This window comes from Mugil cephalus, chromosome 9, assembly GCF_022458985.1.
Source record: "Mugil cephalus isolate CIBA_MC_2020 chromosome 9, CIBA_Mcephalus_1.1, whole genome shotgun sequence".
In the NCBI taxonomy this organism is placed as follows: Eukaryota; Metazoa; Chordata; class Actinopteri; order Mugiliformes; family Mugilidae; genus Mugil; species Mugil cephalus.
The window spans coordinates 4,940,072-5,073,718 of NC_061778.1; the positions used below are offsets into that span (position 1 = coordinate 4,940,072).

At 41.3% G+C, this 133,647-nt stretch overlaps 1 protein-coding gene across 3 annotated transcripts; it reads left to right on the forward strand.

The window, feature by feature from the left end:
- The first annotated feature begins 2,567 nt into the window (after positions 1–2,567).
- On the forward strand, positions 2,568–119,209 carry cntn5 (contactin 5). Of its 3 annotated transcripts, none has more exons than XM_047595213.1 (24): positions 2,568–2,989; positions 38,740–38,858; positions 52,295–52,504; positions 60,856–60,979; positions 61,110–61,285; positions 70,537–70,632; positions 73,870–74,073; positions 78,763–78,865; positions 86,186–86,367; positions 89,329–89,465; positions 89,578–89,707; positions 92,229–92,373; positions 98,979–99,106; positions 99,503–99,690; positions 101,097–101,217; positions 103,806–103,964; positions 106,524–106,673; positions 107,342–107,412; positions 114,219–114,453; positions 115,826–115,935; positions 116,038–116,224; positions 116,379–116,491; positions 117,612–117,780; positions 118,238–119,209. In XM_047595213.1, the coding sequence occupies exons 2-24, from the start codon at positions 38,804–38,806 to the stop codon at positions 118,339–118,341; spliced, it is 3,297 nt and encodes a 1,098-aa protein (XP_047451169.1). In that variant the 5' UTR covers positions 2,568–2,989; positions 38,740–38,803; the 3' UTR covers positions 118,342–119,209. The 3 variants fall into 3 exon arrangements, with proteins under 3 accessions (XP_047451169.1, XP_047451170.1, XP_047451172.1); XM_047595214.1 differs by having other exon boundaries at positions 99,503–99,678; XM_047595216.1 differs by having other exon boundaries at positions 99,503–99,678; positions 101,100–101,217.
- Positions 119,210–133,647: the final 14,438 nt, after the last annotated feature.

Consider the following 133,647-nt stretch of genomic DNA (forward strand, 5'->3'; position numbering starts at 1 on the left):
GGAGAAAAATGTTAAAGAAACAATTACGCTGGAGTGAAGGTGAACATTTTTATCTTGTCTGCTGGCATGAAAACTCCTTATCGCTTAAGGAGTTATTAATTAACTTCTTTGTACATGTTTCACTTATCAGAATCTGGTGCTTCACCTTTGTTTTCCTTGTTCTCCAGTTCCTTTTATCTAATTGGAGCTGGCGCACAATCGCAGAGAGAAGTGTCTCAAAGCAAGATGTGTTAAAAGAAAAAGAACAAATCATCTCAAGCTTCAAACAAAAGCCCTTTCTAGTTAAAAGACTGTTCCAATCTTATTCGGAAGCTCAGTGAGGTGGTAAAGTGGCCTATATTGATTAAGGAAGTCTGCATGGCTCAACCGCCAATTCTGATCATCAGTGAACGCTTGTCCTGTCAAAAAGACCTCGGACAAGGCTTTAAACCCTCACCTGTCACCGTCACTCTGTTAAAGACAGGCTGTGGTAAACAGTGAAGACTTTACTAAAAATCACAACATGGTAAAAAAAAAAAAAAAAGTCCATTTCCTAAATGCTAAACAACATTAGAGTAAGCATCAAGCTTAATTTATAGTTGTGCGTTGCAGAAAAATAAGTATGCAACAGTTATGATTGGAGCACAATGCTAGCATCTTAGTGTCGTAGCTACAGAATAATGTCAAAAAGAAGAAATAAATGGTGTAAAGTTTAGTAGCATCTAGTGGTTCAAGTGTGTAACTACACACTGTGCCGATTAAGAAAGTTTTATTTAACAATAATTTATTTGCTGAGCGTGATACAAGTTCTTATGTCACGCATATCCAATATCCACTCCCACAAATGTTGATTTTAGCCTAGTTAGCGTGAATTCTGGAAAACACGTCAAGAAATGTTACAAAAAGTCGAGGACCAACCTGCTAGTTTGGTGAATGTATGAAATATGTACGAAATTAACATCATTATTATTCAGTAAACAAGGCTGAAAACAAAAACTTAAACACAAATATAAACAAAAATGTAAATATAAAAAAGAAGAAAAAGTCGTACATGTTCAGTGACATCTAGTGGTCCAAGACTGTAACTACACCTGTATCCATTTAGACTTTTTTTCTTCAATTTTTTAATTTCAATTTTTACATAAAGAATTTAAATGTATTGCCATTTACTTTTTCATATACATTTCTATAAATGTAATATATAAACATATTATTTGTACACATGTGCTGTATGTACCAGGGGGGTGTCAAACTCATTTTAGTTCAGGGGCCACATAAAACCCAGTTTCATCTCAAGGGGGCTGGACCAGTAACGCAATACTATATGAACCTATAAATAACGACAACTACGTACTCAGTATGTTATGAAAGTGTTCACATTCAAGGAACGTCCACAACGTTTACTGGAAAAATTGCAGTTAATGTCATCAGTGTAACTTTTGCACGTTTTGCAATTTCATGCCCTGAGCCAGATTTTAGAATAGAAAAATAACATTAATCCTTAAAGACATCTCCACTGCTACAAATGCTAATGGTATTAGCCTTGTTAGCGTAGATGTGCTAAGTCAGGGAGATGAGCTGATTAAATACTGCCATATACAAGCAAAAAAAAAAAAAAAACAAACAAAAAAAAACGAACAAAGGGCTACTATACGTTTTTGTTCTGCAGCAAAACCCTAGATAACATGCTAATGTAGTGTATTGTCTCTACGATGCAAATCATATATCTGGTGGCCATATATAGTCATACTTTCAGTTACTACCTTCAAAATAGAGGAGGTTGGCATGACATCTTTTTATGTTCATAACATCAAACTTTCTTAAATGGGTGTGAATTCATTCTTAAGTTAAAGGAATTAGCATCACTGTTAGCTAAACACTGTTGAAGACAAAGTTAGCCTTAGCCTTACAACTTTATTCCATGACTAATTAATTCATAATTCGAAAAATAAGGGACCGTTTAAAGAAAAAAGACAAAATACTACGAATATAAATAAATATTCATGTCTCCCTCTATTTTTGTATTATGTGTTAAGCCGACTACCAGGGAGGTAAATGAATGTTCATGTCTCCCTCTATTTTAGCATACAACTGAGCTTTGATGTCCTGTTTAGAAAAAAAATTGAAACCCCAAAGCGACAGGAAGAAAAAAAGTTTGTGTGGAAAAATATGAACTGAACTTTATTCAACCTCGGGGCCTTTTGGTTTGTTTTGGTTATTTGTTGTATTTTTGTTTTGTTTCTACTAGTTTGGGGACTGCATATAATCCTGATTTCTTCATTCTTGTACCTTTTCTGCATTTTATTTTTGTCAATATAACATAAATAAGTCATTCATTGTTTTTGTTGACATTATTATCAGCTTCCCTGTCTCTACACATTCTAGAGGAAACAAATATTCATACACCGGTTTTTAATGACGCCAAGCTTTACCATTTCCCACTGTCACACAGGGACCAGCCTGCAAACAGACAATCAGATAATGACCCCAGGCTGCTGTAGACGGAGGCAAACACTGATGCAATGCCACTCCTTATAACTAACTAAGGGCCACCTTTTTTTTTTTTTTTTTTTTTTTTTTAAGAGAGAGAGAGAGATGGGATGCTGCGCTGCAGAGAGAGAGCCTCAGCCGGCTGCAGCGGTGGAGGCTGACACACTGAGCAGCGACCAGACCAAACCTCCTCCTCCGTCCACCACGACGCACGGCGCCGGCGGAGAGCTCCCTGGAAGTGGACGAGGAAAGAAGCGAAGCGGGGAGGGAAAAAGAGCTCAACGCAGCGGCAGAAATCTGCTTGTTTTATTTTGTTTTTGCTTTTGTTTTTTTTTTGTTTTTTCACCTGAGGATGTGCTGTTTCCTGAGCGGAGACGGAGAGCGGGACTTCACTGGATATTGTTAACGCCGCTGCCGTCTCGCTTGTTTTGGGTCCACGCGGGGAGGAGAGACGCTACGGCGGCCGGCACCGGCACCAGCTCCAGCACGCGCGACACGGAACACCACTTCTTGTATTTCTGTAAGCGTTGAACTTTATTTCCGTTTTTTTTTTTTATCTCGGTCTGGCTGTGATGTGAACGCAGGTTGTTGAGAGAGTTGTGCTGACAAGGGGTGGTGGTGGTGGTGGTGTTGGTGATGTGGGGGGGTACTGCTGCCGATATCCCTGAACGCAACACCTAACAGGAGCTGAGGAGTTTGAGTCGCTGTCTCTCGTCATTGTAGTTTAATAACTTTCTCCCTTTTTTAAGAGTGAAGCATCGCAAATAAAACACGCCGGAGTGCTTCGTTAACACCTCAAAGCGTCGCAATGTGCTCCCTTGCCTTGAAGTTTTTCCAAATTAAAGGTGTCTCCACTGAACCCTGATCAGCCTGGAGAAGACATGGGCTTTGAAATGTGCTTAACACATATCCAGGTCTGAGGTCTGGCTGCTTTTGATAGCAACTCAAAGGGAATAGATTTTTGAATGAGAAGAAGAGGAGCTCACCTGTAAAGGGCAGATCTTTTTTTTTTTTTTTAAATTGTTGTTTGTTTTGTGTGTTTTTGTGAGTGCATCTCTTGGCTTGCAGAGCAGGAGGCTTCTTTCTAACACACCTCTTACCACACAAGTAGACCCACATGATTTGTCTAATCAGAGATATGCAAATTTCCCAAACTCTAATTTTGTGGCTTTGCTGCGGTTGAATGTTTAGTGTAATGTGTGACGGTTGCTGCTGACAGTTGGGTTGTGGCTTGGGGAGGGAGTGTGGAGGGGGGGTTCAAAGGCTCCTGTTTGATCTCATTGACTCGACTTTGTAAGGGCTGCGTTTGGAGGGATGCAAAGAGAGAAAAGGATATGATTCATTCCCGTTTTTTTTCTCTTATCTTGAAGTTTGTGTGACTTTCCTTTCAGTGACGGCAATTAGCGAAGAGGCGGCAGGCAGAATTAAGACGAAAAATACACCCTTTTAAAGGTCTGTGTGCTGTCAGCGAATCCACATCCTCGCCACTTTGGGTTTTCTTGATTCTTGACGTTGGAAAGAAAACAGTTTTATGCTATTTTAAGGAAGGTTTCTAATTTAAAGCCACTAATTGTGTCGCTACGATATTAAAATAGGGACCCGTGGACCAGTTTTCTACGGTCACCATGGAAGTTTGATGTAAATGATGTTCAAATCTAGTCTCGCACCTCGACAGCGGTGGGGCGTTCAAATGCAACATGTTGCTCAGAAGCTGACACTACATGGGTAGAAGTTTAACAGTAAATAGTGGTAATGGATTTTCAAAGTAAATACAAAAAGGAAATATGTTTCTGAATCATTTTGAGATTTTTGAACGCTGGTTTACGTAGAGGTTGTGTGTAAGAGCGCGGGGACGTGCTCAGAGAAAAGTAGCCTATTCAGTCTTTTTTTTTACTGCAGGCATTGTTTGAAGGTTTGGGCACATCCATCTCACTCTAAAGTAACCTACAGTTCACTGTGCTGTGGTCGTTCTGGACGATTTCTTCAGACCCGTTGTGAAGTCAGGAAATTCTAGCCGATTCAGCAAAATCTGTTGGCGTTCATTTTATTAGCTGGTAAATAATGTAATAAATTAAATTCATGGAGTGCACGTTAACCCGCTTCAAATTATATGAATTGTACTCGATGCAAAGTGGTAGAATCATGTAACCTCCATCATAGCCCTAATGCTGCCATGGTTTCCTGTTAGGTCCATTAGACCTAATGACAGAAGTATAACTCGAAGGCATGCTTATGATTTCAAATGGCCTATAATCCGCCATATACCGACGTACCATGTGCATATATAATTCATGAGACCTAATGTGCTTAAACAACTGTCACATCAGCCCATTTCACCGTTTAGTTTAATTTCCTGAACCCCTCTGAAAAAGTCTCACCTCACCATGAGATGTATAGCTGTCACCAGATGCCGTTATCAGAAGGAGATTCACCTCTATATCAGGGGAAAAGGCGGCGGGAATGTGCAGCTGTGTCTGTTTCGCTTGGCGCGAATTAGAGGTTACCCCCCGTCTCCATCTGATGTAAATCAGTTATTTGCTTGCGGTGCATGCTTTAAAATATTTCCAAATCCACGTGGGAGCAGGTGCGAGACGGAATGCAAATTTGTAGGACGGCTAACCTTGATTGAAATTAAATATGTGCCGAAGTTACAGCCGATCGTTCCCCGCTCGAACGCAACGATTATTGACGCGGCCTGACGGACGCGCGTTTAGGGTGCGGCTAATTGAAAATGACAACTCTGGCGAATGTTAGCCTTTGGGACTCTTGGAGGAAAAAAAAACGGGTATCAGAAGTGACAAGAGGGAGGCTAGGGATAGAAACTGTCTCACCAAGACAATGGCACCCAAGGGAGTCCTGTTTTCACCACCAGATCTGCGGCTGATAAATTGAGGGTGGTGCGTGTTGGTGCGCAATATGTCCCAGAAGAGCATTGGCTGGTTTATACAAAGACTGTAAAGTGGGATTGCAGTTCATCACTGTCGTGTGGAGTCATTCCCATGAATTTAAAGAAATGATGGGAAATTGTTGCGCATCCTGTAATATGTAAATAACATGTTTTTTCCGCTGTCCAGGGGGATGCAAGGGTGTAATTTTGTCCTCAAAACACAACAGTGACTAAAAAAGCTGTCCCCCCGGAAATCTTCCCTGGAAAGATTTGAGATGACGTGCATTTGTTGGATTTAGGAAATCTCTTTTAAGAAGTGTTGGAAATCCTGACAGTGGCAGACACTTCTTTACTTGGCTGCCTTCCTAACGGCCACTTTGTTTGTAAGGGAGGCCCGCTGGTCTAGCGGAGCCTGGAAGACAAACATCCCTCGTGACCCATCTGACAACTTAATTTATATAATTGCTTGGAAGCATCTGCGTAAGAAAGACCGAGTTTCGGCAGCCTCCTCCACTTGTCACTGTTATGAATGACTTGGATTTGATGTCCAATGAGTCAAACAGTCGCTCCCAAGTCGCCCCGACGTTGTCACGCCAAGGCACTTGTGAACGAAATAAGCCCCGTTAATTTGATTGCACCCTTCTCACGGAAAACAGCCGCGTACGTTATCTCCGTCTTGCATTTTTGCTCAGATCAGACCCTTGCGAAGCAGCCGGCGGGTTGTACAGCGAGTCCTCGCACCGTGACGAGCGTGCGCATCTGTTAAGCAATAATGAAATTAACACAAGTGACATGACGGCGTCAGCGCGGCGCTCGTCTCTCGTGATTTTTTTTGCGGCTTTTAGCAGGTGTTCTGAATGGCTGAAATGACTTGTTTTTGGTTAGCTAATGTCCCACAGCCTCGGGTTGGTTAATTATGCAGCCCCCTTTATCTGTTTGTCTTTGCGCTGTCCTCATTGTGTTAACTGAGCAAGTCATCCGCTGAGGCCCGCAGGCGTTGTCTGCTTAAATGGGTGGTTAAAAAATTGTTAAATGTTATTTATTGCGTGCGTGTAACCAGGCAGTATTGCGTTCGGCAGGGTTGAATATGAGATTAAAAAATATGCGGCTCTAAAGTCTCCTCCTATTAGCTGGTACCATAGTTACCAGCTAGTTTTCCGGGGGTCCAAGGAAGTGTTGGACTAGTTGTCAGGCCAACATATAATAATAGAATCTCTCCAGTGGCAGCCTTCCTCAAACCCATTACTCATGTGTTGAAGTAGGTGGTAGTAGGTTTGATTTGTCTTTGGAAGTGGTTTGTCAGCGGAGTGAACATCAAGTATTTGTGGAGATGGTTTGGAGAGAGTGGTAGTGGTGGTGGTAGGAAATAGCCCGAGGACGGAGAGTTTTTTTTTTTTTTTTTTTTTTTCTCCAGTAGGCAGCTCCTGATTTTATGTGACAGTAAAGGGCCTTATCTACCAGGGTACACGATGAAGCACAACACTCTTTGATTTTTTATCTCCCCAAACGTCTAACAATCTCATGCTCTGGACAGATTAGTGAGATGAAGGTGTAAAAATGGACTATGCCGGTTCAGGGGGGGGCGGGGAGTCAAAAACAGGGTCTAAGGCTATATCTGCATCATGCTGATAGTACAAATTGAAAGATTAGCTGAAATTAGGGACATACTTTTGACCTCCAGATTCAAGAAAGTCAAACGAAAAGAAAACAGATTTGTCTTACTGCGCGGTTTGATTCGCTTTGTAAACAAGTCAGTGTGTGGCGGACGGCGAATGGGGTGAAAAATGATGGCGCGCAAAGTTTGTGCATAATCCGTAGTTGAAATAGAGGCGCGAGTGTTTTCTTGTCCCCCAGTCGGCCACTATTAATTGCCTCCAAACATCTGTGGCTGCATTCTGCCTTCTATTTCATTTCTGCTTCTCATTAGAACGAACAGGGCATTGGTCCTCTGAAGAGCTAGTTAGGACCATTGTGCACCTTGTTTAAAACTGATTGCAAGTTAGAGATCTTAAGTAAGGACACACATAGATTTGTAAGGTTGGGGCTCCGAAGGCGTATAGGGAGCAAGCAACAACCTTGACAGATGAATGTTTATGTAACATTTATAGTAGGTAATTATGTAAAATCCGCTTTTTACAACTTGATCTTTAACCCTAGCGGAAATATCTTGTCTTCTTTGCTAGCTCATTATTCTCAAATTTCCGCTCATCTTTTTATAACGGTATGTACAAGTAGTGAGAGGTTTTCAGATGATTACTCGGAAGTTAAGTTGTGCCTTGTGGCTTTGTTGTCTCCATTTTGACTTCCGTGCTGTTTGTTAGATCACTTTTTAAGGCATGTTGATGTATTTTCTAACAGAATATAGGATGAAACGATACCGGTTATAAAGATGAACATGCTTGCTGTTGCCAAGCCTCTTAACCCGATGACCAGTCCTCCTCATTGTTGCCATCTGAATTTCTTGCCAGAGGTTTAGGGAGGTTTTGGGCAAACCTTAGTTACTTTCCATGGAACAGAGGAGTCAGTAGTCGAGTGTAAAGTCTAGGAACTCTGTTCTGTGGCAGCAACACACTCTGTTGACCATGAGCGGTTTCTCCATTAAGGCAGTCATGTGACGCACCGCCGAAGGGAGAAGGAAACAGTTTTTTTTTTTTTTTCTTCCCACCATATCCAACTATAATCTTTGGAAAGCTGTCAATAACTGTCGCTGTCATGCCTCTGACTATGGTCCGTGGAGAACTGCTGGCACGCTGCTTTAGCATTTTGCAAATCGCTGAGGTTATTTTATTTCAAAGTGCAGTCTGAATGACTTCTGAAAGTGCTCACCCCAACATGTAGAAAGCATGTTTTTTTTTTCCCCTAGCTCTGCATCTAGTTAGCTAGCGTTGAAGAACTTCCTGTGAAATGCAATGGGTCAGGAACATCTGAAAGCACTGGTCCTGCTTCCCATCTGATTTCAACGAGCAATCAGATGCCTGAATTAGCCGCACATGTGAACTAACTTTAATTTTACGAAGGTTTTCTCAATTGGTTGCTCCACTTTTTAGCGGATGTGTGCTCAAACGGGCGGATCTAAGTTTTTTCCCTTCTTGGTGTCATGCGGGGAAATAACCACTCCCTCCGGTAGTAGATACTGCCTTTGACCCGCCCCCCTGGATAGATGAGCCCGCCCTCTAAATTTACCAAGCGGGTGCCATTTTTTCTCCTTGCAAACCCATGGCAAAGGTACGAGCAAGGCAAAGGTTGGCTGCATCAACAAACCGTAACTTAACAGTTAGCAGAAGCTAGCGTTAGCTAGATGGTAGTAACTGTAACAACACATATAAACAAACTAAGTAACATATTCAGACACAGTATTTTTTACTAACCATTCAGAAACGTCCTGAACTTATTCAGGAAACTCTTGTTCTGGGTCAGAATCTGTTTCAAACTGGTGAGGTTAAACGATAGCATCTCTAAAAGCCATAGTCATAAATCCACCATAAACATTAGCGCATGGTGACACCTGCAGAAGCCACATCCTCTTCCCGAGGGGGACGTGGAGTAGGCGTGGACAGACACAGCTCATTAGCATTTAAAGGTACAGGCACAGAACGGGCCTTTTTCTCAGTAATGCTCACTAGAGTGACTTTTTGACTGGCTGAAATTCAGGACCAAGGCTGAATTTGGGATAATACACTTTGAAAAGCACTTTGAAAAATGATGTTGGACCTTTTGACACTTTTATGAAATTGTTGAAAAAATGTATAATATGGGACCTTTAACTTGTGTGTGTGTATGGTGTTTTTATCGGATGACGGCACAGGTATAAAACCAGAATTTAAAATGGTGCAGAGCAGCCGCTTGTGTGACGGCTGGTAAACAATGTAGTATTAACAGGCTGCATTTCAGTCACTATTTCACACTCCTCCAGGAAAAAAAAAAAACAAAATAGTGAAATAAGCACAGGTTTATTGGGAATTTGGTTATAATAAGATGAAACATATGCGATCACAGAAATTGGGAGAGAAACAAACAGATTTAGAGGGCTGACACTAGGCAGAATGGTGTCACAAATATGCAAAGTGGCGCATAACAGTTCTTCCTCAAACACAGAACAAAGCCTTGTCTTTGAATTTTGTTTTGATCACGGGCTGTTTTAATAAAAGCGCTTGCAGCACCCGGACTTTTAACAGAATTCTTATCGCACTTCCTAGAAAAACTGGAATAAATACCTCCTATCACTATTCATGCTAAAAATACAAAGGCTAGAAATTTTGTTGTTTTGTAGCAGTAACGTGACTGGAAGTGTGGAATACTCCTGGCTGTTGTTTTGTTTGGAAACGCTATGAAGGCCACTGAAAAAAATGATACTGCCTATGCCAATTAGAAGTGACCGTTAAGACCTTTAGGCGTCCTTTAGGACATTTACCTTTAGTGTGAACTAACTCAAGGTGAATCTGCACAGCTGCATCTCTTCCGACCCAGTGTGTATGTTTGAAAAGGAATCACCAATGAATCTGGCCATTCAAAGAAGAGAAACAGTGTTTTAGGGTCACCTTTCCTCAGCACTAAGCCATGCATCCTGCAGGCTCATGATGGGTTGCTGCGTTCCACTCTCATGCCTCCTTTCTCCCGAGAGATGAAATGTGTACGGAGGAATCTGTCAGAATACGACTTAGAGAGCCGCTCTGCTTTGCTCCGCTTGTGCAGTAGCTCCCCGTTCACTCTCTCGTGACAAACACTGGATTTATTCCACCCAAGTGAAGTGCATGTGTAAATTCGTCAGCATCGTTTTGTTACCCCCTCTTATAATGGCGCTCGTACGAGTGATTGGTCGACGGTTTTTATGTTTTCTATAAGTGACTTCCTGATGAAAATCTTGATCTGATACATTCATTTGACACAAAGTGAACCAGGGAACCAGGGAAATGTCCTCCAGATATTTGGATGATGTGAAGCTTCATTAGGCACGGGGATATGACGGAAGCACTGATGCAGTTTAGAGGAAATACAGGACAGGAATCTATTCTTTGACGCTTCCATTCTAAGCCACTATTGTGCGTTGAATGCTGATGTTTGGGTTTGCACAACTGCCTCGATATCAGATGTCTCGCTTGCTGCTCGGTGGCGTTATGACTGCAGCAACGGTCCTGGGAAACAAAGCGGGAGGAATAACGTCAATGCTTTTCAGATTTTAATTCTTTTTTGTCCGTCGTCCTGACGGTAGCCACGGCACAATTTCAATATGTGCGGTAATTTATTCACATGGCTGACATTTTAATTTAAGTCAAAGTTCAGCCTTCCTTGTAATGTCTCTTTGAATTATTAGCCCTTAATGAAACCATAAGATAAGCAACCTCTGAGCGATGGGCATGAGGCCGCCGGATTGTCTCAGTTTCCAGACGTCCACTCAATCAATACATGTGTATTATGCAGTATTACTTAATGCAGTGGAGATTCATGGTAGACGTGACAACATCACATGTAACAGCGAAGGACGGCGGAACAACATTTTTTTTTTAATGCAGATACGTAAATTGAAATGTTTCAAGTGACAATGTTCTCATCTGGGCCTTTAGAAGAGCATCTTCCAATTGGTCCGATTTTTGTTAATTAATCAGCCACGTAAAACATCTGCTGCACAGGAGACGCACTCGCACAGCTACAGCGTCTAGGTAATTTAATTAGTTGTGCTTCAGAGGGAGAGCATTTATTGAATGGTCTCATATGGTTTAAAGGACCTTGTTCTTTTTATTTATTTATTTATTTATTTCCTTTCTCACTCTGTTTATTGGAAGTTGTGCTTAATTAGTTATCAGCCATTTTCCATATGATTGTTATTATATGAAAATCAGATAAGCTGTGGCAATCAGGAGTCAAGGCCCTCGGTTCGTTCATGTATTTATTCCAGCCAGATGACGTTCTAGTGATATGATTATTCTTATTGTGAGTGCCTACAGATAATTATTACAGATGATTATAATTAGAACATATGATGTTATTGCCTACTTCAACATTTGACCTGCATAAAGAATGAGGGTTTACAGTGTATGTCTTGCCTTAACAACGGCACTTTAAACGTAGCTGCACAGGAAATAGTGTTTAACTCTCATTGTCAATGGCACAGCAGTTTCAGGGAGCAAGTGTGCACAGTTAATAATGATCAATTACTCAATGTTGCCCTTATAAAGGATCAGAACAGTAAAAAGTTTCATTTTAAATCACTTCAGTTTTTGCACTTTCAGAATCAGAATCGGCTTTATTAGTCAAGTATGCGTGCACACACAAAGAATGTGACTCCGGTCACTTCCCTCAGTGGTACTAGACAAGCACTTAAATAAGCATAAAAATACAAATGCAAGAAAATAGAAAAACTGTACAATATAAATTAGACTTTCAGAATGCCAAGTACATTTGGTTTAAGGTTTAAATACGTTGGGGTTTGGTTTGGGCCAAATGCAACCACAGTCTTTTACCAGTTTGTCCTGGACTCTTCTGCATAAGCAGAGGATGCAACAATGAAAGAGACGTGTTCATGTTGATGTACACACAAAGTACGCTGAATTGTCTTATTTCCTCAGTAAAGACCGATGTCTTTATTTATGTTTTATTCGATGTGATTTTCCTTCCGCCGCCGCGTGGATCCTTCCAGGATTTGTGCTGTTTGTGAGTTGAATTTGAGCCGAGTGTTGGACTGTTCATAAATTACTTTAATGCTCTGGAGTCCAGAGCCGTTTTTATATTTCATCTTAAAAATGGTTTACATTGCCGTGTTTGGTTTCATTCTTTTCAGCACAACCTCGCCTGTGTCTTTTTTACAATTATTTCATCATTTTGACAAACTGTATTAACACACTGGACCTAAAACCAGACTAAAACCATAAAATCTGTGTAGGAAAAAATTTGGAAAAAACATGTTTAACGAACCATTTTTTTCAACTTAGAATGCAAAGAGTAAATTTCAAAAGTTTATGTACAAATTTAGCAAACAACAAAGCTATCTGTAACTCTTTCCATTAAAATGCAGGAAACGCCTCACGCATTTTTTCAACCATTTACAACCATTTACAAGTCCCAAATCTCTTTGCCTGCAGTCACTCCCACAACTTTTCCCATTCCCTAGCAACCATTGACACATTATTTCCTGATTGGCTGATGGGATGCATTTTTCCACCAATAGGAAAGGGGCTGCTATTTATTTCTAGTAAGTCTAGTTTTACTTGGCCTATAAACACAATTTAAAAAATGGTGCATAGTTTGAAGTGAGCACTTTCTATAGAAGTTAAAACGGAGATCCAGTGATGCTGCTGCTACGTCGTCTTAAATTGGTCATGATGCTGATTTGGACGCACCGCCGCCTCCCCTTGACTCCAGAGGGTTAAAATCCAACTTAAATTAGACTCGAATTAAAAAATAAACATAAAACATGAGTAAAAAGACTCTAAAGTCGGGCTGCAGATAGATACATAAATAATAACTTGTGTTCTTGCAGTGAGTGACAGAGACTATATTTTCTTACGTCCCGACACACACGGCAAACAGCGCTGAAACAGCAGCACAGATCCATTAGTGACAGCAGCTGTTGTAATATTCTACTGGGCCCCAAATGGTGAAAATGAGATTTGATATCGAGTGCTGGCTTGAGATGCATTTTCATGTGTGGGCACTCGCACTTAAAGCTGGATACTTGTGATGTGATCACTCGGGATGCATGTTAATACCAGGTCTGAACAGAGGGCCACGGTGAAGGGCGGCCGGCTTATATGACCTGCGTGATACTTTTTACCACTCTTTTACTCTTATCAGCAAAAGAGTTAAAAAAAAAAGCCCAGAGAGACATTTCACAGGCGCGTCAAACATCTGCAGTCATTTAGTTTTCCTGAAAACCGCTGCTACACGGCCTGTATTGTTTTGTTTTATTTTATTTTTTAAATCTCCAGCAGCCTTGGCACAGGTGCCTCCCCCTATTTAAAAGGAACAACGCCGCTGGTCTTTACAAACAGAAATATATACGTCCTCATTTGCATACAAAGCAGGGACGTGAGGTCCAATTACAAGTGGACACTCGAGATGCGCGTGGAGATGTCAGGTGTGGACAGACGCACCGACGGCCGTCCACTTGGGATCAGACCGCACGCGACGCATGCTAATGATGCGAGCATTTGCCTCGGAGACATTTGTAGATGTGGTGATTTATGCATTCAGCAGGTGTGTACACAGGTAGTTCGAGAGACACTGAAAACAAAGGAACAGGGTAATTACTGCTGAGCTGTCTCAGGCACGTTACAGGGCAAAATACAGGGTGTCAGGCTCTCAGGTCCATGTTTTCCTCGTGCTTTATCTTCACAGATGCTGATGTTCCTCTGAGTAATAGAGGCGTAAACATTTTTAAACACAATGGAGTGGGGACAGTGTGAGTTAGTGGTGAGAAACTCTTTAACACGTCACAGATGCCTGCACCACTGCGTAGAAAGGTAAAATAAACAGAAAGAGCACACGCATCACAGTGGACGCAGTGTTTGTGTTGTTCCTACAGCTCTTGACAGGGCGATGAGTCCTCCCCTGAAAAAACAGCTGATCTTGCCACACCGGCCCTAATTAAAAATGTATTGAAAACAAAGCAACGAAATGAGCGCGCACGCTTTTACTGCTGAGTCAGGACCTTCACTATTTGAAGCTTTTGGCAAATAAGTTGTCAAAGCCAGGAGGCTAATCTACATCTGATATCTCCTGATGCCGCGTGTTTACTTTCGCAGCGTATACCGTGCATCTTCTGGAAGTTTTTTTGGAATTTTATCTTATCTCCTTTCCAGGTTGCAGAGACGTTAACGAGGCTGCTACTCAAAAGTGTTTATTCCAGATTTCAGCCAGAACCTCTGAGCTGTTTGAGTAACTGTTAGAAGCTGAGCAGTAAACAAAGTTCAGTGAAAAGTTTGAATATACGCTACCGGTCAAAAAAACAAAACAAGTTTTTAGCAGTTTTTGTTGCAGAAGTTCCCAGAAATGTGTGGCACTCTTCACTTCTGTCCAGTTCATCACAAACTCAGCTCCGTGGGGTTAAAGTCTAGAGACTGGGCCACGGTCCACTCCATGTTTTCAAGCATCTTGTTTTTATCCTGAGGTAGCTCTGGTAGAGCTTGGGTTAAAGTTTTGGGTCATTATTTTGCTGTAGGACGAAGCCCTGACCAGCTATACCAGAGGATACTATGTGCTGTTCTAAAACTTATGAACCGTAGAGTACATTTTGTTTATTATTTACACATTAAAAAAAATATATAGAGAATTCAGTTCTGGATTTAGGTTTAAGAAAACACTTGAAACCCAACTCTAATTTGTAGTTGGTGCTATTTGGAAATGCATGAATTAATTTAGTCTTAAAGTACATGTTTTCCTATTTTTCTGCTTCTTAAGAGTCAACAAGAGTTGAGTCCTAATTTGTGAGTTGTGGCGATTACAAGACGTTGACGCTAAATGATCATGTACCACGTAACCTCGGCTTTGAGACGACGTGATTGAGTCAGAGGCCGATGGAAACGTCTGCTACAGTTAACTGTTGACCTGAAGCAAAAAGCAGATGTTTCCCACATGTTCATGGTCACGTTGACAGCGCGCTCGGAGCATCAGGTGAAACCAGACGGAGCGACACCGGCTCCGTCCGTACGACGGCGACGTTTATTTACGTTCTGCTTGTTTCACTCAGAAATTACTGAAGCGGGAAACACAGAAGACGGTCGCAAAGCGACGGGCGACGAGCAAGTCGCTTTAAGATTTAAAAATGCATGTTTAATGTTAAATATTTACCCTCTTTTTTTCTTTTTTTGTTGCCCTCTATTTTTATCTGCACACCATTTTTTTTCTTCCATGTGCAACAACCATGACCACAAAAATCCTTCTGATCCTGTTTTCAAAGTAGCCAAAAAGACTTCCAAGAAAAGTTAAATTATTTAAGCCATGTTGATGATGTTGCTTTCTCATTAAGCCTAATATTTTGCTCCAATTTATTTTAAATTATTATTTTGAAGCAAAAACTTGGTGCACCATCATCTCATCTCATCATGCACTTTAACTGTTATCTATAATTTATCGCTACTGTTAACTGATAATAAGAATAAACACTGAAGCTGACGATGACCTGCAAGTAGCATCAGTGTGTTTTCCGTAGAACAGAGGAAGACATTTCATCACCTAGGGAGCCGTACTGTGGAGATTACATTCAAATAAACTGAGAATTAACTACGTCTATAAATTATTTCCACACATGTGCCATCGGGACCCTACAGAGTTGAGCTGGGAATAAGCTCGGGACAAAGTAACCCACAGCAACATTTCATTGGCTGTTGTGCTCCACTTTCCAGCTGTGACTGACCATTTATTAAAAGTACTTATCGCTACTGCAGCACATTACTATGAAAGCTGTTTTTTTTTTAAAAAAAAAGCACCTTTACCACCAGCTTCCATTCTATGGGCCGCACTATGGTTACCATAGCAACGTGTGCCCCTTGATTCGAGCAGGGGAAATCAGGTCACGTTATTACTGTGTTTGATGCGACCGTTACTCCACTCCACGGATCTAATAGTTGATTTCCTCTTTCCAGACAGTGACTCTGCGTGTGCGTCGCGGGTTTCTCACCTTAATTGTCCGCATCCAGACAACAAACGTGAATCAGAATATGAATTTTAAGCAGGATTAAATGCCTTTCTGCAGCGATCGTCCCATTAAGAGCTTCCCGTGTTTTCTGTTTGTCTCCTAACGTGTCGTCGGGGGAAACAATTTGCTTTGTCTTTTTCGTTCTGCAAATCGGTCCACGAAGAGCTACTTTATTCAATAAAACATCGATGAGTTCCTCGGCTCAGTTGTTTGGATTAAGATTGATTCGTGTTAAGTAGTAGAGGAGTTAACGGCGCTGACCGGGGCTGCGGAGATGCTGCAGCGAGCCTTCGGAGAGACCCCTCTTGTGCCACATTGCGTTCTCATTAAATCTCAATTTTCTGCCGAGCTCATTTAAAGCATAATTGTGTGACACTTGGAAACTGCCACAGACCGATTGCAGTGCGGAAGATTCAGGTGTTTGTGTGTGCGTGCAGAGGCAGCACAAAAAATAAAATAAGAAAGATGCTTGAAACATCATGGATGGAAATCTGTATGATACTTAACATACTGAACGCTTTATTCGTATCTGTGTCAGATGCAGATTCTTATGACAAAAGAACAGCAGTTACAGCTGGATATACCTGGATGATGTGTTGTTTAGTGTTTTTAAGTCACTGCCTGTAGCAGAGCAGCGTTTTGTCACAGTTTTCACGTTAGGATTGATTAATTCATACATATTCTCTGAGGAATGAAAAACCTGAAAATAACCAGAGATACGCTTTTAGAGATTTTATGCCCTGCGGCAGATTTACGTGTCACACTTTACGTGTCTGTGTTTCAAGAAAGAATTTTAATTACAACAATTAAGCAAATGCTAAATGTCACTTCTATCAAGCTGCAAATCATGTTTTATTGGAAGATTTAAACCCCAACACACCTTTTGTGCCCCTGATAAACATCTTTCACCCAATAACGCCCATTTATGTTTGTGATGACAAACATCTTACCCACTGACATGCCTTTAATGAGGGAATACATAAATGTTTGAAATTAAATCTGACTTGCCGTTCAGGCCGTTCACCCTCCTTGAGCTTTCCACTGTGTGAGCACTGCAGACAAGTGCTCTTCTCCTTGATTGTAACGGTTGTAAACGGCTGAACTTGCTCATTTCAATATTCAAGGTTAAAATGAGTCCCTGGTGTGTGTTTTTTTTTATTTTTTATTTTTTATGAGAAGGGTCAATTGCCCCATTATCCTATTGTCACCCACGTGCATGTTTTAAATAGAAATTCACGGTTGAGACATTTGAGAGAGTTGGTGAGCTTCAAGTGCGTTAGTTTGCAGTTGAAGATTTTCCTCAATACGTAGACTCACCGTAGACTGTACATCGGAAACGGCTCCTCAAAAATGAAGCTAAAGTAAGTAGAGCTCCCCCTGGTGGCTGGCTGCATTATAGCTCATAAGCTCCACCCCCTCCATGTTAGTAGATGGGACTTGGGCCGAACTAAAACACTAAAATAAACGTCAGATAATTATTTTTCAAGGATGGTTTCTGTCATTTCAGGTAGTTAATATAATGTTGATGCATGTTCAGATCAGACGGCCATTCATCAAGTGGCCACTTGAGCCTGGCTCCAAAAGAGAGCGAATCCCCATAGACCCCCCATGTTAAAAAGCCCAACCTTACAGTAATATTAAATGTTTATAGCCTGTTGAGACCAAAAAAACGATTTTGGTCTCAGTAGTTTATTTCACTATTCAACTGTACAGTGAATGATTTTTTTTTTCTAACTTTATTAAGGTTTAATATTCTGCATAATTAAGGGCGTTACTGTTTTAAGCTATGAGTTGGGTGGGCGGTTCTTAACAGCCAGGCTGCTTTAGCTCCACCCCAACATAACCTCCATGTCCATATTTGGAGTATCGATTGCAGGCTCCACCCATTTCGGGCTTCATTTTTGAATGAATCCAATGGGCGACGTCACGATGACACTGACTGTATATACAGTAATTTTTTTGGATGAGTTTAATTTTAATTAGTTATTAAATGCTATAGAAACAGAATGTGACATAATGGCGACTACCAGTTGCCATGCCAACCGCTCCATAAAGCGGTCACGTAGAACAGTTTTTTTTTTTTTAAATTGAGTATAGTGTATAATCCTATATTTCCCTGTATCTGGTGGAGGTAAAGCAGAGCATAGTAATATTTAATGGAAAAGCGACTTAGTCTGGTGGAAGTGTAGGCGGGTCATCGATATCGCGGCTCTGCATGGCTCCACTCTCGCACCGTACTTGCCAAACTTGCGAAATGGGAAAAATGGCTCCAGATTAGCCAATGCAATGCAAGTGGGGACACGGTGTCCATATTTAAACAGTGTACGGTACCCGCCCTGTCTGACACGTGGCACCTGATGCTCACATCTGCAAATAGCATAGCCTTGTTATTCATGCAGTGTTGTGAAAGAGCCTGACTCTCATCGTGAAGCAGGTGCAGGGAGTTTTACGGCTGTAGTTTCTATTAACGACACCCTACAACATAACAGCAGCAGGCTTTATTCACCGGTTTCTGCAGACAAACACTTTATTGGTTGTGTCTAGATGTGGATAAAATAAGTAACTACACCGTGTAATAGAGTAATGGGATGTATCCTAGTATAATACGAGGAATAGTCTTTAACTGCTGTAGACTTTCTTGGGGAACTCCAGTGAAAAGCAGCTGGCAGGTGTCTATACCTGTCAGGTGTCTGAATTTGATGTGATGTGGATTTAAGAGTCCTGTGGGAATGCTTTTTACACTTTAGACTGAAATGATCTTACGAAGCCGTGTGAGCAAGATCGACACTTGGCGCCGGCACTCGGCAGCTGTGGGTGTTTGGCAGATTTTTATTTCTCTTACGTAATGTCCCATAATAATATGCATCCATTCATTTACATCTTAATTAAGTAAACGATCAGATTTCCCGTTTATTTGCTTCATAGTAACAAGCGTGGCATAGCGCCAATAAGAAAGAAATAATAATAATAAAAAAAAAAAACTTGAACCTGTTTCAGATTTGTTGTTCTTCTGCCTGAAGCTAAAATCACAGGTTTATTTATTTATTTCCAGAATATACTACTATTGGGGTTAAAACACAAAGATAAACAGAAGACAAGCCCTTGGTGCGTATCTTCCCGAAACTAGTAAATATGACACCTTCGGAGATCCCTTGGGAAATATGCACAGCTCGGAGGAGCGGGAGACAATGCTCACAAATTACAAACAACAGAAAAGCGAGGGGTGCTTTCTCCCACGGGAACATGTTTTACTCAGCTAAGTGGGTTAGTATGCATACATTGTATACACTTATAGAGAATGTAAAGTAAATGTATAACTAATTAAACGGGACAAGTATTTTCCATGTTTTTAATGTAGCTGTGAAATACTCACCCTTATAAAAAAAAAAAAAAAAAAGAGAGAGATCTTTTAGAAGCAACGCGCTTATTACGATCAAATGGTCGACTTTCAAATTAAATTTGGACACGCAAAGTGAAGGGAATCCCAAGATGCTCGTTAGATCCAATGAGCCAGACGAAGGTTGGCTCCCCGCTCCAGCTCAGGTGTTGCTGGAGGTTAACACACGTCATTCACAGCGCTGAAGGTATCCTGGCGCCCTTGCCGCTCGACAGTCTGCTTTTGCTGCGTCACAGATGGCAACGGAGCGCAATAATGCGCTCTAAAGAAATGAGACCACTCCAGACGGACTAGCGCTAATCACGTCAAATTGTATCATCGCACGCTGCACCGTTTAACCCACCTCTTTGTTGGTGGCATAGAAGTTCACGTGGAAATAGAAAAAGAATGATTGCTCTATAAATGAGTGATAAGATAGTGAAAGGACAGGGAATACATTTCTGGGGTTTAGAGCTTTGTCCTTGCGCATCCATCAACATCTGACCTGCTCCTTCCAGAAAATCATTGTGATAACATAATGGTCTTTTCTCTGCGCTAACTGGGCACCTAATGTCACCTTAAAGAGTTTTTAAGCACTGTTTTGTTTAATTAATCAGACAATTCTCGTGTTCTTAATTTGTTTAATGTCATGCATCAAGTGAGCGGAATTGTCTCCCGGAGTGAGTTGCCGCACTTCAGCGGAGAGAACAGGTAGCGATAGGTTGAGCAGTGTCAGCGGCGAGAGTGATTCTGTTCAAACAACGTCTGGAGTCTGGAAGCGATAACGCTAACTGCGTTTACCGGGGAGAGACTATCTGCCGTAACACTGCCAGGCACAGGAACACTGTGTATGTGCGGACCGGTTATCAGCGTCTTCTCCATTAACTTTACGGGAGACAAGAATAACACGTGTAACCATGGTTACCGTTACACGGCAATGGCGAAAGCTGGCGTCTCAGAAAGACACTAAGAATTTATTTAAAAAAAAATAATGAGGGTGCAATGTTTTTTGTTTTGTCGGCTAAAACAAAACTAACCTAATCAACATAAAGTTGCAAAATTAACATTGGTAATATGATGGTTTACCAAATTGCCCGTTCACTTAAATCTGTAGGGAACGTCGGTTCTATGTGTGATCACGATAGGAACAAAGCCATTTAAATGCTATAATAATTTGTGCATATTACATGATAATAAAAATTGAAAAAAAAAAAAAACACTCGATATGAGAAATTAAATGTTAAATTTCGAGCATAGACCATTTATGTTGGCACCTCATTAACACCCAAAATGACTCCAAAAGTCTTCTCAGCTCTTTGCCAATTGTTTGTGCAAGCAAAGCAACCATCTGTATTTCATTATTCTCGAGTTATCACAATTTATCTGACGTGTAATCCCGTGGCTTGGGAATTACTGAGGCAGAAATGTTTGCTTTGATTGCACAAATATGCACAAACAGAGTGTAGATTAATGAGTCATCACTTGGCAGTTAAAGTCATCTTAATCTTTTCCACCAACATATTAGTAAATGTTGGGGAAAGGGGGGAAAACACTGGATCTGATCTGGTAATAAATTCAGATGTGTTTCCTCTCAGAAGTTTTACTCGCGCTTGTTTAAGTTGCCAGCTGAACCGAAATTGACTGTGGTTTCTCAAATCCCTGAGAAAGTTTTTAAAAACTTTTTAGATCAGCAGGAGAATTTACAAACGTCTCTAGTGTTAAAAGTCTGATCTGACATCCAAGAAAAGCAACTTTCACCGAAACTTCTGTACATTGGCCAATAACATATATCTGATTCCAGTTAATACTCACTCAGTTTCACAGCTAATGCATGCACACGATGATAACGGGAAGAAAATGCACAATATTGCGTGGCACAACCAAACGGGGGAGCTTCAGTCAATCCCGAAGAAACTCCTGATCTTAGTTTGCTTTAGGGCCGGGCGCATCGATCTAAACATCGATAGGGGACATAAGGCGAGTATCAGTATGGGATTGATACTTTTGTTCCAGTTTGTATTCTATATGTCCAGTAAATTACTCCTCACAGACTTCACATTTGAGTGAAGCTTCTCCATCCCCACCTGCAGCAAAAAGATGGGATGTGGAGAGAGAGTTTGAAATGCGTCGGTACTCGGAAGAGAAGGCAAAAGCGTGGGATGCAGACCACCTTCTGAGCAATTTAAATATATATATATATAATTATTTTGCACTTAAATGTACCCAGAATATAGTATTTAAAAAGTCTATGGTGTTGATTTCTGCGGTGTCTTTGAATACTGGTGCTGTGGTGCTTAATTGATTCAACCTATAGTTCTACAACGTCTCTCACGATAATTACGTTACTGACAAGGTAGACATGTGTGTCACCTTGACCGCTTTTTTGCTGAGCTTCATATGATCCGTTGTTGTGCTGATGGACATGTTTTTATTTTTATCTTTTTTCTTTAGTCAGGATGATGCCAAGATGCAGTCAAATCTTATGAATATTATAAGCTATAGTGTGTTTAGAGGTTATTTTTAAGTCGCACAATCTTTCTAAGGACTTGTAAGTTTGAACTGAATCCCAGAAGAGAGCACGTAAACACAAAGAAGCAGCAAAACCTTTTAAGGAATGAATATGTGCATACCCCTACAAGTACCTCTAGGCCAGTGGTTGGGGCCAAGTGCAGTTTTTGTGGTTTCAATTTATGCACGTTTTACTTATTTAGGATATTTTACATTTTTCATATTCTAATTCCACTGTCTTCATATTCTTAAGAATGAAAAGTTCATCGCTCATTGGAAGGGTGGACTTGCATTAGAATGCATGAAATGATCTTTAAATGGAAAGTAGTGTAATTTATCAAAATCATTTTTGGGGCGCTGCGTTGTCCGACAAATTTGACAAGCTTGCGTACTGCAACTACCGCCCGCTGCTGTTACCAGATCTCGTCTCAGCTTGGCTTTTACTGCGGGTGCAAGTTCTTGCCTGAATTGCTCACAGGGCAGTTTGAGAGTGTGAATATTTTAGGAAGTAAAATTTGTCACTACTGCCCTAAATACTCATTAACATGCACATGAATATAGTGTGATTGCAGTGCATAAAGAAGAAAAAAAAAAGAAATGGATTTATGTGCCATGGTGACACTGCTGGATTTTTATGCAACGTTTCAAGCTTTAAAGTCTTCATGACAGTACATGATTCCCTGGTGGCTATTCTGAATGTCAGTACGCAGTAAATCCAGCATTAAAATGACTTTGCATTGTAGTAAATTTAAGAAAATGGCATATAATATAACATCAACACGAGTTGTTTGACAGTAATGGAACAGTGAATGGAAAGAAACAGATCTGGTGCAACATTAACAATATAGTTTAAGAACCTTAAGTGTTTTTTGGCCAGGTACATATAATTTATTGGTCTCTGAAGAGGTGGCTGAAAGGACTTTGTGGATGCTGGTATAATGACATGGCATGTGAAGCTGAAGGTTAAGTGTTTGCACAAACTTAAGATGGTGTTTGGTGTTTTTTACTAGCATACACTGATAACAAAAAAGAAAAAAAAACGGTGCTCAAGAAACTAAAAATAAGGCAAAAGTGACTCACTTCTGTGAGTAAAGTCAAATTGTAAAAGTTAGTTAACATCATCTGTAATTGCATTTACTTACAGAATTAATGTTACTACAAAAAGTTGCCTTACTTTTTTAAAGTGGATGGATCACCGTATGTCTATCAGTGCATGGCCGACTTACAGCTAGAACCCCTTGCTAACGATGTTAGCTAACGGCTAACGTACGTAGACGAACGTTACGCGGAGGAAAAAACACATTTCTGCTTACTTTAAATTACAGTAATTTGCAAACGTTAGCTTGAAATTAGCCAACATTAGTTTCACATAAAAAAGTCTTTTGAAGCCACTCGCTATTGAATCCAAATTACATCAAGAGTCTCCAGTTATTTTACTGTTTCATTTCTGCAACGATATAAAACCTGAAAGACTGCAGTAATTAACTAATTATATCACTGACATTAACTTAATTCTTCCCTTAAACTCCAGTTCCAATTTCTTCTTTTGTGGAGCTGGTTGTTTGGTGGGATTACCCAGAATTCATTACATTGGGCCGCCGTTGGAGCAGAGTAAATACAACCAGCAAATTGTGTGTTGTGGGGTTCTAAATAAGATTTGTTGAGCCATTTACATATAGCTTGTTAATGAAAAAAATCTAAATGACCAATTCCTTTGTTGCTTTATATCTACACAGGGACCAGGTTTTCTCCTAAAAAGCTCAAACCAAACAGCATTCTCCTCCATGTTAGGTAAAGGTGGGCTGATTGATGCGCCTGAATCATACACGGTGGTCCTTTAAGTTTAACTTTACATAGTCGCGATCAATATTATCAAAAACTTACAAGAAAACCTCCACTCATAATTTATTTGTGAAAGGAATTGTCCGCCTTTTTCCATAGATACACTAAATAACTCTGTGCCCTTTCCGTGATGCCCAGCTGCTCCAGAGAAGACAAACAATTTGGTGCCTTACTCCACCCTCAGACAACAAATTACTGTCCTTTCACCGGGCTCAGTGCGCCGTCCCTGCATTGATTCTTGAAATGGTGATGGATTTTAACGTTGCGAGACAGTGCAGTTCGTGATGGCACAGGGTGATGGAATATCCCTCACATTTACAGCTCTGACAATCTGCATCAATAATCATCAGACGGTCAAATACTGAGAATGTGTTGCATTTTATTTTATTTTTTTAATGGGAGAGTGATATGGAAGTAGGGAATGTATGCTTACAATCCCTCTTAACCTACTTTTCCATTTCATCTCAGCTTGGCCTGAATTTCTTCACATTTCTTCATGCATGTATGTGCGACACCTTTGCTTGGTCGACTTTGAAGTGTCAGTTTCTTCTCATTTTCAGCCTTCTCCACGGACACATAAGCATTGCAGGCACATACTTAATGCTCGCTTTTTCATGGCGACAGCCAGGCAGCACATGTAATTTTACCACTGTGAAAGGGGGTAGCTCCATTCAGGTGTGTTCTATCTCGTGGCGTGGACAATAATTACCTGTGCTGCTCTTCCCTTTGGTAATTGTCTTTTGATTGAGGTCATCAGGACAATTAAAACCATTGAGGGGTGAAAAGTGGCAGCAGGAGACTTTAGACAGCGAGGCTAGGTGGTAGAGAGGATGAACCAAACACGTAGAGGAGATAATTGTGTGTCGGAGGACCCAGCGAAGTCGGAATAAGACACTGCGCAGAATGGCATTGGCTTCACCGCAGTTAATTACATGCCTTTTTCAGAGATCTGTTCAAGGTATCGGTAAGTTGTCATCAGCAATCGAGGCAGTGTAATTCTGCTTTGAAGAGTTATGTCTGACGTGTAGTGGATTCACTTTAGATCAAAAGTAGTGTTTCTTTTCTATGAATACAAACAAGTGTTTGTCTGAGACTAAATTAACCTTGAATTCATAATTTCTACCCAAAAAATGTCAAATAAAACTGAATACGTGAGTTCACTTGTTTGCTGTGGGCACTTTAGTCTGATCGCTGCAAATTTGTGACACACTGGTTTATCAAGACACGTCACTCGGCAAAGTCTAGCCAAAATCGGGTCAGTAGTTTCTGGGACGTCTGAGGAGACAGAGATGGATAAACTCTTCCAATAATGAACAGGAAACTGTTTCTGAACATTCACGCGTCGCTTGCGCCACAACCATCAGCTGAATTTCAGGCCACAGTTAGACAATATGCACTCATCCCCGGGAATTCCTCCTGCACCGTGTGACAATCGCATTTAGTGTTTTTATTTTCACTCGTAAGTCTCTGTGAATGTCATCAGAGAAGCGTGTTCTCTCGCGAACATACCACAAGCGGTAAAAGGGTGCATGAGTAACATTTTCCGGTGCTGGAGCTTTGTTAACTTAACGTGGCAGATGGTTTGTTACACGGAACCATCTGAGAACATGTCCTTGGAAGCGGTTTGCAAAAGCGGCAGGTGTTTTCATAAAAAATACGTGGCAGTTGATTGGACAAACCATCTGTCCTTCACCGACTATTACGGGATAACGTCAACCAATCAGACCAACGAACCGTGTCACGTCGTACGGGAGTGTAGAAGAGGAAACACGATGAGACTGCAGCTCGAGGAGCTAAGCCTCGTCACTGATAGACTAACATTAGTGTTCTCTTTAAATGGTTATCTAGTGATGTTAACTGCGCTGAAGGCACCACCTCACATGATCTCAGGGGAAAATGGACTTTATTTAAACCAGAGTAGGTGGCTGTGATGCACCTGCAAGCTGCTGTGCAAACCTCCCAGCAAACTAAAAGAGAACGAAGGGGTAGAAAATGAATGCAGTGTAACTTGAGAAACGATAAAAGAACAAAACAGAAGGGAACTTGAGGTGATTTTTTATTTTTTTTTTTAACTGTCACCTTTAGGATCCGTCAACTGTTGTGTGGAAGCTAATGTCGGCCTCGAGGGCTAAAGTGTTTGCTGTGGCTTAACAACACCGCGAGCAGTTCCCTGCCCTTGTTGACCCGTTTCTCTCATTAACCGTCGTGTGTCAAAAATCCTAACTATTAAACATATCTCATGTGTTTTGCCCTGATGGTTCTTTGATCTGTTCAGGAAGTTTAAGAGAATATCTGGAAATCCTCCCATTCCCAGATCATCTGGGCTGAACCTCGGTACCGAGAGATTTCCCGACTCGATTGCCCTGCACGTAGCCAGAAGCACTGAACCTGGGGAGGATATACTGTATATTGGCCCAATATATATACTGTATGGTCCAGCTTAAGTTTCACTTTTCCTTTTGTAAATCTTCTACAAGGGAAAATATATAAGTTGCTTCCAAGTTATTGCATTTAGCTAAACTGAGCTATGGTTCATTTGTAGCTCAGTGATCAAAGTACAGGAGTTAATGGTTTAGCGCACACACTTCACTATGAACTGAGCCGAGAATCTTTTCAAATTTAAACTTGAATCTGAATATAACTGTGACACCAGCTGACTCATGTGATTGCCACTGAGTCCTAGCTAGATTTCCTTAAGCACCAATTAACAAGGTGTCAATTAACAGTGTTTAGCCTATTTACCTTGAAGTCAGACTAGTTAGAGGTGGCAATATCATTCTTCTCTCTGAATGCAGAACTGATATGAAAGCCTTGACATGCAAAGCCGCCGTCTCTTGGAAACGCTGCTATTGTTCCATACGTTGCTTGAATGCCTGTGGTCCTCATCAAAAGTAACGCGCTGATTAGGAACATTCATGCTGCTTTTGTTGGACTTGAAGAGTGCGGTCATATCTCTCTGCATCAGTGTCAGACTGAATAGGAACCGAGACTGAATGGGGTGTAAATGATTGCTGAAAAGCTGTTATTAGATATCACTTACGAAGAATGCTCGCAGAAATACAGAGTTGCTGCTAAAAAAAAAACATCCTTGGAAGGAAAGTCCTCTCTAAACAGAACTTCTGTTATGGTTTTAGAATATTCTGAGCAGTAAATTGTGTGTCTAGAAACGCCTTGTGTCCCTGAGCCGGAAAGCTGAGCATCAAGACAGGAATCATAATGTCGTCAGGTGACCTTTTTGGAGCTGATCCAGTGAATTAATGAATGGCGCTGTGGGCTCATGGGATTTAAATATTGCACTGAAATGAGTTTTATTTGAATGTAGGGATGTGATTCAGGAAGCGGCCTCATGTCTCTGTAAAATCTCCACGGCTGCTGTTGTGGTGTCTCAGGAGTTTTGCCATTATTCACTGAGAAGTACATCCAGGATTTGTCCTTAGATGGCATCGCATATAACAGTCAGCGCTACGCCATTTAGATCGGGTGCCCCAGTTGTTCCCAGTGGAGGGCCAAAATCGAATCCGCAGCGAGGGTCGTGGGCCAGAATGTTAACTTCGCAGGACATTAAGTTAAACACATGCATGTAGCATGCATGTGCAAAATAAACACTATCAATAAACCAATAAATAATATTCATTATGCATGTGGCATATTTATATTTATCTTACCATTATCAGTTTTGTACAAAAAACAAGGATTGACCCAAGTTGGGTTAAATCCTGTCATCCTATGACACACATATCAAACTGAAGGCCAATTGCATTATGTCTATCAGAATTGGACCCCATGTCTTTTGCGTGTGCACCATTGGTACTACAAATCCCAGACTGCATTTTAGTAGCTGATCTGGAATCAGGCAGGTACATCAATCAACTCATCAGTCTCATGGTTGCCTCACTGTTAATCCTAAACAGTAGAGCAGCCAAAGACGTAACAACGCTGTACCAGTTAGCAGACAACAGGCTAATCAGTTAGCCTCCTGTTCCACGGTAGCACACAACGGCAAACAGAAAACTAAACTAAAATATCAATTACAACACCACTGCAGCTAAACACCAGTCTGTTAACACATATATACTAACATACATACATACTTAAAGAGTCCATCTGCCTAATAACAGCAGTATGTTTAACATGGCCTCAGCATGCTAACTTAGCCCCATGTTAGCCCCGCTAGTCCTGGTTTCATTATTCTGTCATTCGGGCTGAAGGTGTGTCTTTCTGTGTTTGTTTGTGTGTATGTCGGTGCGGACCTCCGTCCAGACTAAAACAGGTAGCCGCCCCCCCACCGCCTGCAAGGCTCCATCTGCATCCTCTTACTAGCTGCTGATTTTCTTCACCTCACAGGGTTTAAGCTGGAAGTAGCTCAACGACGCCACCCTACCATCAATGTATCACAATGGTATTCTTTGGTCAGCAATGGAAGTGCACCAATAAATAGCACTTAATGAGAGCAATCGCAGATTCCAAGCGCTGATGGTGGAAATAAAAAATTATACAGTGGGCAAAGTGCAGGCCACATGTAAGTGGGGTGCCCCAAATTGGGCAGCCAGGATTTAGACAATTACACTAGTGGGATTCCTCTCTATACACATGCTTAAATCCGTTCTGTCAATTTGTGTTCTTCAAAATCGACTACAGCAAAAAAAGCCCTAAACCCAATATCAAAAGTGAGGAAATCCATTAAACACAGAGACCCAGATGCTTGAAAGACACATAAGTCTGCAATAATATGACCAGTTACCCAAAACCTCCAGAAGGAGAAAGAAGAAGAAGTTGCAGAAGTTTCTTAGCTGGTGTCTTTATTGAGAGAAAGGAGAAAGGACCTCAACGGAGACTTGGATGCTAATGGCTAGCATGGCTTTCCTGTTAATTTCTTTGGATATAGTCTTTTAAAACAAGATGACATGGATTTCCGTTAGTGTTACGTTCCTCTAAGTGGGTGTTAGCAGCCTTTAGCGGTGATTAGCATGTCAAGGTTCTATGTTCTAACCCGCTGGGCTTTCCTGTGTGGAGTTTCTGTGATCTACCTGCCTGTGCCGTGTTTCCTCTCACACGTTAGATACACTAATGATCCGAAATTTGCCGTAGGTGTGATGTAAGTGAGACTGAGGCTGTACTTCCAATTACGTTCAGTGCAAGTCATTAAATACACTGTAGTCCTAATTACAATGACTAAATAAAACATTCAGTAAACGTTCTAGTTTCAAATGGTTCTTAATTCATCGGTAACATGTTTAAATATGTCCTAATTATGTTTGTGAATTTATTACAGAAAGTTAATCAAAGGACTGATTGACTACACAAAAGATACTGAAGATATTAAATGAAAAAACAAAATTGACATAATAGATCTATGTATGAAAACTAAATAAATGCATCCTGAAATATTGACACTCTATCTGCCTTAGTTTTATTCATAATAGAAAATATGTTTCATTGTCTTTCCTTATACATAGCCCAGAAATCCCTGTAGTTTTAATTATAAAAACTCGCTGGTTATCTACAGAGCAGATCCACTAAAATCAAAGTGCACATCTCATTCTGCTGATTGCTGCCTCAGATAAAATATAGATCTTGCTGCCGTGTTCTGTTTTTGTGTAGGTGTGGTGTTGATTCATTGCGTTCTTGTTTTGACATTTATTAATAAATTCAGAGAGTCAGATCAGAAGAAACAGGAACAACTGTGCTTCAGTATTACACCTACTGGTAGTTATTTGCATTTTCACAATTTGAAACTTCATCTCTGTGCATCCAACGTTATTGACATTATTAATAAAATGAATTTAATAGGCAGTCTCATTAAGATTGGATCTCTATTTAGAGACCACTGAGAATAAGTAAATGACAAACACAATTTATACAACATGGAGCACAAGAATACAAAACTTTTTACTTGAGTTATAAAATAAGAACACATTTTTAAAAACTTCTAATACCGATTAACCAGTCGTAGACTAAAAATATACCATATTCACCACGTGTTGCTGGGGAAAGAAAACGCTTTATAAAGAGGATGACGCTACAAGCAATAAAAATGACAATAAAATAACTGTCTGAATGTGAGTTCTCCACCCTGCCCCAGTTTTTATTCTGCACAGTCAGTCTCAGTGCTTTTGACAAGCCTGTAATAATTCTATTACAGATTTCTTGGGTCAGTTTCACATCACAGACACTTCCATCATAGCTTCCTTTTGGACGAAATCTATGTTCGAGAGCCAAACAAGCTTGATAGGATACAAATCCAGTGGCTCTGATGGACACACTCGCTCTAGATTTGAGTCTGTTGTTGTCTTGTGTTACAAATGACACCACTTTGAAATACGGTTTGAGCGTCCAAGGAGTCTGAATTGAGATGCAAAATGAAAATTGCTGTTTGGACTTTGTAAAAAATCAGTTTGCATATCCTTTGAATGGATTTAGACCGCCAGTCTGAACGTAGCTTTGAGGAACAATGGTAAAACTCGGAGCAGCTTGTGCGAATGTGCAGCAGAAAGAAGCTGTAAACAACATGAAAATTGACGTTGTTTGCAGATTTGTTGCAATGGTTGCACTCGCCACCTGCTTCACCTTTGACAGCTGTATGGATGCTGTCTGCCTCACCCGGAGGCTACACTGAGATAAGCGACAAGTGAAGAAGAAGCGGGAACTTGTCCAACTGAGGGGGTGGACAAACGATAAAATTTCACATTGCGCTCTATCTACTGGTGTTGAATTCTATTTTTAAACCTTTTTTTAATCCCGCTGAGATGTTTTTCCGCACTTTTCCAGCTTCTTTGTAAGCTAAGTTTTACTGCTGGTCAGTGTGTCTTGCTCCGCTGGCACAGATTGAAACGAAGTGCCTTGCTCAAGGGCACACTTAGCTGTGTTAGGCGTATTTGCTGCAGGAACGGATAACTCAAGGGACGTTTCTCATCTTACTTCATGTTTTCTTCCAGTCAAGGGACAGAAAATGCGAAAGTCCCATCAAAAGCTAAATTCTTAAACATTATCCCCTCCTGCACGTGGTCTCTTGTGGCTGTAACATTACTTTGGAGAGAGCTAATCTGGAAAAAAAACATGTCCCATTAACAAAAGGCTTGCCTTGGTCAGAGGAGTGAAACGTGGTGAGGGTAATCCCAGTATTATCATGTTTTAACGTCACCCCTTGCACTCGGATTAAAACCTCCAGTGTGTGTGCGTGTTTGTGTAGCAAGACTTATTTTAAGGAGCTTAGTAGCTTGTTTAGGCTGAAATGCAAACATGGCTCGAAGCAGTGTTTTCTCCCTCAAAACATTACCGCCGTTTTCCTTTGTTACGCCAGACATTTTTGCACATGGAGAATAAAAAGATTATCCCTTTAAATATTGTGCTTGTTATTTAATGTAGGCCATTTTCAAAATAATAAAAACAATTTCGAAAAAGGTATTTACCTGCAGCAGGTAAGTTTCAGTTGTGTAATACCATCTAGCATCCCTGTCATCACAAATCAGTGAGCCAAGTGCAGCAATGATGACTGGCACAGAACAGTGAAGTGTCTTTCACTCACTGCCTTCAATATGTTTTTAGTATTGTTAGTAGTGTGAAAAAATATTGATAAGGCAACATATCGCAATACTTTTTGTTCCCAATCAATATTGATTTTGAATGCATCATTTAAATTAATATTGTTTTTTGACTCAATTTGTCCAATGAATTATCACTGTCATCTCATGTACATGTTTTAAGTAGTTAATATAATGCAGATGCATGTTCAAGTGACATTTTTTTGGGATGAGTTTTGTTTCGGTTCATTATTTGATGCTATAGACTCTTTCTTGGTTCGAAAACAGTGTTTTTTGAGGGGCGGGGCTTAACTGGAGGCAAAAAATTGTACACCATAGATTGTAAACAGAGTTTAGCATATTTTAATGGACTGTTTTGGCTGGAATGGAAAACGCATATTTTAAAGAATATACTAATACACTCACTCTCTGTGAGAGAGACCGTGAGTGTTATTTTAAAACGCTGACTCTGACTGATGGCACGACATTCACCGACCCCTACACTCTCACTCACTGGATGGACGATTTGACCAAAGGACACAGGGGGGGTGAAGTCTGGTCTGTCTTTATCAAGTGAAGCCTCTCCAACAAAGATATTACAAGAAGTAAGTGGATCCACTGTGAAGGGTAACGTAGTAAATGCAACTTCTGCTTGGACACCCCTGAAACACACTAATGTTGCGTTAGCTAGCAGTTAGCATTAGCATTAACATGTAACAAGAATCCACCAAACAATGATTAACTTAACTAATTTCAGTGACAATTTATTCTAAGCCATGACGTTATCCATCCTGAAACTGATGATGTATTAGATATTAATCTTATCTGATAAGAGGTGTACACGTTGTTGATGAGTGTATCACTCCAGTCCTTTCTTTTAATCGCCAAAGGCAAACCAAAGTATAGTTGCTGGTATGTATTAGTGTCTTTGCTCCAGAAAATACAGCAAGACGACATTTTCACGGTTGACAGTGACAAGGTTCGCCTCAATCTTCCCCCTGTTTTGCCTCCAGCTAACGTTGTGACGTCACAGTGACCTAGGCCATGAAGGGGTCTATAGAAGCAGGATGTGACATAATGGTGACTACCAGTACCAGACTGCCGAATGCTCCGTAAAGTGGTCCCGTGGAACCGTGAGAAAACAAGTACAGTGTGTGAGGTACAGCAGAGCATAGTAATATTTAAATGAAAACGTGAGTGAATCCGGCGGATGTGTGTTTGACTTCAAAGTCCAAAGCCGTCGCCAATATTCCTGGGAAAATAGTTTGGCTGGTATGGTACAGACAGTTATGTCCATATATGTAAGGACATATGTTTTGTTATTTTAGCTGTTTTCATAAAGCATATTGAGTTGAAACTGCAGACTCGCTTAAATTTGTGGATGTTCACATCCAAATTAGAGGAAAGGCATAGGAATTAGAGCCAGTTTTGTACACCGTCCCTTTATTTCCAGGGGACAAATGAATGTAATTAGAGATCAAATGAGCCTTTGCAGGTAATGACCGTCTGAACCCATGGGCATCACCAAAGAATAGGTTTCCTCCTTGGCAATGCTTTGCTGGGAGTGTACTACAGCTGTCGAAAGCTAAAATAACTCAAACTCTGTCCAAACATTTACAAACTCTACGGATACAGATTCTACTAGAACTGCTGTGATTGTTATTATTACCACTACTGCAATCACCGATACTCCCTGCCATTATTTTAAATTTGTGCAGATTACAAATTGAATGTCAGCACGTAGGAGCAGGAAGAAGAATTGAAAGCTAACACCTTGTTATCCTCTAAGCTTAGTTACTTAATGTATCTCATATAAATGTGATAAGATCCGAAAATAAATAAGACAAATTACACAATATGCCTTTTATAGAAGTAGAATAAATGCATTTGTCTATTTGAATTGTACTTCATTCACTGTAATGTTCAGATATTTTCCATGTGTGTACGTGTCAGCAACACATGTTGTGCTCTGTTATTAGGAAGCCACTGATTAAATCTCAGGTCTCATCCTTTGATGGAGTCACAGTACCTTCCTGGGTACATGCGATGCTAATTGGCGCTGGTGAAAGGTTGGAACGAGAGCGTGAAAACTGTAATTATAATCAGAATCGGTGTAGCACGTTTGTGATTATAGCCTCCTCTTGAATTCATGACGCAATGTTTGTGGCGGTACAAACACAAGGCAGCTTAGCGGCAGAACAATCTGTGAATTTCCACGGTAGTCCACAAAATGTCAGTGCTGACAAACATGCTACAACCCTATGAAAATAGTCATGCTACAATGTAGGTGAACAGATTCATTCATTCACATTTTAAAAGACTGAAGTTACTAAATCCCAGTCCTGTAATGTCAAGAAATTTCACAATATCCTGACGATATGACAATATGGCTCCCGCGGGAATGTTCTCATGGGGTATTTGTGGTTCGCGTCTTGTGGAAACACCACAATAACACCACATCACATTTAAAATGGTCAGTGGACTTTGCTGCCTCGTTAATAATCATAAGGTTGAGGTGTGATTGCCTGGACGGAAGTGCCACAGCTCATATGAGGTGAAGTTCCAGGGTACTCTGAAGCCGTGAAAGTTAATTTGTAGACCGCTCTGCAAAATCCAAAAGAGGAGATTCAGTGAAATTCAAACTGTATGATGTCCTTGCTAAGGTCTTTTCAGTACTTAAGGCTTGCATAACAATTCCTTCTTTCCTGCATTAGTGAACCAAATCAATACGTGACTGCATATTATCAAGGATCTTGCTCGTGACCTCCTGCATGTATATAGGTTGGACGGCACACACAACTTCCCCAGGCCTCAGATGGTCTAGAGTTGCTTCAGTGGGAACAGGATATGCCAGGCTAATTGTATTATTAGGCTTTACTGGTTATGGATAGAAAAGTTAGCAGTCACATGGCTCTAGCTGGTCGTTGGGCTCCACTTGCATGCAGAAGTATCGGGTAAAACACACCTCATAATTAAATCCCAACGGTGCCTTACCAGACTCAAATTCTGATAATAATTGCGTCCGCCTGCACCAGGCTACCATGTGTAAAGAGAATATTTTTGTTTCTTGTAAATTAAAACCTCCATTTTCTTACATGGTTGACTGGGAAGCGAAAGCCAAGTCCACAAATGACACATCTGGCAGAGTTGCAAGAGACACTGAGAAGTCAAGTGGGGTGAACTTTAGTTAGTTTGTGTCCAGACGCAATTTATTTGATATACACCAGGGATCCATGTTCTCATGACTTGGTATATACGAGAGAGATTTACTGCAACAAAAGAAATGTGTTTTCAGGACAATGCGTGTTGTCTCTTCACTTTACTTTCTACTTTTTTCCTTTAAATAAGACTGATCCTGATCTTACAAGTGTCTGTTGATGCCTTTGAACCTTAAGCAGAGGATCTGCTAAAAACATTTGAACTTCTTATCAGACAGACAAATGCTCTCCGCTGGAATTTAGGAGACTTGTCCTCATGTGCTCGTATTACAATGCAGAGTTCAAGGAGTTTGCTTATGCCAGTGGTGGAAGACAACAAACAACTTTGCAGCCAACACTAAATAAGCAAGACAAACTGTCCAGAGGCAACCTGCAGGCAGGACGAACGAGAGAGGCCCTGGCCCAGTGCATCGCTCTTCATGATCGGCCGTTGTCAGTTGTTGATGTTACAGGATTTTGTGACCTTCTCAGCCAAAGTATTAAAAGATTCACAGCCATCAACACATCACAGAAGCTGTCCGACCAAAGGCGCGCGCGTTCGTGAAAAAGCGGCCCGGTGTCTCTCATCAGCTTAACTGTTCAGTGGACTGATGTGAATTTTACTCCCCGGTGACGCTCACTACAAGCAAAGCAGTCTCAAGGCTGGCGTACCAGTCAAGCTATAGCAGGTGCATGCTTCAAAGTCATTGCACTTTTATGGTAATTGGGATTTATTTGGGAGTAATGCTGCATTACCATTGAGCACTCGTATCAGCGCTCCGTATCTGCCAACCCAAATGGTAGGTCCTTGGAGTTCATTTTAAACATATTGTGGTTTGAGGGCATCCTTAGTGCTTAGAACAGTATTGCTATTACATGCCAAACTGACAAATCTAAATGCAAAAAAATGCTGCAGGCGTACTTTAAGCTAATAAAGCAGAATCGTTGCAAGTAGATTTGTTCATGTTCCTCTGACTCCAGTAACCTCCTGGAGGCTGATGGGAAAGTTATTCAACCCAACGAGTTTTGAACTTACTCTGAAGTTTATTTTGACAACAAGCTGACCCGTGCAGTCAGGTGAAGTGTCAAGTGACAAGGAGCGATTTCCTGAGGTGATTGTGTGTTTTTTTTTAATGTATGCAGCGCATGCAGTTTCTGACGCCGCTATCGTCTGCTCCGTCTGATGGCGGCGGAGGTCACAGCGAGGTGAAGGAGGGTGAGCACCTTTCCAAAAAAGAACACGTTCCGCTCGCCTTTCATCAGGCAGCCGTCTGGACCGCAGATATTTCAATTCTTTCATGCTTTATATTAGTCGGCGGAGGGAAAACTCTGAACAATAACGCAGGATGTAGTGTCGCTTCTCATTTTTAGTTTATCCAACTGAAAGGAAAAGGCTTGGATTTACATCCTGCAAAAGTAGCTGATGTGATGAGGAATAAATATGTTTTTTTCTATCTCTAAATAAAAAATAGCCTAATTGCAGAGTCGCTAATTGTTTAAACCACTACTCCCGGTGCATTGTTCACCGGAGGGAGGGGAGCAAATGAGGTGAGGCAAAGACAAGGAGGCATAAATGATGAATGTGAGACGACTCCTGCTGGATGTGGACATGCTTCCCTCAACTCTCAGGGCTGTCTGCGCCACTGCATTAATAATCTAAATGACACCGACAAGTTAAATGAAGATGAGAGACACTGTCAGCGAGATAACAGAGAAGGAGAAACAAAGTGAGGATTCAAACGAATGCGCAGATAAATGGAGAAATTCTTTTTTTTTTTTTTTTTTTTGGGGGGGGGGAGGGGGTGGAGACGAATGGCACCGAAGCAGACTAATAAGGTCAACGCAACTCATTCTCTTTATAACACGGCAATGGATCCCATTTGCTGTGCTTGTAAATGGAGGTGCACCCATAAGGAGAGGTGCAGTGTAATCAATATCCCCTGAATATCAGTGTTTGTTATTGTGGTCATGCTCCGGTGCTGCACTTATGATGGCGACATTCAAGATTGCGGGCATGAGGTATGATGAAAGCCCCGGCTTTAGGAGTCGTGCGCATTTAGTTCCGAATGAATTTAAGTTAATATGTCAGGCAAAGTCCATTAAGTCAGTACGAGATAGCACAAGCAACTCTGAGTATTATCAGCGCGTGTAGAGGTGAGTGGGACCTGGTGGAGATAAGTAAAACTTTTCAACAGCCTGTCTGGGAGGAGAAAGACATTTTGAAATTCAGTGTGGACAATTTATTATTAGGGCTGCTGATAATCTTTTTTTTTTTTTTTAAATCCATTAGTAGTGAATGAATTATTCTCCGAGTAGTCCAATAATCCTTACCACTGAACAACAACCATACATTCTATTCTATTATGAAATCTGCGAGTGAAGAAATCATTTCAAGCTTCTGCCCAGTGATACTATTCAATGCAAAATGTTAAGACGTATGCAGTATAATTAGAAAAAGCCCATTAATTAGCAAAGATGGTGTTGAGTGTGACTTAACTTCAGTGACTTGTGCTGATTGTAATTAGAAGTGCAGCTGTATAATTTATCTTCAAAAGGTTTCTCGACCCACTTAGAGCGCACCGCTAATGGAAGTCTTTGTCACTTATTTTTATAAGTTTACATGCACCGTGAGTCACTTTCTAGTGAGCTGCTCTTGAGTACTTGTGGGAAAAACAACAGATGAGACGCGAAGCACTCATCAGCGGCGTGAACATAAACCTTGGGAGGAAGGACTCCAACGACGCATCAGCGTAGTCGACTCTGTTGATTTGTGTTGGAAACGTTTGCACGTGGTTGCAGCCTTAAATGCAAACACACCGTTTAGGTTTAACATAATATCATCCTCTGTCACACACTGTGGCAGAAAGATCATTTTCATTCGCTTCCTGACCCTTCACCTCCACACAGGTTCAAGCACAGTGGGTATTAGCGATGTGTGGATCGATACTGAAATATCGATACCACTGATACCAGGTCTTTATGTTCTAAGATCGATTCTTAAATAAAAATATCGATACTTCAGTCATTGGAGGTAATGTAAGAACACAGTGGAACATAGCTAAACTTTTATAGACTTATATTAATTTTATAGTAGTTCTTAATAGTTAAACAATGATTTATTTTAATGGTCTTATTTTACTTATTCCATTTTCACATTTTATGATTATGTCCTCTGTTTGGTTTTTCTGTTGTTGTATTAGCTCGACTGTATAGTAAATGAGGCCACATATCACTAAACTTTTATATGAGATACTTATAGTTTAAAATAAATGTCTAATAAAATGTCTCTGATGTCTTCTCTTTGAAGTTATGATTTGAAATACACTACTTTTTTTCTTAGGTTTACCACACACAGTATCCTTATTGGGTCGGTATCGCCGACACCAAAAGGAAATTAGTGATATTGAACATCTCTGATGGATATTACATGAAGTGATAGGCCAGACTTGGAGCTGATGAAAGGAACACACAGTTAACCCATGAAGTCCTTTTAGATTTAGACTTAGACTTTAATGATGCACAAGGAAAACTGCTTGGTTGCAGTAGCTTAGTTGCACATAAAAGACACACTTGTAAGAAAGTAAAATGAAAGATAAAATAAAGTCTGAGTAACATCTAGTAAAATAAAATAGAGAATAGTGCAAGCAGAAAAAAATGGACAGGACTCGCATATCAACAAATGTAGTAGAAATGGAGAAGACAAAATCTGCATTATCATAGGAATGATACTGAGGTGCAATAGTGTCCATTAACATGGAGTTAACGGTTACAGGAAGGTGAGCTGTTGTACAGATGGATAGAATATGTTATGAAAGCAGCTCTGTAGTGTTCACAGGGGGAGTGGGGCTGAATGGGTTTGTTGGAGAATGTCCTTACCCTGCAAGTCCAAGGATGGTGTTGCTTTTCACAAACTCTTCACACTGTCTGTTGGGAGCCTCGGCGTATTCACGCTGTATATCTGGAGCATCAGCGTCCGCTCAGTAGACCTGTGAGCAATGCGGGTTGCGATCTTGACGTATGTTAGATTTTGCACCAAAAAAATAAAAATAAAAACGTGGAGCACTTAAATATGAAGACAAAGAGCAAGTAGAGTGTAACTGGATGTATTATTTTTCATAGAACTGTGGGAATCATGTCACGTGTACCTCCTCCGTGAGCCTGATCACGCGGTGTGATCATCTCCGTGATGCTCTAAAAGTGAAAGCGGATTTGATTTTGCGTTTCAGATTGACGGCTGTAATGCGCTGCTCTTATTTGATGAACAGCGCCGCATCCCCTCGCCAACCCATGTTTGTTCTCTCTGTTTGTAGGCGCAGCTTTAATGAAGAAGCGGACCTGCTAACATTCTTGCAGAAGGGACCCTCTTCAACAAGTATGGGGTCACCATGGAAACCATTTCTCCTCCTGTCTGTCATCAGTGGCCTTTCAGGTGAGAAATTCAAAGGGTAACGTCGAGAGATAATAGCTGCACAGAACCTTCTTAAGCACTGATGTTACGCGTAAAAAGAAAAACAATACAGTGTGCTCTGAAATTTGCTGTAATGATGTGACAGATGTCATAAAAAAAAATGCTGCTGAGAGAATCGTGGTTTGTTGATTTGAGAGGAGGACACTTTTCACACCTGGACGAGAGGTATTCACATCTTTAAAACCATGAATCATCGTCGAGGTGCCACGGTTCTTTCTGTCTCAGATAAGTCTCAGATAACTGTCGCACACCTTTTTATTGTTAATCTATGGTATCGACCAACTATGAGACACAGTGTTATGGCGCTTTCATTTTCATAGCATAATATAAAGAGTGGGTTGATTGCAAATATTATTTGATAAAGATATCTCTACTTAACTGATAAGGCTAAAACAAAACTCAATTAGACCTCGATGTTCATAAAAAAATCCATTTAAAGCATCTTTCTAGCTTTAGCGGTTCAGACCATTATAAACCAAACCCCCCCACACCTACATCTGTTGAGTTTTAGCATCGTGCCCTTTAATGGCGCGATGAGCAGTGTGTGCACAACTTTAAGTTCCTGATAAAGTGTCTTCCATTGTCAGTCTGGCCCAAGTGTTTGCCTAATGGATTGCGCCCTTTTAACGGTTCTTTCAGCCCACAAGAGGAGGGTTCGTGCTCTCCGCGGCTCTCTCCGAGCTCCGTTTATGGGAGTCAGAGCGAACGGCGCTGACCTCACTTGTCTGCTTCTTAAACCATACTATTAAATGGAAACAACCGTTTTCGTCAGCCGCGTTCGAGGGCCGTTACATTCTGGATAAATTGTGCGCGTTATGTCGAAGAGAAAGAGCGCATCTTTCTTTGTGAGTTAGCTTTAATAGTTTATGATAAACTGCCGAAAGGCCGTTGTAACCCCAGTATTTTGTTTTTTATATCTATAGAGAAAATGCTTAAACTTGCAATTAATAGCTGCAGACTGCATACGCTGAGCAACCTGCAAAAAAAGATGAAAAGCGTATTTTGCAGAGTAGAGATGATTATCTCTCTCGGATAACATCTCCATTAAATATTACCTCTTTATTTGTTTATTTGCATATTCCTTTTTAACAAGATCTTTCTACCTCTCCCAGAATTACTGGTGTTAAGTTTGTAACCTTGAGTGTGCTGGCCTCCTATAAGACAGTCATTGTTGTCCATGGATCTGTTCCCTCAGGCCACGTTGTGTGTGAATATGTGTATTCATTAATTAACAGAATGTCATATCTGAAGAACTGTTGTGTGTGTATACACGTGTGTTAATATGATTAATACATTCGGTATACATATTCAAATACTTGATATCTAATTTGTTGCACACTTCAGAGGCTTGTACCATTGGCTTGTAATAAATGGATTTACAATGCACCGAGGACTGTAACCTGCGTCTGCAGGGTGACAAATCTTGCTTCTGCAGAGAGAGAGAGGTGGAGTTAGTCTCTTGTGCGAAAAGCATCCGCTGGAAAGCCGTTTCAGCAAGCCAGCATTATAGGGCTCAGTGGTTATCACAAAAACATTGCTCTTGGTAACACTGATAAACAGAGTAATGAGTCATTTACAATAAATGTTCTATTTTGGTCAGCCTTCGCCTCCTTGGCAGCAGGGTTAGGGAGCTGACACATGCAGGTCTTAACAAAAAAGGAAAGAAAGAAAACCTGGTGTTGGAAAAATGAGCAAAGGGAGGCAGAGGATGTCCGACATACAATCACGAGGAACAGTGGCACGGTATTGGGAACAGATCGGAGTTCTGTATTCAGGAGTCCTGTGCAGACAAAGATGAAGAAAACATCCATTTTCAGAAAATGGTTATGCTACTGTTCCATCAAGTATACACGATGCCAAAAGGTTACCATCCCTCCGAGTACACACACACACACACAAAAATCTGCTAGCATTAGCAGTAGCAGGCTAACAAGTCTGGTGTTAATGTTAGTTTAAAGGCCAGCAACACACAGTCAGGCACCTGTTTTTATTTGCAAAGGCACTTGGAGGGTTGTTTTCTTCTTAGCATCTAAACTCATGAACATTTTAAATTGCTGTCTGAAAAGTGTTATGAGTTCTTCCCCTGGCATTTTGTAAAAAAAAATAAAAAAAATCTATGGGGATGTGGGGGACTTTGTGAGAGAAAAGAAACTCTCTTTCAATTACGTGCGCAGCAATGTGCAAGCTTTTTTTTTTTTTTTATCCCCCATTGGAAATTGTATACTCCACTACAACTTTCAGATGCAATGTAAGGGACATTTCAGTCACTTTGAAACTCCCAGAGGACGACATGTCACAACAACATCTCGCAGAGAACTACAGTACAGTGCTCTCTGGCTATAAAGCAGCAAGCTATACAATTCAAAGATAGCGTCACCTATAATCCACCTTTTCTAATAAAACAACCGTAACCTTGCTAACACTCCACAGAACTCCATCTCATCTTTGTCTTACTGTTCTGTGCTTTCCGATCTTGCTTTAGGCGCTCCCCGGGTCAACATTCAACCTCATATTTGTACCAATTTAGCGGGGCCTGCTGCTTCAGAGATACAGCAGATGACAAGGCAGCGTGGTGGATATTGGTAGCAAATTGCAGCGCTGACCCTTCAACTCGCGGGGCCCCGTGTGGTTTATGAAGCAGATCTAAGACACGATGGAGTAAAATTACAGCCAGTACCTCGAGAGAATACGACGACACCTTTATTATCTGGTTGTCACGTATTGTCCTCCCATCCAGTGAGAAAGAATTGTTTTCCTTTTTAGATTGCAATTTTACATTAAAAAAAAAACAGAGGATTACACCACATTATGTGCAAAAATATTCTTTCACTGGTTGACAGTCGGATTGGAGAAATGACTCAATCCGAGACACAAAGAACATTTTGAGCTGCAGAATAACTGCATTGACTACTGAAAGCTTTCAGACCAACACAAGCACTTAAGAAATCTCAGAGAAATGTCTCATCTGTCGTGGGTGTCTTGCTGCTTTATGTGAGATAATAGGAAAGACCATGGGGCTGCTGCAGGAGGTGCTGCTGTTGTCATCATGGACAAAGAAGAAATGCAAGAAATGGATGGAGAACAAACAGCGTCTGGGCGAGAATGTATTGGTCCGTGTTGTTACCAGTATTTCGTAAGGTATTATTGACTATTGTATATAGACCCCTTCACGGTTCGTAAACAGGGGCGGGGCTTAACTGGATGCCCAACATCTCAAACACTGTAGCTTGTAAACGACAGTTAGCATATGTCACTGGTCTGTTTGGGCAAGAATGGACGAGGAAAACGTATATTTTAGAGAATATACTAATACATTCACTCCCTGAAACCGTGGGTTTAATTTTAAAGCTGTGATTGATTCATGGACCCCTAAACTCTCTCTCACTGGATGAGCGATTTAACCAAAAGAGGACACAGAGGGGAACCCAACAAAGATATTACAAGAAGTAAGTGGAACCTCTGTGGAGGGTAACCTAGTAATAATAATAGTAATTTGCGTTAGCTTAAACGTTAGCATTAGCATTAACGTTTAGCAAGAATCCCCTAAATAACGATTAAGTAATTTGTCAAATTTAAATTCAGTAGTGATGGGTGATTTTTTCGATTGTGGCACCAAAAAAAAATACAGCAAGAAGATATTTTCATGGTTGAAAGTGACAGTAAAAGTGTTTTGGCTTTACATGGTGACATCACAGTGGCGTAGGCCGTGAAAGGGTCTATAGACGGTATTCACGTGACATCGCACCAAGCGGAAGTCTCCATGGTTACGGCCACTGAGTGGCAAAACGTGACATTTGAACATGGAGATTGGTTGGAATCGTAGTCTTTAATCGTGTCTGTATTGTAAAATAATTAAAAAATGGGAAAGAGCGGTTGTGCGATTGACTGAAACAGGTATACAGGTATATTTTTTACAGATATCTGACAAAACAAAAGAGAAATAAATAAAAAAGAAACACATTTAGTTTCAGGTAATATCAATTTATGCTGTATTTTTTTGATGAAACCTTAAGTTACTTCTTAAGTTACGTTCTTGGAGGACTCTGAGATAAGTTTGTAGATGTTGTTTTAGCGTAGTAACAGCTGACAGAAACTATTTCAGTTCCAACAGTAAATAACAATAAAACAATAAACGGAATATTTGTGATCACTTCTCATCATCCTTTAACGGACTGACGTTACTTCTCAGCGTTAGCATCTTTTATTTAGCTACATTTATCATAACTGATGCTAATCCCCTTTTCCAGATCCATACTAGTTCGTATGGATCATTGTTGAGTCCTTAATTTGATCTGATGATCCACATTTTCTCTGATCTCACTGTATTTACTGATGGATTTCACTGTGTTTTTGCGTGGCCCAAGCTCTTAGTAACACCAATGTGTACCCTCTATAGCATTAAGATGATGTAAATACTCCAACTAAACAGAAAATGCAGGTTGCAAGTCGTTAATTAATATGCTTTACTAACTTATCTGACAACCTATAAACTCAGTAAAACACACAATCACATTCTGCTCACAAACTGGATGCACTCTTTAGAGATATTTGTATCTGTATTCATATCTAAATTCAGAAAAAAAGAACACAAACATGTGACGTGGTTGGAAAGTTTGGTTAAATTAACTGATATTCACATTAGAAAACAATCCACTGGGAAGCTTTCTGCATGTGAAGACTTGAACTAGTTAAACACGATTCTACACGGAGACATGTGTAGTTAAATTGTTACAGCTGAGTCAATCCTGTCCATTGATTTCTGATCTCAGGATTTGGTGTCTTGGTGTCTTGGGCACATATAGTTGACATAATTTGCCCTGCCTGCTCATTATAGGTGCCTCAACCAACTGCTACTACATTGTGTTGTGTTGTCTCACTGCTTTCTGAAATAATTGCCTCTTAGAGACATAGCCACCATCTTTCACATAGGTCGTATTTCTGCATCTTTACACTCTGTTTCCTTGTGGAAAAACAAATCATATATGCTGTTTTCTTTAAAACCAACACTGTGATTTCAGACAGAATATCTCTGTCTATTTCTGCACGTCCTATTTACATATCCACAGACAAAAACATGCATTGACAGTGACACAGTGTTTCCTTACATGCTGTATCCCATCCCATCTTGCCCATTTATCCAGTTCTGCTCTGCATTCCATTCCTCTATAATGTTTTGTGTTTTTGTTGAATGAGCAGTTTGAGACATACATCACAGCGTAGACAAATGAAATTCTATGGGCATCGGCGGGAAAACCCTGAGAAGAAGACACACGCGCCATACATCAGCGTTGACCTCAGGCGTATTGTTGCCTGCGATGACAGGTCTTTACTTTTGCTTGCTTCCTTTTCTTCTTCAGCCTTCAGAGCAATTTTTGATCCCACCCTTGCGTGTTTGTTTTTAATGGACTCTCAGTGGACTTTATCAGATCTCCATAAGGAACTCGGATTTCCTGCCATCATCGATCCCCACATTAACGGCTGAGGAAAACAAATTAGAGATGTCCCCATCAAGTTCTTTTTGCCCGCAATACGATCTCGATCATTGAATATTGGGTATTTTTTCTGCATGTTTTATAAATAAACACAATTACTTCTCCTCATCGATGAATCATAATAAAGGAGGTTAAAATGTAGACAGGAAACCTCTTCATTTTCATTATTGTAATGTCTTAAAAATGTATAATATTCTTGATCTAGACAGCTATCAAATCATTTCAGAGTTGTAAATGCTCTTGCCCCCCACCACTGAACGAATTCACATTGGAAAAAAAAAAAAAAAAACACTGAAGGACGAAGGATGAGACCTCTAACTAGAGGTGACTGTAACGTACCGAGGCGTAGAACTAAATTCTCCCAAATGGTCTTTATCTTTAAGAGGAACACATTCCTGCAACAAGTTACCACCACAGATCAGAAACTGCAACAACCACATGCTTTTTGAAATATAAACCAGGCATGTACTCACACAGCCTGAATAATTCACTGCAAAAACAGCATTATTAGAAAGAAGGAAAATATTAATATTAAATAAGCACAACGTTCTTGTCTCTGAACAAAATATAAGACGTGTTTCTTTGATACAAGGACTTTTTGCTTTCTTGAAATTCCTTTTTTCTTCAGTGTTTTCTTAATCTGATGTTTACTCTTGGGGTTCTTGGTCCGTTAATATTTTTCTATATGTAGTTGTGGGTCAAATGTTTTGCCATTCTTTTCTTGTTTGATTTGTCTGTCTGTGTCTGTAGTTGTCTGTTGTTTGATTGTGTTTTAAAGTCCTTTGTGTCTGTGTTGTGTAACTACCTTGGGACTACGGCAGAATTTTAGCATTTAGCAAATCTAGCATTAGTGCCAAGTCCAAAGCATTTACACTGATGACTAACGCATCAGTGTTGATCAATGTGCATTGTCCCAATTAAATAAGCTACTGCCTACTACTACTAGTAATAATAATAATAATGAGAATTTTCTTTCTTTCTTTCTTTCTTTCTTTCTTTCTTTCTTTCTTTCTTTCTTTCTTTCTTTCTTTCTTTCTTTCTTTCTTTCTTTCTTTCTTTCTTTCTTTCTTTCTTTCTTTCTTTCTTTCTTTCTTTCTTTCTTTCTCATATCTCACACACGCATGGTGCTTGAAAATCAATCCATTATTAATCTTAATGCTTGACAGATGAATTCCTGTATACCATTCTATTTCTTTAAGATTTTCATTATTTTCGAATAGTAAGGCATCCTTTGTTGTGTGGAATAAGTAACAATAAACTAACAGTATATTGACTCCTTTCACGATACAAATAGAAAACACTAATGTGTGGATAACCAGCTAAGAAATAGAAATCTATTCAGGCTTAACTTGCATATTGACACGATTACAACAAGTATTAAATCCCAGTTCTGCTTACATTAACATTATAAAACTCAACAGCAGTCTCTCTCCTTAGTTGGTACAACCAGACATGTTTAATCACATCCTTTAACGTTTGACTGCAGGCTCAGTCCGTCCATTGAGACATCTCTAAGACAAATGGCTGAAATGAGTGTTTCACGTTTTATTTTTTGTTTTTTTTTCTGGCAGAAGTTCTTACACAATAGTTACACGTTAGTTGACAGAACGGCTGACGGCTGCGATGTTAAATGTTAAGTGCCCTGATTCTGCCTTCGAGAGTCGCTGCTTATTTTTACCCAGCAATTACTTGACTAATGTTGGACCAAATAGTGGTTTTCCACTAGAACAGAACAGCTCTGAGGACTGACTATGCTTTTAGCACTCACTACTATCAGAAATATGTCACATTTTAGTGAGAGTGGCCGCACTTCAAACTGGTTTTCAATATTATCAGCAGCAGGAGCCACGAGCAGCCGTTCCCAGGGGTGGGATGCTGTCTTTGTCTGTTATAATACTTTTGACACAACGGTTTTTGTAATGGATTATTGACCTACTGTTCCCTTTGAATATCCTGAAAATACTCGCTTTGAAGACAGTGGCTCCTCTGTTCTACTTTATTTTCCTCTATACCTGTCTGTGCTGTCCACTTCTTTTCATTTCCATAGATATTTAAATCACACAGAAGCAGAAATGCCAGCGCAATTAGATTTCTCTCATGTTTAAAAGTGGGTTGGCCGGGCCTGATGTCTGGGGCCATTTTCTTTCCCCGTACCCAACCAGTCCGCAGCTGATTGAAATACAACGTTGCTCGGAGTGTTAACTGTGGAATGGTAATTCGGGGCTGGTCCTCAGTTAACTCTGAGGTATCTCAATATTAAAAGTGGGTTGCCCGGAATATAGATGTGAAGTGCTGTATAAGAGATGCATGAAGTCATTTTCACCAAGGGCAAAAGAGTCACACGCCAGAAATAGGGTTGTGTGTGTGCGTCGGGGGAAACGAATGAGTATTTGCATGCGCTACACACAGCCGGACCTTGCTATGAATATATTGATGTAAATAAACTGCTGCTGAAAAAAAAATATGTATGGAGCCGCAGCGAAAAGGAATGTGTTAACCGCATTTCCCCATGAAGCCGAATGGCGTAGTTAACGCTAGCAGTAGTCATTAGTCACAATCCTGCAGTGACTTTGTGTGGTTAAACTGTACTCAATGCAAGAAATGTGAAATCTATTTTTGGTGCCACCATCGGGGAGCGGCCTTCCTCCAACTGGCAGGAGAACCTGAGTTGCGATAGCCTCTACGCACAACAACAACAACAAAAAAATAAAATAATAATAAAAGAAGGAGAAGAAGAAGAAAAGAGTCATTGTTTATAATATCTGTGAGCATGAGAAGTCTTGGCAGTCAGGCTGCTTTGGTGAGCGCAGTGATCAACACTCTAATCAGTACCCGGGGATTTTAGATTTGGCATTTCAGAGCACACAAGTACATACAATAAGCCTGTGTGCTGACGCCAGAGTTAGTGGGAATTTTATTTTTTTTCCGCTATCTTTGCCGGAAGACAGTTAGAAAAGTTGCTTCGTAGTTTATACAGAGAAAAGATAAATTATCTTTGATTCGGGGGTTGTTTTATTGTAAGATTACAGTGTGTCCCGTCTCCAATAAGGATTTAGTCCTAAAACAGATCATACCCGAATAGAGACTCCCACAGTTCCCATTAGGAGAGGAGACGCCATACATCATATCGCGCCACTGCGGTATCATCGTTACTGGCAAGGTTGAAGCAGCTCGCACAATCCCCACAGTGCAGCCGGGATCAGGAGGAAAAGACTGGGTTTTAGTGAGTAGTCCCGTCTGATAGGAGGCGAGGTGAGGTTGCATATGATGTATGGATTGTTCTATCTGTAATGATATTCCGCTGAATAAATGGTCTCAAGCATAATCAGCTTCAGTCAATATAATCTCCCTGTGAAGGTCTTCATTAATCTTAAAGGCTATGGCTAATCATGTCCGTCTACTTGAGTCCCCATGAGCGTCTCACCTACTTACTGTATGATATCCTAATTAATTTTTCACACCGCGGTCCAGAGGCCGCAGACGAAATCTCGCAGAGACACGTTCCCCCGTGCGGTGTCAACCCAATGACCCAATACGTGAAGTTTCCAGTGTTTCCTCGGTCTTTGTTTCCCCAGGTGAGACGTGTCATCCTTCTTTAGTCTCACCTTCACCTCTGTTTGTGTGTTAAGTGTCTCGCCTCGGAGGCATAGACGTGTCCTCAGTCGTTCCTCCTGCGTGATCACTTACTGTAGACGTCTTTAGCGTAGGCATGGAAAGGTACCACAGTCTGATAGTCACACATATGACAATAGGAACAAAGTGAAGCTAACCTTTGGCTCTTTGTTCTTTGTCGGAGTTTAAAATGGCTCTTGTCTCCCATTGTTGATGTTATCGTGAGGCCGGTGTTAAGACCTGAAACGATCACCGATGACGCCTCTCCGGAGCTCCCTGAAATACGGCAGGTGCAGCCCTTTCAGCAACAATGAGTGTTTCTGATTCTGCACCTCCTGAAAGATAGGGATCAGGGAGATGTGCAAGGGTCATTGCCTTTATCAGATGGAGTTGACAGCTGACGAGAGTGCGAGTGCCTATCAGCGTCGGTAGTCAGACAAACAAAAGAGACTTTTTGCGGTGCGCTGCATCTGTCAGAATTCAGCCCCCGGTCCTCCTAACCTCGTTTTAATCTATAGGCGTCTAAGCAAACAGTTATAAAACAAGAGATCGAGTTGGGATGACAAATGGGAATACTAAACGCTTCAACTCCGCGCGGTTATTAAAAAATATTGATGAATTAAATTAAAAAGCGACCCATTCATTTCATTTATATTTTCTGCTAAGTTATGAGTTCACAACTGAATGAGAAATGTCAGAAAAATCTATCCAAATATCCCCGAATGACCGGTTTCTTTGGTCGGAGTCAACCTCGCTGTCAGGAGTCGTTACTGCCTCGCCGGTTTATTACTGTGGGGACGTGTAGCTACATCGAGTATAATCCAATACAACAACACTTTCCACCTCTAAAGACATTAAGAGTAATAAACTATGACATCATGTCTGAGCAGGTTGGGACGGTGAAAAACTCAGAGCCGTGTTTTTATTAAAGAATGTCATAATGTGGCTCCAGGACGTTGATGTTCTCTGCAACTGATTATGTCACATTTATGACAAACACGCCTTCGCTGTTCTTTATGGCTTCGAATCAATCAGCGTTAAGAGGAGGAGGAGGTATTTTAGGCCCAAGTTCTTGTTGCGTTATTCTTTTTGTCCGGATGACTTCCTCTGTGGTAATATCAGATATCCTAATAATTCAATTTGCGTGATTCAGTCGCAAAATAATACACTCGGTGCCGTGTAATCACATTTACAATAACATATTCATTAGTGCTAATCACAAACGAAGACCTCTGAGATTATCGTTTGTCACCGCAACAGAAACCGACCGGCTCTGACGCGTGCGACGCGCTCGCATGTAGATCTCCAGCTCAGTGGGAGAAATGAGCCATTTGTCCTGACAGCGTTTTGAACCTTGACTCAGTGAAGTCCGTGCAGCTGTCATCTTTTAACAGGATCAACCTATTTGGTAACGGGCGGCTTCCTCGTCATCACTCACAGCTTTTCTCAACCGAGCTGCAACAGTCACGGCCCAGCTGTCAGTCACCGAGATGACTGAGTTTCCCACACACACGCATGCGTGCATGCAACAAATGTCCGTCTGAGGATGACGGCTCGGTTACGGCTGGAGAGTTTGTGGGGAGCTCCGCATGAATTAAAAATAAAGAAATAAAGAAATGAGCATTAATAAGTGTTAGTGTGTCCCACTGAGCGTCCGTGTGTGAGCCTCATTACAAATGTGCACTGCAGCCCAGGAATTATTCCCTGGCTTTCTGTTGGGTTTTCTTTGCCCTGGGTCAGGCTTACAGGCTCATGTTGCCAGGCAGCATAGCGGCCACCTTACACCTCAGTAGCTCTACAACCTATGCACCACCAGGCCTGCACACTAATGAGATGTCAGAAAGCGAACCGTCGCGCAAAGCCATCGCTCAGCACTGTTTAAATCGACCCGTTATCTATTATTATTTAATGTAATTAGCATTGCTTGTTAAATATGCATGAAACCTCGTGAACCGTGCTGAAATGACCACATTTTAGCATCAAAGTGACACTCAATCACAGCGTAGGGGCTGAAGGAATAATGGCGGCGTGTAAATTCGGTTTTCAGATGTTGCGGACATCAGCAGTGGGACTGTGGTTTACCTCCCAGCTGAGCTGATTCTCGGCGGGATAAATGACTTAAGTGACTACCAGCCTTCTGCTAATTGCTTTGCTTTTCAATTTTCAGACTCACAATCCCTTTAATTTAAAATGGAGTCCTATATCCTGCTTCTCTCCGGAATATGTAATGCAGAAATTGCCCACTCTCCATTTGTAGATAGCAGCGTTTTTGCAGCTGACAAGTCCCCAAGGACATCTAATTATTTCCCAGTTTTGTTCAGGTCTTTCATAGCACTTTATCATGTTGTGCAAAACACTCCCCCCTTTGCAGAACTCTGATTAGACTCTTTCTGTGCTTCGAGGTTCTTGCTCTTTTGCATTTTAGTCTGAGCATTACATCCCCACAGCAGCGCTCCGGTATCACCAGACATTTTAGCCGTGTATTGACCGTCCTGTGGAGTTGCTTTGGGAACGATACACGGCTGATCAGCCATCGCCGAGGTAAAAATTATTTGTGTTATCCAGAGTCGTATCGTATAAGCGCGACACGTTGGCGCTCTAACAACACGAAGTGGACAGAATTCCTCCAAAATACAGCAGTGGAAGAATGTGATGACAGCTCCTTCAGAGAGCACAGTTGTGAAACCTTCGTTACTTTAAAGGAAGCTGCTTCTCTCCTGTTCTGTCACATTTACCATTTTATTCAATTTGAGACTTTGATGACAGTGATCAGCATAATGTGCAGTGTGTGTCTGCGGCTCCTTTTAAGAGCTTCATGAATTTTTTTTTTTTTTTTATCATAAGTGCCTTTTTAGACAGTTCTTCAAATGGCTGCTGCACAGAGCTATGAGAGCCAAATGGAAAAGACTCCTAGTATTGTCCTAGAAATGGAGAGTAAAATATTTTCACGAAGGGAGTTCAGGTCTTTTAACAGGTGCCTCGGTGCTGATTTGAAAAAGGAATTGTACTGTTAAGTGGATTTTACTTCTCAAACTGGACTGTATTTATACAAAGCTCTGCTGTGCTTTTTTCTTTAGAAATCTCTCGCTGTAAACCGTGGTTATACATTTTCTACTGTGTAGGATGTTTTTCACGGAGCTCTTTCTGAATTGTGATTCCTCTTTATTCTGCTGTCTCCACTTCTTCTCTCTTTGAGTCGTGTTCTTGTCTTGTAAACACTAGTTAGTTCGGAGAGTATTCTGCTCCCCGCGGATTGTGAAACTGACTGGAGCTCTTCTCTGTAGCCGCGGTTCCCAGTCTGGGCTCCGAGCCCTGCGAAGAGCGTGGCACCACATCACAAAGACTTCTGAGGGAATTCACTTGGGGACTGAATAGGCCTATTGCGGGGACCCTGGCAGAGTCGGTGTGTGATATGCAGCCTCGTGATTGGCTCAGCAGTGATAGGGGCGGAGCCCGCTGTGTACAGGAACCTTAGATTGACAGGTCTAATGTGGTGCGCTGTTGAGACAGCTCCTGTATCACTGAATGAGTGAAGTATTGACTGAAAGACAGCATCTTCTACCCCCATTTATCCCTTAACTAAAATATGTTGGATTCATGTTAATGTGTATTTAAAAAAATTTAAATTTTTGGAGGAAATTTAAAAAAAATATATATAAAATGTCTAATCAACCAAATATTTTGCGACCCCGCCTGCATTACCTACACAGACCCCCTGTTGTAGACCTATGCCCTAAACTATTACACTTCCCTTTTACTCTTGTTTTTGCAACAGTTGGAGCATCAATATGCATGAATTAAAACATGTCTGAGAAATGCAAATGTGTGAAGGACTCGTCAATATTAAAAAAAAACAAGAAAGTGAGATGATTTCCCAGGCGTTAACTTAATTTCAGTTTTGATAAAGGACACGATCTGACTTTTGAGGCCAGAAGTTGTTAATGACAGTTTTTTGGATCGAATCTCTGAATTAAACATCATGCGGTACAGAGACACTCTTGATGCTTTTATGTGGGATCTGGAGCACAGGTTTCTGTGTGTACATGGTGTCTGTGAACTGGGGTGTTCTGCTATTATTTATTTATTTATATATTTTTCTTGAAAGTTATGGGGGCTCCAAGCAAAAAAGGTCTGGAACCACTACTCTCTCCCTCTCTATATATATATATTGCTGCACTGTAATTTAATTTTAGCCTTTTGCATATATTTTTTTAATCTCTCCACGAGGACACTGATTAAAGACATTCCCCAAGTATATTTCTTGAATATCCCATTTTCTGTCCATTTCTGCAGACCTTGCGAGAGCCGTTGCGGCGCGGCCCATATCATACGCGGCCGTGTTGAGAATGAAACCAGACAGCTCTTCGTCGGTGCTCGGCTCGCGCAGCAGACCTCGGCAGAGCCACGGCGGCGGGCTGGTGACTTCTGACTGGCCCGCGTTCTCCAGTCACCCCCTGTCAGCCCTGAGTCTGCTCAGCTCTCAGGAGGACTACCGGAGCGAAGGTAAAACTAATGGTGCAGTCAAATCTATAGTTTATTTGTCTGAAGTCAAATGGAAAAGTTTTGCTCGCAAACAAACTGTACACAAATGGGACAACTTGAAAACAAGCCTTTGAGGTTTTATCCTCAGCTCATCCACAGATCATTTACACTCTGTGGTGTTCGTTAGTGAGGAAAACTGGGCGAGAAGGTTGAATGTGACTATGTGTTAAGAGTGTTTTACATTTCCAGCTATCAAATGTCAGCGTAGGCCTCCCAGTGCCTCGCATGGAGCTTTGCTTTTTTGAGTTATTTCCCGCTGTTAGTCCTGGATTACATTCTCTCTTCGCTGACCAGCTTCCCTGAAGTCACATCATGTGGGACCGAGACCTGAATTTTCAGGCCGTCTTAGCACAGATGGGTGTCTCCACACGAGTCCAGATGACAGCGTTCGCACCTGCCGAAATGAGCCCAGCCAAAAGGGCGGACACTCCAGAGTTTGCCTGAGCTCCTCCGGACCTGATTGGTGTGAATTCACTCCGCCGACGCCGAGCTCCGAGCTCCGGCCGACAGTCTGCCATCTCTGGGCTCGCGTCATGCGGGCAGGCTTCCTGTCCGTTTAGATTCGCTCTGGAAATGAATCTTGCCTGTCCATTATCACTGTGCACGGTCTGCAGTGACCAGGGTCGTGCCCTTTATGAAATTGAAGTGGGATCATGGCAGTATCCATCTCTCTTTGTGTTCCTGTCAGTATAGAAGCTGTACATGTAATGGATATCTTTGTCAAAAGGGAAGATTTAATACCCCAAACACGGGATGTGTGGTGGATGTACACTGGTGTCTCTCTGTCCCTTTTTTAAACAGTGACTAGAGGACGTAATAACGCATTTATGTCTCAATATATGATAATCATGCTTATTGCACCTGGCGTGGTTCATTAATAGAAATCTGAAGTAGTAGTTGAAACAGAATCAGCGCAAAATATGAATAACCAACAACGCCTCTTCTTCTTTTTTTTGTTTTTCTTATATCTTTTCCCGTCTTTGTCCCCCCCCCGCTTGTCTTCTTCCTTTCTGACAGCGTTCTCGCTGTGTTGCCGTACAGTGACTTACATCTCTATAACCAGGGTGAGGGTAATGCCTCTCCATTGTCAGTGGTGACAAGGCCATTATACCACAGCTCTGGATTGATGTTCAGTGGATGAAATGGATGCCAAAAAGTAATACACCTTTGCTGGCTTAAAGGGGGTATTGCTTTTTGCCTCTGTGATTGACAGATGGGCCATGGCACTTGAAGTTGAGCGATTTAAACCACTTGTGTCCTTGTGTGTGTGTGTGTGTGTGCGTTTGTATTTTCGACGAACACACACAGACGCAGACTTTTTTCGGACGATCACAAAAATGTATTTAGTCGCAGCTCTGGTGATTAGGCAGTAATTCAAGAAAGTCGTTTGTGGTTGCATGTGTCTTTTTTTTTTAGATCTAGATCTAAATTTAAATGGTTATCTGCTGCGCTGTGTGCATTATGTTCTCATTAAACCAGAATTACTGTGCTGTCAGAAAGGACAACGCTGGAATTTAAAAAGAAACACTGGGAATTTAAAGTGCCAATTTTAAGATTTAATTTGAAGTTGTTTACATCCGCATCCTCCGGTCTTTGCGGGAGTCCTCTTAATGCGTTCGCCTCTTAATTTGGGAAATAAAAAATAATTGACGAATCCAATAGGACGAGGAGAAGTCATAACGTTAAATTGTGTATCTTTTTGTAGTCGCTGAAATCTTGTAGTCATAGACGTCAGACCTCTCCTGCTCGTGCTCAAATCCTCTCTTTTTTTTTTTAATAAATAGAAATAATTATAGGCCAGGTGCGACATTTATGTAATTGTTGCGTTTGTGAATGGATGGACAGACTCAGCTGTGTGAGGAGGGTTTGGAAAATCTCGAGTCCTTTCGTCCTTTCATTTATTTCTAGCACCAGGAGCACCACAGGCGCTGAGTTGTTTTGCTGTATAGCACAGCGAGGTTTGTAACGTAATACTGATTCACTTTCCTCCAGTGATTAGGATATTACTTCAAAAGCTTTTTATTTCCCTGTAGAGCAGTGAACGGCTGACAAACGGTTGGTGAGATTATACCGTGTATATACCCTGAGAAAAAAAAAACACAAAAAAACAACCTAATTCTCTTTTTGGCATTAGATCATTCCTAAACAGTGACAAGGACTCGAGACAGGGTGACTCGCACTGTTACATTGTTGTGTATTTATAGTGTAATTATGTTTATTGACCTGTAAGAACAGACAGATTGTGTCACACGCGACTTTCTATTAACTGGGCCAAACAGCTCCTTAAATCCCGTATCTCACGTAGAAACTTTTTCAAACAGCACAAGATCCAGCTGTCTGTTGTGTGGTCGGAGAAGTGCATCTCTTCCGTGTTAACAGAAGGCTGGATCAAAGAGCAGAGCACTCTCAAGAAACAGAAGGGCATTGCAACCGAGGCTGTCACGAAGAAAATACTAGACGGGCAAACGCGCTGATATGTGAGCGCGCTTGTAGCTCGGGAGAGTTCAGTTTTTTACAGGAGAGCCACTTTAAATCACAGAGACGGAGAGGGAGGGAGGATGGCAGCTCAGATCCAGAAACGGTGTGGCATAGGTGTAGTCGTACTCGTACAGTTCGCATAATCGCGTATAAGTCAAGCTTTCATCGGATCCCTTTTCATTTCAGTGCAGCGTTATATAACACTCCCTCAGACTGTGGGCCATCCTTAACCCAAGACACGTATTGTTACATAGAGAGGATATTCCATTCTTGAACATATTTTAATTTAGAATAGAATATTAATATTATTCAGGTGTTTATTTGTTAGTTTATTTCCGTATTTAATCTGTAATCTCTGAGCTGATTTGGGTTCTAGTGACATTTTCTATAGTGTGTTATTTTCTGTAATGATTTATACCACAGGTCTTCAACCTGGGGTCAAGAAATCTTTGGTTGATTAGACATTTTTTATATAAGTTTTTTAATTTTCCTCCGCAAATTTAAATGTATTTAAACACAAATCCAACATATTTTATTAAGGGGATAAAGGATAGCTGATACTGAATGCAAATTGATAATAATAATTTATATTTATAAATAGCACTAGGATGAGTTTAATATAGAATACATATAGTAGGTAGGGGGTCCCTACTTAATCTCTCCATCAGTTTTGGGGTTCCTTGGTCTGAAAAGGCTTGAAAACCCCTAATTTATACTTTACGCCACTCCATTCATCCAGCTATTTAACCTCAAAAAGCTCCATATGTTATTACCAACTCCTCACCTTGTGTGACACACTTTTGATGGTGAATTGTGTATTAAAATGATGGATCATCAACAATGCAAGTGCCAGATTTCTTTACATTAACAAATCAGAGAGCCACCTGTGATGTGTGGTAATACGTTTTTTTTTTTTTTTTTAATATGTAACAGATATTTGCTTAAAGGCACCTGAAATGTCAAGTGGAGTCCTGTGTGTTTCCTCATATTTGCATGTTTGACCCCAGTCTGTTCCGCTTCATCTGTTCCGTCGTCTGTTTTTCTTGATCAGGAAAGCTGGCGACTGGCTAGACATGGGGAACAGCTATTAAGAACGGCTGCTGTTTGTTGCTGTCGACCGAACCACCACCACCACCACTGTTGATTATGGTCATAATTGGACGGTTGATGTAATTGAGGAAGAGAGCAAGATCATTTGTTTCCAGAGTGAAACCGTGCAAGTTTGACACTGCTGATTGTGATGAAGAGACGCAGGGGCATGCGGAGATTTAAAATAAACATTTCATAAGATTTAAAATTTTTATAGATTATTCCATTGTCTAAAATACCATGACTGGATGGTTTACCAGTTTACCACGAATACTGGTACATTTCATTTAATATTTCATATTATGGTGCGACTATGTCACCTCGTGGTGAATATGGATAGGTCTGAAAAATTAAGCGGCAGAGCAGAACGAGAAGTGAAAAAGGTGCCAGACGTCGCCCATTTTCTGGGGACAGTCCCTGTTTTGGATGACCTGTCCCTGAAAATGTCCCCAGTTGTAGCTTTTTATAGATGCGAAAAAAAAAAGATGTTGCACACAGACTACAGTTATTACGGTAGCCAGTTACGCTGCTGTTGACATTTAAATATGTTTAAATCTGAACAAATATGTCAAATTGAATGAAATCACAATTGTCCCTGTTTCTTCATTTTATCTTAATAAAATGTACTTATTATTATTTTTTTTTTCTCTGAGCTGTCTCTCAAGTTCCACATCAGCAGTCGGTGCTAACATGGGGCCATGCAAACCTGTTTTACTACTAGTGTGGGATTATTCTACAATATTTACTCATTGTCACAGTAAAATAGTCCATCCTTAGTCAACCTACTGCATGAATTAATCTCTAAACCAGTAGAAAATGTTCTCAACACGTGGTTATGCATGAAAAAAAAAAAAAAAATACCGTGATACTGTCAGAATTTTGAGAAATACGATGATATACATTTTTGGTCACACCGCCCAGCCCTAAGGTGCTGTATTTCATTTATGAGGCAGATTCTGGTTCATATCACACACAAAAAAAAACTCAACAACACTGAGTTCATGGGGACTTTTGACCACTTGATCATTAACAACCTGAGCCTAAATCTAAATGACTCTACCTGAACACAGCTTTTAACAGGCGTTACATTTGTAAAATATGAATAGTGAACAAAATGCTCTCAGTGCTGTAGAATTGAATCAGCGTTTAGGAGCAAGGAAATGCCGTTAAGCATAACCTGAAGGGAAAGAAGAAGAGAACCAGGATGTATTTCTGTTGTGTGCCGCTCTTGTCGCCGTTTAATTGCTCTGCTCTGTCTCTTTTATCACATCCGCTTGTATGTAGCAGTTGGGTAATACCATATTAATGCACAAGGAAGGAAGAACCACATACAGTAAATATTTGTCGGCCACAATGTACCAGCATCTCAATCCCAGATGGGGTCATTTAAGTAGATGACATGTTTACCCTAGACTTGCTTTATTTCTTGCAATTTTGCTTGTAGGACTTGTAATTTAAAAAAAAAAAAAAAAAAAGAAAAAGTAGAGGCCTGCTTCATACTATTACAAAGACGGTAAACAATGTCGGAAGACTGATGGGGGGAAAAAGAAAAGACTGTGCTGTAACGTTTCCTCCCTTGAGAAATAAACGATTGTCTGTTTTCTCTTTAGTGGTGGTGCCGTCAAGCTGCTCTGTAAAAGAAACACAGATCTATGAGAGGAGACGCCGTGGAACAGTATCTTACTAACGATATCGCTTCTCTAACATGGTTGTTTACCACTGGATAGCGATGTTTGAGCATAGAGTATGAGCTTAATGTGAAATGTGAATCCAGGTCAGGGAGCTAGCAGATGTTCACTCCCGGGCTCTGCACTCTCGAGCCAGGCTGAGGAATATTACTGCAAAGTTAGGACTCTCACCTGTCTCAATGAATCACTCGGCCTTAGGCAAACGGCAGCGGGCCCAAAGGTGTAAAAGTAATTGCACGACGGCTTGAGTGCCGCACCTGAAGGTGTGACATTTCAATGTGAATTTTCTTTTTTTTTGTGTGTGTGTGCGAATCATATCAAATACAATCTGCTTTGTGATTACGAAGGATCTTGCAAATATTCATTTTTTCTCATTTGGAAAGAAAACAGCCTTCGGGATTTTGAAGGATTTTTTTTGAATCTCGCTCTTAAACATGAGTTAAATCTCCTTTTGTGTTCAGTCAAATCTGACTGATTTACACGTTTTCTCTCTGAAGAAAAAGCAGTTTCATCTGTTTGTCTGAGATCCGATGACTTTGTTCACACGTGGCTTCAGAACACGTAAAATAAGTTTGGATTTATTTATTTTTTGTTAAATTTTGTGTGTTTTATTCAACCTGTATTCACCCATGGTGTTGACTGGGGCCTCAGTTCATTCTGTAGCAGCACAATAACTAAGTGTGTTCCTTTCAGCTAAAACTCATAATGTTCCTAGTCAAATGTGACCGGGAACATGATATTTGATCCACAATAGTACACACATAATCTACGGAGTTATATTTGAGCCTCATTTATGAGCGAGCAGTATAATAACTTTAGAGCAGAAAAAATGTTGTGAGCAAGCAAACAAACTACATTTTGAGGAAAAATTAACCTTGAGCACAAGAAAACTTGTAGATGAGCAAGAAGGAATCTATTGTGCGAGAGTCAACGTTGGCTAAGCTTCATGCTGTATCTATGTCACGATTCATTAATTAATTCATTAACATTATGGAATGATTATGAATTGATGGCGGCTGTCATATATTACCCGGTGATTCAATGAGGCTAGAGTAAATGTCCGGTATGACGACGTACGGCTCCTATTTTTTATTTATTTTTTTCTATTTAACGTCGCCGATCATCGCTCGACAACAACATCATGTATCTGCCTGACTAACGGTGAATATTTCACCCGCTTCCAGCTGATGAATGCTAGCAACATAAAATAAACTGATTGGGGGGGTTGTATTTACCGCTGGTGGTTTGTTTTCACCCAGATGGGGGCGTGGCCTATTTTCCATCTTCCCGCCTGGGACTTCAACAGCCAATGAATGAATTTACCTCCTGAATTTTCTGACTGGTTGAGAATTGTGGCACAAATGTAACGCGTTCCAGAGGTTTTGAGCGAGCGCACAGCTGAAGTTGAGTGAGAGAGATCTCTTGAGCGACTTTTTTTTGTGAGCAGGTAGAGAGAAACTGAATAAAAGGGGGCTGTTGTGGCACACAATAGATTCCATCTTGCTGAATTACAAGTTGTTTTTTTGTGCTCGAGGTAATTTTTTCCTCAAAATGTAGTTTGCGTGCTTGCTCCAAACATTTTTCTGCACTCCAGTTATTATACTGCTCGCTCATAAATGAGGCTCAAATATAGATGTTTTTAACCAGCTTCAGCTCTTGTGAAAATTACAACTTTTGAACTTCCTTGTAGGCGCAATTTGTGTTATTTATGTATTTAGTCATGTTCATGACAAGGGTTACAATGGAGTTGTAGAACAGGACTCTATGTCATCCACCCTGGATATGGCCGATCACGTTGAGGTCGTCCTGATGACATTTTCACGTGGAAGCCGACCTCTCCTCTCAGGTGGATTACGTCCAGAACAAATACCCATTTTTAGACTGAAAGGGGACCACAACTTGAGACAGGACTTCTTCCTCATCAGTAGATTTGTCTTCTGTTTATTATTGTTGCTATTAAAGAGTTTATATTTTAACCCTCTGGGGTCCATGGATGCGCCGCAGCGTCCAAATCGCATGACCAGTTTAAGACAACGTAGCAGCAAGATGCAGCGTCACTGAATCTTCATTTCAACTTTTGTAGAAAGTGCTAACTTCAGACTATATACCAGTTTTTAACTGTGTTGATAGGCCAAGTAAAACTGGACTTTTAATAAATAATTAAGTACATAAGCTTTTGATATTTTCAATCTAGATTTACATTCTAAGTTATAAAAATGGTTCATTAAATAAGTCTGTGGTTTTCACAGTGAAAAATCAAACTTTTTCCTACTTGGATTTTATGGTTTTAGTGTAGTTTTAGGTCCAGTGTGTTAATACAGTTTGTTAAAATGAAAAAATAATTGTGAAATGACTCTGGTGACGTTATGCTGAAAAGAATGAAACCAAACAAGGCAATGTAGACAGTTTTTAAGATGAAATTTAAAGGTAAAACTAAAAGTAGTCAGAAACAACCAATCATGCTCTGGACCCCAGAGGGTTAATTGTGGCTGTAATGTGGTCAAGTTTTCAAGATTTGGGCCTTTGTCTGATTTAATGAGTGATATCGGTCAGTTTTGATGGGAAACATAAAAAAATAAATTTTATGCAATTAAAAAAATAAATGAAATGGTTTCAAAACAGCGACATTGGTAAGCATTGAGATAGAATACTATATAAGTTTTTTTTCTTTTTTCTGGAAGAACAAGTTGTATGAGCTCAAGTAAATTGCGCCTACATGGACATACATGGCGAGCTGAAGCTGGTAAAACCATTTAACGTGACATCAGGTGATAACGTATGTATTATTGTGGATTTATAATCAATCCACAGTAGCGTCACCCAGAACGAACACAATAGGAGGGTTAAGGCGACATGTTCCAGCTGTGTTCTCTGTTGTCTGCTGCAGAGCGTCATTTATGTTATGGATCTGTGCATCTTCCTTTTTTCTAAAGTTTCATTCTCTAACCAAGCTACGAGATAATAGAAAAGGTAATTGGACAGTAAATCTGAACATCTTCTCCTGTTGTGATAATTACAATCATCCTTGTCTTTTCTTTTTCTTTCTTTCCCTCACAGAAATAGAAGAGTTTGGGCCTATTTTTATCCAGGAGCCAGACGATGTGATTTACCCTTTGGATTCGGATGAAAAGAAAGTGGTGATGCACTGTGAGGCCCGGGGAAATCCACCGCCCACGTACAGGTGTGTGTGTGTGACGTAGACTCGTCCCTCGCTTCTAAGTGCAGTTCAACTTTCACAGCTAATTAACTCGCATTCATGTCAAATGTATGAAAAGAAAGAAAAAATCTCCTTTTCTCCTTATGCTTTGCAGTTGGTACATCAACAAGACGGAAGTAGATTCACAAGCAGATTACCGCTACAGCTTCATCGATGGAAACTTAATTATCACCAACGCAAGTGAGATCACCGACTATGGGAAGTACCAGTGCAAAGCAGAGAACAGTTTTGGGACCGTCCTGAGTAGAGACGCTCTATTACAGTTTGCATGTGAGTAGATTTCTCCTTTTTTTAAATAAATAAAAAAATAAAATAAAATCCACCACATTACACAGCTATATACACCACATTTACCCGCAAACAGGTCTAATAATAGTCGAATATGCTCAAAGTTAGAAAGTTACAAGAACCTTCGGATGTATGTGTTGGTGTTTCATCAGACTAGTGAAGAATTTGGATGTTATGTGGAACAAATAATCAGCTTCAAGCTCGTAGTATGTCTGAGTCAAAATAAACCTGTTTGGTTCCAGGGGTAAATAAACACTTCGCTGTCTACGGTCGGGTTTTTGTTGTGGAACGGCTCTGGCTGATACTCTTTAAGATGCTCTGCTAACAGACTATGCGCCCTGAAATGCTGTGTCTCAGTGGTAAATGAGAGCCAAAAGCACATTTCTTCCCCCAGTAATCCCCTGGCCCACCTCCAAAACATCAGCGCGAGCCGAGGCAGCGCACATGGAACGACCGGGGGCGCCGTGCTCAGAGGGAAATGCATTATTGGTGTACTCTACGGTTTCCTCCGGAGCCATGGCCGTAATGGCCTTATTGGCATGTCAACAGGGAACTTAGTGTTCTCAGTCACTGAGCAGTCGCTCGAAAGAGAAGTACATAGTTTCATGTGCTGTTCTGGGAATTTACAATGGTTACAGAATTACTTAGGAAACATATGGCCGGATAGGCCTGAAACTATGGAGAAAAGGTAAAGGGGACACCTTTTAGAAAAGCTCTATTTACTTAAAGCCTGCAGCACTAAGGATACGCACGCGATCAAAAAAGTGGACAAAATCAAAGGAAGTCAGGTCCCTATTTAAATATAAGCCAGACCGCCCTGGCAGGCTGAAATGTCCAGATGGTAAAGCACAGACACAGGCTTAAAAAAAAAGTGCTGTTACTTTCTGAGAAACACAAGCTGCACTTCAACATGTACCCTCGTCTGTGCTCTCAACTGTCCAGATCCTTTCCTCCTCCTCCTCCTCCTCCTCCTCAGTCCTCGCTCCTCTTAAGGGTCAGATCAGTAAGTGGCAAAAAAAAAAAAAAAAACGGAGACTTTTTCCCCATGAAAAACAAAACTGAACTCGGCTGAAAGTGAGCAAAGTAACATTTGGAGCTGGTTATTAGTCTGCTCCTCACATGGGCAGCTTTTCACAGTTTTGGATAAATACTATGCCTTGGCTTAACATTGTATAGTAGCAATATGCAAGATGTTATTTTTATGATTTGCCAGAATTTAATTCTCATGAATCAGTGCAATAGTTTGCAATGCCCTTTTTTTTTCTTTTACATTTCAATGAAGGTGTGGGAGTTTCTGCAGATAACATGTACGATAATTTACTCACAATCACGAGTTTAAATATGAAGGTAATGTGTTTTGTCCTTTGTTTGAGTTCTCGCTTGTCTTCAGATATGTATATACTGTATGTATATCTATACAGGCTCTACATACGTAGATGTGAATCTGTTTTCATCACTGTAGCTGCCTGCAGTCCTGCTCGTGGCTTGATAGATGGAAATTAATGAAGTGTTAAAGCATGTTTGGGTGGAGCAGATGCTTTGTTCGGGGTCATGTTTGGCTGACTGGCAGGTGTGTCGGCTGAGATGATGGCCACTCGTCGCACATCACACTTTCCGTGGAGCCACCTTTGCACAAAATTGGATTTTCCCATTTCAATAACAGACAGGTCGGTCAGTATCCTGTTGTCGGGAGGCGTGACAGGGAGTAATGCGGAAAGATGCAGCACAGACACACTGTGCCGAGTTCAAGGAGTTACAGTAGAAATTGCCCATAATCGCCAATAAAGTTCTATCATTCAGCTCCTTTTTCCCAAATCGCATCATTTCCTTGCAGCGTGCTGCTGCAGCGTGGGATCTGAGGCCCGGAGGTTTGGAGTCGCAGCCCTGAAATATCACTCACTGAATAAACGCGTGGCTCTGTTGTACCATTGAGTCAGCAGCAAATCCCACATCTCACTTGTCACAACTGTTGTTGTACTTTCACCTGAAAAACAGTCAGAAATGTTTACGTGGGAGGGTTGAGGATTGTTTGTCTGGTGGCATCAAACTGTGTTGTTATACACCGACCAGCCACAACATTATGACCCCCGACAGGAGAAGTAAATAACATCGACCATCTTGTGACAGTTCAGTGTTCTGCTGGGAAACTTTTTGGACCTGGCATTCATTCGTTTGGATGTCACAGGCCAGGCACCCCCACCCCATAGAAATAGAAATGACACTCCTTCCTGGCAGCTGTTATCCCCCAGCAGGATGCAGCCTCACACAGAGACACACACAAAAACGCTTAAGGAACAATTAAAAAAATAGTAAAAACAGCACAAGGTGTCAACCTTGTATTTGTAAGATGATCCACATAGGCCCCTCCCCTCAACCCATAGGACTCAAAGGCCCCCCATTAATTCGAGTCACAACTGTTTTGGAGGCACATGGTGTCATAATTCTGTTTCTGTGCATTTTTCATGATCATTTTTTGACTCAAGTTTCCTGGTTTCCTGTTTTGTGTTACTCCCTGTGTTCTTCTGTTGATTGCTCATTGGTGTCTCCCGGTGTGACTCGATAAAGACAGCCCCTCTGCGTTCCTATGGACGAAGGTCATCATTCAAATTCTTCTATTGCAAGTCTTACACATCCATTCAAGATATTGTTATAGGTCTAATGATTTGTATGCCTTAAACTTTTCGTCTAGATGCTGGGTTTGTCAATTAGGTGCGTGTAAATGTCTGCCCATTGCATAGTGGGCAGCCCTGTCAAACCGTCCATCACTCACTGCTAATGCTAATGCTAACTGTGAGCTAACACAACGTTAGTTGTGTGTTTCAGGGATGTCCAAGCAGAAGTTGCATTTACTACGTTACCCTTCACAGGGATTTCACTTACTTCTTGTAATATCTTTGTTGGAGAGGCTTCACTTGATAAAGACAGACCAGACTTCGTCCCCTCTGTGTCCTCCTTTGGTCAAATCATCCATCCAGTGAATGAGAGTGTAGGGGTCAGTGAATGTAGTCCTGTCAGTCAGAGTCAACTTTTTAAAGTAACACTCAAGATCTCAGAGAGTGAGTGTATTAGTATATTCTCTAAAATATGTGTTTCCCTCGTCCATTCTTTCCAAAACCGTCCATTATATATATAATAGCTAACCACCGTTTACAGGCTGCGGTGTTTGAGATGTTTTGCCTCCAGTTAAGCCCCGCCCCTCAAAAAACATCATGTTGTTTACAAACTGTGAAGGGGTCTATAGCCCTGCCTTTCCCTTTGGTCCCTGTTGTGTCATTTTAGTGGTCATCCTGTGTTTTGTCGTGTCCTATGCTTGGTCATTGTGGTTTTCTGTTCGAGGTTTGTTGCATTTTTGTCATTCTGCCACTGCTGCAGTGCTTCGTTGGATTTGTCATCCGGCTGTGATTTGCTTTGTCATCTCGTTTTGTCCTGCACTTGAGTCCACATCTCTGCAATACCCATGACACAAGGGAGACCTACACAATATTAGGAAGGTCGTCATAATGTAACGGCACAAGTAACACTGAAGCATAGAATGGACTTTATACTCTCAGTCTCATACTCTATTAAACAAACACGGCTCATTAGTCTCAGCTGCTGTAGCTCAACCGTACAACTGTTATCCGTGGCTTGTTCATACGTCTGAGTGAAGCACGGCGGCTGTGGATGATGAGACGGCAGCAGGTCGACTGCAGGAGGCGTCTCTAAGTGTTCCTGCTTGTTCAACAAGTGTTTAATAAACTGCTCTCATACCGGTGAGTTTCGTTGAACTTGAGGGGCAACAAGCAATGTCAACTCGAGTAAGAGATACAACTTCAAGTCTGACTGCCTCGGCTGTGCGTCATCCGCTCTGAATGAGCGCGCTGCGCGCCGCCCTCATAGACAGACTCTGGCACAGAGCGCAGAAGAGAAGAGAGGAGTGGAGTGGAGAGGAGAGGAGAGAGGAATCACCACTGGGAACGGTTCTGATTTGCTTACTCTGTCCATAGCCGAGGTCTGGTCGGCTGAAATTCCATTATCGGAAAATTAACAATAATGTAATTTTCTTTCTTATCTTCTAATAATATCTCAGCCACTGTGCATGGGGGAATATATATATATATATATAGATTGACAGGCATCAGGTAACACTAAATCATTTTGTAGTAATGCAATAATAATTATAATTTATATTAATTCATTTTAAAGATGTTTTTTATTAAACAAGCTGCATTATAGCTTCAATAAGTTTTACATGAGCGCTCTGCTTGTTTCTGCCTCCTAGCCGTATGCACAAAACCTGTCTAGTCTTTTCATCCCGTGCTCAGATTTCCTTTAATCTTATCCATATCTTATCATCATACACATTTGTGTGTTCTCGTTTTTTTTTCTCTCCGGCTTTCTGCAGTGCAAATATTCAGCTGCATTATCAATGTGCAGTAGTCTCCGTTCCTTTGAAAAGCAGTCCTTCAAAAAGGGTAGCCACAGAAACAAAGAGAGTTGCCCTGCAGCTCACATCTGAATGCAGAACCTTCCCTCGCTCTAGCATATCAAATGGTGGGTATTTATCACTCAGCATGGAGCTCAACTTTGTCTTCCCGTTTCATGTTGCCACTGCACATTTTCACACAATGGCGCGGTCGCTGATTGCTTTACCTGGTTCGGATACGCAGGAGGAAATCTGTTCTTCACGTCACGTTAAAGGCTTGAAACAAATCGGCCAACCTATGCGACTTTGTGCCAATGAGAAATGGTGTACAGTCGGTCTGAGGAACCACTAAATACAAACAGAAGCTGCGGTAAATTCAAGGAGAGGAGTCCTAGAGGTCTGCTACTCAGCTGGAATAATTTCCAGTTTTCACTCACAGGTTTGTTGTGGGCCAGAAACAACACCTTGAAGCTTCATACAAATGGAATAATTGAAGTCTACGTTGGTTGAGAAGCTTTAGCTCGTGAGAGCCTTCCACTGTGCTACAGTGCTGAGCCAGTTCTCCTAAATGGATAGGTGGTGCAAGGAGCCCGCGGAAATAAGGATTTAGTTGTGATTTCTTACACAGTTACCGGCTGGTTTTACTTTAATATCGTGAAGACTGTCGTAATATTTGATGAGTCGAGGTTGCCTGCAGGTTTTCTTTTTTTCCTCGCTAAATCTTAATGGGGGTAAATATTTGGTTTGGGCTGTCCTGAGCGAATGTTCGGACCAAGACTGAGCACCACTATGTCGTGTAGTCTGGAGGTTTATTATGTTGAGCTGGCGTACTGAACCTGTTTCATGCAGGAAATCAGCAGACAGTCAGAGTGCAGCGGCCAGCATGAGGAAAGGTTCAGTGGAGGCTCTCTGTATGCTATCCACCGGTCGACTACTCTGCTCCAGAGATGTTTCAGTAGGATGCTTTTTTTTTTTCTTTTTGTTTTGAAATCCCGGGCTGCTGCTGAACTCACACTTGGGCTGCTTTTCAGCCGTGACTTTGAAGGCAGCGGGCAGAAAGAGGGCCTCTGATCTTTCTCCCTGAAGAGTTCTTCTCCCTCTGTAGACGTTAAGTCTGGCTGCGGCTCAGGTATCGAGTCACTCTGAGCTGTACAGTAGTAATGAAATTAACCGGCTGCTTTGACTTGAGCATTAGACGATACGTACACGCACGGACAAATACACACACACACACACCCACGCATGCAAACCCACGTGCTTAGATGTTTCACATTATCATCAATTAATGCCCATTGATTATATTCATACTGACCTTGAAGTAGCTCATTTACATTGAGCACCTGCTCCGGAGCTTGCTGCAAATTTCATCATTGCATTTCTGCATTTTAAACATTTATACGGACATATGTTGACTTGTAATTTTTGAGGACGCATTAATGATCATGCAGTTTTTGCATTATTGAAAAGGCATTAATAATGAATCTGTTACATAACTGTGGTGTGCAAGGGGGAAATGATAAGTCTGTTAAAGGTTCTATTTAAAACTCATCTCCTGGCTCGACAACATGCTAACGTTTCTAACGCGTTTTCATGACGAAGCTTTTGTTTGTAGATTTTACAAGCGAGTCGGCGTCGCGCTCCCCTCTTCGATCACGCGGCGCTGTAGGTTTATCTAGGTGGCACGCTGATTCCTCTCTGATGACCGATGTTGCTGCAGCCTGTACATGTAAAATGTATAATTTCCCGTGTGCCTGGATATGTTTCCCAGGAAAGGCCTCCCCCCCATTACCGAGTGTTCGCAACGACAAGTGGAATGAGGCTCTTAAAGTGGATATACTGTACTGCAGGCTGAATTGTTATCATGCTGTAGCAGTTTTATAGAGCAGCAAAATTGAAATACATAGAGCAGGAAATCACATTTAATATTTATTAAATTAGCCGAGCTGTCTTATAAGACTCTTGTTTCCACAATATGGAGCCTGTCAGAGTAATTGAAGGGTAGGCGATATCTACAGGAGCGCACATGCTCTAAATGTGGTCGCTGCCAAGTACGACAGCCGTGTTGTAGGCCAGTAATTGCAGTTGTTGTGCTTTTGTCTGTGTCATCTACTCACTTGTTACTCCGTCATGCCACGCCACTTCGTCAACAGAGGAAAAATCTATTCTTATTAAATATATCGATCGGCGATGAGTATGATGTGAGCTTGAGTTTAAATTGGAAGAAGAAGAAGAAAGAAGCTACACACAAAAAAATATATATAACATAGACAGCTGCTGGTGAATCAATAGTGAAGATATCTCCATCCCTACTCTGGTGGCACATTGTTAGCACAAATAAATCAGCGCTAGTAACACACACCGTATGCGCCGAGATGACGGGACAGAGTATTTCCTAAATTGCAGTCAAAAAACAGTGGCGAGACAGCCAGCATTATATGGACAAGTTAGCCGCCTCCAGGTTGAACATTGAATTATTAGTCCAGTGTGTGGAGAATCAATTTTATGTAACAGGTCAAATCAATCATTGTTAATTTAAGAAAAAAACGCCGTGCACTGAGAGGAGCCATCTACAGTCATCTGCATTTAAGATTTTTTTCATATCTTTGTGTATCGCTGTTCCAGCACAGGTCACTGTCGGGACCTGATAACTGTCTGCTGCTTTTTTTTTTTGTTTTTTTTAAAGAACAGGAAGTGGTAGCCATGGTAAATTGGTTTGTGACGTGTATTGAATGCTTGCAGATCCAGGTTGTATAACAGGCTACTGGCTGATTCTGCTGAGAAGGTGCAGCTGCCACATGAAATATTTATTCTTGTCTGTTTTTTTTTTTGTTTTGTTTTTTGTTTTTGACAAATTTGAGCTGCCTCTGCTTACTGTGATGGTTCGCACATGTTTTCTGTGTATCTTCTTTGACCACTGACTGAACTTAAAAGGAAAAAAAAAAAAAAAACACTTGTCCAGAGCAAATAATGCAATGAAATGGAAGTCTGTGCTCTTATCAGGGAAAAAAAATGTGAAAGAGAGTACCTTGATGGGGTGAAAAATAAAATGAAATAATAATAATAAAAAACACTCTGACGGGAAATTGTCGGCATGGTTCATTTTAAAATGAAGGCTGTGAACCATTATAATTATTGAATGTGACAGAAATGCAGGTTCTCTTGAGTCACTCTGAGACATAATTGTCCACCAGTTCCAGGGTGATGGTAAACACTGCCCCTCAAAGTCATGAGAGTGAAGACTGTCACTTCATTTTCAGTTTGGTATTAGCTGAACCAAAAATGTAATGGAAATAGATTATTAGATTCCAAAAGGGTGCAATTCTGGGTTTTTACAATAAACCTTCACTACCTCTGCTGTGAGAAGAGAGACATCAAAGGTAAAAGGCGAACCGACATTCTTATACATTCGTGATACGTGATGTGTAATTCAAGTGTCAACAACAAGATGATGTATAGAGCCATGGTGATGGAGAACACCCTCCCTGGAAGCATTATACAAGAAAATAACAAATATAATTTTAATGAATTATTAACAAAACAGCTCTCGTGTCTGCTAATGTTTAGTTGAGGCTACTGGGTACAATTAATAAATGTAAGTCTAAATGGTTTATGAGACCTGAACTATAAAATGAACATACTGGAGTCACTTCTAATGTAGGTGAATATATAACGGACCATCTGATCATTTATGAATTATGCTAAGAACTGCATTCTGGCGTTACTGCTAGCTGGAACTAGGTACTATGTGTTTTTGTTTTGTAGATTATTGTGAGGTGTTGTTTAGTTGTTGTTTGGTGTATTTTGTGTAACTGAGCACTGCAGTGTTAAGATAATTGTTTTGGGTGTGGACACCAGGTAGAATAGCAATGACCTTAGCCAAAGCTAGTGGAGATCCAAATAAATGAAATGAAATGAAAACTGAGAAAATATCTAAACCTAATTAAGTCAACAGACTGGTTGTCATTTAGAAGAAATATATTTTTTTTTTAACCACATAAATAAGCTTTGTCCTTCACCTCCTTGCTTTAATCTCAGCCATTGGTTAAGTTTAGTTGAGGTTATGCCTTGTAAAAAAGCAAAGATTAGTCAATTCAATTGGTTAATAGACATGAAATGAATTAACAACTATTTAAATAATAAGCTGTTCGATTTGCTCGATACGTCGAGGGTAAACGGAGAACAGACCACAACAGCATGACAACTTCACAACAGGACCATTTTTAACAGTGTTAATTCTTCAACAGCCTTCAGTTACATTCACATAAGACAATACTGTAGCACATGATTTAATTCCAGTGTAGGAGTCAGAGGGCTTTTTTAAGCTGTGGAGCTTGGGGTTGTGGATGGGCATGTAAACAGACTAACTTTGGGATCTTTGCGCACCATCGACTCCTGTTGGCTTTTTTTTTTATCACAATAATGGTCTTTGTCCTTCATCAGGTACCTAAGTAACAAAGCTGAGTTAATAAGACAAAATCTATTTTAATAATCAATTGTTTAAAGCTACAGTGTGAAACTTGGTTTTTCCCCATTCTGGCGGTGTCAGTAATAACACTGTTGACACAGGATATGTACTGTATGTCTATTGTCACTTAGTCTCTCTTTTCAAGGCTTTCTGATAAAGAAAAGCCACAGGGGCAGGATGAACTCTGTGTGTCTTCACCATTGATCCCTTTCTTTATAAGACTGTAATCTGTCCTCTTAACACATCAGTAACTTTTCTTGGACCCTTCCTACACTCCATTTAACGCTTACAAACTGCAGTAGACGGTGAATTCATAGGAACCAAGGTTACTTTTATAACTAATACAGATTGTCTTTTTTCCAGATCTTGGTGCTTTCAGCGCGAAAACCCGGGGTGGTGTGTCTGTGCGTGAAGGCCAGGGTGTGGTACTCATGTGCACCCCTCCCCCTCATTCACCAGGTAAGGGTTTCAATGTTCAGAGGGAAACAAATACTTTCTCCTCTTCATTTCCTTTGAGATCCTCCATAAAATCATCACTGTTCATAATAATTTCTAGCACAGCAGGTAGTGCTTTTATTACCGTGCCAAGTGAACGAGTGCTCCCATTGCTTATTTATTTATAGCATTGTGTTTTGATGATTAGTTTTTCCATCCGTCCATTCTCCCGATTCATCCATCCATGCTGCTCGGATGATGTGCGTGTGCCAGAACACAGGTTCTTAGAGATCAGATTTGTTCAAAATGGAACGGAAAGGAACACAGTTTGCAGAGCACAGACGCAGGCTCTTTAATACCGTCTCCTTCTGTACGCTCGTCTTCTACTGTAAGCCCATCAGCTTTGTTGTACTGCTGCACTGCACCCGTGGAAATGCTTTCCAAGGGCTCCTCCGTACCCACGCACATTTCTGGAAGCCGTTTTACAGAGTCCGTAACAAAATATCCCTCTAAAAAGACTAAAAAAAAAAAAAAAAGTAATGATTGACAGATTGAAGTGCAGTATGAAGGATCCTTTAAAGTTCTCCCTCAGTCACAGTTTCATGCAAGATTTAAGAATCTATCCAGCATACCTAAATATATTTACTTTTTCAACCAAGATTGAACTTCGTAATGGAAGGATAGCAGCGGCATAATAAAAATAGGGATGTCCTTCCATTTCCTGTTTGTTGCAGACCTTCTGCAATAAACCGTAAAACTGAGCCAGGTTTCCGTCAGAGTGACCCTCACGTTACATCGCTCGCCTTAGATTGATCAAGCGGATCAATGCGGAATAAAATCAATCAGACATTAAATGTGCAGTTCAGGGCAGTGAGATTAGATTTCAATCTTCCTGTTTTTATCATCCGTGTGAAGGCGTTCAATTAATTGTGACAGTCAGACCTGCATTAATGGACCACAGAGAGTAGACAAGCAATGAGAATATACAGTATGTTAAACATCACGCCTGGCCTAAACGTCGCTAATATGTAGGGACACTGTTTTGACAACTCGATTACAAGTTTCCAAACCCTGTACACTGCGTTTATGTTTCATTCATTCAATGATTTTCTCTAACCGCTTGTCCTGTGGAGGGTCGCGGTGGGGCTGGAGCCTATCCCAGCTGTCATTGGGCATGAGGCGGGGTATGCCCTGGACGGTCGATCCAGTCCATCGCAGGGCTAACACACAGAGACACATGAACATTCACACCTACGGGTGATTTAAAATCACCAAAATCAGCATCTTAGCTCATTTTGACAACTTTAAACTATTCTACACTCACAAAGTTCATGTTACTTCATCCAGTGTCGTCACTGACAGATTACTGTCTTGGAATATTTGCTTGCTGTTGCTATTTTTTTTTTTAACCATATTTGGAGATTGTGCTCAAATGAACAAGGTGAGGTCATAATTGATTCCTTCAGCATTCCTCACATGAAATGAAAAACGATCTACGCTGACGGGAATCATTTTGAAAAATGCCACAGCCGTGGAATCCGCTGGCTGTGATGGATTCTCGCGGTGAGTCAGAGCGTGCCAACAATTGAAATTCATATTGTATGGGGAGCGTTAAACAGTGTTCGGGTTAAATTGGTTGCGGGAAGATTCAAAGACATTCAGATGCTACTTAAATTAGATAGGTCTCCCGAGTGAAAATAATTCGGAACCACTGAGACGTGAAAAGATTATTATTTTTCCCCTTTCCTTTGTCTTTGATGCCAATTGTTTGTGACAAAGATCGGTGTCATTTATAGCTGCGGTATATGTTCAGTATTCATGTTACCCATTCAGACTTCTGTGTTTCACTGCTTCCCTCATGTTATCAAGTAGCCCTCTCAGTAGATTAAGCATTAAGTTTGCATGCAGTATTTGAAAACTGCATTTCCCTTTTCTCCTTTTGCGCTGACTGGCGTTGAGCATAAGTACAGCGCTGAAATGACTTTGAATCTGTCAACTAAGACGTTCAGAAACAACACGTTGTTGTTCACTGTGTACCAAGAGGGTAATCTGTTCCTTGTGTATGACTTATTGATGCAGATCAAAAGGTTGCGAAACACTGTTGGGAATCTTAAACAGATTCATTTAGCCCAGTCATGTGTTTTTAATACGATGATGGATGTGGCTCAGTGGAAGACGTGGGCAACAGTCGCCAAGCAAACCGGCGCGCTGTCCAAGGCGGCTCTACGTCATATTTCATCCATCCGTCCATTTGTTCCAATTTAATTTGAGTTTCAGCACGTTTAGTAAAGAATACCAAACACTTCTGTCCTGGGAAGTTTGGCAGCGATTGCCTAATTTCTGTCCCAAACTCTCGTAACACTAATTATTCAAGAAGACACTGGAAAAGATGAATAGAAATACTTTGGTAATCATTCAGAGATTATTAGCCCTAAACGTGTAATAATTCTTCCCTGCGCTCTGCACTGTTTGGTTGCGTTAGATGACTGCTCCTCCTGTTGGTTAATGACCCTCGACACATGCGCGCACACATTCCTATACGCGGCCAAGCCTTATGTAATCAGTCCACCCTGGAATAACCACTTATCATATTCCAGTTTTACCTTTCAGATGCTTCCACCAATTAATTTAAATCACCTCACTGCAAATGGCACGCTCATTAGGGCCCCATTTGAATTATTTTCTTTTTTTTTCATCATAAGGGGTCTCAGTATTATTTTCCCTTAATGACCTTAATGATGAGCATGATTCTTTGTTGCTGTAAACAACCTGTGCTCATTGCTGTTGAGTAATTTACATAGTTTGCTACACTAAATTATAAAGTTGTTAATAATTTTCTTAGTTCTTTGAGACGTGTTGACACACTATATATAGTTTGTCCAATGCTGTATCTATTAACTATTTCAGAGTGTAGCCCCTGGATAAGATCAGAAGCAGACCACATCAGAAGAAATCCCCCACACTTTCTCTGAATCTCATTTATATGGCACATATTACTGTTCTACGTTGACTAATAAGATCATTACTGATGGTCTAGAGCAAGACAAGAGACGAGATGTTTGAGTAACCCTGCTGAAGTGGAAGTTTACAAAGAGTTTTCCAAGCTCTTCAAGTCCACAGATGTGCAGAAACACTCCAGAATTGCTTCACTTTTTCACACAGCATAGGATTTTAGCCTGAGGTCACAGATGACTTCTGCAAACATAAGGAGAAGGCCACTATCGACATGTATAAATTTTTTTTTTCTCCTTGCTCCTACAGAGATCATATACAGCTGGGTGTTTAATGAGTTCCCCTCGTTTGTTGCCGAGGACAGTCGCCGCTTCATCTCCCAGGACACGGGAAACCTGTATATCTCCAAGGTGCAGCCGTCTGATGTTGGAAGCTACGTCTGCCTGGTGAAGAACACTGTGACGAATGCGAGGGTTCTGAGTCCTCCAACTCCTCTGACGCTGAAAACCGACGGTGAGGATTTCATCGGTTAAATCTCTCCTCGGGTATTGCAGGGTTCTCGCTCTGCTCACTTAAACGTAAAGATGTTTTGATTTTCTTATTTTTTTGTGCGTGTGTGTGTGTACTTTCTCGCTCTGAACTTGTTTAGCGCAGATGAAAATCTAAAAGCGTATTTTATATTCTGCTGGTGCACGTTATTGTATCGTAATGCATTTGGAGTGAACATTTTCAGATGAGATAGGTTAATAAAAGTGGAGTGAGCTTCTGCTTTCCACTCAGCCCCGTGTTGGTGGAGGGCATTTTGAATTCCATACACACTGTAAATAGATAGTGAGGAATGCTTTAACGTTAGAGCGGGGAGTCTTCTTTGCTCACAATGTGCTTTGGTGGAACTGGCCATAGGGGAAATCATTTTCTTGCATAAAATTAACTGAATCAATGGCCCTTGCTGTGGATAGGATTTTTGCTCTTTTATACTGGCCTCTCAGGAGCCGTGCTGTGGAGCTGTTTGCTGGATTCAGGTGTGCATTTCACCTACAGGCCTTTTTTTTTTCTCCCCCCGCACACTTCTGTCTACACAGAGAAACGTCCATCACTTCACACAGGTGCCTGTCATTGTCAAGGTTCCTAAGAGCCACTGAGATTACATCCCCGGTGAAGCTGGGAAAAGGCCTCTGCGCCTCGCTTACCAGGCTCGTTTCAAATGGTACCACACACAAATTTACCTTCTTGAAGATTGTACCCCTTCGAGCAAGATTCGCGCTCCGTATTTGCATAACCTTGCGTGAAGCGTCCCTATGAGGCTTACATAATACTTAGCACACAACCGTTGCCAAATTGGTTTGTGTCTCTCGCTAACCGAGAAGCAAAATGCAGCGAGGCGGGCGTGCGGTCATTCTGCTATTAGCATTTTAATATGAGTCACGGTCGGACAAAGGAACTAAAAGATTCTTTGTTGTTATTTCCTCCGCGATGAGTGAAGGAGGGGAAGAGAAATCAGTTTTGCAGCATCTGTGTGATACTGTGTGGACTGGAGGACAGCTCCCTTGCCGGCGACGCAGCATGGCCAAATCAACTCTGTACACCTGTAGGCCCGCTGTGCCAAAGAGCGCGTTGGCATCTCCCTTTCCCCCAAATCTCGTGATGCCCGGCAGCCTCGTACTTTGTGAATTTGGGTGTAAAATGCCGAAAATTACATTGGCGCACCTTGCAGCAGACGCTGAAATGTTGCCGTGCTGCGTGCACCCCCTCAGTCATTGGAGTCTGACCAATTAGACGCAGCAATCTGTGCCTCAGTAAAAGTGAGTGATTATTACACGGCAGACAGTTCAAGCCGGATCTGTGAGCGGCTCACCACTGTCTCCAGCTCCAGCCCCGACTCTCTTAATCAAAACAAGCATCCGGGCTCCATTATACCCAGCTGGAGGACATTGATCGTCAAATTGCAATCCACCTTGAGCAGAACAGGTCTAAACACTGGACTCCAGACTAATACTTTTTTTTTTTTAAACAAACAAGAGTTCATCCTCTTTGATTTATTGCTTTGTTTTAAACACAAGCAATTATGTGATATTACTCTGGATAGCTGTAACTCTGTAAGTGTTCGTTAATGAAAAGGAGGCAAAACTCTTTGGTGCTTTTTAGCACATTTCTATAAAAGAAGCTGTGTCTAAGTGCGGGATCATTGTAATGTAAACACTATATCTAATAATTCCCCCCAGCTGTTAAGAAGAGACATCGCTTTCATTATTTTAATGGAAATTGTCTGCGATAATAAAGAGTGTCGTATTGGAGGAGAAATTATGAATGAGTTAACAATATTTTAAAGCATAGGCCTTCAACAGGGGGTCCTCAGAGGTACCATTTTTATTTATTTATTTATTTTAATTTTTACTCTGTCTCAACACCGCGCCGTTTCACGCAGAGCGCTGCACTAGCTGAGACCTGTCAATCTAAGCCTCCTGTACGCAGTAGGCCCCGCCCCTATCGCTGCTGAGCCAATCATGATGCAATGGGCAGAGAGCCTATTGAGCCCCCAGGGAGTCTTGCATATTATTGCATATATACTTTGCACATTGAATGCAAAATGATAATAATAATAATAATGTATATTCATACACTAGCTGAGTTTAGTATAGAACACATATAGTAGGTAGGGGTCCCTACTGAATCTCTACTTAAACTCTGCTTCCGTTTTCAAGACCCCTGTTTTAGAGCTTTGTTCACATCAGCAGTGTTGATGCAGCAGAAGAACTGGTAAATATATCAGGCAATCCGTGTATAAGCGAAACTCATCTCTGTGTGATAAACCTCTGAAATAGAATGTTGTACCTTAAACGTAAACGTTTCTAGTCGGGCTGCATCTCCACTGGTCTTATTATTCTCATAAGGCATTCTTCGTCTCCACGCTGGCAGTAATATCAGCGAAACATAATGTTTGCAAACACATGTCATCTCCACATGGTCATGTTTTCCTTATTATTATTGAAGACCTTAGACCCGTGACCATATTGGATGTCAGCGGGATTTTTTTTTTTTTTCTGCTAGCAAAAATGTGTTTTTTAGTCGAAACAACACATTTACTATGAATGCACATGCTAGAAAGCTATATATAAAAAAACAAAACAAATCTGAATATGAGCGCGCAGTGGTTCAGTCTTTACTTTTCAAAAATCATTTATAAAATCACATTCTTACTATTAAGACATGTAATCTAATCTAAAATCTAATAATAAGATCAGACAAAATCTATACAAGGGAGTGAAATCAGTTTCACCGGAGATAATCCGGTTTATTAGAGGATCTTGTGTAATATTAATCATGTTTACTTTATGAAACGAGGCTGTATTGTTAATATAGATGGAGGGTCAGACCCTTTCCAGCACCTCTCCAGATAGAATAATAAAGAGACCAGTGTAGCTGTGCAGAGGTGTTTGGAGACGACGAAAGCAACAAAATTGTATAGGTTTGAAGCAACACATTTATTATAACATATAAGTGTACAAGCCTTAGGTTACTTGAAGTACTGTATTTGCTTTTTTTCTACTGCTTTTCAGGATCTTAAAGCACCTGCATTACTGTATCTGAGTGCTAAGAACAATTCTATTATCTTAGTTCCAGCGAATGTTCCAACAGGCATTATATTTTATAAACTGGTTTGCAGAAGAAAGGCCAGGAGAAAGGCCAGCAGAACAAAATAATAATAATTTTCATGTGATTTAATAAATGAAATTGAACCATAAAATATAAAGCTGCAATGCACATGAGGGCTGGTAATGTTTTAGAACACTGAGACTAGACATTATTTCTTTCAATTCTATCAAGTCCAGCCACTGAGACTGAATATTGAATATACTATGGCACGAGCCAATGAAATATCGCAAATTCATTATATGTGAAGGGCTGCTTTGGAGCCATAAATGTTGAGAATGAGATTGAAATTGAAAAGTTCTTTGGAACAAATATCATAAAACTCCTTCCCCATACGTAGTGGGCCAAAAATTCAATAACCTCGCTCCTTTGCTGCATTCATTTCGCCACATAAAAAGTGTCAGGTACACGTAGGGGGTGTAATTATGGTTTCTCAAATGTCACGCCGGTCATTTGTCTCACTGATCATGCACTTCATAATGCATGCGGAGCCCCGCTGCGTGTGTCCTGATATGTTTTGATGTGCGTTTGGGCAGGAGGTGAGGTTAGCGCCGCGCTCACGTGCCCGTGCGTTTAACATTGTTCTTTTAAAACGGTTCAAAAAAAAAGGAAACGCTCATGTAATATTCATGTTGCAAACTCGCTGTTTAATAAGACAGATAATTAGATCCCAGATGACGGTGTTTTCCTTTGTAACTCCAAATTTGCTCAATGCCATCTGACACGCCGTCCTGGAAAATGGAAATGAATAGCCGGCTCAACGTACAGATGAATAAACAAAGAAAACATGTCCTCTGGCTGTGACTTAGAGTGGAGGTGTTAGTCATTGTGGCACTTAGCAAGACTGATAACACCTTATCACTCGTGTCCTTTGCGATGTGTGTGTGTGCGCGCTGCTGAGCGGATTTCTAATTCGTGGTGGGGGACAATAGAGCCCCTTTTCCCCCTGAGGTCTCCGGTGAATATCTGTCAGTAAATCATCCTAATGGTTTGTTTCGTGATGGCACGGCTTTTTTGAGTTTGATTACTCATACGGTTTGTGCACAAATGCCAATATTTCACTAACGCAGAATTTAGATTCAATTCCTGCACCTTCGCACAGATTCCAAAAAGTTTTTAAAAAATGTATTGCAGTGCTGTATTGTTAATGCTGCGCGTGTTTTTCGTAGTATTAGACTTAAACCAGAATCGGTACTAATACATGCATAAAATAACAGCATAAAGTAAAGGTCGATATTTGAAGAATGAAAGTTCACGTTAAAGCCCCGCTGCTTTAAGATTTAATGCTACACGTGTACTTTGTGGAGGTTTAAGCGTCGGGAATCTTTTTTTCCGTTGCATTTTCTTCTTCATTTTCTGCTACTCATTAAACTGCTGCTGGTGGGAATAGGAAATGGGCATCCCTATCATTTTCAAATCACTACAGTCGGTCTCTGTGCTGCACGCTGCAAGAAAACATCAGACTTATGGAAAATGGTTGGAGGGGGTTAGTAGCTGCTGCAATCTACTTGCCTCTAATGTCTGCGATTCCTCTTTTTTAATCTCTTTCAGGTGTCATGGGTGAATATGAGCCCAAAATCGAAGTGCATTTTCCTACATCTGTTCTGGCTGCCAAAGGAGTCACTGTCAGACTGGAGTGCTTCGCTCTAGGGAAGTAAGTAAACAAGGACATATTGCACAAATACAGGTAGTTGTTTATTACAGCGGTACCATATTAATCATCGGGAACACTAAACTACTGTCTATTGCCACTCTGCTGCTGCTGAGAGATCCTTTCGATAATACTCCTTGTGTTGTTCGCTGTTCTTTTAAATTACATTATTCCATTACCTGAATGGGAACCAGGCATATCTTGTCTTCAGGCAGTATGTTAAGTGAGTGTAGGGAAGTGCAGGATCGTAGCTCGGCTGTTAGATGGCATGTTAGTGCATGGGGGGGAGTGGTGGTTGGTGAGGCTGAATGGGGAATTCAGCCCTAGGGACCCATGTGTTCTTATAATTGAGAGCCCTAATGTATCTGTGTTTCCTGGGTGCTTTCAGGGCCCCGTTATGAATGTGGAAAGCCAAGGTTATGTGTTTGAAAAAGAAAAATGAAATTGGTAATAGTTGTCTGCCAGGAGGGAAAACACTCTTGTCTGCAGAGACAAAATCCGAACCACTTACCACGGTTGCTAAAGTTAGCGTCCGTGGCTTCGTGGTTTACACAGCTACTGCCTTTTTGAAAGGAAAATATATTTGAGTTATTGTGCCGTGTTGGACGGAGAAAAAAAAAAAAGAAGTTGCCTATGCATTTAAAAATTGAACTCTCAAATCAAACATAATTGAAAAACATTTTAAACCCCCCTCTGTCCTCCTCCTCCTCCTCAGCGCAAGGCTGAAGGGATGTTTGACATTACGAGAAGTTTTCATTGTACAACATAATGTTTAATCACCACTACTTTATTTTGTTTGTCACCACTCAACATAAATTATTCATTGCTGGCGTCTAATTCTTCTTCCAAAGTGCAAACACTCTCTAATCTACAAATGACTAAGCACCTTACCATTGTTTGCCTTGATTTTAATTAATTATCCACATTAAGGTAAGTAATTTTGTAAATATTCAGTCTGCATTGTAATCTCACTTCCCGTAGTGTTTCCTATTAAGCTGAGAGCAAGTTTCTGGATTCTCGTCGAACAGCCTAACAGCTTGAGTTCCTGCCCTGCGCTTTCCCCCCGATGAAGTAATTTGTGCATGATGGCTTTCAGTCAGACAGTGATCCCAGTGACTTACCCTTTTACGCCGAGATGAATGATTTATCAATGCACCCTATTAAGAAATGCCAGTCTTTATATAGCACCGAAAATGAAGTTAAAATGGGTTTTGTACTACTGTTGATCAATATGTATGACGGCACCACTATCTAGTACGGGGAAGAATGGATCTTTGTGTGTGAATGCCACAGCACCTTGATGCGGCTGTCTGTTGTGATATTTACCCCTGGCACTACTTTGTAGATGACAGTCAAGGGCAAAGAGAACAATGAGACAATGACAGCGGAAAAAAAAAAAATGAACAATAGAAAGCTCCATCTTAACTTTTAGGACGTTTGAATCGAAGCCACCTTGTTTAAGTTGTTTTATTCATGTGTGTAAGACTGATCATAGATTCTTAGTCAGATCATCACTGTGTTTATGTTGTTTCAGGTTAATTCATGTATTGTAATATGTAAGTATGACTCTAAGTGGAAATCTGCAGCATTAGTGCAGCCAGTATAGCTACAAAGCTAGTTCACTAATCACATGTGCTCAGAAGATATTCTCCTGTAGCCAGAAGACATGCACAAAAATTATATAGCACTCAGTTTAAAACTAAATGTGGAGCTGCTCTCTGTGGGGTTGGGTACCGACCTCTGTACTTTAAAAGGCTAGCTAAAGGATTGTAAACAAGTTTTGATAATTGAGAGCCTGTGAGTGAGCGTCAGAGAAAGAGCGTGAACACTCGGTCACACTTTCAGCTTGTTTAAATAAATAATGTTTAATAATAATGTTCGCACGGGATTAGTTTTACCTGAGGTCGTCCTGTGATTCAGATATTACCCCCTACGTCTGTGTTTCATGTGGCGCGTTCACACGGGATAAACAAACTCAAATTCACAATCCATTGTTATGGCTCTGCTACTTACGGCTTCACTCCACTGAGTGTCAGAGACAGTTTTAATTACTTTTCAAATTATAATGGATGATAAAAAATATATTTTTGATACTGTTTATCCCGGGGAAGAAATATCCAGCAACCTGGCAGTGTTTAAATCACACCCACGTTTGCCGAAGAACACGTTAACGATTGATTTAATAGTTTCATCCGTCTAAACAGGGGAATAGTTCAGCTACATTTCATCTGCCCAAACTCTGAATTATGGCACATCCTTCATAATTCTTAAGTAACAAGAGGCGGAAAAAAGCCGCAAATCAAACAAAAGTCGCGAAAAAGTAAAAAGATCACCCCTAATTCACAAAGATGTCGATTCTCACTGGATTAGTTTTATCAGAGGACCTCTATGTTACGAGAATTATGGTAGGTAGTTTATGGTGTAATTTTTACTTTACAAATCACAGACATGGACGATTCGCACGGGATTAAGATCACAGACGACCTCCGCGATTGTTAAAAATGGCAAATTAGACTAAAAAGAGTGTTGTTAGTGTTGTTCCTAAACCATTTTTGTGCGTGTGCCTGTGTCAGTGTCATTTCTATGGGGTGGGGGTATCTGGTCTGGTCTAGGTTGGTGATACATGTCTATACGTAACATCCACATGAATGAATGACAGGTCCAAAGGTTTCCTAGCAGAACACTGACTTGTCAAAAGATGGTCAATGTTATTTACTTCTCCTGTCAATATGTTCATAATGTTATGGCTGATCAGCGTGAAATGCAAAGGGCAGCATGTTTCATCTCAGGTAATAAATAAAAGGGAGTGGTTTTATTAGATTGTCCTACATAAAGATCAATATAGAAAGGGTAAAATGTTTATTTTGCAAACGAAAATAAAAAAAGGTGAAGTACCAGTAGTAAATTTCAGAAACCAGTATTGTTTCAAATGTTAATCCTCCAGTCAAATCCTAAAACAATCGGCAGAAACTTCTAGTTGACTTTTAAAATAAGTATAAGAATATTTGCAGAATCAGAATAGACTTTATTGCCAGGTGTGTTTGTACATACAAGGAGTTTTTTCTTGGTGTTTTGTTGCATGGAAGTCATGAAATAACCCCCATAACATAAGAAATAGCAACATTTCCAACACAGTGGATAGTCATTCGGTCAGTGTCCAGTTTTGCTTTTAAAAATAAAAATAATGACTTTCAAACAACACAAAATAACACACACTATCTGATCTATAAGCAACTCTGCTAGTGGTTGTTTTCATTTCAAGAGATATAGAGTATTAAGTTCATTTGAGTTCTGAAACCATTGTGCATTTTTTTTTTTTTTCTTTTTTGGCTCGCACATCTCTACCCACTCGTTTCCTCTTCAAATAAAATATGTGCCATGTGTTGGATGTTTTCATCTAAACTGCCTTCGAGTAGCGGATAGACTTTTAGTTTTAGTGACCCCAGAGGGAATCAAACTCTTAAAGCCCCGCAGTCACTTTCCTCATTGAGCTCTACAGGATCACATTATCAGCAGCAGCAGAAAGTGCCTGTTACCACACGTTTTATACTGTTGCCTCTGCGGTTAATGTTTTTGAAAAACAACCGCGCGTGTAGGTAGAACGCGCTTTATTTGGATGCAGCTTTAAAAAATACTTTTCCCACGGGCACCGAGAAATTAAGAGCTAAACGGTAGGGCTTTATCTAGGTCTTAATGAGCTGAAGGAAACCAATTCTCCATCATATTTTCATATTAGATTTAATTTTGAACCTTTATTATGGAACGGGTCCAGATGAGGGAAGAACAATTGTGTGGAATGCTTATTAAGATGTAATCTACAGAGCTCGCCCATGGGCACGTTCTTAAATTGAAAACTGTGACACCTTACACAAACTCCGCTGTGTAACGCATTCTCGGTGTCAGGGTTTAAAATGCTTAGTTTATACACGCTGACAAAACACACCCGAGTTTTAGAGTTCAAGACTTTATGCCAGCTGCTTCAGAAGACAGTGACAGGAAGAGTTTTATTTATTTTTTTATTGATTTATTTATTTATTTATTAACTTGAGGGCGCCTACTCCCTCCTGTCCGCCCCCTAGTCCTGTGAGCTTGCACAAGCCCCGGTGCTCATTATTCAGCCTCCAAAGAGAAAACCCTGCCACAGACTCAGAAAGACTCTCCGTCATGTTCCAGCCCCTCGAGGTCTCTATAGATTCCCTTTGTTCTCTGGATGGAGTTTTACTCGGAGCATAGGTCTTCAGAAAGATTCTCTGACAATAACATAAGGAAGCGCCTCGCAACGGCTCCATGCCATATTCATGAATACTGATAAAGTTCATCTTTGAGGGCCGTCTCTTCTCTCGTTCTTAAAACAAAGAGCGGGCAACACAACAAACAGCCACATTGTTTGCCAAGGTCTCTGCAGATTTTCCTTTGTTGTCGGGTTCGTCAAGCGTTTACTCGGAGCAAAGGCCTCTAGAAAAATGTCTCTCTACCTCTTGTTAGTGTTTCTGTTCTGCTCTTACACCGAGTAATGGTTTTAACTGTACAAAAAGATACACCTTTATTCCATCTTTATTCCGGTTTTGCCATAAAATGCTCTTCCACTGCCACAATCTTCTGAGGCTTGCTGAGCACAGTTATCTCCAGAATGCTTGTATAATGTACCAGACGGTCCATAAACTAAATCGTAAACTAGGTAACCTCATTCCCGTCTACTTTCCTGTGCACACTTGTTTGTTCCACTAGGAACAAAAACAAAATCACTGGGGAAAAAAAAGAAAGATGCACAAGCTGGAGTATTGTGTGCAGAGGACCACAGACCTGGAATGAGCTTGATGAGAAGTTAAAAATGTTCCATTCCACCTCCATTTTCAAGAAAACTCCTGTCAATATATATTTAACCTATTGATTATATATTAGATCTGTTATTGTATATTGACTGTACCAAATTATCTATCTATCTTTACACTCACCTGCAATTCAGGCATGTAGAGATGATGAAGCTGCTGAAGTTCAAACCGAGCATCAGAATGGGAAAGAAAGGGGATTTATGTGACTTTGAACATGGTTTGATTGTTGGTGTCAGACGGGCTGGTATGAGTATTTCAGAATGGTCCTAAAAAGAGAAAATATCCAGTGAGCAGCAGTTGTGTGGACGAAAACGCCTTGTTGATGTGAGAGGTCAGAGGAGAATGGGCAGACTGGTTGGAGATGATAGAAAGGCAACAGTAACTCAAATAACCACTGGTTACAACCAAGAAATGCAGAATACCATCTCTGAACGCACAACACGTCCGACAGTGAAGAAGATGGGCTACAGCAGCAGAAGACCACACCAGGGACCACTCCTGTCTGCTAAGAACAGGAAACTGAGACTACAGCTCACACAGGCTCAACAACACTGGACAATAGAAGATTGGAAAAACGTTGCCTGGTCTGACGAGTCTCGATTTCAGCTGTGACATTCAGATGGCAAAGTCAGAATTTGGTATAAACAACGTGAAAGCATGGATCCATCCTGCCTTGTATCGATGGTTCAGGCTGGTGGTAGTGGTGTAATGGTGTGTGGGATATTTTCTTGGCACACTTTGGGTTCCTCAGTACAAACTGAGCATGGTTTAAATGCCACAGCCTACCTGAGTATTGTTGCTGACCATGTCCGTCCCTATATGACCACAGTGGACCATCTTCTGACGGCTACTTCCAGCAGGATAATGCACCGTGTCACAAAGCGCATATCATCTCAAACTGGTTTCTGGAACATGACAATGAGTTCACTGTACTCCAATGGCCTCCACAGTCGCCAGATCTCAATACAATAGATAGAGCACCTCTGGGAACCTTGTTGAAAGTATGCCACGAAAAATTAAGGCAGTTCTGAAGGCAAAAGGGAGTCCAACCTTTTACTAGCAAAGTGGCCAGTGAGTGTATATCATGTAAACTAAACACTGTTAAATGTCTTATCTGTTTTTCCTGCAGGTGAGAACATACCAGTGGCAAACGTGGCCTGTGATCCGTGTTTTTTGAATTTGTAAATCCAATAACTCAAATGATGTTTGGAAACGTCTATGACTGTTATTCTGCTTCAAACTCTCAGTGATGTTAGGAGCACAGAATGCTGCTGTGAAGTGGTTCATTAGCTGTAAAAAAAAAAAAAAAAAAAAAAAAAAATACAAATTAAAAGAAAATGTTTAATCCAGTAGCCTACAAAGGAGTGTGCTACACAAAGCTCCAGTCTAAAATGGAAAAGAAACAGTTTGTTTAATGTAAAAATCCTGATGTGAATCCTAATGTGGCTCCGCTGCAGCCGAGAGGGCTCCGTTGTCCTTGTGAATTTAGAGTGGCTAAAAAAGCTCAGGGATGTAACATTTCCATCTTGGCTGCATGATTGATGGGCACACCGGAGCTTTGTGTGGTGTCACATTTCCATCTTTCAGAGACCTGTCAGATCTAGTTGTCATACAAGAGGTAGCTGATAGTCGGCGCATAGTGAAACGTCCTCTCCCGGCATGTGCGAGCCATCTATCATAAAGGATCTATAGGGATGTTCATGAATAAACAGCGATGGATAACGATCGTGTGAATACTAATTGTAAGGAATCTCCCTGGCCTTGTAATGACCTGATTTAAATATTGTCCCCGTCCCTGTGAAAGATGGAGTCTAACAGCCGTCAGATCTGGGTCGCCTGGTTACGGTAAATACATCACGCGTGGTCAGAAGGTCAATGATTCACATGTAGAACAGAACCGGCATTTAATTCCCACCATGGTTTTTCATTACTTAAATGAAAAACTGCTCAGATCAATGCCGATTTTATGTTGCAGTTGTTATTTGAAAATCTCTAAAAAAGTGTAGCAGGATTTTTTTTTTATTATTATTATTATTATTATAATCTTATTAACTAGTGGAGCTCAATTTGAATTTTTTTTGGGGGTTGGCTGGAGAATATCTAAGTTTTACAAAGTTTTCAGTAGTTTTTAGTAGTTGTAGAAATGATGGATCATGTCTTTTATACTGGCAACATATTATTTTGCCTGTTTAAATGATTTTTTTTTGTGTGTAAACTGACATTTGAGTAAACTCATTCTGACATTTCTAAGATCAGTATTGAATTACTGGAGCCTGCATCTTAAACTGTATGGTAATACTGCATATCCCCCTCTTAAAACTGTATTACATAGTCGAGCATTCATTACCTCTCTTCTCTTCTCTTCTCTTCTCTTCTCTTCTCTTCTCTTCTCTTCTCTTCTCTTCTCTTCTCTTCTCTTCTCTTCTCTTCTCTTCTCTTCTCTTCTCTTCTCTTCTCTTCTCTTCTCCTCTCTTCTCCTCTCTTCTCACAGTCCAGTGCCAACAATCACATGGAGGAAGATCAATGGCAACATCCCCAAGAAAGCGCGTCTTCGGAAGTCTCAGGCTGTTCTAGAGATTCCCAATATTCAGCTGGAGGACTCGGGAATGTATGAATGCAAAGCTGAGAATCCGAGAGGAGGCACTGCTTTCAAGGGACACCTGCAGGTCTACAGTGAGTCTGGCTGTGCTGTCGTTTCATTTATCCGTTTATTTATTTATCGCCTTTATTGGTCGGGGTCGGAAGCGGCACGTTGTGGTTTTGTGGCGCGGCCTTTCAGGTACCTCTGCTTCCCTGCTCATCTGTTTAGATCTTTTCCTTTTGTTCCGCCATCGTGCATTATCTAAGAGCGAGCATACATTAGCATGTATTTGTCCCAGCCTTAGAAACTGCTCTGCTTTTCACAAGCTATTTTGGTCCTTCTTCTGTTTCCGAACATTTTCCATCATGTAAACGTTGGTAGTGTTGTGAAATCCAAGGCTGGGGACTGTTTTCAGTCCAAGGATCCATTACTCGTTATCTATTCCACATAATCCAAGTCCGATCTATAATTCTATTATCTACTGCAAATTCGGTAAAAAGATATCACATTTCCTGTGTTTCTGTTTGGTATCGACATGCGATTTTGTGTCACTTTTAGGAGAGTGGTTTTCATCTCTCTAACGATGAGATCTGCGATCAGAAACTTATCTCCAAGGCTACATGTACTCCCATTCCTCTCTTGTTGGTGGCATGTGCACGCTACCAAGATAATGGACTGCCTCAACCTTGGTAGGACACATTTCCAAGGCCCCGCACCTCGTGGCAACCTCGATTCCATTGACATCACAAGGAGAATAGGGAGTCTAATTTGTAGCAGCCTCACACTAAATGTAATTTACACAGGTCAGCTGGTAGTTTGAACTTTCATTGTGAGTCAGACCTTCCTGACCATAATCATTCAATCAAACCACACACACACAAAAAAAAAGTATTCTACCCGAGGTGTCTTATGCAAAGAATAGAGAAAAAAAAAAGACGTGCCTGGCATGCTATGGTGAGAGAAACAACTCAATTGTTGGGGTGTCCTCGAGTCTGCACATGCTGCACAGTGATTACACAACAATGCAATGAATACCCATTATTTAGAGCCGCGCCGTGTGTCATGAATTCAGAATATACACTATTTGGGTTGATGTCATAGCTTAAAGATATTAAATATGCAATTCAGTTCCATTTCAATTCAAGTCACTTTATTTGTCCCCACAGGGCAATTTAAATTTCGTTTTGTTCTCATAATGACAATAAAGGCTCTTTATTCCTTGATTTAAAAGGACGCGGCAGCAGCTTTAAGGACAGACAAAACAGAACAGGACACACAATTGCACATTCAGATTAAAAAAGGAAACACATGACAGTGATTTAAGAACACATAACATTAATTTAAAACTTTAAAAGCGCTAGTTTTAAATATAAAACTGGCAATAAATGGTATAACATGTTAGAAATATATGTGAAATAGATGGGGACATCTGCAGTACTGTCAGGCCCATCCCTTGTACACATACTTTACATATTCCGTTATATATTCGCAATTTAAGTTGTCCCAAGAAATTTTGTCCTGTCTGCACATGTCTCAGTTAACATTTAAATTAGTTTTAATGTGCTCGGCGCTACAGCTTGGTATTTATGTATCGATGTCACCGTGTGCATTTATGCGTCCCTCTTGTGAGAGTGAAACTGCATCGGAGCAAACACTGCGAGTACGAGAGATTAAAATTAAAAAAAAAAAAAAAAAAAAGGAGGTTTGGGTTTGAAATGGACTGATTTACATTTCCTCCCCCACACGGGGCCGACTGAATTACGGCGCCCCAGTAAAAAGACTCTTGTACATTTCATAATCGTGTAAATGTGCGAGAATTTAAAACATTCACCACCACAGATGAGATTGAAAGAGACTAAAAGATGAAAGGAGACACACACACACACTCACAGTCTGTACGGTGTTCAGATTTTGAGCTGTGACTGAGATTTTGCATCATGTGGAGTTGAGCAGGAAATGTGGATGGAGCCTTGGAAACAGGGGCAAGTGGGCTACAGGAAAAAAAGGGGAGGGGGGGGGCTTGACTAGTTTGCATAGACCCACGGACCAGGCGTGCAATGAAAGGAAGAATAGCACATTGTCACAAACATGATACTTATAACTGTAGCAAACTGGTAATTAAACCTTTACGGTTATTGAATTGAGACTTTATCCCGTCTATTTTCATTGTTGCTATGACGTCCCTACAATTCTGGCACGTTAGCGTTCCTCTCCTCCTCTTTTTTGACATCCATTTAGCCCACGAGAACCTCCGCTTCGTTTTCTGTGCACAAAAATGCTACAGTGCATCCATCATTTCACCAAACTTGTTGAATGTGTTGCCTCCGTCAGCGGGTATTTGTCGGGTCCAGGCTGGAGGTGTGCTGCTTCTGTATAAACTTAATCTTATACTCGGGATTGAAAGCCCTTGATGTTCAGCGCTGGACGTCCTTTTTTAAACCGCTGCCCTCCTCCTCCTCCTTCTCTGTTATGTATCGTTGTATGCACTAGGAAAGCAGGTGCATCTTCGCTTTTTGGGGCGAGCATCAAGATGGTATAAAAAATATTATTGTAGCAACGAGTGCAATATGAAAAAAAGGCAGTACTCAAAAGAGAAAGCATACACAGGAAGTTTATTTTAAAATAAAGTATTGAAATACTGAGGCAGACTTTTTCTCATGAAGGATATCCTGAACCATATTTTATTTGGCGTGTTATAGAAAGACATTATCAACCATCTTCAATAGAAATACTTTGAACTTGCTGTTATGTCGAGATAAGAAAAAGCTCAAATGTCCATGTTTGCGATGTCTGCTTGAAGCCGAGGTGGTTGTAGAAGCCAAATAGTTGCATAGATGCATTTTTCCATTTAATCAATAATCACCTCATCTTTGCAGCTCTAATCTTCTCATCTTGAATGCAGCCTCTTACATTTTCACCCTGTATTTGAATTGAAACTCTTTCTCATTTTACGACATGTAACCGAACGTGCCTTGTGTGTGTGTGTGTGTGGGTCATGGATATATTACTTATTCTTAAAGCTGATTTTTTTTTCTTCCTATTCTATCTTGCAGCCCTCCCTCAGTGGGTCAGAATGATTAATGACACTCAGATGGATAGTGGAGAGAAGCTCCAATGGGAGTGCAAGGCCACAGGGAGGCCCCGGCCCACCTATCGCTGGCTTCGTAATGGCTTGCCCTTGACATCCCAGGTACCAACTATCTAACTATGCTGTCCCTCCTCCACTGTTGGTAGCACCACGTACTAGTAGTCAGTGTGCGCGGAGTCATCATAATTCAGATATTTTCTCGTTTTTGTCACAGGGTCGACTTGAAATACTGAATGGAGAACTGAGCATTCACAAAGTGCAGCAGACGGACTCGGGGATGTACCAGTGTGTGGCGGAAAATAAATACGGGGCCATCTACTCCAATGCTGAGCTCAAGATTTTAGGTAGCAATTTGTTTTTTATTGTTATTATTATTTGAAAAAACATAAAAAAAGTCTTTGTTATATAAGTATTTTGAGGTCTCGATAGTCTGCAAAGAATAAAAACTGCAGACCGAGCGCTTACAGGTTAACCCGATGATAGGTGGAGGAGATTAAAATGCAAGAGAGGAACGCTGAACTGTGAGATGTGCTGATTGCCAATCAATGGTCCCTGATTTAACCCAAGCGCTGGACAGCATGAATAAAAGCAGGACTCGTGGTTATGTTCGATGAGGTGTCTGCAAACATCAAGTTGAAGAGAGCCCGGGACAGTTCCACATTCCACATCTTGATCCGAATGAATACCAGTGACATGTAGGTATAGATTTATACTAATGGGAGCAAACACAAGGAGAGAGACATCAATGGTTTCTTTGATGGAGTTTAATGACTCCATTAGGGTCTTATCTGCGCTCTATCGTTTGTCATCAAAGCACAGGGTACATTACAATCTCCATTACTCAGGAAAAACAAACCTTTACCCCGGACATGACTTTCATCACATATTTATTAGTCTGTGTTTGCTATTATCATTTAATAATCAGTTATAATTATATATACTTCCCTGACTTTCTGGTGTTTCGTCTTTATTTTGTGCTTGGACATTTACTGACAGTATAATCTGAGGAAAGTGCTCTTCAGCCTTAATTCTCCAGCCTAGCGTCGCGACAGTCACGCTGAACAGCCGTCCACTGTTCTGCGTTGATGCGCTATTTTCTCCTTGTCATCTCCTGTACTGGGACACATCTGGTGACACCCATTCCCCTTTCATGTTTTCCCCGAGGGACAGTTTGATTTACTGTCTGCGTGCCTTGCCCTTTCATGAAGGGGAATCTGTGGCATTTTGAAAATCTTACTGCAAATGGACTGCAAAAAATAGCGTTCACGCTTTAAACCGCTGTTGGAAGTTGGCGCAGAACACCCGCTGCTCGCTTTATCTAAATTCAAGGTGTTGTCTGGCTCAGACTTAAAAAAAGTTTTTAAGAAGCTTTCCGTGAGCTGACGAGGAGGGGCCCGCTTGCCTTCCTTGAAGTCCCAGTCACATTGGCGATATTCGGAAGCTGTTGACGGATGTTTTCATAACTATAACCCCCGGGCACGTCTTCCCGGTGACCTGTGCTCTGTTGCGATGTCCACAAGCAAACACTATCAGGACAGATTACATGACTAATAACGGCCCGCAGATGAGCGATCACTGGAGGCTACGCGGGGGCAGCGGCTGCCCTCGTGCCTCTGATCTTGTCCCAGATCCAGCTCTTCTGGGAGGGGAGGGGATGAGACGGGGGGAGCAGCGCCATTGCCGCCACCGCCGCCGCTGCCTCCAGCTGCAGGCCTCTTCTTATTTTGATTAAAACAAATACACACAGCAACTGCTCTGTTTTCTGCTACTTTCCGTGTCCGGAGGGACCTCTGCCACTCAGGCAACTACTCAGGCTCAAAGACACAAGTGTTGCAAGGAGAAGGGTCAGCCCGTAGCTACGGATGGGATTGAATTGTCATTGTGCGTAATGTCACCTATGCGGCGTCATTCAGAATTTGAATAATCACAGCTGACAAAGCCCCGCAGCCTGTAGATGGCCTTGATGTGTAATACAGCTGGATACCAGTGCCACATCAGCTTCACTTCCTGAAGCCTTTTTTCAAACCATTAAGGCTTAATTAGTTCTCTTGAGCGAGCCATAATTGGTGAAAATGTTTATGTTACGCATTTATTATTCACTCGGGCGCTGGTTAAATAAAGGTTAAAAACAATATTCATAAAAGCAGCAAAGATCAACCAAGCGTGCCATCATTGACATGACAGTTATTTAGTAATTAGGCTGTTTGTATACTGGTGGCGGAATTAGCAGAGTATTAAGACAAAGCTTGGTACATTTTGCAGTTCATAAAAGAATATTTAACACGGTGAAGTGTATCGATCAAGCGGAGTTTAAAGCCGTGATGTCAGCCCGAGCCTTCTAGTGTTTTTAAAATAATTACTTAAAATGAAAATGCCAGCGCTGTAGAGGAAGAACAATTATTGAGTTTTGAATTAGTAATTATATCTTAGTAAGCACAGAATGATTAAAACTGCATTAAGGGTTTACTAGTAGATAACCGCGGCACAGAAATTGAATTGTGTTACAGATTAATGAGATACGGAATATCGTGAGAAACCCGTGTGTATTGTCATGCTTTATTGAGGAGGGAGCAGACAGTCGGCATGTGAGCTTCCATTTTTACTGGAAGCGCTGCAGTTTCACTTATGCATTTGTTTTGTTTGACAAAAATCTTAAAGTAGAATCACTTACACCATTAATTTTGTTAGAAACGATTTGATGCAGAGCTTTTTCTAAATATACAGTACATAAATTATTGCACATCCCTTAAGAATACGAGGGCGTAAGTTTTTAATACGAATTATAGCACAATGTATATTTACATTTCTGAATGTCTAGAATAAGGAATGACATTCTTCATGAATTGTGCGTTTTTCCCCACACAGCGTCGGCACCCGTCTTTGTCCCCAACCCAGTACGGGTCATAGCCACACTTGGGAAAGACGTCTCGTTAGAGTGCAAACCGAGGGCGTCGCCCAAACCAAGGATAACATGGAAGAGAGGAGACAGGAGGATTCAGCCAAATAAAAGGTACAGCACATCCGGGTTTCACTGTTTGGTCGTGTTGTATGAAATAATTAAAAACTCACAAAGTTAAAAGAAAAATTCTCCTTTTATGTGCAAGAACCTCAAAGCTGATGGTGCTGTTCAAGGGCACATTAATAACACAGATGTTTGCCTGCACAAAGGCTGCCATCAGGCTCCATATATTAAGGTCATCCCATGCAACCTCGAACTATAACAACCACACATGCTGGGTTCATACACCTACACGCTGCGTGATGTAATTGCACGATGGGATTTGAAGATTATTGTTTTTTTAATATCTTACTCATTAAGTTTCATTTTATTTGCAGCATCGTCTGCAGTGGCGTAACATATGAACAGTGTGGCAAATCTCTGCTGTTCTTCACATTTTTCCCAATACAGTATGTGTGCTGGTGTCACGTGTGGTACTGAAAAGTAGTTCGACTTTGTTTTAAAATGTGTTCCGCTGATTCAAACACAAGTGGACAGCTGGGTCACTGCCGTACATGGCTGTGTCTTGTGATGTGGCTCCGAGATGTCCAGCTGTCAATTTCATTTCATAACCGCCTGGATTGAAGGACAAAGGTCAATATGCGTCCCCGACCACCTCTCTCTCTGTTTTGCATGATCAAATCGCAATGTGTCTCCATGATAATATACACTTGACTGTCCTCTAGTGCTTCAGCCGTCAAAGACGCGTTTTAAAAGCATGCAGTGACCTCCTCAACACACAACAGCCAAAACTGCAGTTGCACAATTGGTCATCAGAGACTCCAAAATCAAATCAATCTCCCATAGTTAAAATGTCCAACTTTACAGCAAATAAACATCGTTACAAAAAACTCTTTGTTCTCTAAAGCTAAATTTTCAATTGACTCACTCACTCAAATTATGTTTGATTGAGGTCTTGTGGCCACTTTGAGTAACAGCTGGGTGTTGTCCATAGACAGTAGGAACAGTCAGGCAAAGGAACAGTTCCTCAAAAGTGGAGCCAAAGCAAGTAGAGCTCCCCCTGGTGTCTGGTTATAGGCCATAAGTTCCACCTCCTCCATGTTAGTGGATGGGAGCCAAATTAAAACACTAAATTAACTCGTTAATATAATACTATTCATTTTCTATTTTTATTACAGTATGTTGTTATTTGAAGCTATAGAAACAGGATGTGACATTGTGAAGACTACAAGTTGCCATGCCAACCGCTCTTTGAAGATGTCCTGTAGCACTGTAAGAGTTGGAAAAAGAAAAAGAAATAAATATGTGCAGTGCATATAATGTAGAGCAGAGCGCAGTGTTAATTAAATGAAGTAACTGCCTGGGAAAATAGTGTCAGTTTGGCCAATCCAAGGAAGTGGGGACACATCGTCTGCATTTATAGGACTGTGCAGATGTGGGGAAAAAATGCTGTAAACTAAGAATGCTTTCAAAAGTGAAAATATTTATAGTATATTTTCATCAATGTAGTCAAATGTAGCGAAGGAACAGAAGAGAAATCTAAATCAAATCAGTTACCTTTCATGTAATCCTAGACACACTCCATGATGGTGAGATCAGGGCTCTGTGGGGGTCATACCATCACTTCCAGGACTTCTTGTTCTTCTTTGCTCTGAAGAGAGTTCTTAATTAACGGACACCATTAATCCTGAACAAATCCCCAACTCCATTTACAGAAATGCAGCCCCAAACTTGCAAGGAGCCTCCACCATGCTTCACTGTTGTCTGCAGACACTCATTATTGTAGCTCTCTCCAGCCCTTCAGTGAACAAACTGCTTTCTGCTACAGACAAATATTTCAAATTTTGACCCATTAGTCCAGAGCACCTGCTGCCATTTCTCTACACCCCCATAGTCCATGTCAGAGGGATGGATTTTTGGCTGCAACTCTTCCATGACGACCACCTCTGGCCAGACTTCTCCAGTCAGTAGATGGGTGTACCTGGATCCTACTGATGGCTCTGCTGGACATCTTCTGATTTCGAAGTGAAATAAGCTTGATTTTTTTTTTCATCTGCTGCAAGTTTCCTTGGTCGGCTACTGCGCCTACGATCCTACAAAATCCCTGAGTATGTTCAAGTGTATCTATAAGGATTGATGCTAGTTTAAAGGGTAGAGACATCAAATATTGTATTTTGTAAATTGATACAAATACGCACTCATTGTTTATATTTTTGAAAGCATTCTTAGTTTCCTTTATTTTTGCCACACCTGCCCAAAGCTTTTGTGCTGTACAAACGTGTTGCCGCCAGTTGCCGTCTGTCCTTCACACATCGTCTTCAGCTCGACTCACGTTCTGCCTTCTCCCATTTTTGCATTAGTCTGGGGTCAAGCAATGGGGAGATGGCGACCAGAGCCGGAGCCTCACACACAGATCTTCAAAAGGCTCTTCAGAACAGCTATCTGTGACAGAGAGTTAGCCCGTCTTTATATATAATTCATGTTTAAAACCGAGTGTAAACAGGCTCAAAGAGAAACGCGTGAAGCTGCCTCGAGGACACGAACACGTCGGAGGGTGCGCTTCAGCATCAGGAGTGAAGTATTTGAAACCGTGAGGAGTGATTCATTTGTACTGTTATTACAGGGATCGTCTGTGCACATTTTATTTGAACGCGGTGGCAGATTTGCTGTACTAGAAGTCTGGTTTACAATATCTTTTTCCTCCTCGGTGCAGTTTAGAGAATAGAGTATTATGAGAGAAAGTTAATTGCCCTGTAAAATATGTATGAAGTCATGAAAAGTTTGTCTCCCTCAGTATCTCGGTCTTGTTATTCATCTTAGCTTTATGGGGTACATTCAGCTGTTATCACTGCAGCTCAGGCCCTAGAGGAATTGTATGCATGTCTTGTTGTAACACATCACACTTTCATTACTGTAACTGAAATTAAGTGTCACTGCTAAAATAAAACACCTTAGGTACTGGCGAAGCTCTGGAGACTTATCCTCATCCCCACCTCCCTCTCAAGGATGCTGACAATTTAGACTGTACAATTGCATTTAGACTTTGCATGCGCTTTGATGCATCATCTTTTATGAGAAATATCTCTCCGACGCACCTAGAGGGTGGCTGAGCGGGGCGAGGGGCCATCAATCAAACTGAGCGACGTCGCCGAAATTATCAGCCACTGCTGAGCATCCGAAGTTTTTGAGCGAGAGAATGGGACCTTTGTTTATCAGCCAAGATTCGTCGGTCTGTTCAAGAGGCTCACAGCAAGGGCAGCCCGTTGATAATCAGATCCTCAGTGTGTGGCTCCCTTCAAACAGGCAGCGACAAATCGTTGCGCTGCTAACAGGTGGATGGGAGCAGAATTCATTTTAACATGGTAATTTTCAGGGGTTGGTATGAAATTTGCAAATGATTTGATTTTCTATTAAAAGAAGAAAAAGTCCTCGGAGGTAATTTTGGAAGTCTGTTTTCTTCAGCGGAGCTGATGGTGGAGTGCGTCGCCCTAAAATGGTGATTAATAGCCCGCGCTGGTGTGTATCAGATAGAGCCTTTGAGGTATTTGTCAAACTCTTGCAAATCTATTTTTCAGTCTTGGCAGGCAGCATGGAGAGATTCGTACCAGTTTTTTTTATTATCTTACTCCATAAAAAAAGCCTAATTTTTAAAAGAAAAAACAGTAAGAGTAATGTATCATTTCCCTGTTAAGTGCTGCTGTTGTACAGTATATGTACGTGGTTCATTTTCTTCATAATTTCCTCTTAAGCTGCTAAACGCAGCTCTTTTATAATCTAAAACTCACGTCCAATTAGAATTTGACATTCTAATAGGAGGTCGGTTGCAACTTAAGAGCCCTATAGTGAGTTAATGAACTGGATAACACTCTGTTTAGGGGAGTTGCTGTTCAAATGAAGATCAACCTTGTGAAAGGGTGATTTCTATCTGAAAAAAGGTGAAATAAAGCGTGTGTCCGTGGTGACTCCTGCAAGGATTTTCTGCCATTACCTATAGTAAAAGGGTTTATGGATGGAGAGGTGTTCCGTTCTGCGAAGAACAGGGGGAGGAATCGAAACGGCTTCACGTTTATCTGGCATTGACAGCTGTGCTGACTTAATGAAGGTTTGTAATTAACATGGATTTCCACTAATGTTCAGGGCTTTTGTCTCTTAAAGAGAAAGTATTAATCCCATGAGTTTGGAAGTACGTGGCGGACTCATTTGAAATCCACAGACGCGTCATTCAAGAGTCAGCGGGTGAGAGTGGACAGTTTTTATAAAAATTGCAAAGTGTCTCAAAACATATCGATCGCACGTGTAAATAACGAGTGTCCTGTTGCGACCCGTTTGATTTCACCTCGGACCCCTCGCTTGAGATTAATAAATAGGTGTTGAGATGCTATCAGTTCTCCATTATCTCCTAACGTTTCCCTTAAATTTCCTAAGGTTGAATTGATTTACATGTTCCGTATACCCAGCAGCCCCTATCCTGTCCTTTCTGCCTCTGCGTCCTTGTCGGATGCGAGTATCCTCCCTAATTTGAAAAATGTCTCCTGCCTGCAGATTGCCGCCGGATTGTCTATGTGCGGCAAGATTTTGTCACGCCTTCATGAGTTTCTCTTTGCCAACTTCAATCACCTTGTCCGTGATGAAAGAGTTGAGGGTTATAAATATAAATGTTGAAAAATGGAAAATTCAGTCAAAGAAAAAAGAAAACTAACACAATATATTGTTTTGATGGTTAATTTGAGGTGAAATAGATTTTCTAATGCATCTCAGTTGTTAATGCAAAGCCCCACGTGTGTGTGTGTGTGTTTGTATACATATATGTGTGTGTATATATTGTTCTACACTTGCCAACAAAATGCAAAAAAATATTAAATAAATATTCACTACTACCTCTGCTGGCTACACTACAATCAAATGTGATTTAAATATTTATATTTTGTATAAAATGAATTTGCATTGAACACTGAGCTTAGACCTGGAGCTCAGCGCGGTAAAACTACTGTAGCTGAACGTGATTCCTGCTTTACATCCATCTGCTCACACACCTGCTCCCAGTCCCGTTGGATACAGTTACATCCCATACTATCTTATGTCAAGCACTTAATTCTCCAGATGTTATTTACAACTCAGAGCGACATGTTGATACTGAATTGCCAGTGTCCTTCAGTAGGATAAGGGCCCACTTATGAATGCAGGTGCAGCGTTCGCCGGTTTGTTTTTCTTCTCTATTACACTCGTGTTTCCCCCCGGAGGACATCTCTGTGATACGCGCATCAGGGTTTGACAGTTTTTTGCTTTAGATTCATTGAACGCAGCATCATTTAGTGTTCGTCAGGTGGATACATGCATGAGATGAACGCACTGTTTATTTAGATTCATGGAAATGTCGACGCGGAGGAGCAAAGAATCATATCTGGCGCCGTGACGTTGTGCACGGGGCTCCACAAATGTACTGAAATTTGACTTTAATGAATTTTAAATTATACTGCCATTACTCACTGCCTATTGTGGGGTTTCAAAGGATCAAGATCAGATATAGTGCAGAATTGAAGTCGGAGAAAAGGCTGTTTTCGTGTTCTTGACATGAGTACCTTTTTTTTTTTTTTTCCTTTCGCTCCAAAAAATTGCATTAAAGTGTATCTGTGAAAGCATCTGTGTTTAGTTCTGCTCGAGATAGGGCTACTTTGCGGTTCCTGAAAATCAAATTCATCAACGCATTTAAACTGTTCGCTGATCTTCGCTGAAAGTTTTTTATCCCTTGTTAAGAGATGCACAACAAATACAAACACACATTTACATTTCTCTTTCCCCTGAGATTTTTAGTAACCTCAACAACTGTCTAGATCATAGGTCTTCAACAGGGAGTACTGCAGGGGGGTCGCAATTTCTTTGGTTGATTAGAGATTTTATATATATATTTAATTTTCCCCGAAATTTCTTTAAATATACATTAACATGAATCCAGCATATTTTACTAAAGGGATAAATGGAGGCAGACGACGTTATCTTTCAGTTAACACTCACCTGTACGCAGTAGGCCCCGCCCCTATTGTTGCTGAGCCAATCACGAGGCTGCATATTACACACCGACTCTGTCAGTTTCTCCGCAGCTGGTCGAGATCCTATTCAGTCCCCAGGTGAAATCCAGAGGCACTCTGCAATATTAACAGTGTAGCTTACTCCCATCAGTCAACCAAGGCCAAAATGGGTCACTTTCTTTTATTAACTTCATCTTTATTTACTTTATCTTTTAATTATATATATTTATATTACTGTTACACATTTGAAATAAAAGGAAGATATGAGTATTTGATAGATGTAGAACATATACAGTAGTTAGGGTTCCTGATGCTACAAATCGATGCTACAACACGTTAAGATCCCCGATTACATTGTCCTTTGATTCAGTGATAATACCTTGTTAGCTGTAAGCACACTTCTCTTTTAGAGATTTTGCAGGAATCTCTAGTGGGATGCTGTTTAAACAATATCTGGAGGGGTGGTTTTACCTCCTATTTTCTCATCCCTTGTGAATATTGTCGTAAACCTGACACAACCGCAAACATATAACCTTGTAGCCTGAACTTGTGTTGCAACTGTTCGTACGTGAATTTGTTTCTCATACCAGTATCGATTTTGTGTGTGTGTGTGTGTGTGCTTTCTTACAGGATTATGTTGTTACGGAATAACACTCTCAGAATTGTTAACTCCAGCCGAGCAGATGAGGGGAACTATGTGTGCCGAGCGGAGAATCAGTTGGGCTCGGCGGAGATGACTGCCACACTGTGGGTAAAAGGTAAGTGATGCCCTGGGGGGTTTTATTTTCTGCCAAATTAGCACAAGTCGGCCACCAGTAAACAGTCCCCAATGTCATTTCGCCCCCCCCCTCGCCTTTGCTCGGGTGCCGGAAAAATTTATTGCGTTTGCTCAGCCGTGAAGAAGGGCTCTCTCATTCAAGAATCATATTACAAGGACACCCTTCACCGGTGTAACAGTCTGTCTCCTAGGTGCAATGTACACAGTCTAGATCTGAGATAACCAGGATATTTATCTGGCAAAGGTGAGTGTTTTTGCCCAAGTCAGGGTTGAGTTCCCATGATTGCTTTGGCACCGAAGTCACAGGCGAGTGCAGCTGCTTGACGCAAGCTTCTGGTTATCCTGAGGTGACAGTGCAGCAGCTTTGTGCTTCCAGAGGCCATGCGTGTGACGCTGAGTCCAAGCAGGGTGGAGGTGACGGTGGGGGAGAGCGTGGTGCTGAGCTGCAAGGCCACGCATGACACGTCGCTGGATGTGGCTTTCCAGTGGTTCTTCAACCAGAAACCGATCAACTTTCAGCACGACGGAGGCCATTTTGAATACATCCAAACAGTAAGAGCGAGAGTAAGAGCAAAATTAAGTCTAAGCACATCAATGTATTTGTCTATGTCTGCCATCACTTGTACTGTTGTCTTATAATTGTCTATATTTTAAGGGTGGACAGTGGACATGGGTCTTCTGAGGGTGTCCTGTGGTGTCTGGCAACACAATCTTGTTAGTTGGGGTGGGGACTCTGCAGATCATCCCATAGATACTTGATTAGTTTGGGATCTGGTGAATTTGGAGGCCAGGTCAACACCCAGTGCTGTTCTTCATTGTGTGTTTGCCGGTGTCAGGCTGTGGCCATCAAGGAGTGTCATTGCTATAAGGTCGGGGGTGTGTGGTCTGGTCTAGGTGGGTGCTACATGCCCACACGAATTCCAGGTCCAAATGTTTCCCAGCAAAACACTGAATTGACACAGGATGGTTTAAGTTATTTTTTTTTCTCCTATCAGTGGTCATAATGTTATGGCTGGTGTCTATCTATATATTTTTTATATATATAACTTATAAAAGAATCAGTTCTGCTAAAGGAAGACGCCATCAGGTATTACCTTTAGGAGGTAACACTGCCCAGAACAGAGTCTGCATTGTTCTTATTAAATTACAGCTTTGTAAAAACACAGGCTCCGGAACTGAGTCATCGAGCATTGGGAAAAAGACGGCACATCAATTATTTGGAGGAACATGTCGTTTAAATTCTGCCTGTAAAAGATAAATATACACAAAGAGGCATTAGCTTTATTAACTTTGCCATTTCACCTTTTTACCTCTTTTTCTGAACCCCTTCTGACCTTTGTGTTGTGCTCGTTCCTTCCTGCCACTTGCACGAGATTGAAGCATATTCTGCCTAAAGTATCAACAGTTACACAACTTAATCTAGTTATGTATTTCTGCAATGCAGCATCCTCTGCAGTCCCCTTGTCCCCAGTAGAAAAAATAAATATATATATATTGGTGGCTAAACCATAAAATGAATTTAAAAACATATTAGCAAGAGAGCAGGGAGTCTTGTTTATGTCACGATTCCTTTATCAACAGTGGACGTTAAAATCACATCTTCCCTGATGTCCTCTGCTGCAAGCCGTGCTCTGGAGAGAAAGCATTTGCAGTGACAATCCTTTCCAGGCACACCAGAAGCCCTGGCTGATGCATGGTTGGTAATTTTAATCAGGTTTCGTGCTAAACAGCTGCCTGTAGACCCTGAATTATTCCCAGTCTTGCCTCAGGCGATTCTCATTTCAACACAGAGAAAATACGTCTAGCAGAAGAATGTAGCACCAGGCGAGCACCGGAATTAAACAGGAATTTCTCAAGCTGCATGAGCCTCTACAAGATGTAAAGGAATCACACTTTTTTTTGGTGTGAGGAGCACATTTAGGCTCGCCTAATACCTGACTTTACTTATGCCCTTGTGTTTCCAATTGCAGCAGTCTTCGACAGTGGATCTGATGATCAGGAGCATTTTGCTGAAGCACGCTGGGAAGTATGGGTGCAGGGCCCAGACCAGTGCTGACACCGTGTTTGCAGAGGCGGAACTTCTTGTGCGAGGTAAGTTCGATGCACCGGTCCGTTCCAGAACCCGCCGCCTTGCGCGCACTCTTTGCTGGAAGCGGTGACTCACCGGTCCCCCTTAACCTAATCCATGACTGTGAAGCAGTGGATCATGCAGCTTCATATTCTCACACTGAATCATTCTCGAATGAGCAGGAAGGATGATGAATTGGAAACTGTCTGACTATTGTTATAAGACAATTTGTGAGTCTGTCCTTCAAAGCTGTTAGCCATACTGTGAAATCTATTAAATTAGTCTAATTCATTGCACGTGCAGCACGACTGGGAGGTTGGTTAATTGAACATTAGAGATTTGATCCCGATGGGGACAATCGCACAATGACTACTTCCAAGTTATTGCCCCTTCTCGATCATCTCGATTAATTATTATCACTAAGAATGTGCTCGACAGATGGTCTCAGTGCGTGAACAGTTTTAATATGTGCTGTTACACAAAATTGGCTGAAGTATCTAGTGATCAGATAACCTGGTCTTTTCTGACTGTTGCTGAAATGTGATTTGATCCAGGACTGGGCTTTATGACCAAAATTATTTTATTTATTTATTTATTTTCATGCAAAATCGAATGTTCACATCATTTTCTACTGGCTGAGAGAGGAATTAACTAGGGATGGACTATTTTACTGAGATGATGAGTAAATATTGTATATGAATAATTCCACACTAGTAATGTGGCAGGCTTCATGGCCTCGTGTTAGCGCTGCCTGCTGATGTTGAGATCCAGATGAATCGAAGAAACATATTTTGACATATTTATTCATATATAAACATATTTAAGCTACTATGTCTGTAATGTCAGTAGCAGCACGACCGGCTACCGTAATAAGTGTAGTGTGTGCGCAATATATTTTTTTATTCATTCATTGGAAGCTAAAATTGAGGAGATTTTTGGGGACGGCTACAGCCAGAGGTCTGATCCTTTTCAGGCTTATGATCATTTAATGAAGTTTAATGTAGTTGCGGCTGAAAGCTGGAGGATTGTTCCTTTTGAGGGGACTTTAATGAACACCATTCATCCAAGCAAAATGTTGTGAAAATGCGTGAATCTATTTAGTGTGCTGGAAAATAATTTATGATCAATTTTGTGAGCGTGCATTGAGTATTATTGTTTTTGCAAAATATGCTGCTTTGTCAGACTTTTTCCTTACCAGTTAGTTTTTTTTGGACTACCAAAAGTGAAGAGGCAGACGGGGAACATGTGGTATGACCCCCATGTTTTTTTTTTTAGTACAGCATAAAATCCTTTATCCATCCATTATCTATAACTGCTTACCTGTAGAGGGTTGCTACGCCAGCTGTCACTGGGTCAGAGGTTGGGAACACCCTGATCAGGTTCCAGGGCTAATAGAGAGAGACAAGTGAGCATTCACACTCTCTTGCTCATCTATGGTCAATTTGAAATGACCAATCAACCTTACACGAGTGTCTTCAGGCTGTGGGGAAAAAAAAACACGCATGCAACAGAGCTAACCGCTGCACCACCACTGGCTAAGAGAAGTGTCAACATATCCTTAATTAACTTACATCAGCCCTTATAGCCAGAAGTGGAATTTCAGATTTATCCCTCTCTCCTTTCGTCGCAACTGTTGACACATCCTTGTTGTTTTTAAATGACTTAATTGGAATTGTCAGTGCGCAGAATGACCGGTCTGCAGAGCTTTGCTGTGAGCAGGGAAGTCACAGGTACTGCACGGGAAATGTGATTAAAACGGGGACTGTGAGTTGACACGCTGTGCATGTTTGAGGCAATTTGCACAGTGTCCGCCCAGCTGTCAGGGCTAACCCTGCTAGCACGCCAAAACTGATAGACAGCAACAGATGCCCGAGTGTTCCAGGTGGAAGCCGTGCTGTAGGGGTTTTTGTTCCAGGAGTACAGAGATATAAATAGACAATTTTTGACAGTAATTGTTTGGATCCCAAAAATGCAAATGCTCCTCTCTGTGCAACCTTCTAATGGGCTCTTTTTGGGGACACAGTGCGTTGATTTTCACCGAGCGAACCACTTCCCAGCTTTTTGTTTACGTCTGTTCCCCCCAGAGCTCTTAGATTTGCTGCGCTTGCAGTTTACATTTGCCTGTGAAGAGTGAGGTAAACATATGTTCATCTGTATTAAAACACAGGAAAGGCCTGCCATGCAGACTTACTCAGCAGGAGTGGCAAAGTGCCTCCAAAAATTAAAAAAAAAAACAGAAAAGAAAAGAAAAAGAAAGCTACAGTATCCTTTAATCAGCATGAAATCCTTGGCAGCAGATCTGTGTCAGCCCGAATCCTGGTTCAGTTTAGTATGTCATGTTCTTGCCTGTTGTTTATTTGTGTAAAGATTACAACAGAACCCAGTATTGTCACCATATGCGCGCAGCTACACGTCGCTCTAAATGGTTGCATCCATTAGTGAATCTTAATCCACGACAAAGGCGTCCCAATGTAGTGCCTTAGAATCGATTCAAACAGCTGCGGAGATGGTTTTTGTTTTTCCCTTACGTCTTGACATTTCAGATGTTCGCGCTTGTCGTTTAGTCCCTTGTCTCCAATTCTTTTTTTTTCTTCCTTTTTTTCCCCGCCAGGTCCTCCTGGTCCCCCCGGAGTGGTGATAGTGGAGGAGATCACAGACACAACAGCAACCCTGTCCTGGACCCGTGGCCTGGACAACCACAGCCCTATCAGCACGTATAATTTACAGGCCCGGAGCCCGTTTTCATTAGGCTGGCAAACTGTCAAAACAGGTAATCAATAAGGAGCAAATTGCTGCCTCTAGATCTGGGAAGTTAATGCGGGGCCATATACAAAGGTTTTAACCCAGCCCAAAGTCATGTCGGGAGCTGGAGAATAATCCAAGATACAACGAGGTTACTGCTTTCTAGACAGAGAATTAAAATTTCTTGTTGCAATTTGCTTTTATATATTAACACGATCCTTTAAAGTAATGGATTTGACATCTCACCCTGTTGCTCTGGAGCAAACTGTGACTTTCCTCTCAGATTAAGAAGTTGAAGTTTTTTTCGTGTCATTTCATGGTTGAAATTGGCTTTTGTTCAGAACAGATTTTTAAGAAAGTAATTTAAGCCTCTATCAAATGCCATTGCTGTGAATTTGATTATGTGTCATATCAGCAGTTAGTGGGAAATTAACCTTTTGGGCTCGAAGTTTAAGTCATATCCATGTTCATTTAGTATAAATGCACTTTCAGTGCTTCTTTTTTTCTGCAAGTTGACAGAATAACCATCAATTACCATCACTTAGCATTAAAGCATGAAGGCTTGCTAAGCTTTGTGTGTAATCCATCTTAATATGCCGTGTGATAATAATAGCGGAGTTTAAGGTGTGATAATGATTCGTCCCTGCAGATATATAAATCATACTTTGTATACACTCCTCTCACATCATGTCTGTTCAGCCACATTTAATTCGATAAAGCACAATTAGGACCCTGTGATATATTGTCAGTGTTGAACTTGTTAAGATTACCATAAATAGGACTGGGTTTTTAGCTCCCACTCCTTGCAAACAGAGTTATCAGCCCTTGTTTGAGGAGCAGCCTGCTCTGCCTGACAGAGTGGTCTCATCATGAGCTGCTTCGGATGATAAGGATGTTGAGCGCCACTGCTTTCGAGACCTCTGCTCCATTTGTGACATGGATATGCTTTCAGTCAGTGTTTTGTTTGTTGCTGCAGGATCAATATTGACAAAGCTTGATCAGGGCGTTCCTGAAGAAATGAGATTAGTTATGTTACCTCCTTGTAATTCGGTTCTAAATGCATCCATAAAACCATTCCCTCCCCCATCTCGGTACGTGATATAATAATATTGCTCTATTCTGCAGAAACTGCGGAAATTGATTAATCAGCCCCCCTCTGTGTAATGACTTATACATACTTGCAAATGTGCTCTGAAGCTGCTAGTGAGCTGCTGTTCATGCATCAAAATGTCATACACATGCAAGTTTTGAGTAAATTGTGCATCATCAACAGCTGGTGTGAAAATACGCCCGGTCGCTGTGAATCTGGAGGGAAGGTGACAGAACTAAATAAGAACTAAGTCTGTCAAAGTTTTTGCTTCTTGGCTCGGGTAACCCAGCACACTGAGTTTGAAATAAAACAGTGGGTGTGAGGTTAAAGTGTCAACTCAAAGCTTTCACACAGAGAAATTGGGATTTTTTTTTTATGTCAAGCCACAGTTTTGGGGAATATAAAGTAATTGGACCAGTTAGCACATGTTTGAGCCACTTCGTGCCTGTTTCAGTCTGGTCTTCAGAAGTTAATACCTGCAACTTTTGAATGTTTGGAGAGTTTTTTTTTTTTTTTTTTGCATAAATTGAGCCACTTCCAAGCTGCATGGAGGCTGATGTGTTTCTGCTTGTTGCTTTCTGGTGGCTGTTACAAGCATCTCCTCATATACTAATGCCAATAGAGCATGTGCAAAGATGGGTCTGGTATATGGTCCTGTAGCTTTAATGCTACTGTAAATTATCAGGAGATAGTTTTTTTTGTTTTTTTTAACATTCCTTAACACTTTACCTAACTCTGTAGATCTAGACTCTGTAATAGGACTGCACGATTCTGGAAAAAATGTGAATCCCGATTTTTTTGCTTAGAATTGAGATCATGATTCTTTGGCATGATTTTTTTTAATGAAATCTTTATTGCACTGATGAACTTTAACAAAACAAAACAAAAAAACATTCAAATGGTCATGCAAGTTTCCTTGTGGTGCTACAACGAGAGCAGAACACACTTTGCAATCCACCTCAGACTGTTTGTCATCGTTTGGCTTAAATCCAAAATACTTCCACACCTCTGAGTGCAAACCTTTTTTGGGCACGAGTTCGGTTCAGGTCTGTGGGTGACTCTTGCCACTATCACCTGGGGTTTCTTCACCATCCATTTAAGTCTCTTTACCGCTGACTTCTCTCTGCTTCTCGCCCTCACTGTTTCCACACACTCAACTGCAGGTGACCTTCCTCTTAGTGTCCTCCACTGATGGAATCACATGTTGAAAAGACACTTTACCATAGGTCGAGGGAGGACTCAAAGCAGTGCTGCCTTTAGGGGCGCTTGAAAAATCTGGGAAGAAATGAGAGTGTTTGTTTGTGATGCCGCTCGTGAAATAAAATGGTTAAGAATCGAAATGAGATCACGTGTATGTGTGAATCTGGATTTTTTAAAGATTTATCACGCAGCCCTACTCTGTAAAAGTCTTTTAACAGTGTGCACTTATGGCGGCGCATCACTGTAATATGGTGCTTGCTGTGAATGAACAAACACAAACGACCCTCTCGCCTGCAGACCCAGACCCTGTGACGGGGGACATGGAGTCCGCCATGGCTGTGGAGCTAAACCCCTGGGTGGAGTATGAGTTCAGAGTGGTGGCCAGCAATGCCATCGGCACCGGAGATCCCAGTGCACCTTCCAGAGGAGTTAGGACTAAAGAAGCAGGTAAAGCAGAGCTGGATATAAACCAACCACGTTAAGTCACATTTAGACAGACATCGGTCACGAGAGTCAAGAGCTGATGGTTTATTATGGTCAAAGAGCTTAGATGTTGGCCCTTCATGACCACATTATATTCCCATATGTTATTGTTTTAATTTTAATCGGGGAAGGAGTTGAAAATAAGCTGCTTAGAGGAATTTCAATAAGTTGCTAAAGCAGCTTGTCCTTTAACGCCCCGAGGCAACAACAAGGACGCAGCAGAATACTGTACACTATTTACAGAGAGCAGAAATTCTCTGTCGCTTCACTAACTGCTCGTTTCCTGTCTATAAAATGTAATAATTACAAAGGTCAGTGGTCATTTTGAAGCGGTTTATTTAATCTCTTCCATCCCTTCTGCATAATTAACGGACTAATTAATCCATCCTTAAAGTCATAGCGATGTCAAAAAAAAATCCAGAATGCTTGTAAATATGACTGACAGACAGTTCAGGGCAGCTCAGATTTATGTGGTGTGAAATTGAAGGCTGATCTTTAAAGAACCTGGAGCAATATCAGAAAAAAAAGATGTTGCATGAATCATCATCTTTTCTTAACTTTAATAACTTATTTTGACATGAATCTGTGTAGCTGGGTCGGTGATGCTCCGTTAACCTTCCTATTTTACACAGTCCCATCGGTGGCACCGGCGAATGTGAGCGGAGGAAATGGCCGAAGGCACGAACTGGTCATCTCGTGGGAGGTAGGTCCTCTGCCAGACAGCTTCTGTCGTGCGTGTGTGTGATGGCATGTGCAAGAAAAAAAGAAAAAACTCAAATGTCACTGTGTGTCTGGTGGTGTTTGGTGTCAGCGAGCTCAGATTTCTGTAGATTTCTCAGGCCTGAATGGAAAAACTTGGAGTTTGGATTTAAATGAAAGTCACTTAAATGTAATACTTAATGCTCGTTTGTTTGTTTTTAATCTAAAAACATCAAGAACGTGACATTGAAAGTATTCGTCAGTAAGGACATAATAATGTATACAGCATTTTTAAAACATGCTCCAGAGTGTCCTTGGAATGAAACATGGCTGCTTAAAAAAAATGATTCTCTTATTTACTTAAAGAGACCGGGGCAGGGTCTTACACAGGTCATGTATTAATTAAACTGGAATGCAAACTACAAACATAATTATAATTTACTTCACTAAAGCGTCAGTATAACTCGACTTTAAGCTGTACTTTAATTAGAATGATGAAATCTGCAATCAATAAATTAGAGCTGAACATTGAGCAGTGCAGAAGGTTATTTTTTCACTGAGAAAAGGGGACTCCATCGAGTTTTACTGTTTATTGTGTGAACAGCAAACTTACCTTATAGCTACCTTATATAGTGTCTCAGAAATCCCTTATTAAATAAAGTCTACTTCAACCATATATCAGAAAATACTTAACGTGTTGATTTGACAACCCCGTTGTTGGTGGATTAACCTTGGGCATCGCAAACTTTATTTCTCTTGCAAGAAAAAACTAAACTAAAACACATAAAAAATAAATAATAAAACACCTTTAAAGAAGCTTTATAGTAATCCATAGCATCTTAGGGATAGTACAAATGTATCCCGAAGTCTTCCAGTCCTGCTCGAAGAAAGCACAACCAGTACAAGTCGATGATAGCTTGGTAATAAATGCAACTCCAAACAGCACAATAAACATAAATGCTGACTTTTCATTACGTGATTTCTGAGTTTATTGGTTTTAAATGATCCGGTGAAGGCAGAGCAGCGCCTCTGGTAGTGGAAACTGCCGGCATAAAGGCGCACAGTGATGGTTATTTGCGGGATAATGTACATAATTAAATATGGGAAGAAATAGAAAGGCTGTAAACATTCATCTCTTAACTTGAACGTATTTCTCACCAAGATTGTGATGAAGAAAAATGTGATAATGATAATGAAGTCGGCGTGAATTTATCATCCCCCATATGATTCCTCAACCCGCAAGTTGAGTATAGGTATCACCCGAGAGTGAAAACGAGCCCTCTGTGACAAGGCTCGCTTTAAATATCCGTACTGAGACCGCAACTTCGCTCAGCAGTTTAACAGTCGCTAAGAGATAAATCCTGCATGTGACTATGACTTAATAATCATTTAGAGGCGGCTACTGCTAGTGCTGTTCATTAAAAACCTTCAATTTTTCGGTGCCTGGGAATACTTGTCAGACGTTATTAAGGGGGATAAAGAACGGTTGATGGACGACGTTAGTCCTTCTGGCACTAAGCTGGAAGGAAACGCTCTAATGATTTCAAGATACAGACGATTGCATCAGTTTACAGTCAGCTGAGGTGAGATGTGATGACTGGCTGCGGTTGCGCTTTGTGTCCGGGAACCTGCGTTTTCGCTTGTCGTTGTATTCCCAGAGCCACCGAGGTGGGATCTAATTAAAACACAGGGAAAACAGTTTCAACTGCTCAATGTGAGAAAATGACGAGAATATTTCTAAAAATAGAGGAGAAGACTTGATGTATGGAGAAATATGCTGCAGGATTTAAATAAAACAGTTCTAGTATAGATCAGGGGTCTACCCCCACCTACTATATGTGTTCTATATTAAACTCAACCAAGTGCAGTTTATAAATATACATTATTATTATCATTTTGCATTCAATTTTAAGCTATTTAAAATAACAAATAATACACAGGTTAAAATATTTTTATTTCAAATGTGCGATAGCAAAATGTGAATGCGAATGAGTGATTGAAGGATATCTTCTTTACTACCTTTACTAAAATATGTTGAATTCGTGTTAATGTATATTTAAAGAAATTTAAATTCTTGGGGGAAAATTAAAAAAGAAATATACAAAAAAATGTCTAATCAACCAAAGATTTTGCGACGCCCCCTGCAGCACCATCTTCCTCCAAAGAAAGTTCTTTGGACAAATTCTTGACCTGAAAGATTCTCTTCACGTTTATAATTTTATAACATCACTCTCTTACATAAAACTATAAAAGTAATGAATAATCAACAGCAACTCCCGACAGTAAACTAAATGTTTGGAAAGAGTGGGAGCCCATAAATAATTCATCCAGCGGTAGGAGTTAAGGAGGTGATGTTCTGAAGGGAAGGCTGGTGATGAAGTTTCAGTCCCTTGATGAGTCTCAAAATGCTGCGGTGAATTAGGATTTGGCTGCGACACGCTGAGGCTTCTCCTTCCTCAGCCGCGCTGGGTTGGTACCTCTGCGACTTGTCTGCATCCTAGTGAGAGCGAGAGCTACGCCAGAGAGTAAATTTAGCGGCTCCTCGAAATCCTGCCTCCAAGTATAAGTGCACTTTGCACGGTGGCTGCTCACCTTCCCAGAGCAGATCAGCAGGCCAGCTCACTTCTGTTCCATTAAGGTTTTCATCGTCCTACTCTGTGATCTCACACCTATCCGAGCCATCTTTTTGTTCGTCGTTCCACTTTAACTTACGCGGTCGGTCAGGCAGAAAAGCCGGTGAGTGATGTTACGCACCTGCAGCCCACAAGCGCACACAATGCATGATCCGGTGGTTAAATTTAGTGCATCGATATACCTCACTGGTGCAAAATATCTGCAGAAACCTTTACCTTCATGTCTCATTTTGATTTATCATTCTGCAGGTTCTGCTCTAAATTAGAGAGCAAGTTGCTGACACATTTCTGCCAAAAAAAAACTTCAAAAGTTCAGATTTCTTTCTGGAGATAAGTTCCTTAAGTCTGAGCCTTCCTGTCAGCCCCTTCCCTGATGTCTCTATCAAGAACTGGGTGACTGGGGAATTGGCGGCACGCTCCATCCTCCACAGAGAAAGTCTGCAGCCACTGTCACCACCAGCAGCTCGATGTGATACAGACTGTGTGCCTAACATTTTATTTTGATCTTCTCAAAATCTAATATACCCTAATCTTAATTAATTATCATTGCCAGGATCACGTTTCATTGTCAGTAGATTTTCAGCACTTATTATCCACGAAAAACAGACAAATTCAGACTAATTAAACATCAAAAAAAAAAAAAAAAATTATTTAAGAGAAACACAGCATGAAAATTCTGGTCCACATTCTTACTCCCACGTTCCCTGTACTCGTGGTGCTTTGTCGGAGCATTTTAGGAGAAATAAAACGGCGCTCTGTTATGGAGAGAGAATGCAGTGGCTGTAGATTATGAAGAGGTTGCTGAATTAAGTCTGGAAACACATTCCCGCGCTTTCTCGTTAAGGAAGCAGTTCAGCTAAGAAATGAAAGGAGGCGCACATCCAGTTCTTCGATACTGCTGCGTCACAGCTCCACAGCTGTAGACACGGAGGTAAAATAACCCAGGTGTTGCTGCGCTGAACCCCCCAGGAAGCTGTGACCCTATCGTAGGAGAAAAAGGCAAGAGCGATGCGCATTACCTCCGGTGGGATAACACAAAGGTTGAGGTTGTCTTGAGTGAGATGTGGGGGGGGGGGGGGGGCTCAGGTGAGAGCTCATCATTTCGAGCAAAGTGACCTTTTTCCATTTCAGAGGGGAGACGCGGCGGACCCATCTGCTTTCGTGGTTTGCATCATTTTCTCTGACTTGTCTCTGTTGGTTTTGAACTCTAAATTGGAGGTTTTCAACGGTTCTACTGGAGGGAAAATCATCAGCCCGCTGGGGCAGAACGGTTTTCTCAGAAACGACATGGGTTTAAATGGAAACTGAAAAAAAGGAATGTCCTAAATTAGATAAGATACGATTTAACATTAGGTTTCAAGAGCCCCCCGGAGGAATAAAGTAAAGACAGAAGCTAAGAAGTCAATATGAAAGCCAGTAGTGAATCCAGTAATTTCATTCAGTTAGTCAAAGACAAGACCAGAAATACTGATTAACTGATTTTTACCAAAACAAATTCATTGGAAACCTTCGTGTGCTAACTTTTAAAAGACTTACAGTTTGTTTTGTGTTTAATTCACCATCGTCGGCTCCTCGTTGTCAGATTTGCAGAAGAGTGCAAGCCGTGGAGCCATTCTTACGATTGACAGTAGCACAACAGTAACTCAAGAGCAGAGCTCATTGCATTTTAATCAGGGTCCCAATGTATTCTGCTGAAATGAGTTTAGCCGTCCAGGATCGTAGAGTTAGATGGCTCGACTCGGTCACAATCACTACAGTTGCTGACAAAGCTCAAAGGAGGCCAGCTGGGCCGTGTACTACACTCAGCTGCATCAGCCGGGGCAAGTGATTAGGATGTAGAGAATTTAAAGTTCGGTCCCTCTGGAGAGGTGCAATGATAATTAACCTTGACTCTGAGAGACGTCGTTCCCAATAATTCCAGGGATGTTTATGATTTTCTTTTTTTTTTTTTTCTTGGTAATCTCAAACAGTAGCGGTTGTAGAAAATATATTAAATCTCACAGCGAGTGAAGAGGATATTAGTGTGAACTATTTCCAAGTGGACAGCTTGGCTCTCAGCCACATTCAGGGCAGCACATGTACGGAATTACTATGAGCAAAGATGAGAATTTGCAATTGAGATCAGCTGAAGGATATATTAACCGGGGAACAGTGAACAGATGTGGAGGCAACTGACAGTTATTCGTGTAGTTATTAAGTATGGGAGCCCAACTGCCACTGGGAAGATAACCTTCACATCAGGAGAAGTGCACCTCGGTGGCACATTACGGGGGATAATGTCCATTCCAGATGGGATGGTGTTTGGTGGTCGACCATTTCCTATTTATAACTCAAGAGTGTCATTAGCTCGGCCTGGTGTAAAACAAACACAGACTCTTTGTAAATAATAAAGGACAAAGAACAATCATGGAAAGTTAAAAGCGACGCAAAACCATGATTGGTGCCGCTGTCTTAAAAGCCTAATGAAGAGTCTTTTCAAGTCGTGCATGAATTTCAGTGATTACACAAAATTATTTCTTATTGAAACAATTGCTCACGACTGAATTATTCCGTCGAGGCTCCGGGAACCGTATATATCTGCGGCTCTTCAGCTACAAGCGTTCATGATTGTTGAGTTTTCAACAAGTGCTTCGACATAAAAACCGGGCGTAAACATTATTCAGGCTTCTCATTAGGTTTTATTCACACATTTGTGGAGTCAGAGCAGGTCACGTCGCGCGATAATAAGAAACCTAAGCACTTCTTCGAGGATGATATTTCCTCTGGTGCCCATTTGGGGGCACGAGAGTTGGTCACCCATCGGTAAGTGGGTCACAGCTCAGCGCCGAAACGCCCCCGAGTAGATGCAGCAGCCTCATTTTAGCGCCTTTCTATTTATCCTTGTTTCTGCTAAATGCTTTTGGAAATACATCAGGGCTCCGTCCGTGATCAATGGAGATGGATATTAAAGGAGACAGAGCAGGAATGTTAGCCCTTTTTGGCAGTCAAGCCGCGTGAGCTCGTGGCAGGTCTGCCTTTCCAATCATCTGTGGAGGGTTGTCAGAGCCTGGAAGGCCGTGGTGGGCAGGGTTATTAAGCAGGATGAATGACTAAACAGTCTCCGCAGCTTCATTCAGCCGTCTCATTAGAGCCGACTGCGCGAGACTGCCTTTTCTTGGGGAGCCATAGGGAGGACCATTAGTGCTGCCCCCACAGTCACCATCACCGAGCCCAGCAGGTGCCACAATTTCATCCACCAGACTTACCTCGGTTATATCAGACCTATCCCACTGCGTCCACGCTACCTCGCTTCACAAACCCGCAAGTGTTTCTAAACGTAACTAGCCAATTTGTTGTCGTTATTTTTTGGGGTTTTTTTGTTTATTTTTTTAAAAAAAAAGACTATTGTTCCTTAGTATGTCTTTAAACTCACTGCCAGCTCTGATGATAACTCAGATGGAAGCTGATTTATTTTCAATGATCATCCCTGTAATTAGGCAGTCATGGTGATTGGTCGTCGCCAAGTGAAATGTGAACAACATCTCCATCCCACCACTGATCCCTCTGCAGACTCGACGGCTAATACGGGTGAAGCCTGCAGGGGCAAGACATTATTCTGAAGCTTATGCAAATCAGCACATTACGCCGTGTTCAGCAGACTTGTTGCCAAAAACAGGTGTACAGGTGTTTGTCATTTATTAAATTTAGCCAAAGATTTAATCCCTGCAGCTCATATTTTAATTAAATTCGAGCTCACTTAATAAATTGGTGTTTGATTTGATTAAGCACAGAGCAGCTGTGGAAGACAGCTCCCAGTTTCCTCACTTCGGGAAAACCGCGGATAATCACTGAATGCGGCACAGAAAACCTGTGTCCCCAAAACCCTCCTGTCAGACATGGAAAGATAAATAGCTACATAATGGGAACAACTGAGCCAGATATGATTTGTTTCCATTACTCATGATTGACTGCATCTTTATTAACACTGACAGACAGTTACAGTAAATGGGAAGGAAATTGGAAGCAGTTTTTTTCCGGATTACCACAGAAGGAAAAAGTCCTTTTTCGTTCACTGATGCTGTTTCTTGCCGTGGAGGAGCTGCCCAGATGAGATAATGTGCAAATGATGCGCTCTCACACACGCAGACTTTAAGTGCCGTTAAACCAAACTTAATCTCAGTTCTCTTTATTTTTTTAGCCTGTATCTGAGGAGTTCCAAAACGGTGAGGGCTTTGGGTATATCGTTGCGTTTCGTGCCAACGGGACCAGAGGTTGGAAGGAGAAGATGGTGACCTCAGCGGACTCCACCATGTACAAGTACAGGGACGAGACCTTCCCTCCTCTCACCCCGTTTGAGGTGAAGGTTGGAGTGTACAACAACAAGGGAGACGGGCCGTTCAGCAAAGTCGTCATCATCCACTCCGCTGAGGGCGGTGAGTTAAGATCCATGGTTTTGTGTTTTTTGATACTCCTGTGGAGCTCCATACTCCACTCTGAATGTGTAGTTGATGCCACTTCTATTCAATCATTATAGCATTATATCTGGTGTTTGTATCAGATCAGATTCTATGTGTATGTTTAGCTCGTTCCTCCAGCTGCTCTCCTCTGTCTCTTTTTCTGTCTCTACCCGGCTGGTTTCAAGCAGACGGTTTCCTTCAAACGAGCTGAAGGTTCTGCTCAAGGTTTCTTCCCGTTGAGATTTTCTTTGAAACCTTCACCTTCATGCTCGCTGTGGGGGTTTCAGACGAGATTTTTTTTTAAAATGTCTCGAGACGATTTGTATTGTTATTTATTCTTTATTCTTTATTAGGATCCCAATTAGCTTCCACCAAGTGGTCCACACGAAAAATTCACAATGAAAACAAACAAAAGCTGACACTGTATGATATAAAACTAAAACAGAAAACACATAAAAGATAAAACATAATAATTCACTGAGTGTAGAACAACAATAACCAATTACTTTCCATGTACTTATCTGTATGGGACTATAGACCCCCTCATGGCCTACGTCACTGTGACGTCACAAAAAATTAAAAACACTAACTTGAAGTTTTATCACATACCAGCCACTGCCAGTTGTACACAACTTTGTTTTGGCTTTGGCGATTCAAAGACAGGATTGGAGTGAGACAATGAACAACGTGCACACTTCATATCACATAAAATGAACAGGTAATGCACCATCAGTTTCAGCCTGGGTAACGTTATGGGTTAGAAAAAATCTTGACTGAAGTTATGTTAAGTTAATCATCATTAAGGAGATTCTTCCTTGCGTGTTTCAGGGGTGTCCAAGCAGAAGTTGCATTTGCTACATTACATCACCCTCCACAGTGGTTCCACCTAATGCTAAAGATATTACATGTCTTCATGTAATATCTTTATTGGAGAGGCTTCACTTGATAAAGTGTCGAGTATCATGTTCAGGGCAAAAACCTGAAAATTCTATCTGTTCACAAAAAAAAAGTGTGGTGTAGAATTCAATTTGAGTTCATGCATGAACATCAAAAGACAATATTTTTATTTATCCTCTACATTTAGCCATGATAACGGTAATAAGAACTAATCGGGCTGCTGTATTTGAAGTTTTTTAAGATGTTTCTGAGCTGCACCTGATCAAATAAGAGGACAATACTCCAAATACTCCAAATGTGACAGAACAACGTCATTCATAACATAAACAGAACATTTCTCTGAGATTGAAATGCCCCTTCCCAGAGATTTTATTGAGACTATATAAATAAAAAACAACTCAATTAAGCGTTTTATGATTGTCACCATTGTGATGTCTTTTTTTCTCCACAGAGCCCAGGGAAGCACCATCTGATGTTAAAGCTTACGGCATTTCTTCCTCCGAAATTAGGGTGACGTGGAAACCGCCCAATCCCGGCCCTGGAAAACCAAGAGGATATGAGGTTTTTATAAATACCTTCCCCCCACTGGCTTCTATCTTAGTGCATGTGTTTGAGAAAAGTCATTTTCCCCTTCCCTTCTTTAATTCATTTTCCTGTTAATAGGTCACCTACTGGAAAGACATGGACCAGGAAGAGTCAGGAAAAAAGCAGGAAACTGTGAAAAACGAAACATCCATGGTCCTGACAGGACTAGAAGGGAACAGTGTGTATCACATCACAGTAAAAGGCTTCAACAGCATCGGCCAGGGTCCTGCCAGCGCTGCTGTCACAGCCAAGACCAGGAAAGCCCGTGAGTGCAGCACTGACACTAATCATGCCATGCTATATAGGGAATGCAGGCTACCTGTTAAGTTGGCTCAGAATCCCCTTGTAAAAAGTGCAGTAATTGACCTAGTTGGTTGAAGTTCTCTTTAAAAGTCTATTTGAATCGGCTCCGTCTATAGCTCCTGCTCAGCCTCCGGCCAACCTCGTGTGGATCCAAGAGGGCAACAACGTGTCGTTGAGCTGGGACCCGGTGAAGGCCAAAGACAATGAATCAGATGTCATCGGGTACATGGTAAAGATCCATTCATTTGTTGTTGTGTATGAGACAAACTGAAATTTCCAATTTATGGTTCTGAGCCTAAACATAGATCAATTAATCCACATTAATCCGCATTAATCGCTGTGCTGTATCGCAGTATATCACCGTATTGGAAATAAAAAAAAACAGGGACGATTACGGTTTCATTAATTTTGACATATTCATTCATATTTAAAAATACTTAAACTGCTATGTCTGTAACGTCAATAGCAGTGTGACCGTAATAATTGTAGTCATTTTCTTTCTCATTCATAAAAAGCTAAAATTGGGGACATCTTGGGGGACAGCTATGGCCGGGGGACAGGTCACCCAAAACGGGGACTGTACCCAGAAATCATTGACATCTGGTAACCCTAAAAAAAAACCCTTTCCATCTTCAAAACAGCTGCAGTGACACAGTCGCACCCAAGCGTCAACCTGCGGGTCTGAACTGCAGTTCATCAAGTGGCCACTTGAGGCTCCAAGAGGGAGCAAATCCCCTTAGACCCCCATGTTAAAAAGCCCAACTTTACAGCATTATTAAACATGTTTACAGCCTGGGTCTCAATACTTTATTTCACTATTCATGATTGTAACTGTACGGGGGGTGAATGTTTCTCTAAGTTAATTGTTTAATTTCTATTAAGTTTTAAAATTCTGCATAATTAAGGGAGTTCCTGCTTTGAGTGACAGGTGGTAGCCTGAGCTAACAGGTAGCGGAGAGTTGGGTGGGCAGGTCTCAACATCTGACATGACCTCCCATGCCCATATTTGGAATATCTGCGTGTGTGCGGAATAATCAAATACACCGGTATGCCGGTATATTAAAAATTCATATTGCAACAGAACAAAATACCGGTATTCAGTATGAACCGGTATACGGCCCAGCCCTTGTCCCCATGATAAATATTGGTGGTCATCTTTTGTTTGATGAAGTGTGACCCGAAACTGGATAAAAATTTACTAAAATTCTGTCTTTAATTTAAATGGACTCTTGTGACCGTATCCGAGAGGAATCTATTTGTTATATTTTAAGAAAAGTCTCATCTGGAGCATCTTATCTCATTATACAAAGCATGTGCAAACCTGATGTGACTGCGCGTATGTCCTACAGGTGTTACTCAAGCAGGAGGGCAGAGGCCACAACCAGGTGACAAGAACCATCAACCCTTCCACCACGCTCTCACTGCCAGAGGGAGGCACCTATGTCATTGAGGTGCGCGCCCTCAGTGAAGGCGGAGAGGGAGCGGTCAGCTCCCAGGTCCGACTGGTCACCTCCTCTGGTAAGCTCCAGGGCCGGTCAGCTCCCTCCCCCCCTGACTCCGTTACGTGACCTCTGAAACGTAATCTGTATGCGCGAGCCGTCTCCTCATCTTGACGTTCAGCCCTTTAATTGAGTCACCACAGCTGTTTTGCGAGCCAAGTTTTCTTTGGCTAATACTGTTTTAATTGCCTCGCCCACACACAAACCTTCCTACTCGTGCACAGCCAATTAACTTCTGCGCAACGCAGTGAATGTGAAGTTTTTAGCATAGGAACCTTTTCAAGGCGGATTGTTTGATTTCGTTCCTCGTCCCCATTTTCCTTCACTGTTCTTTTTCCGTCTAGCAGAAGAAAAAAAAAAAAAAAAAGAATATTACCTCACAGCTCCTGAAAAGATCCTTCGAGCTAGAATTAAAAAAAAAATGAACACGTCCTTGTTTTGATTTGTACTGACCCTCCTCTCATCCCCGCTCCCAGGTGTTCGAGCGAAAAACGACCAGTGCTCAGTGCACTGCCTGCCACAGAGCCTAACATGGACCGCGCTGCTCCTGGTTCTTCTGGTGCCTTCAGCTTCCTGGTGAGGCCACTGTGCCGTCCTCGTTTTCATGAAGGGAGCCACCGGTCTTCTGCTTTCTTATTCCCTCTGACTGCCTGCTTGCTTCGGCCTTACCCATCCCAAAGGGCCCGGGGCCTGCCAAAGGGGTTTGAGTCTGCCAGTCAACATGCAGCTCTTCACACTTCTTCATCCTTTTGTTTTTTTTCTTTTTTTCTTTTTTGTTCCCTGTTTAGTTCGAGGGCCTGGACGTTTGATTTGCACAGCTCTTTCCAGCATCACGGTAGTGTTGTACTGTAGTGTACATTGTGTGGAAAAGGTCTGTTTAATCACTTACTTTGACATCATGTGTTCTTCTCATTGACTGGTATCTAACCACTTCCAGGCGCCACCTACAGCTCCGGGGCTCCACAGAGCATGAACAATTCCTCGAAAGCTGCTGTGGTAGTAACACGGGGGATCAGCCGGCCTGTTTCTTTTCATTACTTATCTGCATCAATTTACCCCTTGGCTGCCTAACAAGCAATGCAGCAGAAGCTCAGTAGAGATAAGTGCATTGTTTTCTTATTCACACATTGAGGAGAAAAAAAAAAAAAGAAAAAGAAAAAAAAAAGATTTTTTTATGGAAACGAGAATCTTACTATTTCCAGACTTGCTTTTTGTACATTGTGTTACCTTTAGAGAAAAAAAAAAAAACAGTGGTGTGTGTCAGCTATGTCAAACTCTGTTTTTTGGTAGCGATTAAGCAATGCTTGGTGACGCAGTTGTTGACTGTTGGATGTATGGAAGTAGGAAGCAGGTGCTTACCTGTAGTGCTCAAACACATCAGTAGATGAAGACATCTCTGTACGGACTCCTGGTGTCAGTACAAATAAATGTGATGTATATTTTTTAAACGCTTGCTGTTTGTAATTCTTAACTTTTGGAGAAGGAAATCCTCGTGATGAAGCACTGGGGGTTTCAAATAACATTTTTATTGCACAGTCTGGTGATTATTTCATATTGAGCTGATAAATCTCTTCCTCCGCACAATATCAGAATACTGATAATAGGCATCAGTTTCCCAAAGCCCACGGTGACATGTTCAGATTGCGTGTTTTGTCTGAACAATCCAATTTACAACCCAATTAAACAAAGATTCAAAGATTCAAATTCCCACGTTGGAGAGGAGTGGAGACGGGACATGTTTGGTGTATCTGCTTTTTGAAGAGTCATCATTCATACCCAGAAAATATACTTCATACACTTTAAACAAGACAAATGAGCCGTGACACTGTCATTTATATGGACTTTTCTGTGTGGTAATTTCCAGAGACAGCTCTGCACTTTTAAAGAAGCTTTCTTAAAGCGTTCTGTAAAATATGAGTGGATTGAATTCTGCTCACGTGACACTGAAGCCAACGAAACTTCTTGTGATTAACAAAAAAAAGAAGAAGAAGAAGAAGAAAACTCTAGAGCCAAATAGGGTGGCATCAAGAGTATCTCTCCTTCCTCTCAGGCTCCTCTCGCGGCTTGTCTGCCATTAGAACTTATCTCGCCGGGCAGAAATCCAAATGAATTGGCCTGAAGTGTAATTAATGTTGGTGTGGAGATCTGCAGTCCTTAAAGCTTGCTGCTCGAGCAGACCTTTCGCTTCCTCTGCCTCCAGCTCTGTGGACTCCATTACAGACTCGGAGCAAACCTGGCTCACCCTCCCCGGTTCAAACGAGGCCACCGGCTCAACCACACGAGAGATAGGACCACACACAGCAGCAGGACGAGCAGCAGCGCTCCGAGCGCCGTCTACCCGGCGGACGCTCTTCTTTCATACGGCTGCGTTTTGGCAGCGTTCGCAGGTCGGCCTCCTCTCCCTAACATGTGCATCGTTTCCGTCTGTAGTGCTAAACATCAGGCTGTTTAATGCGCGTGGAAGTTCTTTTTTTTTTGTGCTTTTAAGCTGCTCGGTGACGTCGACTCAAACACATGCCTCCACACAAGTGCTAATGCACCGACCTTTAATTATTCATGCAGCACCTGTCTGTGTTGGCGCATCTGATTTATGATAATGGATTATGTATCCAGCAAGGGGGGCCCACTTGGTTCAGAAAGCCAGAAGCTACGGTGTCAGCAATTAAAACATGAGCGCCCCCCCACCACCCTCGCCCTCCACCCTCCAGGTTAATGTCAGTGTGTGTGTGTCTGTGCAGGATCTACTGTACTTCATAGCCACGGTAACAATATATTTCACCTCTTGCTATTAGCATATAAGATAAGATTTGCAAAACGCTTACTGCCAGTGTCTCTTTTTGGATCAGTTTAAAGTTTCTATAACTCACTTCTTTCATGCTGCTTTGTGCAGGAAAGGAAGGAGGCACACTACACTTAATAAACAATAAACCTCTGGTATTTGCAGGGTTAGCAGCATGAGCCGGATGAAGCCGGAGCCCTGATCTAGTCCTGAAAAGATGGGAATATTTGCAGTAGCATGTGTGTGCGTGTTATATAATCTTTCTCCGCTCTCATTCCGCTCTCACTTAAAACCCAAACCGTATACAAAACGGCGCCGGCCCCTCAGATAAGAGTGGATACCTCCTCTATCTTCATCTTTTCCTGAGCGTCCTTTAGCCTTCTAAAACCCACAGTCGAGTATTAAATTGTCTCTGTGGCATTGTTAGCGGGGGATTTAAGGCTGAGCTGTGACTTTGCTTCTCAGGCGGGTCACAGTTTAACACTCATCCTAAAATTGCCTGAAAAGTGGGCCCCCACCGCCCCCTCCTCAGCTGACGCTGCCGCTACAGTAAGAGGTAAACAAGGAATATCTTACAGTAAGAGATTTTCCGTGCACCGTGTCATTTTCTATTTGAATTTAGTGTTTGCATCGGAACCCGGATGCCTTTAGAAAAAGAAAACATTTATAATACTAAAACACCTAAGTGCTGCTGGTTCATTTTTATTAAAGTCTTATGCAGTATGTGAAGATGCACTGTGCACGTTTCGGGATCTAAATGTAAAACTATCGCTGGCCCGTGAGCTTCTGTTGTGGCTGCCTTTTACAGGTTTCTGTGATGTCTGGATTTACTGGCCTCCTGGTCTGACCCCGCAAGTGGCAGCTATGGCAGAGAATGAGAATTAGGGAACTGTGCTAGGTTCTGTTCAAGACGGTGAACAGAGGGATTAAAGGAGCAGCTCTGCAGAGAGAGACAACACCCAGCATCGTATTCCAGCAGCCCTGTAATTACTGCCGGTTTAATTCACGTTGTCTTTTGACCTCTGAAACCAAAGTGCGTGACACATTAAGCTTTTTTATGACATAAAAATTAGTCCTGTTGTTGTATTGTCATCACTTGTTTGGCCGCTTCATCCCACACAGTGATCAAGAGGTCAAAGAAACATTGTAACAATCTCTCCTTTAAATATCCTTCAGTAGCTAAATCCTAAACCTTTTTTTTTTAAATTTTTTTTAAATTTTTCTCCATCACCGCACCGAAAAATTAGTTTAGTTTTGTTGAACAATCCTCTGAGTACCTGTTTAATTACGGACACATATTTTAACACCGGCTTCACGCTCAAGCTAAGATGTCCTCATTACACAGAAGATCTGATAATTACTGGAAGGTGTTGGCTCCGCTCACGCTGCTGTGTTCAAGGAGAAAAAAAAAGTCCTTGTGGCTGTAATGAACTCTCTCCGGCCAGTTCATTAGGTACACTAGTGAAAACAAATGCGTTCTAATATAACGGCCCTGCAATGAATCTCCCTTCTTGGCTGTTATAGAGTTCAGTTCAGGCTGAAGCGGCATCAAAAAGACGGTAATTCAACTGTGTGGACGTTTTGGAGTGTAGGTCTTCAACAGGAGGAGTCGCAAAATCTTTGGTTGATTAGACATTTTTATTTACTTTAGTAAAGGAATAAATGGAGGCAGATGACGTCACCGTCAACACTAGACCTGTCAATCTAATCTGTATGCAGCAGGCCCCGCCCCTATAGCTGCTGAGCCAATCACCAGCTATGTTTAAAGGTGTGTATGTTTGTCTTTAAGGCTGCAGACCCTTTACTTTTATCAATTTGTCACAAAACAAAATGCTCTTGTCTGTGTGATGGCAGATGCACGATTAGAAGGAACCTTCTTTAAAAAGCTCATTTGATATACCGTGAACCCTCGCTCATGAGAAATTAAAGCGCCCTGCTGTGAGGCCTCATTAGGGATTTAAGAGAAAATCTGAGAAGAAACAAACAAACAAAAAAAAAGAGGCAAGTCCTGTTGATTAAACTTTCTACTCCTTGTAGTTCAGAACCCGTGTTTTTCCTACTAATTCTACTCCCAAGATATTTGCCAGACGTAACGATGAAAAATAGTCACGGGACCCGTGGCATAGTTGCACTTCCACAGAGCTCTTTATCTGTAGAGGTAAATTAATCGTCCTCTGACATTAAACCGATAGGATGCATTATGCTGTTAGGCGCACCGGGCTGTCTTATATATCAGAAGAAAGTAAAAAAAAAAAACAAAAAAACATTTGAACCGCGTGACCGGCAAATATTTCCCCAAATTGTGATGCATCATTCCCAAGAATCTGCCTGCAGGTGTAATTCCTTTCAGGAAGCAAAAGTCACACACGGTCATTTGTTCATACAAATTTTTGGAATTCAGCCAAATCCCTGCAGACCGCAGAGGGCTGTGATTCAATTTGGAGATCCGAGCTACTTTCCTTCCAGACCCATTGTGTGAGGGAATATAATGGGATGGATGTGTAAATCTGGGGATAAGGAGGGAGATGGAGATTTAAAGGTCAAGCAAGAAAGCAGTCAGCTCAGCGCCGACCTCTGCCAAGACCTTATAATCTCCCCCGGTTAGCCGGAACTTTCCCCCCTCAGCCACACTGCAGCGCAACGATAACCGGATACATGAGAGCGGGCCGAGTTTGACCCCACGGTGACGCGTGAATGAAAGTCGGGAGGTCACCGCCGTCGAAAGGTTTCTTCCTGATGGAAGCAATAAGGTGCACAAAGAATTATACGCGTGTGTTTTTTTTATGCTGTGTGTATGTGCTAAATTAAATCTGGTTTAAACACATAAATATGCTAATCAGTGCTGAACAAGCCTGCAAGAAAAATAGTTAAAAGAAAAAGTGGTATGTTAGCATGATTACATACAATTTTTTTATATTTAATGGATATTTTCTTCGTCTGACAACATATAATATAAGCACTGAGAGGACCCTCCACTTTAAACATCCTGCTTCGCTTCAGGCCATTAATGCAGCACACCAATACAAACAATTAACCTAATTGGCTGAACGCGCCACCTGCTGCAGACTGCTGCAGGTTGATCCAGCAGCACACACTTTAACAGCACTGTTTAAGAAAATGTTTTCTTGAGTTTTCCCAATGTGCCTTTCTCTCAATCATTACACACTCTTGACTCTCGGGCTGCGGCGAAGGGCTTAATGCTTCGCCTCATGCCTCGCCTCAGGTTTTTGACCTGTGACAGAAGGAAAAGCACACGGAGAATGAACGAGGGCCCCCGCAAAACCAGCTGAAGCCTTGAAAGTGGAACTTGTGATCTCAAGGGGTTGATTATTTTGAGGGGAAAATAGATTTGTGTGTGTGTGTGTGTGTGTGTGTGTGTGCTGCACGGTTCGTTGGTGCTCAGGTCACTTCAGTCAGGTTGTGGTTATAATTAGGATTTCTTTTGTTATTGATTCATGGATTGTCTCATATTGATCCACCGGAGTGTCCAGTAAGTCCTCTGTGATTCACTGAGCCACTCGAGTCTCGTATTTGTAACCGTGTTTTACTTTAACCTGCAAGAACAGGCAACAGTTTATTTTATTTATTTATTTTTCTTATCACAGTGTGTGGTTCAAAGCTCACGCTATTTATTCTATAAATGAAAAGGGGAGGAAAATGTGAAGAAGTCAAATGGTCAAGTCTAATTGAGTCTTGCCTGCCAAGTGGATATGTCTCCGGCTCAGGACACTTTTTATTTTTTATTTTTATTTTTTTCAAAAAGGCAACTATTTTTGTCTGGGTCACGTTTTAATGGTGCACCTGTGACATGTATCGCTGGTGATGTGGTGCCTGTTGACAGGAGGACACTTTCTCTCTGAACTCTTTTTCTGTTTATGAATTGAACCCTCCTCGTCCGGTCCACTCCTGCCCCCCTTTGTCATTTTTAAAGATTTTAGCGGCGAGTGGATCTGAAGATAATACCTTATGTTTTATTCATTGCTTTCAGATTCAGATTAATCAAAATCTCATCAGTGCCTTTAATGCACCGGCTTCTTCCCGGATCGAACTGTCCTGACCTGTCACTGAGACCTGGCAGCAGACCCCTCCCTCCATCCCCCCATACCTCCCTCCTCCGCTTTCCACAGTGGGAGGAGTTAAAGGTAAATGCTGGTGTTATCCTTGGTCTGAAACCTGGCTGTGCAAGAGAGCATCCAGTTCATCGCTTGGCCTTTTACAGCATCATTGCACACTTTATAGTAAAGCCAGGTGCAGCGAACCCTTCGTGGCGCTGACATATTGCCTGATTTAAAGATATCCTGGGTGGCAGACCACAGTAAAACCCGGATCAGCCGTGGAAATCTAAGGGTTCCCTCAAAGTGAAACCGAGCAATGAAACAGTCTCCTCATCACTCTGCTGCTTTCTGGAGGTCTCGTCGAAATTTTAATTGACTGGATTATTGGAGAGCTCCATATTTGCCCGTTCGGACACAAAGACGTGAGAATATCCTTGACTGATAAGAATACAGCTGAAGCCCTCTCTGGGAGCGCAGTAGCTGTCCTGTTGATTTATAGCTTTGCTGAAATGTGCCTGAATTTCAAATATTATTTACCAAAGTTGGAGCTGGGTCCTCTCAACTCTTATTTACTCAAACGTTTGGGTCAAGATTTCAAAAAGATTCTGTGACGCGGCCCTCGGTACGAATGAAATGAGTGTTGCCTGAGCGTCGGCTAATCTGGACGTCGACAAGTAAACAAACAAAAAAACGTTAAGAGGAAGGGTTAGGTTTTTTTCAGAATCAGAAAAGACTTTATTGCTAAGTATATTTGTACATACAAGGAATTTGCCTTGGTGTTTGTTGCATGAATAATATAGAATAAGATAAAATATAAGTAAAATAAAAATAAAACAAGATAAAATATAAATAAAATTAAACTTAAAATTAAATAAAATAAAAATAAAGTAAAACAAGATAAAATATGAATAAAATAAAAAATAAAATAAATCGTTAAAATATAGACTCTAAAATATACAAAAAATATATATATTCACTGTTTTTAAAAAGAAGATATCACAGATATCACTGGAGCTCAAAAGCTCAACATCAGTTTAAATTAAACTGTTAGACCCTCATGAATGAAGCATTCGTGATATTTTTTTTTTAATTTATTGTTGATTGCTGCTGTAATAGAACAATTTCTCTCCATCAACAGAGTCAAATGCCAAACATAAAAACAGAGTGTATCTTTCTACAGTGTCATTATCAGCAGCACAGATAAACTGAAACACATTTTATTGGGATGTCAGCTTCAGATTAATTAAAACTTTTTTTCCAACAACTCGATTGAACTATTTGAATTTAAGTGGATTGAAGTCTGTAGTATTTAATCCAAATGTCATTCTCTTCCTAACAGAGGCTTCCTTCACAGAATAAAGTATCTGACTGCAGCCGGTCCTTTGGGTGTACACCTCGAATGCCTCACAGGCAACCAACATCTAACGAGAGGATACAACAATGATACTTGTAGAATCAATGTCTGCATCAATGCAGCATAGACATCCAACATGCTCTGGGCTCAAACCATTCACCTCTGATGTCTTCTACAAGGTGTTGTCTGTGCGTCCTCCCTGTGTGACGGTCTTGCGCCATCAAAGCCCAATAACAACCCGGGGTACGGTCCTAGTCGAGCTGCCACGTCCTCGCAGGCGCTTGATTGAAAACAGGCATGGAATCAATATACAAGGAGACCGCAGCTGTAAGTAAGAAGATGATGAATGAGACAGACTTGGAGGTGATTGAGCATGTCTGCTCCGATGGTGGTGCATTCAAATTGGGCCGTGCATGTAAATGTTTTCCCTTAATTGGTAGCCAGAAGAGGTTTATCACCCGAGGTGAATACAGATCTGCAACACGGGGCAAGAGAAAAGAAATTCAATTCAGATTTAATGAGCTGTAGGCTTGAAATCTAGGTTTACGTACGGAGGCTGAGCCGAGAGCCACTTCTCTTTGTGCTGAGATGTAGAGACCTTTCGCTTTTTTTAACCACAGTGATTAATGTTCCGTGTTTGACCTTATTGACTCAAAGCTCAAATGAGGAAATCGCTCTCAAGAGTGGCGCACTTTACCCTTCATTCAGACCAGGATGTTGAACGCGTGGATCCCACATCCCTGGACGTTAGAGTGTTTTTCCTCCTCACGCGAAAATGATTCCAAACATCTCGGCCGGGCCGCGGGTGGAGGAACTGTTTGTTCAGGTGGACCGGACACGACAGTTTTAAATACAGAGAAGGCTTCTAGATTAAAGCGTCCCTCGCAGACAAATCAGCATTTTAGACAGCTCCTTCAGGGCTGTGACAAAGCGTAAGCAAAAATACACGACAGGACGAAAGCCACGGGGAGCTGCAAAGTAAAGATCTGAAAAGAAAGCCGATGCCCACACTGAGACAATTACAATAAATCATCAAATAATATTTGGAGCTGTCACAGCTATCATCCTTGCACGAGCCCCTCGCGGTAAAATGACAATGCTCACGTGTTTGATGCCGCACATGAGAAGATAAACATACTGTTGAAAGACCATTTGTCCGTTTCAACAACGGAGAATTCTTATCAGCGTTGGAGGGGGGAAACAATTTGACTGCACAAAGAGACATGATTTATGGATGTTCTGTCTATGTTGGCAAAATCTAAATGATCTGATACTGGAGCGAAATTGGACTCAACATGAAGGCGCTGCATGGAAGAGCCAACGTCAACCTTGTGTACTGATAAATGACTGTAATAAGTGCGGCTATAACGTGGCATTTTCCACATATCTTAAGGATTCTGTAGGTTTTGAATGCAAATGAGATTTTACGCAGCTGTGCTTAATATCAAGGTCATGTATTCTACCAAAAGCAGAGCCACTGGAATCAATAGAGATATGTTTATTGTGCACTGGCACAAAATCAATGTAATGTGGCCTTCAGAATATCCTGCTGGATGCCTTAACTTGTGCAATTGGTGGATAATCTTCAGAGGTTCCCTCCGGGTTTCTTTTCCGCACAGTTCTAAGTGGCTCAGTTACAGGGTTTTCCATGTCATCAGAGCGACTGTGTGCTTATAGCGCGCTCTCCTCGGAGGCTCCGCGCAGCCTGCCGAACTGTCGGAGCTAATCTCAGTTTAGCATTTCCACACAAAAGCTGTCTTTGTGGTTCCTCAAACAATGGCGGACCAGCGGAAGGCTCGGATCGGGCCGTTTGTGAAAACAATGACATGTAGTCCTCAGTTTGAATCTTTCTGAAACTGCAGTTTGCACATGTAAGCCGCGGCTCAAGCCCTCTCCCACCGGGCCGTCCCGAGGCCTCGCTACTTTGGCACGAACGTTTGTGAGTCATTTAGAGCAGAAAACCAGTCACTATTACAGACACGCTACACGCAGCTACACGCAGCTACACGAACATGAAGCCCCTTAATATTTAATGCAAATGATGATAATAATGTATACAGTGGGGGAAATAAGTATTTGATCCCCTGCTGAATTTGTAAGTTTGCCCACTTCCATAGAAATGATCAGACTCTGGTTTTTATGGTTGTTTACTGGTTATGGGTATAGACAGAATATCAGTCGAAAATGCATAAAAAACACACAATCTAAAAGTTATAAATTGTTATGTATTTTATTAAGGGAAATAAGTATTTGATCCCCAAGCACAACACAAGTCAGTACTTTGTAGAGAAACCTTTGTTGGCAAGCACAGCGATGAGACGTTTCTTGTAGTTGGTCACCAGGTTTGCACACAGCGCAGGAGGGATTTTGGCCCATTCATCTTTACAGACAGTCTCTAAATCCTTCAAGTTTCTTGGCTGCCTCTTGGAAACTCGGAGCTTCAGCTCCCTCCACAGGTTTTCGATCGGGTTAAGGCCTGGAGACTGACTAGGCCACTCCATGACCTTAATATGCTTCTTCTTGAGCCACTCCTTTGTTGTCCTGGCAGTATGTTTTGGGTCATTGTCATGTTGGAAAACCCACCCACGAGGCATCTTCAGTGTTCTTGCTGAGGAAAGAAGGTTTTTGTCCAAGATGTTACAGTACATGGCTGCATTCATTGGCCCCATAATGCGGTGAAGTTGCCCTGTACCCTTTGCTGAAAAACAGCCCCAAAACATGATGTTTCCACCTCCATGCTTAACCGTGGGTATGGTGTTCTTTGGGTCATACTCACGTTTTTTCATCCTCCAAACACGGCGGGTCGAGTTAATGCCAAATAGCTCAACTTTGGTTTCGTCAGACCACAGCACTTTCTCCCAAGCCTTCTCTGAGTCATTTAGATGTTCACTGGCAAACTTAAGGCGGGCCTGTACATGTGCCTTCTTGAGCAGGGGACCTTGCGGGCACTGCAAGAGTTCAATCCATAACGGCGCAGTGTGTTGCCAACTGTTTTCTTGGTGACGGAGGTCCCAACTGCTTCCAGATCATTAACAAGCTCCTGCCGTGTTGTTTTAGGCTGCTCCCTCACCTTTCTCATCATCATCCTCACTCCATGAGGCGAGATTTTGCGGGGAGCTCCAGACCGAGGACAGTTGATGGTCCTTTTATGGGTCTTCCACTTGCGAATAATGGCACCAATAGTTGTCACCTTCTCACCAAGCCTTTTGCTGATGGTTTTGTAACCTATACCAGCCTTGTGCAGGTCTACAATCTTGTCCCTGACATCTTTTGACAGCTCTTTGGTCTTGCCCATGGTGCTGTAGAAGTTGGAATGTAAGAAACTGATTCTTAGAGCAGGTGTGCTTTATATACATGACGAGTTAAGATCAGGAGTATTGGTAATTAGTTGACTGAGCACAGCTCCGTGCCACATGCGCACCAGCCAATCTGTAGGAGCCTGAGTTCTAAGTGAATTGTTGGGGATCAAATACTTATTTCCCTTAATAAAATACATAACAATTTATAACTTTTAGATTGTGTGTTTTGTATGCATTTTCGATTGATATTCTGTCTATACCCATAACCAGTAAACAACCATAAAAACCAGAGTCTGATAATTTCTATGGAAGTGGGCAAACTTACAAATTCAGCAGGGGATCAAATACTTATTTCCCCCACTGTATTTATAAATAGCACTAGGCCGAGTTTAATATAGAACACTCATAGTAGGTAGGGGGTCCCTACTTAATCAGTTTGGGGGTCCTTGACCTGAAAAACATTGAATTTACAGTTTAACTCCTGGAAGAATTACAAACATGAGTTGAAAGGTTTTGTAGAAATTGGAAACAACATAGAAGGTTCTGGTACCAAATCTGCAGCCGTGCTGTTTGGCACTAGAGGATGGATCCATGCTTTCATGTTGTTTACTCCAGAGTCTGACCCTGCCATCTGAATGTCGCAGCTGAAATCAAGGCTCATCAGACCAGGCAACGTTTTTCCAATCTTCTATTGTCCAGTGTTGGTGAGCCTCTGTGAACTGTAGTCTCAGTTTCCTGTTCTTAGTTGACAGGAGTGGCACCCGCCAAGTACATGTGCGTTCAGAGATGGTATTCTGCATTCCTTGGTTGGAACCAGTGGCTATTTGAGTTACTGTTGCCTTTCTATCGTCTCAAACCAGTCTGCCCATTTTCCTCTGACCTCTCACATCAACAACTGCCGCTCACTGGATATTTTCTCTTTTTCGGACCATTTTCTGTAAATCTTAGAGATGGTTGTGTGTGAAAATCCCAGTAGATCAGCAGTTTCTGAAACACTCAGACCAACAACCATACAACGTTCAAAGTCACTTAAATCCCCTTTCTTCCCCATTCTATTGCTCGGTTTGAACCTCACCAAGTTGTCTTGATCACCTCTACATGAATAAATGCATTGAACTGCAGCCATGTGATTGGCTGATCAGCTATTTGTGTTAACAAGCAACTGAACAGGGGTACCTAATAAAATGGCAAGTGAGTGTATATATGGATTTGACCTGCGCTTATAAAAAACATCTTTATCAGAATTGTTAGATTATCCATTAAAACAGGTTTTCGTAATCCGTCTATTAATAACGTAAGCCTCCATCGTAAGAATATGTGACGTGCAATCTAAAACTGTTCTGACTTTAATCACTTTGCACCTGAAATATAGGTGTGAAGACACGCGCACGGATGCTAAGCAACCGCGTTTACCTTTAAATATACGGCGCACTGAGACAATCTACCATTTCACAGATCAAATAAACTACAAACTTATTTGATCATCCTCCGTGTCCAAAAATAAAACTACTTACCCGACTGCTCGGTGCCATTCACACGTCTCCCGTCCCTTTCCCCGAGCCTGTTTATAATCTGCAGCTGTTCTATGACAAATTCGCCGGGGGATCTGTCACACCTGAGCATCCAAAATATCAGATGTCCCCTCTTCCTCTCTGCTTCCTTACAATGCCTTACGTTTAACAGGGAGTGAGGTGTTTGCCAAAGCGGCGCATCAAATCACATGACACATAAAAGCTGGAGGTATAATCTGCTTTCAGGAAACAGATAAATTCAGGCACACATGAGCTGAAAGGGAGGTATTGATAGTGCGGTTATTCTGATGCCTCCTCGTCTCTTTAAGCACTTTTTAAATAACAACACGCTGAGTCATGGGAAGCCTTTATCAGCAGAATAAAACGGTTAAATACCAGATTGTTTTAATCATTGTGGACATCTTTTGGCTCATAGAGCCTGACAACAAAACAACAGGGAGGCCTCAACACAGCCTTTCACATTAGCATAAATCTTTAAAGTGGATGCTGTCACTCATTGGGTTTGACTGGCATTACTGGTGATGAGAGGCAAACGAGAAGTGGTTAGATAAGCCTTTTGTCTTTGTCTGTTAAATGCCCTGACCTTGGTTTATTGAGCTTCTGTCAGCTGCATTCTCCGCTCCCTGTTGCTTATTTACCAGCATTGTGCATGTGTAAGGACATTGCGCTGAGGAGATAGATGACAGTTTTAAAAGCGGCCTTTGCAGACACTAAGCGCAGTCATTAGTCCTGACCTCACCTGGTGCTCCGACGTAGGCCGGGAGGCTTATTTTGCAGCGTTTAGCGTGATGCTTGCGAGAGGGAAAATATCAAGTTGACATTTGATGTGAAGCAGCATCTGCCGCTCGGCGACGGCCATGATTAGAAACACGGGAATGAGGTCTCGTTCCTCCCTTTGTGGGAAAGTGCTTTGGACACGTTGAGAAACGGCTGGGTTCAAATGTCACGACGGCTAGTTTGCTAAAGTTATGCCTGCTTGGATACTTAACAAATCTGGCTAATGTACCAAAAAACAAAAAAAAAAAAAAAACATGGATATATATGGTCATAAATCTGGAGAATGTAGCAGATGCATTTTGGTTTCCCAAGCATTTAATCTCCAAATATTAAACAGTAGAATAACTTGATGTTATAAATTGGTGCATGTGAAGTTACTGCTAAAAATAAGCATTCCTGCACACCACGATTAGAATTTCTTTCACATTTTTTGTACATTTGAGCAACATCATGTGTCGGTTTTGTGAACAGTCATCACATATAATATTTATTCTATTGATAGATTATCTATTTTAGCCCTTTAAAGCCCGAATCTATCGCTGGTGATACGTTAAAGCATGCAGCATTTGAATTACCGTAAGTTGTGCTTTTGTCTAGAAGAACTTCGTGATATCTCCAGGGTGTAACTAACTTCGATTTTCCCAAAAAATTCCTCCAAACAACTTTCTCTTCCTCGCTGCATCAAAATTACCATAATGGCACCCCCCACCTCCAGAAAGCGCAACTTCCCAGTGTTCAGCCACACTTTGAATTTTGTCGGTGAGTTACGGTAATTTTTTTGTTTTTTTCTATGCACTGGCGGATGTTCAGGTCTTAAAGGGTTAAGTTTGTCTTTCTCTTCTTCGCTCGCAAAGATTTTGATCTTGAGTGATGCGGGTCAGCGGCTCCCGGCTCAGCAGTACATTAAAGTGCGACTGTGCAACTCTTGAGAGCTCACACAGCTGAATCAGTATTTAATGAAGCGCAGTTCAGTGCACGCAGATTTCGCTGCCACCGCCGCACTCGCTGAGCAATTCAAATGATCTGTGCTTGTGCTACTGTAACGCCACATGCTTTCTAATTTGAAAGATCTAATTATGATGTCTTTAAAATACCAGACTTGTTTCTTTAATGATGTAGAAACTAGAGCGATGCCAGGGAACACAGTCTGTTCTGATATGTCGGATGTTCTTCTTTTACAAATAGCATCGAAGCATTATTCATTTATTTTGTTTTGGGGCTTGTCTATCGATCTTGAGTATATCTAAAATCCAAACAAACTTTTTGTTTCTCCCTGTAACAGCAGAACTTGTTTGAGTTTGTACAGTTCGGCCCTCGGAAGGAGTAACTACCTGCCATTAAAATCCTTCCTTTCTGGCTCCCAACACGAAACTTCCAGAGTGGCTTGATGGAAAGGTGCAGCTGTGGCAGATTGAATATGGTCTGTGAGGCATCGGTCTATTGAGCCCTCTAAATTATGTAACTGCTGATGAGGCTGTTGTGTCTCATCGATGCCAACGCCGAGGATTTAGCTTTTCTTTCTGCTCTGTGGCAGCGTTTAACCTGTCGGATGATATTCTATGCACCGTGCTGATGGGCTGTGAACGTCTTAAGTTAATTTGGACGCGTTTTAAGCGCGGCAGCGTGGGGTATATAAATATCAGCGCTAAACAGAAAGACAGGAGTGTTCCTTTCAGCCAAACACTTGCTTTTACTCTTGTGTGGGCTCTTTCTTTATAGGTATGACCCGCACAAAGAAGTTTTCCTTCCTTACCTTTTCAATTACCTGGCACAAAGCTATAGGGAATCCAAAGAGTGCAAACAAAGCTCCTATCAGTCAATCACTGGCAGTGGAGCCGTGTACTTATGTGCCTTTAAAATTGAAAGCTACGTAGCTATTAAGCTTTCCTTCAAAGCACATTTCTCTTCTAGAAAACTGATCTCTTCCCCTGGAGCTTTCCCCAAGTAACGGATATTTTTGAAGAAATTATATATCCCTGATAGCATTTACTTATTCTGAGAGCTGAAGCACTTTTTCCTTTCGCTACCAATAGTCAAATCGTGCCCTTGTATCAATTAGTAAATGTATTATTCAATCTTAAAAATTGTCT

What these genes read in the sequence shown, in the direction of transcription:
- cntn5 (XM_047595213.1), top strand. Translation starts at nt 38,804, where the DNA reads ATGGGGTCACCATGGAAACCATTTCTCCTCCTGTCTGTCATCAGTGGC. An exon ending in TGTCATCAGTGGCCTTTCAG is followed by an intron (nt 38,859 to 52,294) that starts GTGAGAAATTCA and finishes CCATTTCTGCAG; the next exon opens with ACCTTGCGAGAGCCGTTGCG. An exon ending in GGCGGAACTTCTTGTGCGAG is followed by an intron (nt 101,218 to 103,805) that starts GTAAGTTCGATG and finishes TTTCCCCGCCAG; the next exon opens with GTCCTCCTGGTCCCCCCGGA.